The sequence below is a fragment of the Pseudochaenichthys georgianus genome, chromosome 17 (assembly GCF_902827115.2).
Source record: "Pseudochaenichthys georgianus chromosome 17, fPseGeo1.2, whole genome shotgun sequence".
In the NCBI taxonomy this organism is placed as follows: Eukaryota; Metazoa; Chordata; class Actinopteri; order Perciformes; family Channichthyidae; genus Pseudochaenichthys; species Pseudochaenichthys georgianus.
Genome location: NC_047519.1, coordinates 1411096 through 1555274, shown reverse-complemented (window position 1 = coordinate 1555274; position 144179 = coordinate 1411096). Strand labels below are relative to the sequence as shown.

General features: G+C 41.3%; 1 protein-coding gene and 1 long non-coding RNA gene across 2 annotated transcripts; one reads left to right on the top strand and one right to left on the bottom strand.

The window, feature by feature from the left end:
- Positions 1-37248: 37248 nt before the first annotated feature.
- On the bottom strand, positions 37249-139204 carry tox (thymocyte selection-associated high mobility group box). Its single transcript, XM_034103607.1, has 10 exons — positions 138663-139204; positions 99823-99888; positions 94247-94357; positions 65256-65540; positions 55567-55812; positions 50567-50803; positions 49707-49787; positions 48965-49546; positions 37822-37982; positions 37249-37368 (listed from the first exon to the last, which is right to left on the bottom strand). Exons 1-10 carry the CDS (start codon positions 138765-138767, stop codon positions 37332-37334), a joined length of 1911 nt encoding a protein of 636 aa, XP_033959498.1. The 5' UTR covers positions 138768-139204; the 3' UTR covers positions 37249-37331.
- LOC139435614 (uncharacterized) lies at positions 81631-82496 on the top strand. The gene is made up of 3 exons (XR_011644841.1): positions 81631-81662; positions 82228-82288; positions 82371-82496. It is a non-coding gene; the product is annotated as an uncharacterized lncRNA (long non-coding RNA).
- Positions 139205-144179: the final 4975 nt, after the last annotated feature.

Genomic DNA, 144179 nt, shown 5'->3' with positions numbered 1-144179 from the left:
GATTACTTACACCAAAAAGTAATGCGTTACTGTGAAAAGTAACGTTTTAGTTACTTTAAAAAAAGGCTCCCATTATATTAATGCCCTTATAGCCTTAATTTCAGTAATGTTATTGCATTGGAGAATAATACAATCTATTGATCAACTTGACATGCATTATATGCAATCTGGATAGCATCGATATTAGCTGGTTTTACATTTTTGTATATTCTTTCTTCAGGTAGTTGGAAAAAGTTTTCCGTCCCATATGCTGTGTGCCGCCCATGCTATCATGCTAACTAGCTCCCTGAAAGCGGGTGACTCCACTGTAGCAATAGCCTGCATGTGTTCTACAACATACCGTGCAATGGCTTTATCGACTTTTCCCTGGCTAGCAGTCCCTTGGTTAAAATCCAGCCGCTGTTGCTTCGGTGCAGGTGGAGGTGGAGTGGCGTCGGCTGAGTCTCTGTGGTCTGAGCTACTAGCTTCGTCCCAGCATGTTGTTTTTGCAGATGTTTTAAGAGATTTGAATCACTGGTTTGGGCAGTAGATAGGCTCTTTGACCCGCCAGGACACAACTTACATTTAACTAAAACGTTCTTTTCTTTGTGCTCGACAAAAGTGAAATAGTGAGAATATCTCCAGGTGGAGAAACTAGACTTGAGCTCCGCCGCCGCCATGACAGTCTTGTTAGTAAACAACACAAACACGCCTACAGCCCGTCTCCGCATGTGACACAGGAAGTATCTAAGTACATTTACTCAAGTACTGTACTTAAGTACAGTTCTCATCTCTGTTCACCTGGCTGTTGACTATATAAAAAAACTAACGCAGTAACGGAGTAACGCACCATGTAGTAACGGTAACTGAGTTACTGAATTTAAAAAGTAATGCGTTAGAGTACTAGTTACTGCCAAAAATAACGGCGTTACAGTAACGCGTTACTTGTAACGCGTTAGTCCCAACACTGCTTTTGATGTATTGAATAAGATAGTCTCTTTGACCCCTGCCCCTCAGAGCCCTTTGTTGTCTAATCTAATTAGCCTTTGATGCCTGCCCTTTGATGTGATGTGTAATTTCACACTGATGAAAGCATCTGTATAAATGACTAGGCTACGACCGTATAGAGATATGCTCAAAACTAAATTAAAAAAAGACAGACAATTCAGCTTACCAAGTCAACCGTCTGAAGCGCCAGTCAAGAAACGAATGCAGCATCGGGGGATGGGTTCAGAGTACAGCCTCCTTCTGGTCATGTGTGTTGGAGGAGGGGCTCTGTAAGGAAGTCTGAAGGAAGGGGGATATATTCCCCCCCCCCCCCCCGTTTGTGTACTTTCAAATTATAGCTCACTCGAGATGGTTTCTCCAAAATGACAGGTTTTGCATACATAAAAAGTGTATCTTACAGTTCCTTTAGTTGTAGGATTGTGAACTAATGTATAATTACTTTTATTAACTATAGGTTTGCATCCATTAAAGTGTATCTTACAGTTCCTTTGTGAGTGAATTACACACAAATCTGCAGAGTGTCACTAATATATATATATATATTCTTTATTTAACCAGGTAAAAAAACTCATTGAGATTAAAATCTCTTTTCCAAGAGTGACTTGGCCAAGAAGGGCAGCATGTACAAAGTTACAACATATAAAGCACAGACATGAAAGGCAGACAAATACGGCTGTAAAACACAAATAAAATGGCACATTAGCCAGTCAATATGCGAAGTAAAACAAACTATTAAAATCATTCAAAAACTGGCAACATTTAAAACGATTTCAGGATATACGAGCACTCACATCGACCAAAACTAAAAAAGTGTTACGCAGTGACTGACATTCTGTACGGGAGTTCACACCCGAGCTGCTGTAGGAAGTTGAGTATGTTATGGCTCTCGGGGGATGGTGGGTTAAGAGACAGATTCTTAGTTTTTGGACTGCCTCAGGGGGTTAACGAAATCTACTAAAACAAAGTACTTCATGTAGGGAGTTGAGTATGTTATGGCTCTCGGGGGATGGTGGGTTAAGAGACAGATTCTTAGTTGTTGGACTGTCTCAGGGAGTTAACGAAATCTACTAAAACAAAGTACTTCATTATCTACTTTTTTCAGCTTTTATACACAAAAGTGCAGGGAAGGTAGGCAGATTTAGAACACTGGGATAATACCCATAAAGAATGTGTGTGTCTGCTCCATTTCACTCCATGAAGCCTCCAGCTTGTACAAGGGCTCCGCCTCCACTCAACATAACATGTTCCGCCCTCCTCACCAGATCATTTAAAAGTAAGGGGATGGAAATAAACGAAAATAAATACGCTCAAACTAAATAACAGGCCAGTCATTTCCAATCACCAAGGCACTTTTCAAAAAAGAAAAATGGCAAAGAGAAGCATAGATATGGGTTTAATCAGCGAGACGCCTGTGACAACGTACAGCCATCAGTCCGGAGCGCCAATCAAGAAATGAATGCAATATCTGTGCCGGGTTCAGACGCCTCCAGCCGAAGAACTTCATGAAGAATGGACTCTGAAAAATGGCGATGTTTGGGGTTATATATTCAACTATATGGCGAATGAACTGCATTTCTACAATCTGAAGAATGGAGAAACGTACGGACCCCGCAGTGTTAAAGCGACACTGACCTCAACAGATTGGGCTGTGTTAACTCTGGTGTCTTCCAGAGATCTCCACGCAACCACGGTACCGTAAGAAGTAGTGCATCAAGAAACCATAGTGGAACCAGCGGTGTACAAGATATTTGCAAAGAAAAGCAAAGAAACACAGACAGCATGCGAGATCAAAGAAGAGATTTCACCGCCGCCCCTCAATGTGGAGGAAGAAAGAGTTATTTCCCCGCTGCCAGAAGTGAGAAGAGTCCTGACAAGCACCGTCTGGGAAACTAAAAGCGGACCATGGGGGCGATGGTATTACCGTGCAAGCCATTTGGAAAGGCTGGGGAAGGACCCCTCTGATGATTTTGTTTTGGAGATTTTTAATTCTACATGTGGAGTATTTCAGACAGCAGTGCGGGTGCCATTGACTGCTTGGCTGAAAATGATTGATGGAAAAGCTACAAAGCTTAAAGAACTTTTTAAACAGAGTCAGACAACGATGGACATTATACTGGTGAAAAAATAATCTCACCTTTACAGAGGACTCTGTCTCCCACTCAACATAACAAGTCACACCCTCCTCACCAGATCATTTTAAACTAAGGACCCCTCAAAGAAAAACATTGTGTATTCTACCTATGTAAAAAGAATGTCGGGGTTGTCTCTGTATCAAGAAGATGTGTTTAAAAATGAATTTTGTGAAAAATACCAACTGTGTGAGAGACGTCATAAAGACACTCATTTTAACCACAGTGTTTGTTCTCTTTAGAACAAAACTTTAGAACAGGGTAAAATATTCATTAAATTGTATTGAATTGAGTTTTCTTTTTTGATTTTCAACATACTATTTGTACACAATGACTTTTCCATAGTTCTGACATTCTATACTTTTCTGACTTTTTTCTGTAGAATCTTGACAAAACTATTACTTGTTCTTAAATGATGACCTATTGCTGGAGATGAGATGAAAAAGCTACAACGCTTAAAGAACTTTTTTCTAAAAACTCTCAATTCTATAATTGACTACCCCCATTCAACGCAATAAGCCCTACCCTCCACTCAGCAAATCATCTAAAACGAAGGACCTCGCTAAGACGACCGTTGTAAACTAGCCATGGAGCAGAGAAAAGCCAAGACTCCCCCCGCGAGTTGCAGCCAGGAACAGACTACTGGACTACCATCATCACCACCAAGGGGGAAACCCGAATCTTGCAATACTACTGCTGCTGATTTTGCTCCTTGGGCCAAAACGTCTCTGTTTATGGACACAGTGAAAGCGGTGTTGGTTGATATTGTGGAGAGGGTGATACATCGGTACAGAGAAGAAATATGCAACGGGTGCCGAGTCAGTCACCCCGGCCAGAGGCAACACGATTTTCTGAATGACATGTCCGATTTTTACTTCAGAAACAATTACAACGCGTTAATGAAAAGACTCTGGCTCACCGACTTTTTTTTTTTTTTGTAAAGCACTTTGAATTGCCTTGCGTTGAAAAGTGCTCTATAAATAAACTTGCCTTGCCTTGCCTTGCCTTATCATGGTCCTCTTTTGTCCTAAAGACCTTACATGGATATGATATAGAGGAGAGCTCTTCTTCGGGAACATCCTCTCCCCTACTTTGTAACATCCAGTCATTAAGCCCATATCCGTTATCCTGGTGATAATAAGGGCAGGCTACATCAGACTTGGTTTTTCTCAGATCCATGGCTAGTTTTTAACGGTCGTCCTTACTTTTATATGATTTGCTGAGTGGGTGGGACATATTGCGTTGAGTGGGAGGCTTCATCTGTAGAAAGTACTCTGTTTGAGGAGATTTCGTTAGGATTCTGACTCTTAATGGAAGTTTGTCATTTTGAGGGTATTTCAGTGAAACAAGGCTGTTTTGAACATTTGACAGATTTATGCTTAAATTCTCTGGTAAAGTTACTGAAAGATACACTTTGTGTATAAAAGCTGAAAAATAGATAATGAAGTACTTTGTGTCAGTAGATTTCGTTAAGAATCTTTGACAGATTTATGCTTAATTCTCTCAAGAAGGTTACCGAAAGATACACTTTTGTATTAAAAGCTGAAAAGTAGATAATGAAGTACTTTGTGTCAGTAGATTTGGTTAAGAATCTGACTCTTAATGGCAGTTTGTCATTTTGAGGGTATTTCAGTGAAACAAGGCTGTTTTGAACATTTGACAGATTTATGCTTGAATTCTTTGAGAAAGTTACCGAAAGATACACTTTTCTTTTTAAAAAGCTGAAAAGTAGATAATGAAGTGTGCTTTGTGTGTACAGACACACAGAAAACACTGAAAAACACAACAAGAAGGACTGTAATACACATGTACCAGACACGCTCCCCTTGCTATAATGATGACAACAGTTTTTAGATGTAAAAAAACCCTTTTTTAATTTTTTTCACACACAAAATCAATAGTTATACTGATTGTAGCATCCCCAGGACAGTCTCCAGCTTAGAATTCCCCATATTACTGGAGATATCGTGATGGAGTTTTTCCACTTCAGTCAAAATATTCACGTGTATGCTGTTTTCAACACACAGATGCATTACATCTACAAACAGAGCATATAATGAGAGCACATGATACACTTTTGATGTTTGTTTCATTTCTGAGATAATGTTACAGAATGTTTCGGAAAATGAAGATTCCAGGACCACTTTAAATGTTTCGTTTACAATCGTTTCCCAATGACCCGGAATAGTACTGCCAGAACGAACGATATGCAAAATGTCTTCCAGTTTACAAACTTTGGCCATTCTTTTTACACAGGGGTCACTACTCGTTCTGTTTTCAATCGTCCCCATCACCACACTTATTAAACGGGCAATGACTACATTATGATCAATATATACAGAGCGTTTTGCATAGTAGTTTCCCATTTTTATTTTACTTAAAGAAAAAAGTCAATGTATCGAACAAGTCCCTGGCTTCTCCATCCAACTGCTGGTTGTTAGTCTTCTTCTTCTCCATCCAACTCGGCATGGATCTTTTCAAGTCTCTCCTTGAGGCGTCTGCAATTTTTGAGATTGTGAAGAAAAGCCTCCGAAGCGCCTTGGATCCTCCAATCATCCGTGAAAATGTCTTTATCATTAAGAGTCTGGTCGATCTCAGTAATGAAGTCAGTGAGCCAGAGTCTTTTCATTAACGCGTTGTAATTGTTTCTGAAGTAAAAATCGGACATGTCATTCAGAAAATCGTGTTGTCTCTGGCCGGGGTGACTGACTCGGCACCCGTTGCATATTTCTTCTCTGTACCGATGTATCACCCTCTCCACAATATCAACCAACACCGCTTTCACTGTGTCCATAAACAGAGACGTTTTGGCCCAAGGAGCAAAATCAGCAGCAGTAGTATTGCAAGATTCGGGTTTCCCCCTTGGTGGTGATGATGGTAGTCCAGTAGTCTGTTCCTGGCTGCAACTCGCGGGGGGAGTCTTGGCTTTTCTCTGCTCCATGGCTAGTTTACAATGGTCGTCTTAGCGAGGTCCTTCGTTTTAGATGATTTGCTGAGTGGAGGGTAGGGCTTATTGCGTTGAATGGGGGTAGTCAATTATAGAATTGAGAGTTTTTAGAAAAAAGTTCTTTAAGCGTTGTAGCTTTTTCATCTCATCTCCAGCAATAGGTCATCATTTATGAACAAGTAATAGTTTTGTCAAGATTCTACAGAAAAAAGTCAGAAAAGTATAGAATGTCAGAACTATGGAAAAGTCATTGTGTACAAATAGTATGTTGAATCAAAAAAGAAAACTCAATTCAATACAATTTAATGAATATTTGACCCTGTTCTAAAGTTTTGCACCCCTTAAAGAAAAACCCCTTCCTTACCAAGTACTTCATATTATACCCTTTGTTAAGTGTTGCGTACATCAAGGTGTATCTTAAAGTATCTTGGTAGCAGAAAATAACTAAAATATGTAAGTTTATCAGAAAAAGAAAAAACCTTGTTTATCTGAACAAGTGTTGCATACACCAAAGTGTGTCTAAAAGTATCATAGTAACACAAGAAAAAAAGAAGAAAGCGTTGATGTTAACAAAAACTGGATTGTTCCACTGAAATAATAAATAAATAATTTCAAAAAGTGCTCTTAAAAAGAACAAATGTATTCAGATAAAAGTATTTTGTTAGACTATTAAGTCCACGATGGTTACATTTAACCCCTAACCCATTTGTATTATATGTTTGTTTTCCTAATAAAGCCAGAGTCACCTGAATTAATTTTGTCTCCATACCTTTTATTTTTATTTTTTACATTTTGTAACAATCTTAAAACATTTGTAGAGAACAAACACTGTAGTTAAAATGAGTGTCTTTATGACGTCTCTCACACAGTTGCTATTTTTCACAAAATTCATTTTTAAACAAATCTTCTTGATACAGAGACAACCCCGACATTCTTTTTACATAGGTAGAATACACAATGTTTTTCTTTGAGGGGTCCTTAGTTTAAAATGATCTGGTGAGGAGGGTGTGACTTGTTATGTTGAGTGGGAGGCAGAGTCCTCTGTAAAGGTGAGATTTTTTTTCACCAGTATAATGTCCATCGATGTCTGACTCTGTTTAAAAAGTTCTTTAAGCTTTGTAGCTTTTCCATCAATCATTTTCAGCCAAGCAGTCAATGGCACCCGCACTGCTGTCTGAAATACTCCACATGTAGAATTAAAAATCTCCAAAACAAAATCATCAGAGGGGTCCTTCCCCAGCGTTTCCAAATGGCTTGCACGGTAATACCATTGCCCCGATGGTCCGCTTTTAGTTTCCCAGACGGTGCTTGTCAGGACTCTTCTCACTTCTGGCAGCGGGGAAATAACTCTTTCTTCCTCCACATTGAGGGGCGGCGGTGAAATCTCTTCTTTGATCTCGCATGCTGTCCGTGTTTCTTTGCTTTTCTTTGCAAATATCTTGTACACCGCTGGTTCCACTATGGTTTCTTGATGCACTACTTCTTCCGGTACCGTGGTTGCGTGGAGATCTCTGGAAGACACCAGAGTTAACACAGCCCAATCTGTTGAGGTCAGTGTCGCTTTAACACTGCGGGGTCCGTACGTTTCTCCATTCTTCAGATTGTAGAAATGCAGTTCATTCGCCATATAGTTGAATACATAACCCCAAACATCGCCATTTTTCAGAGTCCATTCTTCATGAAGTTCTTCGGCTGGAGGCGTCTGAACCCGGCACAGATATTGCATTCGTTTCTTGATTGGCGCTCTGGACTGATGGCTGTACGTTGTCACAGGCGTCTCGCTGATTAAACCCATATCTATGCTTCTCTTTGCCATTTTTCTTTTTTGAAAAGTGCCTTGGTGATTGGAAATGACTGGCCTGTTATTTAGTTTGAGCGTATTTATTTTCGTCTATTTCCATCCCCTTACTTTTAAATGATCTGGTGAGGAGGGCGGGACATGTTATGTTGAGTGGAGGCGGAGCCCTTGTACAAGCTGGAGGCTTCATGGAGTGAAATGGAGCAGAAACACACATTCTTTATGGGTATTATCCCAGTGTTCTAAATCTGCCTACCTTCCCTTCACTTTTGTGTAAGAATCTGTCTCTTAACCCACCATCCCCCGAGAGCCATAACATACTCAACTCCCTACATGAAGTACTTTGTTTTAGTAGATTTCGTTAACCCCCTGAGGCAGTCCAAAAACTAAGAATCTGTCTCTTAACCCACCATCCCCCGAGAGCCATAACATACTCAACTCCCTACAGCAGCTCGGGTGTGAACTCCCGTATAGAATGTCAGTCACTGCGTAACACTTTTTTAGTTTTGGTCGATGTGAGTGCTCGTATATCCTGAAATCGTTTTAAATGTTGCCAGTTTTTGAATGATTTTAATAGTTTGTTTTACTTCACATATTGACTGGCTAATGTGACATTTTATTTGTGTTTTACAGCTGTATTTGTCTGCCTTTCATGTCTGTGTTGTATATGTTGTAACTTTGTACATGCTGCCCTTCTTGGCCAGGTCACTCTTGGAAAAGAGATTTTAATCTCAATGAGTTTTTTTACCTGGTTAAATAAAGAATATATATATATATATTAGTGACACTCTGCAGATTTGTGTGTAATTCACTCACAAAGGAACTGTAAGATACACTTTAATGGATGCAAACCTATAGTTAATAAAAGTAATTATACATTAGTTCACAATCCTACAACTAAAGGAACTGTAAGATACACTTTTTATGTATGCAAAACCTGTCATTTTGGAGAAACTATCTCGAGTGAGCTATAATTTGAAAGTACACAAACGGGGGGGGGGGGGGGGGTAATATATACCCTTTCCTTCAGACTTCCTTACAGAGCCCCTCCTCCAACACACATGACCAGAAGGAGGCTGTACTCTGAACCCACCCCCCGATGCTGCATTCGTTTCTTGACTGGCGCTTCAGACGGTTGACTTGGGAAGCTGAATTGTCTGTCTTTTTTAAATTTAGTTTTGAGCATATATCTATATGGTCGTAGCCTAGTCATTTATACAGATGCTTTCATCAGTGTGAAATTACACATTACATAAAAGGGCAGGCATCAAAGGCTAATTAGATTAGACAACAAAGGGCTCTGAGGGGCAGGGGTCAAAGAGACTATCTTATTCAATACATCAAAAGACCTATACAACAAAGGGACTGCCTGGGGTAATCTAATTGCGGGGCAATTACTCCACTCTCGGGGTCAGGGGTCAAATACCTTATTCAATACAACAAAAGACCTATAGAACAAAGGGGGTGCCTGGGGCTAATCTAATTGCGGGGCAATTACTCCACTCTCGGGGTCAGGGGTCAAATACCTTAACTATCTTAATTGATACAATAAAAGACCTATAAACAAAGGGGGTGCCTGGGGCTAATCTAATTGCGGGGCAATTACTCCACTCTTGGGGTCAGGGGTCAAATACCTTAACTATCTTAATCGATACAACAAAAGAATCACGCCGGGGGGCCTTTCACGCCAATCTGACATCAAAGAATGGGAGGCGGGACATGGGAGGCGGGACTTAGCTCATTGGCCAATGGGAGACGTACTTAGCTTATTTGCATAATTGGGGGCGTGTCCACCTGTCACTTTCTATGCATACTAATTTGACGAAAGGAACATGATTACTACTACTCAGCTCAACCCGTGTTTAATGGCTGAATCGTATAAAAAGCACCTCCTCATTAAACATGGTTTACACCAGATGCAGAGACTATGTTCTTAATGGTATGAACTGCTTCTGGAAACATTTTTTTGGAATTATTTCGTGTAAACTGATGTTTGGTGTAGTTTATTTTTATAATTACATATTTTAACCAACCCGATATTTCATTTCATTTCAAACCTTTATTTATACAGATAAAATCCCATTGAGATCATTGATCTCTTTTTCAAGGGAGACCTGCTCAAGTACTTCCACATGAAACATAAAAACATAAATAGAACAACAAAAGGACATCATACAGCATCATTTACATAACTATCCACATAAACAGGCACCAATAGCTTCCGATTGAGTAGCATCCAACCGAGCTTTAAAAACATTTAGTGGCACCAGATTGTTTAGTTTCCATTTAATTTGCAAACTATTCCAAGACAGAGGAGCTGCGCATCTAATATATATATAGATATCACGGCAAGACGTGAACATGTGACGATTTACCATGCTGGGAGACGTGAAGATGTCACAATTTCGTCCCTTGAAACGTGACAGTTACACGGTATTGTTAAACAACATCTTACATTTCTTTTCACACAATACGTCTCCTTGCAGTATCAACACTAATTCGGCTGACTTTTATATTTGATCCAATTGGTAGATAGGCTGTATTTACACCATAACGGTGCACAGCTGATAGAAAGGGACACCTGATGGTTAAAGCACGTTATTGCATTTTATTATTTTATTATTAGATATGAATAGGATCCCTATAAAGTATATTCATTACTCGTTATTCTCTACTAATAGTTCATTAAAGACTGTATATAATGACTAGTTTGCACATCCCTTTCAAGATTTCAAGATTTTCTAAGCTAAGGTTTATTGACATATATTATACACAACTACGGTGTAGTTATGCAATGAATGAAAAACTTGGGTCACAGACATCTATCAATATGTGTGTATACCTCCACCATTAAACTGTCATTCTGCATATTTCTTATACTATCTACATACATCTTATAAGAGTATAATACATTATGTATAATATCAGTTTAATAATAAACAAATAATAAACAAATAAGTGCTTAAACATAGTTAACATTGAAGGAAAGCAATATTAGACGTTTAGTACTTTGTCAGGCTTAATATTTATCTGTAGATACAAATGTCACTGTGTGTGCTGTGTGCTTTGCATGTGTGACCATTAAACTAATACGTTTGCGCTGTGGACCAACACTATACATTGACGGGGAAGGGGGTAGCAATAAAGATAACACCATTAAACAGTTACACAACATAACAGAAATAATATCGATAGCAGCGTCCCTAGCAACAAGTAGTTAATAATAATAAAAGACATTAAGAAAAAGGCATTTTAAACAATCATTAAAAAGCAACACAATCTACCTGCATTGCATTACTCTAAACGTGTAATAACGTGCTTTAACCAGTAGGTGGTTTGGGTTAAAAAGCTGTCAAGTTTACAGTGTTAACAAAATAAAATATACTGCTGTTTCTGGTTTAGTTTACGACCAAGCGGCAAACTCTGGAGAAGAGCCGGGACGCCAATACGGAAGTGCCACACACTGCAGTTCATATATTGGCCGACAGGCGATGGCTGCAGAAAGGAGCAATTTCCATAGACCCGCATGTTAAAATGTCCAACTTTACAGCAGAAAAAAAACATGTTTCTACCCCTGGCATCATACATTTTTATTATCGATATAGTTAGATTCCACCTTCATGATTATGGATCTGTGAGTGAATTGTTTTCTGACACGACCCTTTTATTTATATTAGGTCTTAACGTTGTTGCATAAATTAGGGCGTGGTCACATTGAGTGACGGCTCTGTCAAGTGACTGCTGTTGCTAGCTTCTTGTCTCTCTGCTAGCTGCTCCGTGAAGCTACAGGGACTCTGCCTGCTCAGCTCATCCAGGGAACACAACTTGAAGCCGGCCGTGGTTGTTTGTTCTACATGCTTATATATCGGACTATTGTGACTCGCTCTGCGGTTAAAACAGACGGTGCATGAATGTGGTTTTTTCGGTAAGTGAAATTCGAGTGCTTTATTTATGTGTTAACGATTTTAATCAGCTAGGTAATTAATGTTAAGCCTTGGGTTAGCGTGTAGCGAGTGGTAGCTACATCGGTGCTAACGATGCTAATCGTAGCCTCCAAGTTAAAATAATAGACTGTATAAAGGTTAAAACGAAATAGACGTTAAGTGGGATAATACTGTTGAACAAACGGCTTCTGTTTGAGGTTGATAAAATAAGGTCATCCTTGTAACGTAGAGAGATATTTTATTAGCCTATGTAGCTAGGAACTGTATGCATCGCTAAGGTTAATTTAAATTGGCTATGCTCAAGTATGTAGACAAGCTAACGTCGAAGTAGTGTATGTGAAATCAACCTCACAATAAGATGTGTATATTACAATTATTAATGTCATATTTCAAGATGATTACTTAGATATTACAATATGGTTGGTTGAGCTGGAGCATTATTGAGCTTACACGTTAACGTCACAGTCATCTGAAGGACGAACCCAAACCTTGCTGTTTTATTAATTGCATTACCAAATGGGTATCAAATAAACAGTAAGCATTGGTAACACAACTTCCAAAGTTACAGTAAAATAAAAAGGACCCTGACTCGGACAATACACAATCCAACATGTTCAACAGAAGAGAATCAGTTATATTGTTTGTACACATGGTACTTTACATATATATATCTGTTTGTTTAAGGTGTCCAGGTGATGCAGACAGGCTGGACCAGAGAGTGAGAGACAGAACTGGACTCCTCACAGCAGTGAACTTCAGCACAGGTACTAAGACTCTTTTTTTCATACTGTACAAAGAATCAAGAAAGATATTGGTTTAAATGAATGAAGTATTGACTTTAATACACTGATATACATTCCAATAAACAATACTAAATACTAGATCACCTACACATCAGTTAAGTTGAGGGTTTTTTCCATGCAAAAAGTTACATTTAGATGTTAACAAGCACTATGATTTTGTCAGCTTTCTAATGTAATGTATTGAAGGTATTTAACACATAGTGAGAACTGCTACTATTTATCTCTCAATATTGTCTGTAAAAAACGTGGTAAAAGTTATTCCTTCAGTGAGACAACAGAGCAAGCTTCTACAGTTGCACTACGTTTTGATAACAGTTAAATATTATTTTGATAATAACATATATTGCAATGTTGATGAACTTCATACTGTTCATTCTCTGATTGTCTTTGTAGCTCATTGTTGAAATAAAAAAAAAACATTACAGCCCCCAAACACACAAACACACTGCTTTCATAAATAACACACTTGTTCTGCAATAATATGTTTTATATTTCCTGTCATTTTTGTTAGGAAAGGACATGCCTGAAAGACACGACATTTTCTCCTTCTCTGAGGGTCAAGAAGAACATCCAAGAGGAACATTAAAAGCTGATGTTATGAGATTTTAAGACCAGTACACTACGAAACTACTTTTATTGTAAAAACAGTCAGCTGATCGAATGCACCTATTTCCACATCTACACTCCATCAGCTGATTATTTCTATTTGCCTCACTTTATGAGCTTCACATCACTTGTGCCTTGTACCGCAGAGTTTGCAACATCACAAATAAATGGGGCCAATCTTCAGTCAGATGTGAATGTGTAATCTAACATTTTCAGTAAGAATAATGGACGAAAGGAGTGCAAATACAAATACAATTTATTGAAATGTGAACCAAAAGTTAATCAAATGTTTTAAATAAAAAGCACATATGGACAGAAGGTGTAAACCTATTAAATCAGGCCTGGTCTTCCTCGCTGAGGAAAGACCCTCAGTCCTCTCCACACCAACAGACAGGACATCCATCACATGGAGGTTTCTCCCTGAAGTCTCTGCAGCTCTCTGGACACCATGATGTCTCAATCCGTCCACACTGAATATGAGAGGGGGAAAATGAAAATAATAAATGCTTTAGACAATAAGAAACATAAAGTTGACTGTTGAGTTGCTCAGTTTTTTTAGATTGTCACTGTATAACTAATATATCAGGTTAAGAGGCACATTCAAATAAAGATTGGTCTTTAAATACATGTTGTCTTTTGAATTGTTTGTCTAAAGTCAAGGATCTAGAACTGGTACTTAGTTTTAATGATACAGTCTGGTTATTATGCTGTTTGGAGGAGGCCTCACAGGTAAGAGCACTAACTAGCTACCGTCATGTAACTTAGCTTGACTTAAATGTATTACACGTGTAGTTAAGTGATATTAAAATACAAATAACTAATGTCATGCAAACATATTAATATTTGCTTGATTCCAGTGTTGAATTTAGCACAATTGCATACAAACATTAAGGGGTTTTAAGATTCTGAAGTAGTATGCTAAAAATTCAATAACTTAGATTATTATTTATAGTTTTGCTGAATAGTTTCATGTCCGCTTACCTTAGAAACGTAAAATGCGACGGCAGTGTGCAGATGGGGAGCATGTTAGCTTAGCTTGGTAGCTTCAGCTAGCTCTGGAACTTCCAGCTCAGTGGCAGCAGGTCCAGCCTCGGCTCCGCCTCTTTGCCCTTATAGAGAGGCGAAGTCACGCCCATCTACTTCCGGCCCATGGGACCCCGGAAGCGAAACATTTACATTGAATTCAATGGAGAGAGAAAACGTATCTTTTGATCCCGTTTGAATTGTGCCACGAACTACACATATGATGTTTGTCAATCTTAAACAATAAGTTCCATGTCAAAAAAGTCACATTTTGTCGTAAAACTGTTGAAATATAAGACTATGAAAAATACGCGACTACAAAGACTACAAATCCCAAATGCCATTCTGGCTCGCGTAAGTGATGTCACAGGCGACAATGCTCCAAGTGGTTGCGACTCGTAATTAAAGCGAAGAAGAAGAAGAAGATCTCATAACTGATTTATTCCCTCCAATAAATAAGAGATTTCTAAAAATAAATTCACTTTTACAAGATGCCTGTGTGCTTTGTACCAGGTTGTAATCACATAAGTGATCATACCACTTTGCTCGTTCTATCGCTTCCCGTCTGATGAAAGGACCAGGAGTCGTTGGATCAGACATATCAGGTAATACACATGTTTTGCATGGAACACAGTCAAGTTAGCTACATAGCTAGTAGCGAGCACGTTAGTTAGCATCACATTACTTAGCCTTGTTATTTGTATTAGCCTTAACATGAAGTAACCCCAAATGTTAAACAGTAAGAGTAGTCATGATGGTAAGTATTTTGTGAAACATTTGAAGAGGAGCCTATCGCCCCCTCCACCAGGTGCTAAGGGGGCGGGAGGTAGGCTAACGGCACATTAGCATCTGCGATCTTTTCTACTTAATGCTATCTGCTCAAATGGTTAACATTGAACATTAAAATATCAGGCAGTTCAGGGAGAGTCGAAGGAAGGAAGGCAGGCAGGCAGCTTTGCATGACATTTATTTATTTATAGAAGGACCTTGCATACAAAAACATTAATCTCAGCAAAGAAAAGAGATGCAATATGCCAGATTATAGCTAATAGCTCATTTCCATCTGTGGTCCATTTTTCTGGACGTGTTTCATTGTGATGATAGTGAGTCAATCTGTTTGTTGGAAAGACAGTAGTTGAGTGATTACTGATAGAACATTATTAAAAGAGATAATTATTCAAAGTGTTGTTACTTTAAAGTGTTGTTACTGACCTTTTTCTCTTTTATTTTCTTTACCTCACCTGTAGCTGCTGAGACCCTGAGTATCACTTAGTTTACTGAACCGTGATGAATGAAAGAAATGAGTGAGGTTAGGTTTACTGAAGTTACAAAGACATTAATATATGAGTGACAGGTCAGTGTAAACACAAGCTTCTGTCAATTATGGATCACTCAAACTATTTATATAAAAATATGTAATAAAGTTCTAAAACAAGTATTCGGTATATTCCTTGATAGCTTTTGGAGAAGGTTGTTTTTAAGTTTACTAAAATCTATCGTTTCAACTGTTTCACTTTATAAAAAGGAACAGGTGAGTAGAGCATCATTGAGTTTCTTATTCTGTCAGTAAATTATCCAAATGAAATGTTTATCATTATTTTATTCAACCCTAAACAAATTGATTGTACCTTTTTAATAATGACCTTACATGGTCGGCAAAGTTAAATTAACTTCAGAAAATCAAATCTAGAGATTTAAAGGCGTAGTTGTAGTTCAGTCCAACGTTTCATTTGGATTCATTTCTCCAACAGTCAACTATTTTCATAAAGAATATATTTATTTTTCAAAGTCAACTTTATTGTCAATCTTACTCAGTTTGTGTTTATAGACAGAGAGATCAAAAAGACTTTTAAATCAAATAAAATTATACAATTTACAGATATGTATACAAATATATATATATATATATATATCCTATATAATGATGGTGGACACTTCACCTCCAGCAGGGCAGATGGCTGCACAAGTCCATCGGGGGATGCTCCCAAAACACCGACTCACTCACAAAGAGACCAGACTCGAACACTGTCTCCTGATAGGCCTGCACAAAAGCCTTCACCCCTTCGGCCTCGTTTACAACCCCCCAGTTGACAGCCATGACTCCGTCCAAGTTGTACCCCCCGAGCACCCTCTTCATGAGGGACGCGCATGGAGTGGATGAAAGTCCCGACCGCAGCACAGCACCAAACTTGCTGGCTGTCAACCTGCCCCGCCTGTGTAACTGCCACTGAGGATTTGTCCGCTGTCCTCCGGTGGCTGTCTGGATGGCAGCTTGCTGGTCTCTGCTCAGTCGCATTGAGGCAAGAATTGCCTCAAACCCCCGACCCCCATGCCCCTTCACCAGCTCCGGCACGGTGACAATGGCCTGATGTTGAGGCCGCGGCTCTGGCTCAGGTGACAAAAGCCATGCCATGCCACACTGTGCAGACCTGAACCAGTCTACATCCTGAGTGGCGATGTCTCTGGCCAGTGGGTTGTATGTCTCCACTCACTGTTGGTAACGTTGAGACACCGGCTGGACTACTTTGGAAGTGCCAGGCTTCCTCCACTGGCACTCAACATCTGTGGAGCTGATCTGCCACATGGCACATATTGCCAATGCTGCAGCGTGGCTGCATTTGTACATCCCCCGTGCACAATCACAGACAGCGCTCTGCATCGCGCCATCGTCTCCCATGCAGATCTGTACAAATAAAGTAAGTACCATTTGTTAGCATGCTATAATAGATTGAATGAGCAATAATACAAGGATGGTCCGGATCTGGGGGTGGGAGGGGTTATTTTTCCATAGTTTTGTCTGATTGTTGTTATTGTTTGTTTTTTCTGTATTTTTTGTAATGTGTGTTGTACTGGTTGTGATTGTACATTGTATTTTTCTAAATGTGTATGAATACATTTTTGAAAAACATTTGATCAACAATAAAAAAGGATTTGGTCAGGATCTAGACTCAGTGTGTAATTTATTAATGAATCAATGCTCTCTACATTAGGAAAACACATACCAGTGTACCCGAGGGAGTCACACACAGCTGTGCCTAGATAACCAAACAAATTGACAAGATAACCAAAACCCTTGAATCTACACACAGCAAATAAACTCAAATGACACAACGAGATGTAAAAGGAGATCACACATACAGTATAGTCGATATAAAACTGGCCGCTTCAATCTGAAGAGCAACTAAAACAAAACACGGGAGTTTACCTTGTTCTTGTGAACACTAATGTTATCCACAGCATACACAGAGACCACGAAGTTCTTAAGGAGAAAACTAGTTACTGAAACAAAACACGTTAGTGTACCTTGTTAGCTAATGTTAGCTAACAAACATCACCAACATCTTGTAAAGCCGGTCCCGCTGCTCTTACAGAACCGACTAACTCCCCTTTCGTGTATGTACAGCTCTCAACGTGTCCAGACTTGTAGTGATGTTCACCTCGTTTTATACTTTTATTCTCATTCTGAAAGAAACAGGTGAAATTTGCTAATGTGACGGCCGTCTTTGTGATGGTGACGCGTATTGTGCGAGACTAGAGACCTGTAGTTCACTGAGCGGTTTCACACAAAAAAATGTGTAACTTCACAGTTTTACGACACATTTTAATTTGTTTGACTTGCAAAATATTCTTTTAAATTGACAAACATCATATGTGTCATTCGTGGCACAATTCAAACGGGATCAAAAGATAACCTTTCTCTCTCCATTGACTTCAATGTATAATTTTACGCTTCCGGGGTCCCATGGAGGCTCCCGGAAAGGGAGGGACTTCGCCTCTCTATTTGGAGCAGGCTGGAACAGGCGGGAGTTGAACTCTGACGTCACTGTCGAGCCGTTTGTGGCCGACTCCGCCTACTAAGGGCTTCACGGCACCTCTGCAGAATCCTATGGGTGACGTCACGGACCCTACGTCCATATACAGTCTATGTTTACGACGGATATATTTAGTTATTGTTTTGATATTTGTAACACAAAAGCGATGGAAAAAACCCACAGCAACACAGAAAAGATGGTCTTAACATGACCCAGCGGTCTAGTAGTTAATAAAAAACAATAATATCAAAACAAAATATTACTACTAACTTTATTGTGAAATTCAAACTGAATGGTAAAAGAATAGTTTCTGGTCTATTTTTAGCCCGATCTCTGTAGATAAATAAAAATAAAGAACTACGACAGATGTTTAATATATTTAATGCAGCCGAACCATTTATTACAATGCATTCATGTGATGACTTTCAAAGAGTAAAGCAAGCACTGCTGAATAAAGTATGATTTTATCTTTTACGAAACGTTTTTTTTTTCATATGGAATGCAGTTGGAGGTCAACCAATCACAGAGCTTGAGAACTAATCACGGGGTTTGTCAAACAGAGCACATGGCAGTGATGTGCGGTGAGGTTCTTGGCTGGTGAGGCACTTACTCTTTCAGAGTCAGATGTACAAATATCATATTTTGACCATAATCGAAATATTCGGTTATTTTCAAAAGCTTTTTTAGTCTGATGCTTCGATTCATTTTAAACAGACCTTTCAACAAAAGGATACCCAAAATCTAAATATTGGATTGTTCTGTCTTCCCATTTTCATTACAATTGGGGTCTTACCTTGACTTGAAGATGAAGTCCATGCTATCCTTCTGGACAACAATCTCTATTACTTTTTTGTAAAAGTCCTCCTTATCTTCCTCTAGTTTCAAAAGTCTAGTTTGTTGTTTGAGTCTATACCTTCTCTGCGTAGAATAACAGTAGCAACAAGAACCTGTGGGCTCACTTGCGCCCCCTTCAGTGCGGCAGAGGTTATGGCTGCCTCCCCTGGTGCTTTTTTCATTGCCGTTGTATGATGAGACCAGCGAGCCTAAATATCATATCAGGGTTGCCAAGTTTGGGTACCTGGCTGGAGTGAGATTTTGATATCATGGGTTTAATTACACATATGCGCACAAAATGACTGCTATCGTGTCAGCAGCGGGACCGTGGATATATTCTTTCACACACACATACGGGTATTGGGCCGAGGGCGACACCGTACTTCCGGTATCCGCCGTTTTACGCGAGGTGCAAGCAGGCCAAGGGTTTAGCCGTACACCGTCTAGGTGTTGCTAAGCTTCCTGTACTGAATATCATAGTATATTGCCTTAATCAATATCTAGTCAACTCTAAAATACCACATATATGCAATGGCATGATAATACTATTGTGACAAGTGGGGTATTCACCTGGTGTTTCCAGAAATTAGACGTAGATGCAGCCAAAATCGACGCAGTCTGTAAAGGCAATCCGACAACCCACACAGCTCTAGTTTACGCTGGTAACGACCTAGAGCACACCCCTCAAGTCCAGAGAGACATGCAGCGATTTCTTCGGTCGTTAATTCAGAAAACAAACCTAGTGCGCTCTGCCTTGCTACGTTAGCTAGCTGTTTATATGCACTTCCAGGATATTTGCACCTCCATGAAAATGGCGTATTTATATATATGGCTCTTGTTGCATTGTGGGTAGCTCGTGACGTCACTGTGTGTGAAAGAATACAGGATATATATACAATATATACAAATACACAATATTGGACACAGACTATAAAGGGCACACAGTTTTATTCACTAATGAAAGTCAAACACATGTTTGTTTCCACTGTTTTATTGTGTGCCTGTCGCGATAAGCAATTAATTGACTTATCGTACGATAAATAAAAATGAACTCGATAAATTGCCATTTACATGAGGATGTGACTAGCAGTTTGAAAGGATGTACTTGAATTATTATTATATATTATCATTATGTCAGTGGTATAAATGGTCATACAACGGTGCCGACAATAATTTCCGGGAAAATGTATCCAACAAAATGAATTATCGTGAGAGGCCTATACATGAAACACACACACACACACACACACACACACACACACACACACACACACACACACACACACACACACACACACACACACACACACACACACACACACACACACACACACACACACACACACACACACACACACACACACACACACACACACACACACACACACACACACACACACACACACACACACACACACACACACACACACACACACACACACACACACACACACACACACACACACACAAACAAATCTACAGACTTACTCCAAACTGCCAAATATATTAATTAACACACTCTCACTCTCATATACTCTTTGACTCTATTTTGGCCTAGAACAATAAGCAGTAGACTTTTACTTTTTTATTATTTCTACTGGATCTTAGATCTGCGCATGCGCAATACGGGTCGGCAGTGGAGGCTCCAGAGTATTTTTGTTGGCTAATCTATGGTAGGGCTAACCCATACAGTAGTGGGGCTCAAGTCAGTATTTGCAATGTAATTACATACACGCTATATCGCCCCCCTTGACAGTGAAACGCCACGCGTGAGGTTTAGATTATTTCCCTGTCTCAATCCAAATTGAACTGTATGAAATAAAAAGGCACATTTGTCTTGTAGTAAATAAAAGGGGCGACCTGGAGCCAATCCTGCAATTTCCCCACAGCTGAAAGAGTTGACATGCTGAAAACCCAACCCCTGCAGGGGGGTCTGAGGTGATTCTCTCTTGAGAAGAAAAATAAATACATCTATTACTCCACGACATATTTTAGTTTTGTGTTACTTTGTTCTGAAAGCTGAACCTGCTGCTCCTCACAGAGAGAAGAGGGAATAGGCTGCAAGGTGAACCTCGAAAAGTCCTCTAGAAAAGAAATCCCGCTCCACAGAAGTGTAACTACACAATCTTTAGTTCATAAAAAAGAACGAGTCATGCTTATCCACCAAAAAAAAGTTCGTCGCTAAAATTCCTGCCAATTCTTCTAGGCACGTAATTATTGGCTGAACTAGTCCCTTCAAAGCGTAATAATATCTTGGTCCAAAGTAGTGCCACGGTTCGTCACGTGATCGTGCTACACCAATTGGGTAGCTGCATATTGTCAACAGAAGTGAAAGATGGCCGCCTACATGGTTGCGCGAAACCAGACCAAATGGATTCTAAACAGTGCTGTATGCTTGTTTTATGTCATGTTTTGTCATATGTCTTAATACATCACTAAGTCCGAGGTATTTGCGTTATATACGCGGTATTTGTGAGAGGTTTTACTATCTGGGAACAGAGTTGACCATCGAATCAACATTGAGGACTTTTTGTCTGTCTGTTGTTACCCTGTACACGTTAAATGCACTCTTAAAATGACTTGATTTCATACATAGCTGCGTCCAAGAAGAAGGTTAACTTGTTACGTTAAGTAATTTAGATCAATAAAATGCAGTACTTCCAGGCTGAAGACTTTTCTTTTTGTCGCTGCTTTTAATTGAACTATTCATATCTTAGACTGCACTGTAACTTTTATCCATGTATTTTTTCTTTTAATGTTTATTTTATTAGCTTTTCTTTTTAATGACTGATTTTAAATGTCATTTTCTTAATGTCTTTCATTTTTTGTAAAGCACTTTGAATTGCCTTGTGTTGAAAAGTGCTATATAAATAAACTTGCCTTGCCTTACTTATACCAATGTCCATTGATTCATTTATTTACTCATTCATCCCTCCACAAATGAAAACAACACTGATGAACCATAAAAACGAGATTTATTACAAATATAAAAAGGTATGACGTAGAAAACAGTACAAAACAGAATAAGGACATGTAATGGAGTATAATTGATTGGTGTCAGGTGATCGTGATCCGCAGCCACGGCTGGGCGGAGCGGCTGATTGGTGCTTCCCACGTGCTCCACTGAGATCCAGCATCTAGTTTCAGGGGGCCTGTGGAACTGCCAGTCAGCTGTTCCTAAGGCTGACTTCATCTCTGGCTACGCCTCCCTGCAGTCTCTGGATTTCCTTGCTCTCACTGAGACGTGGATTACTCCATCCAACACATCCACCCCAGCAGCTCTCTCCACAGCATATTCCTTCTCCCATACACCCAGACCCACTGGTAGAGGAGGTGGCACTGGTCTCCTGCTCTCTCCCAAATGGAGCTGTTCCCTCTTCAAGCTACCTAACTTCACTCCTTCCACCTTTGAATTCCATGCCGTCACAGTGACCCATCCTATACAACTGACCATTGTTGTTCTCTACCGTCCACCAGGAGCCTTGGGGGACTTCTTGGATGAATTAGATCATCTCCTCTCACACATCCCTGAAACTGGCCCTCCCGCTGTACTTCTCGGAGACTTCAACCTCCAGACGGGGAAGATAGACGAACTAACATCTCTGTTAACCGCCTTTGCTTTCTCACTGTCTCCGTTCCCACCAACTCATAAAGCTGGCAGTGTCCTTGATCTCATATTCTCAAGGAACTGCACTACTTCTAACCTCTCTGTAAACCCGCTCCACACCTCCGATCACTTCTTCATTTCATTCTCTTTATCCCTTTCCATACATAACAAACTAATCTCTTCGCATCCTGCACTTGTCCGCCGTAACCTCCGTTCCCTCTCCCCCTCTACCTTTGCCTCCTCGGTGCTCTCAGCCCTCCCTTCCTCTGACTCGTTCCAACTCCTGCCTCCAAACTCTGCTGCAGAAACTCTCCTCTCTACTCTCTCATCCTCTCTGGACTCTCTCTGTCCTCTCACATCTCGGCAGGCTCGTCAGTCCCCTCCTGCTCCCTGGCTAAATGACGCACTGCGTGCTAATAGAACCGTCCTTAGGGCAGCAGAGCGGAAATGGTGGAAATCCAAACACCGCGATGACCTCCTAACCTATCAGGCTCTCCTCTCCTCTTTCTCTGCTTCAATCTCTCAGGCAAAAAGCACTTTCTTTCAAGATAAGATCCAATCTTCCTATTCCAATCCTAAAAAACTATTTTCCATATTCTCCACCCTCTTGGACCCTCCCAAAGCCCCTTCCCCCTCCTCCCTTCTGTCAAGCGACTTTGTTAACCACTTTGAAAAAAAGGTTTACGACATTCGCTCTTCTTTTTCTGACCCACCTTTACTCACCGCTGGATCACCTGACCGACCGTCAACCGGCACACTAACCTCCTTCTCCCCTCTCTCTCCAAGTGAGGTTCTTACCCTCATTACCTCTACCCGCCCCACCACCTGTCCTCTGGACCCTATCCCTTCAAACCTCCTTCAGACTATCGCTCCTGATATTCTACCGTTTCTCACCCATTTCATCAACACTTCTCTAACTTCTGGTCACTTTCCAAACAGTCTCAAGGAGGCGAGAGTAAACCCTCTCCTAAAGAAACCCACTCTCAACCCGTCTGACGTTATAAACTACAGGCCTGTCTCTCTCCTCCCGTTCCTGTCTAAAACACTTGAACGCGCTGTCTTTAAACAACTCTCCCGTTCTCTCCATCAGAACCACCTTCTGGATCCGCACCAGTCTGGTTTCAAGGCAGGTCACTCCACAGAAACTGCTCTCATTGCTGTCACTGAGGAACTGCACACTGCTAAAGCAGCCTCCCTCTCCTCTGTCCTCATCCTGTTGGACCTGTCTGCTGCATTCGACACGGTGAACCATCAGATCCTCCTTCGCACTCTCCAAGAACTTGGAGTTTCAGGCTCTGCACTTTCCCTCCTCACCTCATTCCTCAAAGACCGCACCTACAGGGTTACTTGGAGAGGGTCTGAGTCCGACCCTTGTCAATTAACTACAGGGGTCCCTCAGGGCTCTGTTCTTGGTCCCCTCCTCTTCTCCCTGTACACAAACTCGCTCGGATCTGTCATTAGCCCGCATGGTTTTTCATACCACTGCTACGCTGACGACACCCAATTAATTCTGTCCTTTCCCCGCTCAGAGACCCAGGTCGTCGCATGCATCTCTGCTTGTTTAGCTGACATCTCTCAGTGGATGTCCGCTCATCATCTCAAGCTCAACCTTGACAAAACTGAAGTGCTTTTCCTTCCGGGAAAAGATTGTCCCTCTCTTGACCTAACTATCAACATCGGCCCCTCTGTTGTTTCCCCGACTCAGACTGCAAGGAATCTGGCTGTTATCCTAGATAACAACCTGTCGTTTACTGCAAACATCGCTGCTACAACCCGCTGCTGCAGATACACGCTTTTCAACATCAGGAGGATGCGTCCCCAGCTGACCCAGAGAGCCACGCAGGTTCTGGTCCAGGCTCTCGTCACCTCACGCCTAGACTACTGCAACTCCCTCCTGGCTGGTCTACCTGCATGTGCCATCCGACCTCTGCAGCTCATCCAGAATGCAGCGGCTCGTCTGGTCTTCAACCTTCCAACATTTTCCCACACCACGCCGCTCCTCCACTCCCTCCACTGGCTTCCGGTAACTGCTAGAATCCACTTCAAGACACTGGTACTTGCGTACCATGCTGCGAATGGATCTGGCCCTTCCTACATCCAGGACATGGTTAAACCGTACACCCCAGCACGTGCTCTACGCTCTGCATCAGCCAAACGGCTCGCTGCACCCTCGCTGCGAGGGGGACCCAAGTTCCCATCAGCAAAAACACGTGGGTTTGCTATCCTGGCTCCAAAATGGTGGAATGAGCTCCCCATTGAAATCAGGACCGCAGAAAGCTTACACACCTTCCGGCGCAGACTGAAAACTCATCTCTTTCGACTCCACTTCGAGCGATAGAATGACTAACAAAGAACTGCTAACAGAGCACTTATATACTAATAAAGAACTGGCTTATCTAAAGCCAGTTGAGTATTTTTTTTGATTTGATTTTGATATACTTTATAACCCCCGTGGGGAAATTTTTTCTCTGCATTTGACCCATCTTAGTGTTAGGAGCAGTGTGCTGCCATTTTGAATGGCGCCCGGGGAGCAGTGTAGGGAACGGTGCCTTGCTCAGGGACACCTCGGTAGCACTTGGTCTTGCCGGGACTTGAACTGGTGACCTTCCAGTTGCCAAGCCATGTCCCTATGGACTTCGCCACCACCGCCCACAAAGAGTAGCACTTGAAACGATTGGCTCTTTGAAACCTGATGTTCTTATATGATTCTGTTTTCTTCAAGGTTGTGTCTTCCTGGTCGAATGTACTTATTGTAAGTCGCTTTGGATAAAAGCGTCAGCTAAATGCAATGTAATGTAATGCTGTGATTGCCTCAGCTGGTTAAAAGAGTCCTGCTGATTATACTCTGTGTTCTAGTTTGGTTGTGAAGCTACACGGTTTTTTGACCGCTGCATTGCACTGCAGAGAAGAGACTATTTGTTTATTTAAAGGACGAACACTGTTTCAACCTCGTCTGGTAAGATACGATAACTTGGAAATAAATGTACCAAAAACAAACGTATCTCTGAGTGATGTGTGAGCGCATCGGCCAGGTGCTAAAACCAAAATAACAGAAAAGAGCTTAAGAAAGGTGGAAAGAAGGCTCCAGACGCACCAGAAAGTCTCAAAAAGTCAAAATTATCAACACACAAACATTGTTACATGCATATGACGTCTGTGAAGCACAAAAAGGTTGATTATTTTGCCAATACAAGATGGAATACGTACAGGACAAGCTTACAACGGTGGCTCGGCTTGAAGGGAGACTCTCGGAACGTGGTGGCTGAAAACCACAAGTTTAACAACCACTGTTGATGTTGTTGAAGACCTGCAGTGTGATCATGAGGAATGTGACACACGGGTGTTTTTACATGCCCAACATGCAGCACAGCCTTGATTGGAATTCACACGTTCTCTGGGTGTGACTCCACAAGCGCTTTCTATGGCAAAGGTAAAAGAAAGTCATTTGCTGTTGCATGTGAGAAAGATGACTACCTTAAGGCTTTTAGAAGTTTAGGTACTAACTTTGACTTGGAGCAATCAACATTTGCACTTCTTTGCCGGTATGTATGTCACCTATATGATCAGCCAGCAGCAGAAGATGTAAATTATGCTAGGTACAAGGCTTTCTGTATGGCATCATCGGCCTTGCCAGAATTAAGCATTCCCCCTACTCCTGATGCCCTCCATCAGCACTGCAAAAGGGCAAATGACCAGGCAGCAATAATGAGGTCCTGTCTCAAAAGAGAAATTAATGCTCCATCACCTGCTGGATATGGTTGGGAAATAGAGGATGGGAACTTACACGTCACCTGGATGACAATAAATCCTGCCCCTGACAGTGTGTTGCATGTGATACACTGCAGCTGCAAAGAGTCTGCCTGTGAGAAAGGCAGATGTTCATGCTTCTCTGCAGGACTCTGTTGCACAGACTTATGTCATTGCTCAAATTGTGCAAATAAAAAAGAAACAGAGGAAGAGAACGATGACTGCCCTGACACTGACAGTGAGGAATAGGAATAAAAGAGCCTTCTTTCCACCTTTCTTAAGCTCTTTTCTGTTCTTTTGGTTTTAGCGCCTGGCCGACGCGCTCACACATCACTCAGAGATACGTTTGTTTTTGGTACATTTATTTCCAAGTTATCGTATCTTACCAGACGAGTTTGAAACAGTGTTCGTCCTTTGAATAAACAAATAGTCTCTTCTCTGCAGTGCAATGCAGCGGTCAAAACACCGTGTGGCTTCACAACCAAACTAGAACACAGAGTATAATCAGCAGTACTCTTTTAACCAGCTGAGGCAATCACAGGACCAATCAGCCGCTCCGCCCAGCCGTGGCTGATCACGATCACCTGACACCAATCAATTATACTCCATTACATGTCCTTATTCTGTTTTGTACTGTTTTCTACGTCATACCTTTTTATATTTGTAATAAATCTCGTTTTTATGGTTCATCAGTGTTGTTTTCATTTGTGGAGGGATGAATGAGTAAATAAATGAATCAATGGACATTGGTATAAGTAAGGCAAGGCAAGTTTATTTATATAGCACTTTTCAACACATGGCAATTCAAAGTGCTTTACAAAAAATGAAAGACATTAAGAAAATGGCATTTAAAATCAGTCATTAAAAAGAAAAGCTAATAAAATAAACATTAAAAGAAAAAATACATGGATAAAAGTTACAGTGCAGTCTAAGATATGAATAGTTCAATTAAAAGCAGCGACAAAAAGAAAAGTCTTCAGCCTGGAAGTACTGCATTTTATTGATCTAAATTACTTAACGTAACAAGTTAACCTTCTTCTTGGACGCAGCTATGTATGAAATCAAGTAATTTTAAGAGTGCATTTAACGTGTACAGGGTAACAACAGACAGACAAAAAGTCCTCAATGTTGATTCGATGGTCAACTCTGTTCCCAGATAGTAAAACCTCTCACAAATACCGCGTATATAACGCAAATACCTCGGACTTAGTGATGTATTAAGACATATGACAAAACATGACATAAAACAAGCATACAGCACTGTTTAGAATCCATTTGGTCTGGTTTAGCGCAACCATGTAGGCGGCCATCTTTCACTTCTGTTGACAATATGCAGCTACCCAATTGGTGTAGCACGATCACGTGACGAACCGTGGCACTACTTTGGACCAAGATATTATTACGCTTTGAAGGGACTAGTTCAGCCAATAATTACGTGCCTAGAAGAATTGGCAGGAATTTTAGTGACGAACTTTTTTTTGGTGGATAAGCATGACTCGTTCTTTTTTATGAACTAAAGATTGTGTAGTTACACTTCTGTGGAGCGGGATTTCTTTTCTAGAGGACTTTTCGAGGTTCACCTTGCGGCTGAGTTATCGTGATTCTGATTGGCCAGAAGACATTATCAAAGATGTTCTATTGAGAAGACGATCACTACGTGACAAAAGTTTTCAAAACCGTTTCTAGTCTTCGGTATTCTTGTTTTTGGCGTGAGAATAGTTTGGGCAGCGTGAGAGCGTGAGATTGAGAGTGAAAGCGTGTGTCACACGCCAGATGCGTGAGAGTTGGCAACCCTGATCATATACGTGAAATAAGTTATTTAGAGACTATGGATGGCGAGGATAAATGTAATAAAGGGATCTGCAAACATTACATTGGTGACATACAGTGAGATGGTGCAGGCATGCGCTTAGGCCCGCTTTCCAGACAATTTCTGTGGGGTGATGCATTCTGAGGTGAGGCAGAGCTCATCTGTGCCTCACCTCACCCCACAGTAACGGCCCCTACACACGGCGGCGTGCGTTGCCGCGTCAACGCTTCTGCCCATTCACTTTGAATGGGGTGACGTCACGATTCACCGAACTGCATTGTGGGAGCAAAGCGTAGCTTCTCTTGCGGTGCTCGCTGCAAAAGTAGAGCAATGTTCTACTTTTGCCGCCTCGACGGAGGCGTCAGCCAATCAAATCCCTCGTATGTAAATCTGACAGTACAAGCAGTAGCCAATCAAACCGGGTGTATGTTGGGAGAGCCAGACCGCAGTTATTACCCATATGTCAACAAATGGAGGAGAAAATGATCGTGGCGGTAGGGAATCACCCGGTACTCTATGACCAGTCGCTCTTTACATACAAACCGGAGGAGCCAGGCATGGGGGGAGGTGGCAGAGACAGTGGGGGAAACTGGTAGGTTTCCCCCCACGGAAGCGAAGATTTCCAGGATTTCCAGGATTCAAAAGTTGAGCAATGTTCAACTTTTGAAGCTGAGCTGGAAGCGCCAGCCAATCAAACACGTTTATGCAAATCTGACAGTAGAAGCGCTAGCCAATCAAACCGCGTGTAAGCAGGGAGAACCAGACCGCAGTTCATTTCCTCATATTCCAAACGAGAAATTACGGTAGCAAATCACCCAGTTCTTTACGACCAGAACTATTAACGGGATACAAACCGGAGGAACCAGACATGGAGGGAGGTGGCAGAGACAGTGGGTGAAACTGGTAGGTTTTCGCCTGTTTGGGAAGTTTATATATATATATCAGGGTTTCCGCTAGGATTTTTTCTCGCCGGTCAAATGTCCGGGCAGAATTTATTTTACCGGACAAATGTGAAACTTACCGGTCATATTTCAATAATAATAATAAGAGTTGTGTAGCAGAATTTCCGTTAGCAGGTAATTACCGGACTATGAGCAGATATGCTTCAGTTTAAAACTCAGTTCACGGGCTCGTTTTTATATCGCTTCAGTTTATAATCGTAACAGATCAAAAAATTCAGATTCATTTTTCAATAAATTATTCCACAAACAACAAACAACATAATTATTACATTCAAACAAACTACTTGTAGTAGATAACGTACATTATTCAAAAGTTTACATTACATTTGAATAATAACACGGGAGAAACGGATCCTCTCTCTCTCCCTCTCCCTCCCTCTCTCTCCTGATAGCCCGTCAGTTTCTCATGCAGCTCCTGCAGCTCGCTAAACAGAGGGCGGGGCTTCAGGTGCTCATGCAGAGCTGCGTGTCTCGGTCAGACTCAGCAGCTGATCTCGCGTCCGGTTACACTTCACTCGCGTTTATGTCCATATCGATCAGATCCAACTCTCCTGATCGGCCTTTATAGAGAGCACCGATCAAACTATTAAGAGTGAATATCGGCCGATAATGACCGGCGGCCGATCGATCGGAGCCTCCCTAATTATTACCAGACATTTTGACCGGCAGGTTTTGAATTTACCGGTTTTTAATAAATGTTACCAGCTAAAAACCGGTAATTACCGGCTAACGGAAACCCTGATATATATATATTGCTCGCATAAAATCCCCGGGGTTTTTTGCTTTGTATGTCGGGGGCGGGAGATTCATGTGATTGGTTGTTGGTCGCATTGCTCGCGAAAAATCCCCAAGCTGTCAGACATGCCCAGCTCCAAGATTTTCAAGATTTTTGAAAAGCTGCTGTGTGGACGTACCGTAACTGGCTTGAGCGCGCTCACAAAATAAGTGCCCGCGTTAAATTAGTGCCCGCGCTCCAGCCAGTTACGGCCCCTACACACGGCGGTGTGCGTTGCTTGAGCTTGGGGAGTCAACGCAAGCAACGCGACCAACAACCAATCATATGAATGTCCCGCCCCGGATATACAAAGCAAAAAAGCCCGGTTCTTCTATCCACTCTAGCCAAAATGGATGCCGGTTTGGTAGCAAGGGTGGCATTGGTATATGCATTGTATCTCGGGAGGCGACGTTGTGTGCATCGCTGTTGGGTACATCCGATACTCCGAAAACGGCTGCAACGGGGAGAATATCACGTTCTGGTCCAAGAGCTCCGTCTGGATGACGAACTGTTTCACCAGTACTTCAGAATGAGCAAAGGCCATTTCGACGAGTTGCTCGGCAAAGTGGGTCCACTGATAACAAAGGCGGACACCAACATGCGTTTGTCAATCGGACCCGCCGAGCGACTCGCCATCTGCCTACGGTATGTTTAGTGTATTTCTACTTCTTTAATCTGACTCTGTATAGAAAGAAAGAGTGCATGCCATTGACGAATGAAGTCTGTGATTTATTTCAGATGAATAACATTAATTAAGATAGCTAGTGTGTGGTCTGTGTGTGGGGGGGGTCTGTGTGTGTGTTTGTGGGGTCTGTGTGCATGTGTGGTGTGTGTGTGGGGTCTGTGTGTGTGTGGGGTCTGTGTGTGGGGCGTGTGTGTGTGTGGTCTGCGTGTGTGTGGTCTGTGTTTGTGGGGTCTGTGTGCGTGTGTGGGGAGTGTGTGGTCTGTGTGTGTGTGCGCGTGGGGCGTGTGTGTGTGCGCGTGGGGCGTGTGTGGGGTCTGTGTGTATGTTTGTGGGGTCTGTGTGTGTGGTCTGTGTGTGTGTTTGTGGGGTCTGTGTGCGGGGTGTGTGTTTGTGGGGTCTGTGTGTGCATGTTTGTGGGGTGTGTGTGGGGTCTGAAATTGTTTTATTTTTTAAATCATGTATATTACTTTTTTCTCAGGTACCTGGCAACCGGTGACTCGTACAGGACCATAGCATTCAGCTATCGGGTCGGGCATACAACAGTGGCTGTCATCGTGAAGGAGGTTGCGGGTGCCATCTGGACCGCGCTGGTCGAGGAAACCATGCCGGTACCACAGACGGAGGACTGGAGAGCCATCGCTGCTGGGTTCCAGGAGCGCTGGAACTTTCCGAATTGCGTTGGTGCCATTGATGGGAAGCACGTGGTGATCCAGGTTCTGGCAAATTCTGGGTCCCTGTACTTCAACTATAAGTCCACCCACTCCTTGGTACTGCTTGCTGTCGTGGATGCCCAGTACCTCTTCAGGGTAGTGGATGTCGGAGGCTTTGGAAGGCGCAGCGACGGTGGGAGCCTGCGTAATTCCGCTTTTGGAGAGAGCCTCCGAGATGGCAGTCTGCAGCTACCACCTGACACCGTCATCCCAGGAGCAGAGCGGCTCGGCCTTCTTCCATGTGTTTGTTGGAGATGAGGCTTTTCCGCTGCTGGACAACCTGCTGCGTCCATTCCCTGGACATCACCTCACACGCTAAAAGAGGATGTTCAACTAACGCCTCAGCCGGGCCAGGTTGGTGGTTGAATGTGCGTTTGGCATCCTCTCATCTCAGTGGAGAATGTTCCGGCGTGTCATCACCACCAGCCCGGAGGTAGCAGAGTTGTGTGTGAAGGCCACCTGTGTGTTGCACAACTTCCTCCGCAGGAAGACGATAGGAAGGACATCACGCACACCTGTCGCAGAGTCCACGGATGAAGCTCCAGATACTCCAACCCTGCGTGATGCAGTGTTGTAGTCAAGTTACCAATTCACGAGTCCAAGTCACCCTCGAGTCACCACTCTTCGAGTCCGAGTCCAAGTCCGAGTCACCAAGGGAGAGTCGTAGTCGAGTCCGAGTCCAAGTCAGAGTCACCAAAGGAGTGTCCAAGTCGAGTCCGAGTCATCATTACCTGTGTTCGAGTCCGAGTCCAATTCCGAGTCACTTAAGAAGAGTCCAAGTCAAGTCCGAGTCACAAGTCTTCATGTATTAATCTTCGTGGATATAATGTTTTGAAATGTAGCTGCTCCTCTACATTGCTGTTATCCTGTCTATTGAACTGCTGTGAAGCGAGTTTGGCTACAATTCTTGTAATAGGTGCTATACAAATATAAAGCTTATTTCTAATATTAATATTATTATTATATATAAATAAACTATATTTAAAATGAGTTACCTTTTAGAGAAGTGATTATATTTGTATGCCAATATTTTTTTCTATGGTAAAGTTTTCGTTTTGCACTTTTATTTTGATATTAATAAGATCGGGACTCTTATTTTGAAGGAACTTTTACGGGTTAAATCAGTTTACTGATAAAGATTTAGCCCCAGAAAGCACATGGCTACTTAGCATGCAAAATGATGTCACTATGCATGTTAAGTAGCCATGTGCTTTCGTGTTATGGCTGAATCTTTATTTATTGATTAGATCACATTACTCTGAGGATACTGTTCAAGACAGCCTGTATGTCTGAACTCGATCCTTAGAGTAATGTGTTACGGAGCCTTCTCTTCAATATTGTTTCCACATAACGAGCATTTTGCTCTTTTCCAATGTGGAAGCAGAATGTGTGAAAGCATACAGCATGATGCGGGTGTGTCTGTAGACATCTCTAGACTGGAATAGCGGGGCCCAGTACGTGAACTCGCCATACAGGATAGAGGACATCAGACTCCAGAGAAAATGTGCTCGAGTCCGAGTCCAAGTCGGAGGTCAATGTACGAGTCGAGTCCGAGTCATCGTGGGGGGGTCATCGTGCCTCCCCTGCCTCCCCTGACTGCACGTCGCTGGCACATGGTGTAGTCCTATATGATAGCTGGGGATTCTGGGTAGTGTAGTATCTTCTGCCATCCTTTACTCCGAAAAAATATTTGTTTCTCCGAATCGAAGGGGAAAAATACAAAAGCATTGCACACAATTTAAACCAATCAATGTTGTGTAATTAACAAGGATAATCTGGTGTTTTTTAGTCGATGAGTAGTGCAGATATCACTGTGAAATCAATCGACAGTAAGAGGAATACTTACTTCCGGGTGTACAATTCTCCGTTATCCAATGGGAATGGATGCTCACATTGCCTTTAAGGGCAGCCGACATAAACGAATGCCGTGCTTCCATGAGCGTCAAATCCCGCCGCAGATGGGAATACATTGCAATCAGTTGAAAGCTATTTGCGTCCCTTTATGACGCTGAAGGAGCCTAGGAGCGTCACAATTGGACGCCACGGACACTGACCAAACGTCGCTATTGGACGCTTATGGAGTGAGAGTGTGTTGCCCTTTCATGTGAACGCGCACCTAACTAGATAGGACACGGCTGGCTTGAGCGAACGAGTTGATAGCCAGCGTCTTAGGACAGTTTAGCGAGAGCGGCTTTGTTTTGGATTAAGTCAACCGGATAACTCAAAAATATATCCAGGATATGTTGAACTAGATTCGTAGTATAGGCCCCAGGCTAGCTGTTCAGCATAAGTTACCGTGAAGATCTAGCCCGCTAAGAAGTGAACCAGCGTCGTAGGACTGGAAACCCAGAGCTTTCCCTGAAGTTACCTCGCTTAGCGAAAATCCGGCTTTGTAGGAATACTCTGTTACAGTAAAAGTTCTGCAATTAAAATGTTACTCAAGTAAAAGTACAAAAGTATAAGCTTCAAAATGTACTTAAAGTAGCGACAGTAAAAGTAGTCGTTGTGCAGATTGGTCCATCTCAGAATAATATATATGATACGTTTTATAATGATTGATCATGAAAGTGTTCTCAAAGCTGGTGAAGGTGCAGCTAGTCTGAAGTACTTTGTAGACTGCAGGTAGCTGGTGGATTTACTCCAGGTGGAACTACAGTCTGATTCAACACTTGATTAGATTTCACATCATTCATCCTTATTTTTATAAATGTCCCAAATTGTATTCTTTTAAAGTCGCAATACTTCAATCAGCCAGCTATGTAACTTAGTTTACTGAAATTACTGCTACTCATTTTTAGCCATGGTTGTGTACATATTCCTCTTTATTTGTATTGTATTACTAATGTGTGCTTTACTTTTTGATTATGTAATGTCTTCATGTTTTACCTGCTATTACAGTTTTGCTGTAACACTGTAAATGGGGCTGATAAAGGACTTCTGATCCTGATTTCATGTGTTTCAATGATCTACAGTGAGATTGATGCGGTGTTCCAGTGCAGCTGCAGCTCCCTCCGGAGGCCGCTAGGGGGCAGTGTGTTCTCACTGATGAACCAGAGCTTTGTTCAGAAGGAAAGGGCTCTTTCTGGACACAAGATGCAAATATAGCAGAACCTAATCTGCAGGAACATGCTATTTTACAGAAAGACTTACTTTGCTCAAGACACAGAACATAATTTAGACATTTGGTATGATCCTAAGTATATGAAAGTGTTGAATGCATAATGCATTTAGTCAAACTTTAGGTTTTTTAGGAACGCTTTGGGATTAAAGTTAAATTAACAGTAGTGATAATCAGCACATGGCTGCGTTGTTGGATCCCGATGTACTTAAAGTATGGAACTCTTTTTTGACAGAGAGTTAAACCTACATGCATGAAAGAGGAGATATGACTGACACCCTGACACCTGTGTGTTGTGATGCTCCCCAGGCCTGTGTGTGAAATGCAAATGTTGAATGCAAAAGAAGAAATGCCTGCTGGGCTCTGACCCCACCCCCCTCTCTCTCTCACACACACACACACCCACGCACACACACACACACGCACACGCACGCACACACCAGGAATGTAAGGTACAACTCTGATCGCCAGCAGCTGAACACCATCCCCATGTTAGACACATCACCACCGAGTGATTCTTTACAGGGAGCCTGTTAGCGACACTTTATTCTGTCATTTCCACACTCAAAGCTCCGTCTGCTAGCAGCTAGCAGCTAGCAGTGAACCATTTTCAATTGCACAAAAAGCTGGTGGTTTTTGACTTTTTGAGAAAAGTTGATGATAAATGCATCATGGGAATATTTCTGCAGAATGTTGGGTAGTTCACATTTAACCCACATGTTCTTGCTCTTGGATGTATTGGTCTTCAGACGGCATGGAACATGGCCGATACCAGCCGACATGAAAGGACAATTAAAAGTAATAAAGCTCTCTCCATTTTGATGTTTCCAACATCTACTTGTTTTATTGCTTTGATGCCAGATCGCAGCAGCGTGTTAGGAAACGTTGCAAAGCCTTTATTCACCAAACCTACCGATGTACTCATGACCAACTCACATCCTGTTGCTTAGCTGCAAACATCAGAGGTTTCAGGCGTTTGGTCGCACACCAAAGGAAGAGATGATAATACAGATTGACCTGATGAAGTCACTCGATGAAGTCAGGTGACCTCCACACTTCATATTTGCTGCCACTCGGCGAGTGAATGGGACTCTTTCCCATGAGTATCAAATTCATTTTTAAAGACCCAATAAGAGTTCAGAGAAGGTTAAAAATACATATTTACTGGGACTTCAAAGACGTTTATTTAGCAATTACAGCTCAGCTACTTCTCCATGAATGAAAGGCCAGGAGCAGCAGCTCCCTGAGCCGCAGCTCCAGCTGTACGTGACCACGTGCAGGTCATTGGAGCAGCTGTCACAAAGTGTCCAGGACGAACAAAGGAGAAGGAAGCGGCTTTGGAGCAAAGACTGCACATCAATGCAGCCCGACTTTATTCAAACACATTATTAGAATCTAAAAATAAGAACATCTTCATGGTTGTTGTTGCCCAGAGTCCTTTCATCTGCCAACAAACACATGAATACAAAGAGATACAGAGCATCATCATTAACACTAAAACAAAACTTGATTTGATTAAAAAAACAACATTAAAACGGCCCGCCCGGCAACACGGATACTTTCTTAAATAGCCTCTGTGGAGGAGAAGTAGAGAGGACAGAGAGACCATGCAAGCCATCACACACCCTCTCATTAACACTTCACACACACAGTTTGGATCCAAATCAATATCATCAACAGACATATGCCAGGAGGAGGAGCTGTCATCGTACAAAGGAGTATTTTTCTTTTTTTTAAACAAAGAATTGTTTGACATTTCATTATTTTAAGGACTAAAATACATAGAGTTTCTACCCTGCAGATCTGAGCCTCACTGCGAGACAACAAGGACATTTCTTTAATCATACACAGTTATTATTATTATTATTCACAGCCAGCCTCCACTGCCGTTCTACCTCTGTATTCCTCAGTCAGTATCACTCCGTGCAGCACGACAAATCCAATGCTTATATTTAACAATGAAAGAACCAGCGGGGAAACACAGCGTGTGTGTTATTTGGTTATCCAACTATTGTTGGTGCCACTGTGAGGTCAGAGAGGACAAGCGTCTTGGCTTTAAACGGACAGATCAAACTATTATGTTACAGTCATGTACAGCCGCTCTCAGGAGCCTTTGGATACAAAATGTGAAGGGGGGGGGGGGTATATACACCTGTTATCATGTTGCACGGCACAGGGCCTGCACCCCTCTCCTAAACATCATTTAGATTCAGAGCATAGCATGTAGAAAAGACCCAGCCTACAACAGAGCAGCCGTGGGACATGACACTTCTTAGCACTGGCCTGTTGTAGCCACACACACACACACACACACACACACACACACACACACACACACACACACACACACACACACACACACACACACACACACACACACACACACACACGCGCACACACACACACAAACACACACACACACACACACACACGCTCACGACACACACCACACTCGCGCACACACACTCTCAACACACTCTCAACACACACTCTCACACACTCACTCACACATACTCAACTCACTCACGTCACACACACACACACCACACACACGCACATACACACACACACACTCATCCACACACACACACACACCACACACACACACACTCTCATTCACACACACTCTCAACACACACACACACTCGCACTCACACACACACGCACACACACACAACCCCCACTCACTCACTCTCACACTCTCTCAACTCACACAACACACACTCTCACTCACATACACACACACCACGCATTCACACCACACACACACACATACAACACACTCACAACACACCCCCCCAACACACACACAACACACACGCTCACACGCACTCACTCACACACACACACACACACACACACACACACACACACACCACACACACACACACACACACACACACACACACACACACACACACACACACACTTCCTTTACTCATTTTTCCAGGTGGAGGTGCTCTGTGCTTCAGGAGGTCGGTGGCGTGGCAGTGGAAGGGTCTTGCTGAGGTTTGGTGTCATGGTGTCCCTGAGATTAGCTCAGATAGAGAGGCTTGTCTCTCTGGAGGCTGCTGAGGAGGAGGAGAGGGAAACACATACATATCAAACAGGAAAACCAGGCGGCCGTAAGGAACCATGCAGCTGTGTCTTCATTTACAAACATAATACACAGCTCACTTTGATTTAGATTGCATTTTTCAATCCACTTTAAAATGTAAAAATATGAAACATTAAAAGCTGCAGTCCTTTAAAGAGTACATTAACTCCGGGCTGAAATGTATTTATTTGTATCAGAGTTGCCCTGTTCCCCCCAGCAGAGGTTGGATAAATACTCAGATCTTGTACTTGAGTCAAAGTAGAAGTACCAGAGTAGAAATACTCTGTTACAAGTAAAAGTCCTTCATTCCTGCACCTGTAGCCTCACCCAGTGATGTCACGGCGTCCTGCAGTACACTGTGACATCACTGCAGCATGGTGAGGAGATTTAACTCTTTATATATCCAAAAGTGAACTCTAGCACTTACCCGTTGCCATGGTAATCAGTACTCCAGTCCAGAGAGGGGTGTTGGTTCTGCGTGTGTCGACCCAGCTGATGGTAGTCCACCGATGATGACATCACTGCTCCACCATTCAGCATGGCTCCTCCCAACTGCTGGTAGTCAGGATGCAGGGAGGGGTGGTAGCCCTGCAACACAACACACCGTTTAATAAAAGCTCTCTCATTTATTCACATCATAACTGATCCTGTCTGTGTAAACAGCTGATCGCTGAGGGAAGGACGAGGGAGCAGAAAGAGGCTCTCTTCAGGGACGTTTGGTTACATCTCTGTTCGCTTGTATCTTGTCTTAGTTTCTTAGTTTCAGACTCAATCTATGGTATGGTATTGTATAAAGGTGATACTGGAACATTTTTGGTCAATGGTTGATTTTCTTTTTACGTTTTCTGGAATATTTTGGAGCAAATGATGACGGCACAGCCACCTAAGAGTGGTGACAGTCCAGCTGTCTGTTTAGAGGGGATCACAGTTCTCTGACTGTCCACGTGCTGGGAGGAAGGGACAGCTGCTGGAACTCAGCCATCGTTTGGCCTTCTGATTGGGCCTGTCTCTCAGTAGGGTGAGCAGGTGGAGCTTAAAAGAACACTTCATCCCATAATCAACAGCACTTTCACTCTAATAGCTGGAGTTCTTTCTAGATGTTCTGCAGTGACTTGTTGTGTTGGACATCTGCCTTCTCTCTAATATGATGGAACTAGATGGCAATATAGAATACATGTGTAAACCACAACAGCAGTGCCCGCTCCTCCTTCAGTGATACATTTAGCAGGGTTAAGTAGAAAACAAATAATAATAAATAATACAACTGCTAACATCAAGGATTACATCACCACTAAATCATCAGTGGTGTTAGAAGTACTCAGATACTTAACTAAAGTACAAGTAGAACTACTACAGTGTCAAAATGCTCTTTTACAAGTAAAAGTCCTTCATTTCAAATCGGCAAATCTTACTTAAAGTGGACTTATCATGCTATATTTGAAATATATATTGTAGGGCCATACCTACAGTGGGGCAAACAAGTATTTAGTCAGCCACCAATTGTGCAAGTTCTCCCACTTAAAAAGATGAGAGAGGCCTGTAATGTTCATCCTAGGAACACTTCAACTATGAGAGGCAGAATGAGGGGAAAGAATCCAGGAAATCACTTTGTAGGATTTTTAATGAATTAATTGGTAAATTCCTCGGTAACATAAGTATTTGGTCACCAACAAACAAACACGATGTCTGGCTCTCACAGACCTGTAACTTCTTCTTTAAGAGCCTCCTCTGTCCTCCACTCGTTAACTGTATTAATGGCACCTGTTTGAACTCGTTATCAGTATAAAAGACACCTGTCCACAACCTCAAACAGTCACACTCCAAAGTCCACTATGGCCAAGACCAAAGAGCTGTCAAAGGACACCAGAAACTAAATAGTAGACCTGCACCAGGCTGGGAAGACTGAATCTGCAATAGGTAAGCAGCTTGGTGTGAAGAAATCAACTGTGGGAGCAATTATTAGAAAATGGAAGACATACAAGACCACTGATAATCTCCCTCGATCTGGGGCTCCACGCAAGATCTCACCCCGTGGGGTCAAAATGATCACAAGAACGGTGAGCAAAGATCCCAGAACCACACGGGGGGACCGAGTCCATGACCTGCAGAGAGCTGGGACCAAAGTAACAAAGGCTACCATCAGTAACACACTACGCCGCCAGGGACTCAAATCCTGCAGTGCCAGACGTGTCCCCCTGCTTAAGCCAGTACATGTCCAGGCCCGTCTGAAGTCTGCTAGAGAGCATTTAGATGATCCAGAAGAGGATTGGGAGAATGTCATATGGTCAGATGCAACCAAAATAGAACTTTTTGGTAAAAACTCAACTAGACGTGTTTGGAGGAGAAAGAATGCTGAGTTGCATCCAAAGAACACCATACCTACTATGAAACATGGGGGTGGGACCATCATGCTTTGGGGCTGTTTTTCTGCAAAGGGACCAGGACGACTGATCCGTGTAAAGGAAAGAATGAATGGGGCCATGTATCGTGAGATTTTGAGTGACAACCTCCTTCCATCAGCAAGAGCATTGAAGATGAAACGTGGCTGGGTCTTTCAGCATGACAATGATCCCAAACACACCGCCCGGGCAACGAAGGATTGGCTTCGTAAGAAGCATTTCAAGGTCCTGGAGTGGCCTAGCCAGTCTTCAGATCTCAACCCCATAGAAAATCTTTGGAGGGAGTTGAAAGTCTGTGTTGCCCAGCGACAGCCCCAAAACATCACTGCTCTAGAGGAGATCTGCATGGAGGAATGGGCCAAAATACCAGCAACAGTGTGAGAAAACCTTGTGAAAACTTACAGAAAACGTTTGACCTCTGTCATTGCCAACAAAGGGTATATAACAAAGTATTGAGATTAACTTTTGTTATTGACCAAATACTTATTTTCCACCATAATTTGCAAATAAATTCTTTAAAAATCAGACAATGTAATTTTCTGGATTTTCTTATTTTGTCTCTCATAGTTGAGATATACCTAGGATGAAAATTACAGGCCTTTTTAAGTGGGAGAACTTGCACAATTGGTGGCTGACTAAATACTTTTTTGCCCCACTGTATATAAATATATATATTTTTTCAAAATACCAAACAGATCCTGCATTTTAGCCATGCCTCATTTTGCTCTATTTGCTCTTTCCAGCCCTGTTTTTGCAGGGGCTGATTCTGTGAGCTGCAGCTGACCACGCCCCCCTGCAGGAGAGGGGAGTTGGCAGTTTCTTTGGCATTAGGGCAGGGATATCTCGATACTTTCCAAGGTTTGACATAATGAATTGTGCTACTTTTAAAGCAAGCAACGATGTTTTCAAATCTGTAATCAAAAAGCTCCTCAAACACGCTATTGAAGCAGTTCCTGCCGTTGCTACGTTAGTTCAAACGGTAACAACGGACAATTTTTCTTAGCGGATGCATGTCAATTTAAATCAATACAACTATTTTTTAAATCAATAAAATCATTTTCTAAATCCATAAAAGCATTTCAATTAATATTGGGAGTCATGTCGTTACTTTGTTGAGAATGTGGCCATGTAATAAGCGGGATAATGTGCACATTGCATAATGTGCCTTCATGCCGATCTAGATCCCTCCGCTTCACGTCGGGCTCCTGATCAGCCTGTCGGTGTTCTTTTCCCCATAATGACCGCGTCGCTGCACATTATCTCGTACATATGATTATATAGTCATTATTCATTTGTTTTAAAGCAGGAGGTGCAAACGCTTGCCTCGGGGAGGGAGAAAAAGAGCCACAGCGGAGAATAAACAGAAGGGCAACCATGGCAACCATGCAAGGGAAGTCTTCTTCGCTGCTTTTGTGGCAGACTACAGCGCCACTTACAGGCCTGGCATATGTACTACAGCATCTCCAACGCTTTCGAGCAGCAATGGCCAGCCGTGGCCCAAACTCTCATTCCCCTGATAGGTGGAGAATTGACCAATAGCCGTAGCGCCACTTTACTGACGTCAGTAAAGTGTTCAAATCTGGATCAGTCTGTATCAGATCCGTTGCAGCCCCGTTTTTAGAGATTTGGGTATGGAGGAAAATAGAGAGGGTTGTGTTTTCTGACACTTGGTGAGTTCCCTGGAACACCAGGGACACATATTCATGTATAAAAGACGTACAAAAGTGCATTTTGCATGATAGGTCCCCTTTAAGTACAAAACAAAGTATTGGCATTCAAATATACTTAAAGTACTTAATAGTCTTATTGTGCGTAATGTTCCATTTTAGAATCATATATATTAAATTACTGGATTGATTACTTTATATACTGCTGCTGGATATCTTAACCTATAATTATATTTTTTTTCCCCTCCCAAACCCCATCCCCTCAGGAAGCCTTTGCCTCCTGTCAGGTCATCATTGTAAATAAGAATTTGTTCTTAATTGATTTTCCTGGATAAATAAAGGTTCTACTACTACTACTACTACTACTACATCATAGTGTATTTATTAGTTTATTTATATTCTGTTTTAGCTAATAATCTGAATCTGTAGAGTGACTAGTACTTACTTTTGTCAAATAAATGTAGTGGAGTAAAAATAAACATTGGCTTCCAAATTGTAGTGGAGTAGAAGTATAGTAGCAGAAAATAAATAATCAAGTGAAGTACAAGTATCCTTACTTAAAGTGGACCTATCATGCTATATTTGAAACATATATTGTAGGGCCATACCTATACAAAACATGTCTGTGAAGTATTTTTTTCAAAATACCAAACAGATCACCCATTACAGCCATGCCTCATACTGCTCAAACCCCTCTTTTGCAGCCCTGTTAGAGAAACGCGGATCTTGGGTCCTTAGCTTGAAAAAAAAAAAGAGGAGGTGGAGCTAATGCCTGATCAGAATTCTACCGGAGATAAAGTTAAATTCTGCTGTGATAAAACGCCATCCTGTTCTAAACCACATCAAGGATTATTTCTGAAACAGTATGGAGCTCAAATGCTTTTTCTCTTGCAGGTTTATCACAAGGTGAGTTCTTTTTTATTTCCTGCTTTTTAAACACAAGTGCTCTCCAGTACAGGTTAGCTCTGAGAGTTAGCGAGGCTTGCTAATGTAGACAAAGACGAGATTACGTCCAAAACACGTCAGGCATTGTTTCTGATAGCAACTCTCTGTGGGTCCGCTGACGATTTGACGTCAGTTCGGAAGGAATCTGTATCTGCTCGTTGTACCCCCGTTTTTAAAAGATTTGGGTACGGAGGAAAAGAGAGAGGGTTTTATTTTCTGACGCTGCGTGAGTTCCCTGACGCACCGGGGACACATGTTTATGTATAAAAGTCATCACAAAGTGCATTTTGCATGATAGGTCCCCTTTAAGTAGTAAATGAACTTCACCACTGCGAATCATAAAGAGAGATCCTGATGACTAGAAGTTTCAGTAGTCCAGTTAGGGTTGACTAAAGACTGGGTACACTGCAGCAGCTGAACCCTAATCAGAATGCCACCAGTCCTAGTTATTCAAATCAAATCAAGTTTTATTTATATAGCACATTTATAAACGATTCTTGGTCGAGCCAAAGTGCTGTACATATAATAAAAATAGCCTACAGTAGAGCCTCTTTACAGCAAATACAACAGCACAGATTGTTCAGAATATCAGTATGAGAAAAACGACACCCTCTGTCCTTAGATAGTTATTGACTTCCTTTCTAAGGAACTGTCAACTCTCTGCTGGATGCAGATTCTATGGCAGTAATGGTGGCCTGTGCTATTGACGCTCTCCTTCAAACAGCTGATGGTTTATCAAAAAGGGGGGGGGGGGGGGACAGCAGGTGGAGTGAGGAGGAGACTTCATCAGCACTAACAACAAAGTTTGGAGAGTCCTGCTGATGTTATCATCTGCCCAGAAAGATGAAAGGTAAGAGGGGAGGAGGAGAGCATGCTCCAACCATAAGATACGTGAGGGGGGAGAGAGAGGTGGAAAGGGAGAGAAATGAGGGAGTGCTGTAACAAAGTGTAGGAGTGTGTGTGTGTGTGTGTGTGTGAGAGAGGCTGAAAGGGAAGTTAATCTGAGTGTTGTGAGTGAAAGAGGAGAAAGAGGAGGACAGCAGGTGGTTGGGTTCTCCCCCCTCTGCTCCTCTACCTCACCTATTCATCCATTGTTGAGCAAATTCTTCTCCTTCACTCCTTCACAAAGACCCCATCTGCCTCCTTTGTGTCTCTCCCCCCCTCTCTCCCCCTCCCTCCCTCCCTCCCACCTCACTCTTCAGTCAGAGGAGAAAAGTTTGGAGCTGTGTCCTCTCCTTCCTTCACTCTTTCCTTTCTATTTTTAATGCTCAACATATGCAGAATGAAGGAGATTACGGGAGAGTGGGATTTGAAAGTGCTCTATGAAAACAGTTTTTACCCAGCATGCTGTGTAGAGGAGAATGTGTTACACTGTCTCTCCTCAGACTAAACACTGATCCACTTCACCCTCTGGTTTTGATGGAGCGACTCACCAGTCACTCATCAGTCCTCTAGACCAGTGTTTCTCAAACTTTTTCATACCAATAAAAAAACACTCGCGGACCACCTAACTCCACAAATATCCAAAAACACATCGTTTTTTACAAATCGCCTGAAAATTGTACAAACAAGTGGCAACATGTGTGATGAAGGTGCTTATCTGGGCTATATCATGCAATCGAAAGTGAAACTTAAGCTCGTTCCATTGCGAGATATTCCCGCGAGAGTGCGAAAAACATAAATACATTTATTTATTTCAAATGTGAAATTTTACCAATATACTCACGGACCACTAGGGGGCGCTCACGGATCACCAGTGGTCCGCGGACCACACTTTGAGAAGCACTGCTCTAGACTGAGTGTGTGTTTCATCCGTTTCTGCTGAGGTCATTATCCAGCACGCATGCTGGATAAGAAATGTGATTAATGGAGGATTGATTTCTGTTTTCTATTCAATAGCTAGTCAGTGCTGCTAAAGGAGAAGCTGATGCATTCTCTCACACTCTGGCACCCATTTCCTCTCCACTGTTTGTTTGTGTGTGTGTGTGTGTGTGTGTGTGTGTGTGTGTGTGTGTGTGTGTGTGTGTGTGTGTGTGTGTGTGTGTGTGTGTGTGTGTGTGTGTGTGTGTGTGTGTGTGTGTGTGTGTGTGTGTGTGTGTGTGTGTGTGTGTGTGTGTGTGTGTGTGTGTGTGAGAGAGAGAGGAATACGTTGATGAGCCATAGAGGACAGGGCAAGCTGAAGACCCTCGAGGAGACATGAGCTGAGTCTAAATCCAAAGGAAATGGCTCTACTAATAATAGTCTGTATACGTGCAAAAAGACAATGTAGAAATATAATAGTGAAATTGATGATGGGTGGTGAGAGGGATGGAAATTGTAAAAAGTCTGAAATCTCTAATGATCTAATAATTGTAAGAAGAGTATACAGAGGCTTGTAAAACAATGTAAGGTCCAGTATGTATACTTTAGTGAATGGATTTGGACACAGCAGATAAACATGTAATTATACGTTTTTTCACATTTAAGCAGCAGTCAAATAGTCTATTTTGCTTCTTAACTGAGTGAAAGATGATCAAAAGGAAAGGTGATTCAATGCTTCCTGTCTCCTCTCCTTTAGCCAATGATACACTGGACCTTCCTTTACCAAAGGAAAGGAGATATTGCATTCCCAAAATTCCTTGTCATGTTACATTGGGGCGATTAGCAAAAACCAACAACCAACAACATCGTCAAGGTATGCAGATCGTTATGTACAATAACGCTAACTGTGATTTATGTGGATGAGCAACCTCTTTCCGTATGATTGCCTGCTTTCACTTTTGGGACTGGTAGCCTATGTTTCTTTTTTTATTTCAATCCCAGACTTAGTTACAAAGTCAAATTGTTCACTGGGTTGTTAACATTTATATTATTATATATTATTATTATATATATATCTCTACTTCAAAGACACTCAGTGTTTTAAAATCACGTGGCGCAGTGTAAGGGGAGGTTGGATCGTCTTAGCATCGCTGTTCATTATTTCTTTATAAAATCTCCTTCACATCTTAGTGGTTAGGAAATGAATAAGGATGTTTCTTTCGGACTATTTTACTCCAGAAAGTTCACCTTCTTGATCTGCCTGAAAATCATTTTTTGCTGTATTTTTCATCTAAAGATATGATTAATTTGTGTCACTGCCTCTGACGGCCCGTCCCCACGGCAGCGTGCGTTGAAGCTTCAACGCTTCTTCCCATTCACTTTGAATGGGGTGACGTCACGCTTTGCCGAACTGCATTGTGGTTCCGTCGCTTCGCGTTGCTCGCTTCGCGTTGCTCGCTTCGCGTTGCTCGCTTCAAAAGTTGAGCAAAGTTCAACTTGTGAAGCTTTGACGGAAGCGCCAGCCAATCAAATCATATGCCAGTACAAGCTCTAGCCCAGGGGTGCCCAACCTTTTTTGAACCGAGAGCTACTTCTAAAGTTGCCAGTCTGCCGAGATCTACCAGTCCAAATAGAGAGGCGTAGCCATTACTGACAGCCTACTGCCAGGTAAATACACACTTCTACTTGTATACAACTGGCCTTTGTACGATGAATACTTCATACAATACTGCAGATCCTTTATCTTACCTCTTTCTAATCTACACACATACAAGTATTTAACTGAAGTTACACAACAGTGTTGTTGATACAGAGTTGGAGTTTATTCACACGTCACAGTGGGTAATGTTTTCAAGAAACACTGAACAGTGCTGCCACATGTGACACAGGGAAAAAGAAAAGACTCTGAGCTCTTTCTTTGACATTATATAAAAATAGTGTTGCTACAAAAGTATAAATTAGGCTTACTAATAAGACAACTGAGATCTGAAGATACTCAGGAATCTGCTGCCAAAGTGCAATAAAAGAGACAAAATTAATAGAATCAAACCCTTTTTTTGTTGCATTTTAGTAGAGTATAAAAAGAAATGCCTTTAAAATAGGATGCGAGCAACACTAGCTTCTTAACCTGAATTGATAATAGACTATAATCAATTTAAGTTTCCATTCTTATACCCTTTTGTACAATAATTATAATTAGGGATGCACGATATTGGTTTTTTGAAACCGATACCGATACTGATAATTTCCTGCTTCTCAAGACCGATACCGATAACCGATAATAATATAATATATATATATATTAAATGTACCTGTAGTTTTTGCACACCCGGTGGTAAAACAAAGACTAGTAGTGAGCAAATGACATGACCATTACTACTATGAACAAAACAAAGCCAAGAACAGTTTTGACTCTTCAAAGTGACCATATTTATTTTCCCAAACAAATCTGGCAAACTTCTTGCCTTTTTCAAAAGCCTCGTCGATCGTTAAAAGCCCCGGTGCCTTTGCAGCTGGCTTTGGATTCGCCGCAAGTTTAGCAGCGCAGGCGTCTTCTTACGCTTTGAACACACCATCGTAGCGATGGCGATGTTTCAGGCGACTAATCAGGTTGGAAGTATTATAGCTCGTTGCCTTTTTCCCTCCTCGTGGAACTTCTGCATTGCATTTGTTAATACAAATAGCAAGCAAACTATCTAACTCTGAAACTTTGAAATAGTCCCATACTACCGACGACATGTTTGTTTACTGTCCTGGCTTCACGGCCGCACACCATTTACGTCACAGCCAGGCATGAGAAGGGAGCGCTGGATTTGTGAAGAACTCCCCTCTTCCTAAACCACTAATACCACAGTACTGGCAAAACGGGAGGAGCCGAGTGAAAAACAAGCGCCCCTCATCCCAATCCACCCACCTTTTTTTTTACCCAAAAAATATATCGGGGCTATTAATACTGTTGTCGGGTTTATCGGGATGACGTCATAATTCCTAATATTGGACCGATAATTATAGGGCCGATAATTATCGTGCACCACTAATTATAATGAATACGTTCAAACAAACTAAAACTTACAGCAGATTAATAACGGTATCTAACTTGAGTTTTTATTATATCAAAAACCTGTTGAAATGCTTCTGTTATTTTTACTATCCCCCAAAAGCGCGTCGCAGCCTCCAGGAAAGCTTCTTTCACAACTTCGCCGTCTTTGAAAGACTTCATGTGTTTCGCAAGAACGTGACACGATAAGATGCTCTGGAGCAGCCTTGCTCTTGTTGTTGGGCCTGGTGAAAATGGACTGCTGTGCATTTAGCTGTCCTCTCAGGCCCCTCCCCTTTTGGAGCGTAGGGCAGAATTAGGAGGGAATTCCGTCTCGTAGCGTTTGTGCACTGTTTTGAAATGCCGCTCCTAAATTACCCTTCTTCGATAAAGCCACGCTCGCATTGCAGATGAGACAGATGGACTTTGAATTGGAATAGATACAAAAATAATCATCCTCCCACTCGGAGTGAAAATTATATGTTTTGGGCTCTTTTGCTTCTGCCATTGCGGTCTTGTGTGTGTGCTGACTGTCACTCCTGTTGCCACGGACAACGTCAGCGAAATAGTGCCCACTGCCCACCAGCCAAGCCCCGACACATGGGGTCACGCCGGCCAATCACAAAGCTTTGATGCGTTCACGTGCATTATTCTGGCACGGGAAGATTATGTTATAGGACATTAACGATAAAACAGAATATTGTTGTTCTATTTTTAGACACATCTCACGATCGACTGGGAATCTCCCCGCAATCGACTGGTTGGGCACCCCTGCTCTAGCCTATCAAACCGTGTGCTTGTGTGTTCGGGGCGGGAGATTCAAGTGATTGGTTGTTGGTCGAGTTTCAGACATGCCCACCGGCAAGCTTCAACTCACGCTGCCGTGTGGACGCTGCGTGAGGCCATCGCCCACTGGTTGAGAGTAGCTGCGTCCATCATCCACAGATAGAAAGTGTTCCCAAAGATTCACTTCCTCTTCCTGTTATGGAGTGTCACCGGAACTCACGGAAGTTTGACCCCAGTATCACTTTAGTTTTCTCGCATCATTCAAACTATATGCACTGGTGAGGAGGCGGGGCTTAAGTCCATGTAGAGACCAACAAGAAAAATAAACATATTTGAATGTGATTTATTGTAATACACGTATCAAAATGATGCTGAAATATCAAAATACTGATAGCGATTAGTAAAAACCATGAATTAATGCTTTGACAAGTGAGCATAGAAGATGGCAGTAGGAGATAAGACAGACCAGGCTGAGCTCCCGTTGGAGCTGCTCCGTCCACACTCACGACAACAACAACAACAACAACAACAACAACAACAACAACAACAACAACAACAACCTGTAGACAGATATAAAGCAGCGACTGTATTCGCCATACACAGCCTGTGGTTTGCACATTTACAAACACAGACTTTCTCCAGTTTCTGACCAGATCCGATGAACTGTGAGCTCTGTGAGCAACAGCTGCTGTTTAGTTTCTGATTCTACATTGTCAGTGAGGACACTTTGAGATTCTTACCACTGATTGGCTTTTGCACGACAGCTTGGCCGTGTCATTAGCTTAATGTACACCGCCCAGGACGAATGCGTGTCTATCCGCGTCTTTGCATTGACTATACATGTAATTCGTTATAATAAGGACGTTGCTTCCGTTGGGAACTTCCCTTCAGAGTGTGCGGTTGTTAAACTAGATGTGTGTTGGAGAGGGGACTGACCTGTGAGATGCCCGGGGAGTGTGTCATTCCCAGAGAGTGTCCACTGAGCTGCTGGTGCTGCTGGTGCTGCTGCTGCTGGTGCTGCTGCTGCTGGTGCTGGTGGTGCTGGTGATGCTGCTGGTGGGGACTGTGCAGCCCCCCCAGGTGGGCCTGGCTGTGGAGGGGGGGGCTGACCTGGAGCGGAGGGCTGGACGCCGCCATGCTGCCCAGGGACAGAGCTCCCTGGTGGGGGGGAACGCTGGGCCGTGGCACCGTCCCTCTGGAGGACAGGGCCTGGAGCTGGGGGTGCATCTGGGTGTGAGGGGGGGGCAGGTGTGGGCTAAGGCCGGGGCTTGAGGCGTGGGAAGGGTGCGACTGGTGAGGGTACGGCATGTACATGCTGGGGTGCTGGTGGGAAGGGAGGGAATGGGGGTGAGAGTGAGAGTGGGGGTGGGGATGAGAGTGGGGGTGGGCCATTGGGCTGGAGGAGTGGTGCTGGCCCGGATGACCGGGGTACACTGAAGGCTTAGGGCTATACATTGAGGTAGAGGAAGGTATGGAGGAAGAGTGGGGGGGCTTCATTTCAGACGGATCGTTGTAACTCTGGAGAACAAAAAACACAACTGAAAATCAGATTCACATTCACACCTTTAAAATATATGTGTGTGTGTGTGTGTGTGTGTGTGTGTGTGTGTGTGTGTGTGTGTGTGCTTGTGTGTGTCTGTGTGCTTGTGTGTGTGTGTGTGTTTGTGTGTGTGTGTACCTGTGAGACCAGGCTGGCTCTGTATGCAGCCAGTTGTTTCAGATACTCCTTCTTAGCCGTCTCCGTCCTCTTCTTGTACTCCTGAAACACACACAGAGGATTATCCACCTCTATTCCAGTTCACAACATGTCAATGAATGATCAGTTCATCATCTGTAAAGCAGTTTATATTCCTGTAAACTGATGTGTGAGTGAACACCAGCTGTGAGAATGGATACTGCGTTTAATCATCACAACAGCTATCAGGGGGCTCATAGTGTTTCCCTCAGCTGACAGTTATCTGCATGTAACACTCGGCTACAGTAATGGATTCTCACGCACCTGCCACAACTTATTTTTTACATTTGTACTGAGGCTGATGGCATTAGAATCGTTTCAGTAATTTGGTCATAAAGAACCTTTATGACCTTAATATTTGACATGTTGACACTGTGGTACGTGAATATACGAACCACATTTCATTGCAATTTAAAGTGTAGATATTTCAGTAAATCATCTATAGATCTGTGCTGCTGGCATGGCCAAATCATTTTCCTAACAAACTTTCATTATTGTGTTTTTGTATTTATTTCATGACCAAAAACTAGACAATCATTGAAAAAAAACTGAAATGTTGACTTTAATTAAATGTATTATATCAAACAAATGTAATTATAACTGAAAGCAATAATATTAAGTTGAACCTATTTACATATGTAATCTTTATATTATTGCTCTTAGCTAACCTAATACAGTTATGTGAAATCTGTTGACATAATACATTTAATTAAAGTCAGATTTGGTTTTTTTCAGTGTAGCTACCATGTACATATTGTCGTCATGTCACTGATGTCATGCTGATTGACAGCTGGAGGAGCTACCTGTTTCTCTTCCTCCCCCAGGCCGTCCCACATGGAGGCCACGATCTTGGACACCTCCCCGAAGGTAGCGTTGGGGTTCTGGGCCTTGATGTTGGCTTGGGTGTCCCTGAAGAACAGGGCGTAGGCGGAAACTGGCTTCACCGGCTCGTTGGGGTCCTTGCGCTTCTTCTTCTTTGGTGTTTTTGGTTTCTTGGAGATGTCCACTGTCGCTGGCCTCTTCTCTGCTACACTGACCAGCTAAAAGGAGGAGGAGGAGGTTCATTTGACACAGCAAGGTATGGCGAGGATGAATATATGGATGTACACAGAGGTGGGTGGAGGTTAGATCTGTATTAAATATGTGTAAAAACAGTCAAATGGTGGTACAAGAAAACAACATGCTTAGAGCGGTGCAGTGATGATGTGTTTTTCTAGGCCGACCCTGAAGTCAGCATGGCAAGGCCACCCTCAGTAAAAAGCAATGGGATTTTTACCTTGGATTTCAAAATGTTGCAGAAAATATGATCTGTAGAGAATACAATTTGTATGCTACATACACATATTTTTCCACAGGATAAGCCCCTCATATCACCACCACTTTTATAATTGTCTATACAGGAAGTGTTAATTGCCAGAATTTAAAAGCTGACGTTGAAGAAGCTTCAGAAATTCACCAGTGGGGTATTTACTGACATATTTTACATCGTAGAACAACACATGAACATCTCTTCAGCTTGTGTTAACCAAAGGTCTTATTTTGGGCATTAACCACAAACAGGCTGAAATGGGAAATGTTTATATAAAGGCAAAAAGATACACCTTATCATAAAGAGTGAATCATCCATTTTGGAAATCAATTGTTAATTCATTCATTCTAAAAGAATTACCAAAATAGAGTTTTTACCAGGATCCTTGAACATGTGTTTGTTTTGATTGAAATAGAATAAGTGAGCGGCCTTGACAGCTAACAGCAGATATCCCTGCTCTGCCCGTGCCTCCTGATTTAGTCACAGGGTACTGAGTGCTGTAGACTGTTCATGCATCACTTCAGCTAGCCACTGCAGCTTAGTTTCCCTCAGCCACTTTAGCTCAAATTGATAATGTACTCAAAAAGCTTGTAGTTCACTGCTGACGGAACCAGCTCGGCGTCTTTCCTTCCCAGGCGATTGCTTTCATTTATTTTCCCCGGTAATGATGTGGTTTCTTTGGAGAATTTTTCCTTGTGTGCTTCAAGGGATTAACGGACAGGATTTAATTGATCAAACTAAAATAAGTACATTTGACTAGTGTCTTTCGATGGAATCATATTGTGAAACAATCAGTGGCGAACCGTGTGTGTCTACAGAAGGTCCAGTTGTGATAGACACGGTTGACGGTTCGCCACTGGAAACAATCATGTATCCAGATATGATTCACTATTATTTGGACTCTTAATTGAAAATAACAAGCACATACTGACATTTGCAGATTTGTTTTTCCATCACACTTCACCAAGGCTCAATTCAGAGGGAGTCCGAAGCGGACTCCAGCTGGTACAACCTTTATAGCTCCATTTCCTTTAGAAAATATTAAACTATGCTTTACAAATATATATATTTTTTATAACTCAAGTCATTCATACAGGAATATAAAAAATAGGCTATACCACATAGTTAGTTTGTTATGAAGATTTAAAAATGACAGATATTAAGTTATTAACATTTTGACTATATCTCCAAGTCTAACAGTGATGGTCTTAAGGCCCCTGAAAAGTACTTTCAAATCGTGCAATTTCTCTCTTTAATTCACATTCAAAACTTCACCTAAATAACACCCAGCTGATCTGCTCAATCAGGACTGTTGGACGTGGAGGGATTTGACGGACAGGAGCCTGTCATCAGATTGGATTTATGTTTCTAAACCTGAGCCACTCATACTTCACACCAAAGAGAAGACAGAAATGTCCACTACTGCATGACTGTTGTTTTTATTCCCTTTCAGTTCATTTCTTATATAGCTGTATATGAGTAACAGCTGACTATGAGGGGCCGTACAGGCCGTAATTCATACTGGTCCTCTCACACACATACATTCTCCTTTTACATACATGCATTTTCACTCTCACAGACATTCTTCTTTTACATACATCAGGGTTTCCCACACATAGACTATACTTGGGCGGGCCGCCCAGATATATTAACGGCCGCCCAAGTATATTTTGCGACCTATTTAGATTTTTTTTTTTTTCGTGACCACGACGCCATCTGTGATCGATTTACTTGTGGACAATGATCCCTTGCTCTACACCTCCTGTACCCAGTCCCGGACTGGCCATCGGGAGGACCGGGGGGTTTCCCGATGGCCTAAAGTGGCCTGCCTCACACAGGGTGACTGGCTGTCTACATGATGTGGCCTCCCGACATGGCCACTGTCATACAGATCATAAATCAAAGCCCTTGATTGGTCTCTGTGTGTTATTCAAGCTCGGGATAACCTCAGCTCAGGTGAGGTAAAGGACTCTCTGAGTGTTTAGATAGTTAACTTAGTCTAAGTTCTCAGTGGGTCTCAAACGGGTTGGTCACCATTTATGTAAACACATATTTCCATTTGAGGGGGGAGTGATTAGTAAAATATGCATGAATAAATAAATAAAAAGTTAACTAGGTGAAAAAAGGTAAGATACACTTTTAAAACTTGTTGAGAGCTAAAACTAGTCGTTGCTGCTGCCTCAAAGAGAAGCAGGGGGAGACAGGAGAGGCTGGTTCAGGAGCACAGACACACTCACAACTATAAATGAACCAAAAATAAATAAATAAACAAGTTTCAGTGTTTTTTCATATTGGAAATGGGATGTTATTGGTTATGGCCATGATTTTATGATTATTGAAATGTATACAGTTCTGTTTCATATAGGTGTTCCCATAGATATTGTCTCTTTATTGTCCCCTCAAAATGCACCAGATTGATGCATTTAACTCCAACATTTAAAAAAATATATATCTTACCGGGGGAGCATGCCCCCGGACCCCCCTAGAGGATTTGAGGTCCACCCCCACTTAAAATCACATGGATAGGTTCCTAAATACATTTACCATTTTTTTTAAATAGTAACCCATGTCCATATGTTTATTTGTGGGCAGTAGATTTAAACTATAGGGCTATCACTATGGGCCCTGCCTGTTCGCTCTGCCATCCCGTGAAGGGTCTGCTAACAAGCGACCAACAGAAAGGTTAATGTTAATGTTGCACGTCACCTCAATGCGTGAAAGAAAGTATAGTTGAAACGGAAGGCAGATCATTATCGCGCTGTGATTGGCTCAGAAGGTCGAGCGGGGCGGGCTCATGTTCAGAACTTTGGATTCAAATCAACATGATGGAGGGAGATTCATCCGTGTATCTACGGACCATTTGTTTTTCTTAATTAAAAAAATAAACGGAAGAGCGTCTGAGAGGCGCTTTTGCTTTTTGTTTTTTACCTCTCTGTGTGAGACGACAAGTATGAATTACGGCCTGTACGGCCCCTCATAGCTGACACTACAGGTTGTGTAACTTCACATGAGCAGCCAGTGTTTAGATGTGTAGGAGCAGGGCCGGACTGGGTCAATAAGTCAGACCGGGAATTATACATCCAGCCAGGCCACTACCAGTTTTTTGTGCCATTTTGCTGGATTTATTTGTCAATATTTACAGCGTTGCTGCCCATAGTGATAGCCCTCTAGTTTAAATACACTACCCAAAATAAACATATGGACATGGGTTACTATTTAAAAAACTGTGCAAATCTATTTAGGAACCTATTCATGTGAACATATTTTAAGTGGGGGTGGACCTCAAATCCTCTAGGGGGGTCAGGGGGCATGCTCCCCCGGTAAGATTTTATTTTTCATTTTGGACTTAAATGCATCAATCTGGTGCTCTTTGAGGGGGAAATAAAGAGACTACACCCATATGAAACAGAACTGTATACATTTAAATAATCGTAAAATCATAAGAACATGGCCATAACCAATAACATACCATATCCAATATGAAAAAACATTGAAACTTGTTTTTTTATTTATTTGTTTTTGGTTCATTTATAGTTGTGAGTGTGTCTGTGCTCCTGAACCAGCCTCTCCCTCCTCTCCTCTCTTCTCCCTGCTCCTCTTTGAGGCAGCAGCAAAGACTAGTTTTAGCTCTCAACAAGTTGTAAAAGTTCCGTTAGCGCAGCTAGCTAGCACCAGATGCTAAGAACAACAATACACGTAACCGGTGCGCACGCTTTCTCTCTCGCGCTTGCTCGCGCCACACATACACACACCCTCCCGAGCTTGAATGGCACACAGAGGCCAATCGAGGGCTTTAGTGTATGATCTGTATGAAAGTGGCCATGTCGGCAGGCCACATCATATAGACAGCCAGTCACCCTCTGTGAGGCAGCGTCAGACCCACATTTGCGCAGCGTTGCATTCACAATACATACATAAAAAATTTAGCAGGCCACTTAACAGGCCTGGCCATCGGGAAACCTCCCGGTCCTCCCGATGGCCAGTCCGGGCCTGTGTAGGAGTATATTGTTAACATATATTGTCTATTTAGTTTTCTATTCCCTGCTCTTCCAGAGGCAAGCACTGCCTTTATACTTGCTTGTCGGACATATCCAATTCATTCTCACCCAATGAGAATGGAAAAAAGGAGATGAATATTATTCAGCAGTACAGTAATGGTTTTATTTCCCCAGAATATGAACAGTCAGTTTGGTGGAGTGTGTGTTTCAGTGTGAGGGCGCAGATTTCCATCTACTTGATATGCAGGGAGAATGGGTCTATTATGACACATAACATTACCATAACAACTACCCCCACACACACACACACACACACACACACACACACACACACACACACACACACACACACACACACACACACACACACACACACACACACACACACACACACACACACACACACACACACACACACACACACACACACACACACACACACACACACACACACACACACACACACACAATACAGTGTCTTTGTGTGTTTCTTTACCCTGAGTCCGTCATCATTGTCGTCCTCATGTGCTGAACTGGACGGGGACGGGGTGGCTGATTTACTTCCAGGGGGGGAAGGAGAATTATGGGTAGCAGAGTTCCCACTCAGCCCCAGCTGGGATTGGTTGATGGTGGACAGCTGACCTTGCTGGCTCATGCCCGATTGGCTCCTGGGTCCGAGCGCAGCTTCGATTGGCTGTTGGCTGCTGGTGAACCGTGAGTCAGAGTTCACCATCTGCTGCATCTGTACAAAGACATCATGAGGATGACAGTTAGTGGGTGAAGGCAAAAAGAGAGGTGCAGGAATGAGTCGTAGTGCCCAGAAATGAGTTAGCATTTCACCACTTAAGGTTCCCTGCATTTGAAATCAAGGTTTTTCCTAAATGTTGGGACAGGTTTTAATTCCAGATTGATGACATGATTGTTGTTGTTTTTATGAAACCTCTAAAAATTGTTTTAATGATAGTGACTTAAAAATATCGGCGGAGAGATGCAGTAACAGCTGTGTTAGAAATATTAAACATTTCTGCAGTTAAATAAATTTTCCTGAGATCATGGTGATGTTGTACTGCACATGATACACCTATGATTTAATGTAATAAATATAGCATTACTTATTTACTAATGTTTCAATTTGAATTCTTAAAGCAGCAAATAATCCTATTTAAAACATGAATTAAAAAAAAAATTGATTAAGGCAATAATATCAATTAGGCAGAATCTCTTGTCCCAAACAACCATTATTTCTAATAGCCAGCAGGTGTTTCTCAGGTTGCACAAATAATTAAGAATGTGTACAAGTCTATGAGAAAATGATGCAACCTCTGATTTATTGTATTACCCCAGTAAACAACTTCCTGACGGGTTTAAGGTTGAGTTGACAGCTCGTGAGGAAAACACAGGCTGATATCAGGCTGCCATCTAAGATCATGTTGGACTGAAGAGCTTCTGAGCTACATAACATGTTCATGTAACACACCCAGCTGGGCTCTCAAACACTCTGCCTTTGCCTGACAGGTTTTGCACAGTCAGTGTGTAGCAGTCCAGGATTCACTCATAATGAAATCTGATAGTAACCGTGGCAACAGGGAATACAGGTCAGAGAGGAGATGGGATCAGAAGTCTTTTAACATCAATCCCCGCTCCTGTATAAATACATCAATACAGTCTAAACTCCATTTGCTGCACTCTACAGAAGTTGCTGTATATGTTTACCTGGAGGAGACATCATGGTGTCCACAGATGCACACTGACACACATACTCATTCATTCTGCACACTGAACAAAGTGAAACGCTGACTTGAATTAAATGTATTATGTACACATATTTCACATAACTGTATTAGGCTAGTTGAAAGCAATAATATTACGTTTAAATAACAAATATTAGGTTCAACTTGATATTATTGCTCTCAACTAACCTAATGCAGTTATGTGAAATCTGTTGACATAATACATTTAATTCAAGTCAACGTTTCAGTTGTTTCAGTGCACTAATGTCTAATCATTTAGCAGAAAGCTATATACTGTATACAGTGACCAGACTGTTGTTTAATTGTTACGATCAAATAAAGTGACGCACACAAAATATGAATGAATGTTTGTTTGCTCTAAAGCCTTTTATTAATAATGAATCGATAAACATTTTCTCCTCTGCATTTTGCAGCTCCCGTGTCTTTCCCTATGCAGTATCCCACAACCTCACATGGAATGTCAACAAGGACACTTCTAGAGTAACTAGTTACTCTTCACATAAAAATAAATGTCACGCCTATTTCATACAACGCATAACTATAATACTAATCAACTTGTAGTGTTCAAAGTATCCAAAATTGGCAACACTTAGCATTATTATACTCATATGTGGATTTATTGGTAATAAAAAACAGAATTCCCACATCTTTAACAAATGACTCAAATGAACAAAATATTATTTCATGTATATATTCAGAATAGCTAAGTATTTCAGAAATAGCTTATAAAACGCAAGTATAAACAACATGAATACAAAATATTCTATTCTATAAATTGTTTTACTTTTCCGTTTATTTTAGTAACATTTCTTTTTTTTTTATGTTTTAAGGTAAAACAATTGAGATAATATGAAGCAGCTTCTCTGCGAAGAAGGAAAAAGCAATTATTTCTGATCAAATAGTTTTAATGGCATTTAATGGCATTATTTAGCGATCCAGCATTTGCATGGGCCCCCTCTGTCACCCCCTCTGTCATTCAGTCTTTACTGGTATTGCCCAGTTGTTATAAAGAAATATACTGCTATTAAGCACCATGTTATACTTGATCTGCACTATACTTCTGCTGTTGATGTAAATGTCCCTGTTGCGGGACAAATAAAGGAATTCTGATTCTGAGCAGTCTCGTTGTGAGTCACTCGTCTTTTTTTGTCCATTTCTCATGAAAACAAAACCAAAGTGATTTCTAACACCCTCAGCATGGGAACTTTGACACCCATCATCACACATATGAAGATGGGACATGGTTAGTGATGAGTTTCCTCTTAGTAAGCATCGAATAATAGCGGATGTGGTCTGGTGCTCTTGGGAACGCGTCGCTTGAACTCGGAACACGGCTGTGGTATTTAGATGGAACACAGAGTGATGTTCTCTAACATGGAAAGAGCTTTCAGACGGACGCATGTGCTGGTAGAAAAGCACACAATGAATAGCTGCGGTTCAGCGTCGGGACTTCAATAAATGTCACGTTGGTTAACAGTCAAAATATCCGTTGTCATAATTCTCCAGAGAGCTTTTACTCCGTCACGTTTATGTGACAGCTCGCATCACGAACATAACACGGCTGGATTTGGAATAGTTTGAAGATCTGAGGAACAGGCTGCACTGATGTAATGAGTGTTATCTGATTTCATTATGTGGCTTATTATCAGGACTTTTTGTCAATATATAATAAAACTGCCTGGCTGACAGAGGTTGAAGAAGTACTCTAAGTATTAACTTAAAAGCAGTAATATTACAGTGTAAAAATACTCTGGTACAAGTAAAAGCATTCAGAATAGTACTTAAGTAAAAGTAAAAATGTATTGGTATACTTCCACAAATAATTCCAAAAAGTACTTGTCATGCAAAATAGCCATACCGCATATTTAAAATGATTGTATGTAAAATATTGTTGCGTTTATGTATACATCACTTTAATTATGCAATTGTTAAAGATGGAGTTTATTTGAATTACTTATAATATAATGTGTGTTGAATTTTGTATTAATAATGTAATGACCTGAAATCTGCAAAGTAACTAGTAACTAAATATGTTAAATACACATATTATAAAGTACAACATCTGCCTACAAAATGTAGTGGCGTTAAAGTATAAAGCAGCATAAAGTGAAAATACTCAAGTCCAAGTATCTCCATGAGCAATGGAAGACTTTGGAGGGATTGAGAAATCATTTGGAAGGAGAATTACAGAGGGGGGCCCCCTGCTGAGGGCGGGACAGCAATGACTGGCTCTGAGTGGCTCATCTTCACAAAGTTGTGGTCCATGACAGGATATCAAAATGTTCACATACATTTGTTTCTTGATTTGAGTCTAGAAACTCAGCATTTCTATTGTAGTTCATGACTGAGGTCTGAAGAAACAAGAACATGTATATCTGTTGCTAGCCAGTGTTGCAAGAAGTACTCAGATCCATTACTTAAGGAAAAGTACAATTACTATTGTCTCTAAATACTCCACTAAAGCTCCTGAATTCAAAATTCTACTAAAATATACAAAGGTATCAGCAATCAAAATGTATTTAAAGTACAAAAAGTACTCATCCTGCACAATGACCATGTTCAGAATAATATAAATTAAGTAAGTATTATCAGATAAATGTACTTCAAATATCAAAAGTACAAGTACTCATTATGCAGAATTGATCTTTCCACAGTATTTTATTTTTATGATTATATTATTATCCTGTTTTTAGACATGTAAATAACAGCATTTTACTGTTGTAATTTTCAACATGTGGACCAAATGTAGATACTTAAAATACCCTTTAGATTAGTAAGTACAGCACTTCTTTATACTACATCAGCATGTGTTTTGATCATTGTGAGTGTTAAAAGAAATGTAGTGGAGAAGAAAGTATGTTATTTGCCTCTTAAATGTCGCGGAGTAGAAGTATAAAGTAGAATTTAATGGAAATATATTAATATTTCAAAGTAAGTACAGTACTTGAGTAAATGTACTTAGTTACTTCGCACCAGTGTTTCTAGCTAATTAATTTCATCAAATGTCTGTAAAAGTAAATGTTTCAATACTTGCATAAAGCTGACTGGCAATGCTACCAACGACCCTAGAGAGGGGGTCCACACTCACCATGGCGGGCTCCCGCTGATGATGTGTACTGGAGACAGGTGCTGGGGGATCAGCGCACCAGTAACAGCAAATGTTTACTCACAACAAACATTCCATAGGAAAGGCTGAGGGCATGAATATATAGGAAACCTGTTCATTGAACTTTGTTTATTGGAAATGAATGGGTTTGGATCATTCCTGCGTAAGATACGCTCGCTGGGGCCTCAGCGACACTTTGATTTTCAGTTGGATTTCTTTAGGTTGTCGCCGCTAGACTTGGTATAAAAGATATGTCAACATCTCAATAAAGGTTATATTGCCTAACCATGCTGTAATGTATGTACAGAACCTCTGCATTTTCTATCCAGACATTTTGCATTTCCGTAGTGTTCACTATTTGTCTGTGTTCATCCGTACCACTGCTCATGCACACGTCTCTCTGCAAAAAGGTTTATGTCACAAAACGGCAGGTTAAATGACTTTACATCAGTACATGACAGATAAATAAGAACTGTCACTTGCAATGTTTAAATATAAACATAACGTTTATAACTTTGAACCAAGTGGGAACAAATGCAACTCAGTAGTCCTGCCTCTTCCTGGAATCTCACACGCACGCACGCACGCACGCACGCACGCACGCACGCACGCACGCACACACACACACACACACACACACACACACACACACACACACACACACACACACACACACACACACACACACACAGACACACAGACACACACACACACACACACACACACACACACACACACACACACACACACACACACACACACACACACACACACACACACACACACACACACACACACATACACACACACACATACACACGTCGACCCCCACCCACCCCGATTAGGCTGAGCCAGGCACCGTTGCTAGGCGACCATCATTCATGGACCGGCAGTAAATGAATGTTAATATGAGAATATAAAGGCGAGGTGCAGAGAAAAGGTAGGCCGGAGACAAACTGATGGAAAATAAGAGCTTCCCTTCAGGGTACTTTAATAATCTCCCCGGTCACACAGTTAACACAGGTCAGTCACTATCGAACAGAGGTGTCTGTGTTGGGCTGGTTTAGACTCTTATAATGTAACTGCGCAGTGAGCTTCATCATGAGGCTTCAAACTGACACTTTAAATTAAAGTAGGGAGCTTTAATATTGAGATGGAGACACTTGAAAATGTAAAAACTAAAATGTCATGCTCTTTTTTTATTATCATTACAAATATGGGGCTAAAGCACTGAGCGTGCTTTCTCCAGTGCATTCTGATTGTTTGTAGCTTTGCTAAGCAGCGAAATATAAGGCTGCACATGTATATTTATAAATATATATATGTTAAATAGGTGTGTATGTATGCATATGAACAGGGGTATGTAAGTGTGTATAAATGTATATTTGTGAAATCCTCAGCTTTAATTTAACTGTCAATATATTACGGCTTTGGAGATGGAGACAAAGACCAAGAGTGGGAGGTGACAAGTTTCATTCTGAATAAAATAGCATATATGAATCAGCACCCCTGACACATATATGGCTCTGTCCCCCCTCTGATCAGAAGTTTCTGTCCGAGGTGAAGCTTTCATTTCCTTACTGTATGACACAGGCAGTGACATTTTCATTTTACTGGGAAATGAAGACTTAAAATACGAGGTAAATGTCACATCCACTAGCTACCACGATTCAAATAACAGCGCCTCAGGCAAAAGCCCGTTTCACACGTTTAAAGTAAATCAAATATTAGACAAGTTAAAAAATACATCAGTGGGCTGTCACTTCAAATCTTAACACTGATATGCTCACACTTCTTACAATAAGTAAAGTCAGAGGACCCCTGAGCAGGATAGAGTCCACATGCCCCTAGTGTGAAGCATCATCAATCATCTTACAGTGATCCAATAACCACATCCTCACAGAGGTCTTTTCAAAAATCACTCTGTTAACATGTTCTGTTGTCAATCAGCATGCTAGTATCAGTCAAGTCAAGTATTTGACAATATATATGACATATTTATACTTTACTTGAGTATTTAAATTAATGCTGTCAAAATTATCGCGTTAACGGCGGTAATTCATTTTTTGAATTAATTGCGTTAAATATTTAACGCATGTGCAGAATGGCCCGCCCCAGAGCCATTTAATAGAAGAGTTACGACATCTCCGTTCACTCCAATGGACCACTTTTTTACAGCAATGGCGGATCGTGGAGCCTCTCAATCGTTCCCCGGAAGTTAGCGCCAAGGCTGGCAGAGCTGTGGAGTTGCTGCATAATAGACCGTTCGTGACGGACTTTTAAAGGTAAGAAGAAGTTTAAAGATGTATATTGCGGATATTATCAGTACATCTGATTCAAATGAACATGTGTATTAAAGGATGTCAGTGGATTATCCCTAAATTAGTAGATTTAGGGAACGTTTACAGATAACAGATTAAGCTAGCATACCGAAGCAAGTTAGCAACACACGTTGAACAGCCTTTTAATTGTACATTCCGTTCTCTTAATGTCATTTCGTCCAACGTTGTTGAATTAGAGAAGAGGGGCTTCTAAACGGGATTGTAGATGTAGGGTGGAGGGAGTTAAATATTAGATAAATATAACTTTGGTGCGTGTAAGAGTGAGTGTTTTTAGCAGAGCCATATTGTGTCCTTGTGATTCTGTTGATTATTACCTGTCTGTATAATGTTGCAGCTCAGCTGATTCTGGATTGATGGCAAAGGGAGAGGGACTTCAGTGAGAGTGAAAACACAAGGTACGTTTAATACTACTGTTTTATATAAGTAAACACCTTATCTCCCCAAGGCATTTCCCATCCAATAGGTGTGCTGTGTGTATAACCCTTTCTCCTGTCTGCTACTCCCTCTTTCAGCACAAGAACCAGAGGGGGATTCAATGGAGCCTGAATACCTGCACTGAGACCCTCACCCTGCACCCTGAGTCTCAACTCTCAGTGTTTTTCAAGCCTTTCCCTGTTTTTTTGTATTAAACAAAACATTAAGCTTTCCCAATGGTGTGGTTTTCGTTTTGTGAAAAAGTGCAAATGCAGTGTTTGTATAAATCACATATTTTGTTGCTGTTGGTCGTGAAATTGCTCCTGCTGACTTGAGCCAGCCATTTTTTCCTCCGCTCTGTGTCAGTGGGGAAGCCGTACATTCGTACTCCTTTCTCTGAGCGATTTGAGCATCCCCAGGCAGCACAGCAAACCATGGTGGCGACTAGGAGGCAGCACAGCAAACCATGGTGGCGACTAGGAGGCAGCACAGCAAACCATGGTGGCGACTAGGAGGCAGCACAGCAAACCAGGACAACACGGAGGAAAAGGCACCGACAAACTGCATGATATGCTCTTCTATGTTTATTGAATTCCATGTATTTGCAATGGATGTTCCTAAAGCAACACATTTAACATCATCATCATATCCTGTCGGTCTCCTGTCCTTTCTGAAAGCCATAAAGACGACATTAGTCATTTAGATAACTTGTGTCCTCAATTACCATGGGATTACTGAAACTACCATGAATTTAAGAAAATGGTAGAAATGAATTCAATCTGAATTTTAAAGCATTACTTTAGATCCCCTCCCTCTAAATGTATCAATAAACATTAGAAAGTGATGCTCCTGACTACCATACAAGTTTAAGAAGATAATATTGGTTTGAAAGAATTCAAAGCTATAAATAAACAGCAACAGGCTCTTTAACCAAGGCACTGTTAGTAACATGTAAACTAGTTGTTCACACTAATCCTAATATTATCACTTAATATTAGCAAATTCGATTTTACTTTTTAAAACATATTGATGTAAATACATACACATATCGATTTGTTGTATAAATATTGCAAATCAAAACCTTTATTCACTAATAATTACCAAAAATCGTAGTTCTATCTCCTGTTTTCAATGCATTCACATTGCCCGCCATGAACTTCCGGGGAACGATCCCTCGTCTACATGAACCACGTGACGATAACCGTTTTTGGACTTCCGGTGTCGTAACTCTTCTATTAAATAGCTCTGGCCCGCCCCATACATCCCACCAGTGGCAGCGCCAGGGTATGGCTGGGGTAGGCTACACCCATACCAAGAAATGGCTTAGCCCCACCTTGAAAAATGATGTTAAAGTAAGCAAAATAAAGTCTGCCAACTCGCGCGGAGTAAATTGCACAGACAGCAGTTAGTAAGATTGATTTCAGCAGCCACTTGTCTGGAAATACCAAAGACCAGAAACGGTTTTGAAAACCATTGTCACGTAGTGATCGTCTTCTCAATAGAACATCTTTGATAATGTCTTCTGGCCAATCAGAATCAAGATAACAGCGTGGTGTTGTTGCAGGAAGTCCCGACGGAGAATACTTTTGCTGTAGTACAGGGCAGACAGAGCCATATAATAGTAATAATATGGCTCTGGTACAGGGGTGCACATAACTGGTACGCAGGTTATGTGCGTAATCTGAAATGCGTACCGTCACTTGTGTCACAAAGCGCATTTGCGTACCGACGTACTTGTGAAGCTTTTCCAGAAGGCGGTTAGATCCCCGGACGACAGAGTCGGTCTCCGTGTGCACAGACAGGCTGCTGTTAACGTCGGTCTGTACAACGGAACTGAGCCAAAACTACGCCAACCGGCTGCGGAGGGAGACTCCCCCCCCTTCACTGGAGAACTGCGCTAAAACAGCTGATCACAACGTTCACACTCTGTGGTCACGAAGTACTCCACTAGCCCCCCCCGTCGACTTTCCTGAAGTACTCCCCCGTTGATAGAAATCAACACGTAATGAATTAAGACCCCACGGTTTGATGATTGATAGGTGTGTGGGCTGTCGTTCATTTTGACACGCATGTTATAATAAACATACATACTGTATGTTAAATGGATATATCCGCCTTCTTTCATTTATCTTTCCATTCCCACAACAATATACATAAAGAAATGGCATATTTTGGACATAGTTCAAATGGTGATTAATCATGATTAATACATTTAAGCTGTGATTAATCTGATTAAAAATGTTAATCGTTTGACAGCCCTAATTTAAATGTAATGCAACTTTATACTTATACTCCGCTATATTTAAGAAGCGCATATTGTACTTTTTTACTGCACTTCATTTATTTTAACATTCACAGTTACTTTGTACACATGAAAACACATGATGTTCATGGGCGTAATTTCCACTGTCCCCCCCACTTTTCAAAATCCCATTTGTGTCCCCCCCACTTTTTAAATGTGTTTATTATTTATTTTTTACGCAAGCGGTCATCGTCACGGAGGAGCGCAATAAAAAGTAATGTATGTACATTTGACTATTTCCCTGTGGTTCATTGTGTTGTGAGGACTCACCACAGACAGGGTGCTGGTCATGGGGCCCCCGTCCGGACTGAAGGTGCCCCCATCCTGGTTCAGCAGGGCGTTTCCATCCTGGCCACTGGACATGCCGGGCAGGTCCATGCCCTGCAGCTGGTAGGGGTGGTGCGGCGCTGACCTGGAAGGGGGGTCCATTTGGTGGTATGGTCCAGAGCGGGAATCGTGTGGGAGTTGGGGGTGCAGCATGTGCTCTGGCAGGGTGGGGGGAGTGATGGGGGGAATGTTGTAGTCATCATCACCCAAACCACCCACTGAGTAAGACTGAGGGGAGACAGAGAGGAGGTCTGATTAAAGACACACAACACTTTTATTCCATAGATGTTAGGACTGCAAGATTTGGAAACATTTACTAATTTCAATTATTTTAAAGGGGCTCTATTTTGCTCTTTTTCAGGTTCATATCAGTATGTAGTGTCTCTACTGTGACGTGTCTCCATGCTTTAATGTTCAAAAAGCTCTTTATTGTTCTCATACTGCCTGTGCTGCAGCACTTCTTTTCACCCTCTGTCTGAAACCAGAGCCCAGTCGACTCTGATTGGTTAGCTATTGGGATTGGTCAGACGCTTAGAGATGTCCCGCCCCTGTCACGTACAATGTGTTGTGCGAGAGAAACTCCCTCAGGAGGGAACACAGGGATTTTAGCCTTTGCAGACCATTTACATGCACACAAACCTATAGAACAGTGGTTCTCAACTGGTCAGGCCTCGGGACCCACTTTTTTCCTTCGTCAAAAAATCGCGACCCACAATTTTGAACCGCTCAAATCTATTCAACAAAAAATCAGCATACAATTGTAATTAAAGTGAAGTACAGTGCATATATCCTTATATCCCTTCACGGAACTAAGTATGCTTTTAAAGAAAGTTTAATCTGATAATGGTCATTAAGTTTCTAGAATCAAAGTTGAACTGTATAACAAAAAAAGGCACACTTGACTTGTATTCAATAAAAAGGCAGGGTAACACTTTATATTAAGGTACACAAATTAACCATCAACTAGTTGTTAATTAACATGCATATTAGCAGTATATTGGCTCTCTATTAGTCATTATAAAACACTTATTAATGCCTTATTCTACATGACCATATTCTACAAGTAATAAGCCATTAATTGAGAGTTTTTCCTCAATAACCCTCTAATTAGTGCTTATTTATTGCAAGTAAGGAAGTTGTTGTACATGAGTTTTGGTCTTAATATGCTCTGCTCAATATGGGTCTAATAAGGCAGTAGTACCACAAGAATAGTAATTCTCCCATAATAAACAAATATGATCTATTCCTATGTAACAAGACATGAAACTATAAGAGTTACTTGTGTCTAAATAACCAACCCAGTCTCACAGCATTTCGTGTTATAGTCACAAAATGAATTTAATTTATTGATTCGTGTTCACCAACACGATTTCCCCCTTTTTTGTTTTCGTGTCACACAGAACGATTTTAAAAGCAATGTATTTCTATTGGTAGTGTGTTTCGTGCCTGCAACACGTCTTTTTTTTTCCGGTCAGGTCTTGGAAGACCGGAAGCTGTGTGGTTCATAAAAACATGTTCTTACTCAATATCAAGCCACGATTATTGATTTTAATTTTAAATCTTATAATGTCGGACTTTCTTTTGCCGTCAATGAGATAAATAAATGGGGCTCAGAGCCTCAGAATATTGAAATCTTTATTTTTTCAATCTTTTTTTCCTTCTAATTTGTTATTCTTTTCTAATTAACACACTGTTATTTACTCAACGATAACACACAATTATCCTTGTTTTTATTTATTTGTATAATTATTTTCCAGAAACCGGGTACAGGAAGTAGGAGAAAGTGAACTGAATAGCATGGCAGTAGACTGCTACTAATTTTCCCTATGCAACCTGAAGAGTAAAAGGGTCAAGTCCGTCAGAAAGCAATGACTGTACCCCTACACACGGCCGCGTGCGTTGACTCTTCAACGCTTCTGTCCATTCACTTTGAATGAGGTGACGTCACGCTTCGCCGAACTGCATTGTGGGAGCAAAGCTTAGCTTTTCTCGCGGTGCTCGCTGCAAAAGTAGAGCAATGTTCTACTTTTGAAGCTTCGACGGAGGCGTCAACCAATCAAATCCCGCTTATGCAAATCTGCCAGTACAAGCGCTAGCCAATCAAGCCGCGTGTATGCTGGGAGAGCCAGACCGCAGTTCATTTCCTCACATGCCAAAAAATGTAGGAGAAAATAATCGTAGCGGTAGGGAATCACCCGGTGCTTTATGATCAGTCCCTGTTCACCTACCGGGATACAAACCGGAAGAGCCAGGCACGGAGGGAGGTGGAAGAGACAGTGGGTGAAACTGGTAGGTTTTCGCCTGTTTGGAGAGTTTATATCCAGTGTACTTCGTTTGAATGGACAGCTAGCAGGCATAGACAGTATTTAGTCAGCATGGAATGTTGCGTACAATAGCACCATAGACATTAATGTCATAAATGTTCATCATATAAAGTGTGACATGTAAAACCTTTTATGCAATTGACAGGAGAGATTCATGTGATTGGTTGTTGGTCGCGTCGCTCGCGTAAACTTCCCAAGCTCAAGACACACCCACTGCCAAGCGTCAACGCACACTGAAATTATTCGGTACGGGCCCTTCAGTTCGGTACACGTGTGTAATTTGCTCACATTGGGTTCAACGCGTCATACAGATGTAGCACCTCATTTCAGACTCCAGCTTACAGCTTCCTGCCTACGACCTGCCTAAGACCAGTATCGAGGAATGTTAAGCCCTCCCTCTATTTTCCCAGAGGGCGTTGCCAGATTTTAAATTTCAGGTTTTAACCAGGAGATGGCGCTTCACTCACAAATACAGAAAGACAAGTTTCATGGACTTTCCGTTGTGTTTTGAAGAGCATTTGAACACATCAATATTTTAGATCAACTAAAGTATATCTAATCTTGTAATTCAATAATATATAGGCTTTATATATTAAATAATCATAATAATAATTTATTAAATTACTATGAATATTGTCATTGTTGAAGGCTTTTAGAGAAGGGTGAATTATAAGCCTGAATTATATAAAAAAAATGTAATACCTCGTTACTTTGTTGAGAATGTGGCCATGTAATAAGCGGGATAATTTGCAGCGACTTGTTCCTTATGGGGAAAATAACACCCTTCATGCTGATCAAGACCCCTCCGCTAAAATATAAATATTTTTAGTGAATTACTGAGTTTAGGCACGTTAATAACGTTTTAATGAAGTTGAATACAGTATATTCATATTTGTCAGTGATTTCATGTCAATTGTGTGTGTGTGTGTGTGTGTGTGTGTGTGTGTGTGTGTGTGTGTGTGTGTGTGTGTGTGTGTGTGTGTGTGTGTGTGTGTGTGTGTGGAGGTGTGTGTGGTTAAAACACTTTCATGAAGTGAAGGAGGTTTTCCTTCTATAAAACAGCTGTGGGCAGCAGTGAGTGTCACGGGCATGAATTCATAGATCAAGGCAGACTGGTGCACACACTCTCCTGTCCTACCAACACTGGCAGGACAGTAGGCGACACGCCCGTTCTAAGCCGTGTGCCTCACTCCTCACATCCCAAGCTGCATCCTCAAAAAGTGTATTATGTTGTTACATCGTTTCAGATGTCATGTTTCAGTTGTGCTCTCTCTATGTTAAAAAGCCTCAGTCACCTTAATTCATGTAATAAAAACATCTCAGGTCAGTAACACTCAAAGCTAAATGTGCAATACCATGTTCAGCTATGTTACTATTTATAATGTTATTGTTGTTGCATCAGAAGATGTACATATTGCAATGATTTCTTAACTTACAGTAGGCTATTTTTTACAATGTGTGTTGGAAGGATTTATTAAATTACTATGAATATTTTCATTGTTGAAGGCTTTTAGAGAAGGGTGAATTATAAGCCTGAATTATATAACATTTTATACCTCAAAACATAAAAGCCACAATAAATAAATCACAATTATTCTAGTTCTTTTTACCTCCCGTATTGCTTTCAACCCACAAGCTTTTATGGTGTTGTTACGTCACTAACTGCAAGCTTGTCACTCAGTAACCTAAAGTAAATTTAGCTGCTGGAGAAGAACTATCAGGGGGGAGGGGGGGAGAGAGCCGTGGTTGATGGGCCATTAGTTGTGTAAATACCAACCCAGTCTCATAAAAAAACGTGTAATAACTACGTTGGTCCACAACGTAGGACGTAGTATTTCTACAAAAACGCCTCTGAAATTGTAAGATCCCTACGTTTTTTTTCACCATTCATTCCAATGGCTGGCGTCTATGTCACGTGATCTTCACATTTCTCCCTGCAGAAAAAAAAAACATGGCCGAACTTCGTTTTATTCTCGGTGTAAAATGCCTATTTCAAAGTTAGTTTGGCCATTAAAATGCGTTTTGATGTAATTTGATGCGATAAATATGAGTTATTATTTCAGATTATGTGTGCAGTTGATGCCATGTGCATCCATCAAATCCAGTTTTGGACAGTCTGCCGTGGTTCCATCCCATTTCAAGTGCTGTTCGACGCTCGGCACACTCTCCAATCACAGAGCTTGAGGACTATCACGGGGTTTGTCAAGCGAAGCGGAGAGAATACTTACTTCCGGGTGTAATATTCTGTAAAGCAAATGAGCTGCTCCGACCCTCGGTCCTGACAGACTCCAACTTGTGTTTATTAATCAAACAAATAAATAAACACAAGGATAATTAATTTATGTGTTATTGTTGAGTAAATGGAGAATTGCACAGGAGAAAATAACGTATCTATGCCACAATTTTAGATGCAGATTTTGTTAAACTAATACGTTTGCGCTGTGGACCAACACTATACATTGACGGGGAAGGGGGTAGCAATAAAGATAACACCATTAAACAGTTACACAACTTAACATAAATAATATCGATAGCAGCATACCAAGCAACCACCTTGGTGACAATGAAAACGTTGTATAGACACAATTTCCTGAAGTAATCTTCGTAATAACTAGCAAACTAAAGATCATGTGCATCCACTGCACACAATCTGAAATAACAACTCATATTTCTCGCATCAAATGACATCAAAATGCATTTTAATGGCCAAACTAACTTTAAAATAGGCATTTTACACCGAGAATAAAACGAAGTTCGGCCATGTTTTTTTTTTCTGCAGGGAGAAATTTGAAGATCACGTGACATAGACGCCAGCCATTAGAAATGAATGGTGAAAAAAAACGTAGGGATCTTACAATTTCAGAGGCGTTTTTGTAGAAATACTACGTCCTACATTGTTATTACACGTTTTTTCTGTGAGACTGGGTTGTAAATACACAGCTGAGAGCTGCCGTTTCATTCAGACTGTTTAAAAAACGGTAACAACGGACTAATTTTCTTAGCGGATGCATGTCAATTTAAATCAATACATACAACTATTTTTGAAGTCAATAAAAACATTTTCTAAATCAAGATCCTGATCTGCCGACGAGGCTCCATTAAAATATAAATATTTGTAGTGAATTACTGAGTTTAGGCACGTTAATAACGTTTTAATGAAGTTGAATACACAGGGTTCCCACGCTTGCCTTGAAAAATGTTTCCATGCTACCTCCTGATTTTCCAGGTACCATATTAAGTGATGATCTATAGGCCCCTGAAGCTTGTGAAGTGTGACCTGACCATCTTCATGACCCAGCGAATCTCTGCTTCAAATACAGCTTGGCTCCAGAGCCTTTTTCCGTAGGCTGTTCACTGCTGGTACTGGGCACCTGACTGTCACTTTCGATATCCTGGCTTGTTGGGCCGCTTCTTCCCTCTCCTGTTTTTGTAGTCAAGAAATCTGTCATTCTTCTTTCATTATTTAGCTGTCCAGCTAACTTGGTGTGGGTTTGTCCATTTGAATGGGTCTTGAGGGAAGCGACCCCCATATTGCTGATGTCAAATTACTTGCGGCAAACTTGCAATAAGTCTTGTGGACATCTCCTCCTGGTACCTCTCCAATCCAGTCCTTGTATTGAGAGTCATCTTTCCAATGTGACTTGAATCTGCCGCGTGTCATTGTCACTCACTCCCGTAATGCATCACACATTTGAGATTATGAGTCTTACTAATGAACCTAAAAGGGAAAACATAAGGCTGGTTCCCCTGTGGTTCCTCAGTACAGCAACCCCACTAGTAAGCTTAGCTTAACAGTATAGATGTATAGAATCAGTCTAGGCATGATAAATGATTTTTCAAAAATGTCTCACCCCAAATGTTCCTATTTACTAGTATAATTCTTTTTAAGAAAAAACGAAAAATCACAAAAAAGCTAAAAGTAGATAAGAATGAATGTTACAAAATGTATCAAGACTAGACTATTCATGTCAACTAGTATAGAAGTAATGTCACGGCCTAATGTGAAAATGTATTGGTAGTTAGCTAGCAATGCAAGCTAGCCAACACTAGCTAGTTAGTTAGCAAACTGAATGTTGGCTAGCAAGATTGCACTCCATGTGCTTGCTAACCATCATTAACAAATCCAAATTCAAAACAAACTCAAACTCAAGTTGCTAGCTAGTTAGCAAGATTGTACTGCTTACTAACTAACGTTGATAAACCCAAGTTTACCACAGTTAAAAACAGCTACTTACATTTGAGGAAAAACTTGCATAAGAAGTTTCACTGTAGATGTCAAGGCTAAACTTGCGGATAAACTTGCATAAGAAGTTTCACTGTAGATGTCAAGGCACCCGTGTTGGCTGGGAAATGCATGTATTTGACCCTTCTATTGAGATCGCGAGTAACGTTATTATTAGTGAAGTCCACCAATCCGAAACTATACTTTTAAAGTCCATATCACCAAGTTGCCTGCATCAAATTTCAACATCCAATATACCATATAGGATGCCAAGAGCATGCTCTACAACATGGGATCATCCATTTCTATCTACAGTAAAAGCTGTTCACATGTAAAGTGTTCTCTCATCTTAATTCTGTGCTCAATAGTTTCATTTTATTACTATTTTACACCTCATCCAATAACAATTTCCAGGACAACCGTTTCTATTTCCATGTAAGTGTTCACTTTTGCTCAGTTTCCATGACTTCTCCATACCTGGAAAATGAAAAAATTAATTCCATGTTTTCCAGGTACCGTGGGAACCCTGATACAGTATATTCATATGTGTCAGTGATTTCATGTCAATTCGGCGAACATAAACATAAATGATCGTGGTGAAGATGATGATTACATTAGGATTAAAATCGAGAGCCGGGCGGCATTTCCTCCCGTTCGTTTTTTTCGACTAAACAACATTATTTTGTTAAATAACAACATGGTGATGTTTTGTGAATGATTACATGTCTCTTATTTAGCACAGAGTATGATATCCGTGACATATGGATCTAAACAAAGTTCCGCTGTACATCCCGCTGTATGTACTGTATCTGACTTTATTTCACATGAGTTCCAGTGTGGAACCCCACTGCACCCCCTGGTGGATCAATGATCCATTGCAGCTGGCTTCATTATAATTACATTTATTTATCACGGGGGAGGTCTCAAGTCAAGCTGGAGGTTTTCCCTTGAGCGAGGGCAGATCACGTACCAATCACGGCCCTCGCATTTCAAACTGTCTGAAATGAAGCGCTACATCTGTAGAGCGAGCAAGTCATTTCATTGGCATACTATGAGAGCTGGTCAGAGGAATGCAGTGTTTTAGTCAAGTCACCAATTCATGAGTCCAAGTCACTCTCGAGTCACCACTCTTCGAGGCCGAGTCCAAGTCCGAGTCACCAAGGGAGAGTCGTAGTCGAGTCCGAGTCCAAGTCCGAGTCACCCAAGGAGTGTCCGAGTCATCATTACCTGTGTTCGAGTCCGAGTCCAAGTCATCATTACCTGTGTTCGAGTCCGAGTCCAAGTCTGAGTCACCTAAGAAGAGTCCAAGTCAAGTCCGAGTCACAAGTCTTCATGTATTAATCTTCGTGGATAAATGTGTTGAAATGTAGCTGCTCCTCTACATTGCTTTTATCCTGTCATGTTATACTAATCTGTCTATTGAACTGCTGTGAAGCCAGTGTGGCTACAATTCTTGTAATAGGTGCTATACAAATATAAAGCTTATTACAAATATTATTATTATTATTATTATTATCAGATATAAATAAACTATATTTAAAATGAGTTACCTTTTAGAGAAGTGATTATATTTGTATGCCAATATTTTCCTATGGTAAAGTTTTCGTTTTGCACTTTTATTTTGATAGTAATAAGATCGGGACTCTTATTTTGAAGGAACTTTTACCGGTTAAATTGGTTTACTGATAAAGATTTAGCCCCACATGGCACATGGTAGCACAGTGGCTACTTAGCATGCAAAATGACATCATTCTGCATGTTAAGTAGCCATGTGATTTCGTGTTATCGGCTGAATCTTTATTTATTGATTAGATCGCGTTACTCTGATGATAGTGTTCAGACAGCCTATATGTCTGAACTCGATCCTTAGAGTAATGTGTTACGGAGCCTTCTCTTCAATATTGTTTCCACATAACGAGCATTTTGTGCTGCTCTTTTCCAATGTGGAAGCAGAATGTGTGAAAGCATACAGCACGATGCGGGGTGTGTCTCTAGACATCTCTAGACTGGAATAGTGGGGCCCAGTACGTGAACTCGCCTCACAGGTGCACACGCCACGATAGAGGACATCAGACTCCAGAGAAAATTAGTTTGAGTCCGAGTCCGAGTCCAAGTCGGAGCGTCAATGTACAAGTCGAGTCCGAGTCATCGTGGGGGGAAAAATTCACGAGTCCGAGTCCAAGTCATCGTACGCGATAACTCACGAGTCCGAGTCCAAGTCATCGTGCACGAGAATTCACGAGTCCAAGTCCGAGTCGCGTCAATCAGTGCGCGAGTCCCGAAAATCGAGTCCAGGACTCCATCTCTGGAGGGATGCGTTCAAATGTAGTCAGTAATTTGAGGAACTGGCGAAATGGCGAGAGCAGATAAAGTTGAGCTCGACAAGACAAGACGGACAAAGACAGGTGGACCGAACCAAAGCTGTTTGTCGGCATTGTTCAACTAAAATTGGTTACGCGGCGGCTGGCAATACAACAAACGTGCACACTCATTTGAAAAGGCATCACCCGAACGTGAATATCACCGGTACCGAAAGAAAAAAGACTGAAGTGCAAACCCAACTCCCGCTAGCATTTAAGCCTCCACCACTCTCAAAAAGTTCAGACCGAGCCAAAACTATTACAAACGCCAAATATCCTTATGTTGCCATGTTAGCAAAGCGCTACCTGGCTGTATCTGCTACCTCTGTCCCTAGCGAGAGGGTGTTCTCCACAGCAGGAGACATTGCTAGTGCCAGCAGATCTGCCCTTTCGCCAAGCAATGTGGACAAGTTCATCTTTCTTTAAAAAAACATGAAAATACAATGACAAGCAAGTCCTAATGTCAAACTGGCTGCTTAGGTACTAGTACAGTACAGTTCAAATACAGATTATTTCAGTTAATCGAAATGCTGCACCTTAATGTTTATTTTATTATATTTTGTATTTATTTGAGTGAATATTCACAGTTTAATAATAATTAAAAACCCCAAACTCACGACTCGAGTCAGACTCGAGTCGCATATTTTTTTACTTGAGACTTGCTTGACTAACATTGATAAAAGACTTGACTTGACTTTGACTTGGTATTCATGACTTGAGACTTGACTTAAGCTTGAGATAGATGACTTGAAAGGACTTGACTGTTTAAAATTAGATATTGGCGTTTGTTTTTGTAGTGAGATATTACGTTTAGTTCTTTTGAAAAACGTGATTATAGCGCCGTGCGCGCAAACCTGGCAACCCACTAGAAGGCAGGAGTCTCAGTTAACATGGCAGTGGCTAGCTTTACTCCAAAAATAGTGAAGTTTGGATTCAAGGATTATGTTGTCGATGACGGTAATAAGAAGAGAACAGCGGTATGCAGGGTCTGCAGCATAAAGATCAGTGACACGACCACCACAACATCCAACTTCATTCGTCACTACAAAAAACCCCACAGAGAAAGGTGCGTGCATGTGTTGTGTTAGCTAGAAAGCTAACACTAAGTTTAAGCTACGTTAGACTTGGTTTCAAATCGATTAAGCATTGCAAAGAGAAGACAATGGTAAATGAACACTAGAACCTCCAATGGATTCATTTGTACTAACCCTGATAGTGACGGGCTGTCAGGAGGGGGAGAGAGAGGAAAAGAGATGCCTCGTTTATTTCCCCTGTGTTATTATCAGAAGTTACTGTAAACTTTTGAATAATGTAGTTCATCTACTTTTAGTAGTTTGTTTAAATGTTTTAATTATGTTGTTTTTGTTTGTAGAAGTGCATCATTCCTTGATTTATTGTAAAATGAATCTGAACTTTTTGATCTGTTATGATCATCCACACTCTGCAGCTTTGGGGACAGAGCCTTCTCAGTGGCAGCTCCTAGGCTCTGGAATTCCTTCCCCCAAGATCTCTGTGACTCTGAGTCCCTCACAGTCTTTCAGTCCCGCCTCAAAACACATCTTTTCAACTCTGTCTACCCATAAGCCCCCCCCCCCCCCTCTCAATCAACTTCCTCTTGACTGCCTTTTTATTTATTTTACTATACTTACTTGTTTGCCTGTCCTTGTTTGTCTACCCTCCCTCATACTGTAAAGCGTCTTTGAGTTGTGAAAAGCGCTATATAAATAAAATACATTATTATTATTATTATGATAAACTGAAGCAATTTCTAAATTAACCCAATTAAGTGAGTTTTAAATATCGTCCTACTTAGTTTATAGTTTATGAAGAGGAACAAATTAAATGATTTGAAAATGATATCTATGTAGGTGCTGACGCTGTTGGCGGTTCTAGTGTTAACAGAAATTTAAATTAAATATGTGTAATGGCAAATGCCATATATGATTTTCTTACCTGGAATTCTGCCTTTTTGAACAGACTTTTTGAGTCCTAGCTATATTGTCTGCAGTTCTAGGGTTAATATGAATCTAATATGATTGTCATCGGTCTAAATTAGATTTCAAATGATTAACTGTGTATGTAATGAAGATCATAGTGTGGGTTAAATCCATTTTCATAACCACTGTCTTTTAACTGATTTAAATGCGGAAACTGGGCTTGTTCATCAGCATTTCGTATGACTTGACTTGACTTGCTTGACCTGAGCAATGACTTGACTTGACTTGCTTGACTCTCATCACAGTGACTTGGGACTTGCTTGATACTTGTAGGTCAAGACTTGAGACTTGCTCATGACTTGCACATGTAGGACTTACTCCCACCTCTGGTGAGTACTAGTACAGTAAAGTTCAAATACAGATTATTTCAGTTCATCGAAATGCTGCACCTTAATGTTTATTTTATTATATTTTGTATTTATTTGAGTGAATACATTATTCAAAGTTTAATACAAATTAAAAAAAAAATTATGTTTTGTGATAATTTTTTCTGCTGTACCGAAAACGTACCGAACCGAACCGTGACCTAAAAACCGAGGTACGTACCGAACCGAAATGTTTGTGAACCGTTACACCCCTAACAGCTAGCATTAGCTATATTGACCTTGTTTACACTTAGCGGTCCCATGTGTTAATCTGTGTATGTTACACTTGCATGAATGAGATCATTAAGTGCCTTGTAACTTCTTTTTTTACAGTTTCACTCCATTTAAATGTCAGTGGACTGCAAATAAGTAAATAAAGGAGCATGGCTGCTCATTCCCTGGCTCTTAAAATAGTTTGGCTGGCTGTTTAATCTCTGTTCACACTGAGACAGTACACATAGAGAAAACAGTACAACTAGCGTGTTTGTACATACAAGCAGGTCACACAGTATGATCACCAATACATAAAATCGGTTAAAAATCTCTTTTTATTAAAAAGTAAATGCCTTGATGGTCTCAGCCTTGGTGAAACTTGACATGTTTTGGTATGTGTCTGAACCTCTCTTTAGTGGTTCATTAATACAACAGATATTTCAACGTGTGCCTACTTTGTTAATTGACTGTTGAGGTTAATTTCAGTAGTTGTGTGCTATAATGTATATCAGGGGTGGCCAACCCGCGGCTCTCGAGCCGCATGCGGCTCTTTGCCTAGTTTCATGCGGCTCTTCAGTTCATATAGAATTTTATATGTGTGAGTTTGGGGGAGAGACACTGACTCCTGACTAGTGTTGCACGGTGTACCGATACTTGAAAGGTATACCGCGATACCCTGCCGTTAAAAACGTTACGATTCCTCCGTTTCATTAGTATCGGTACTTTAAGAATGACGGGGGAAAGTACTCCGGTGAGAAAGCGCCGTTTTAATAAGAGCCGTGTGTGTTCAGCGCTCTGCTTCCACTCCCTGCACTGCAGCCGTGCCTGCAGTCCCTCCCTCTCAAGCACGCACTAAGTCCCTCCCCTCTCTCGTGCACGTGCTAGCTGCCAGAGCATGTGAGAAAACGAGAAGCATGGCTGCAAGTGGGAGTACAACTGCCGCTGCGCCTCGGCTTGTTGATAAAAAAGACGCCAGAAGCGATTTTTATGTATTTTAGCTATATCTCTGACAGTGAGGGCAAGCCTACGGACACCACGAGGCCTGTCTGTAAGAAATGTATTAATTGTATTTAATACGAATTCTTGTCATTTATTTCATTTATTGTTCTCATTGTTTAAAAGTGTGTGTTATGGTTCTGGTTCTGGTGTGAAATAAAGCACAATAATTACATTTAAGACTGTTTCCATTTTTTTAAGAAAAATAATCGGAATCGCAATTCTTGACTTGGTATCGAAAACAAAATGTTGGTATCGTGACAACACTACTCCTGACAGTTAAACCTGATATTTAGTAAGTCTGTTAAGTATTGAATGCTGATCATTCTGACGTAATTTGACCGGTCAAAGTTGTTTGGGCTCGGATAAAATCGCTCCGTTACTTTCGTCCCGTGTTACTTTCGTCCCGTGTTACTTTCGTCCCGTGTTACTTTCGTCCCGGCTCTCCCTACGTGTGTATGTGTGGTGTCAGGTCTCATATGTTGTATGAGAGGATGACAGCGCATCTAATTTTGATGTGGCCCAAGAGCCAATCACAATAATACCTGCAATGTAACGGAGCCCCGCGCCCCCCCCTGAAATTCAAGGTGTTATATATAAAAATTTTTTTTAAATATATATAGCACCAAATTGCAAATAATCTATAACTGCTGTCACTTTTCACATTGAACCTGTGCTCTTTTATTAAATAAACTAAATGCTTTCATCTTAAGTTGTGGGTTTAGTGTTTTTAACCCTAAGAAACACTGATGCATTAATCAATAACAATAATCCACAGCTCCTCTCTCTGCTCCAGAGGATTTAAAGAATATATATCCCAATGCCACAAAAATGCATCAGTGACGTGGTTGAAATCTTGTCTCCAGAAAACAAAAAACTGAAACAAGCGGTATCAGTGACTGTGTGTTTGATGTGGCTCTTTGCAGTAACATAGAACAAATGTGGCTCTTAGTCTTAACCTCTGACTGGTTGGCCACCCCTGATGTATATACAAAGTGTGGCAACTTTTTCAGCAGGCAACTTTAGAATAGGGAACCTGTTCAGGTCAATTAGAGTCAAACTACTAAATATTTGTTATGAACAAGACTTCACTTTAAAATAGGGAACATATTCTTAGATATAAATACCTAATTAGAGTCAAACTACTAAATATTTGTTATGAACAAGACTTCACTTTAAAATAGGGAACATGTTCTTAGATATAAATACCTACTTTTGAGTTATTTAGACTTAATTAATAGTTTCATGTCTTGTTACATAGGAATAGATCATTTTTGTTAAGTGTTATTATGGGAGAATTAATTTTCTTGTGGTACTACTGCCTTATTAGGCCCATATTGAGCAGAGCATATTAAGACCAAAACTCATGTACAACAACTTCCTTACTTGCAATAAGTAAGCACCAATTAGAGGGTTATTATGGAAAAACTCTCAACTAATGGCTTATTACTTGTAGAATATGGTCATGTAGAATAAAGCATTAATAAGTGTTTTATAATGAATAATAAAGAGCCAATATACTGCTAATATGCATGTTAACTAATTAACTAAATTAACTAACTAGTTGATGGTTCATTTGTGTACCTTAATATAAAGTGTTACCAAAGGCAGACTTGGAGCCAATCCTGCAAATTCACCACACGTGAAAAACATGAAATGCTGAAAACCCAACCCCAGAAGGGGGGTCTGGGGGGCTTCTCCCCCAGGAGATTTTTATAAATACTAACATATAAATACTAACCAGTGCATACTGTGGGCCATCTAAGCTAATTAACAGATGGCCCTGAGCCCAATAGAGATTGCCCTGAAAAATGCGCCCGGACGAAATGACGCACAAAGGGTTTGGGGGGCCTCCCCCTAGAACATTTAGATGTTTGCAGGTCTTAGGTCTGGTGCATTCTCTAGACCAGTGTTTCTCAAACTTTTTCATACCAAGGACCACTTAACCAATAAAAAAACACTCGCGGACCACCTAACTCCACAAATATAAAAAAACACATCGTTTTTCTAGAAGAGATAACAAATCGCCTGAAAATGGTACAAACAAGTGGCAACATGTGTGATGAAGGTGTTGCGCTGGGCTATATCATGCAATCGAAAGTTAAACTTAACCTCGCTCCATTGTGGAGATATTCCCGTGAGAGTGCGGAAAACTGAAATTATTTATTTCAAATGTGACATTTTACCAATATACTCACGGACCACCAGTGGTCCGCGGACCACACTTTGAGAAGCACTGCTCTAGACTGAATTATAAGATGAACCACCACAATATGGTATTGTACAATTTCAATTGTATTCTTCATTTCACTTGTTTGTTTGTTCTTCTTTGTGTTTGCTCGCTTGCATGCCCTGCATAGCTTTAAGAAATAGTTAAGTTGTTGGTCAAAACACTTTCCATCTGATGAAGGCAAATGCCTTCCCAGATGTAAACAAGTAGAAAACATTACATTCAGTTATAACTGCCAAAACAAACATTATTTACACTATTATGGCCCCTGTTAAAAATGTTTGTAATGTTATCTACTGTAAGTTGGTCGAACGAATGCCTCCTCATCCGGAAGCTGACCGAGCAGACCCGAGCAGCAGTCGAGAGGAGCCGAGCGCATCCGCGAAACACAAAATGGTGACGTCAGAGTTCCCGTTAGCCGGCAAATCTAAATATCTTCGGTCAAAATAATTTCCCTTTAGAGCAATACCGCTTCAGTTGCGCCACTTATGTGACAGACAAGAAGAGTATGTGACAGACAAGAATAGTCAACTCTAATGTCTAACACTTAATGTGGAGAAAGAGATGTCCTGTATGGGTTGATTGTGCGTTGATCTGTTGGTAATGCCTCGGGGTTCCGGTGGGCATGTAAACAAATGCATAATGCTGCGCTATACTTTGTGGCCTCACCCGGTTGCATAGTGACACTTATTGTTTAGGTGTCTTTTAATAAGCAGCTAATCATATCATTAGCTAGAACTAGCTGGATCTGATCGATATGGACATAAACGCAAGTGAAGTCTAATCTGACAGGAGAGAGAGATCAGCTGCTGCTGACGAGTCGACACGCAGCTCTGCATGATCACATGCAGCGGTGAGCGGAACAAAACACACACTTCAGGTTAGAATATCACACGTAGCTATTTTAATTACCTCTCAAACTACCTAAACTAGTTATAGATATGTTTAGTTTTACTGTCGGGTCACTCATTACTGGTCCGCGAGCTGCATGATACTGGCATAATAGATTGCCCGACCGGGCAACCAGCAGGTGAGGCATCATTGCCCGAGCTAAATACTAGATGGCCCCGGGCCATCGGGCAGTCCTTAATGTCGAGCCCTGCTAACATATAAATACGCATTCTGGTACACTCTGAGAAGAAAGTAAATACATCTATTAGTACCCGACATATTTAATAATAGTTTATGCCATTTTTTTATTTTCACTTTGTTCTGACAGCTGAACTTGCTGCTCCTCACAGAGAGAAGAGCAAAGAGGAGATAGCCTGTGTGAATTATTTTAAATTGTGGATAAGGGTAGATAGCTCCCATTGTTCTTTGACCTGTCAATCATCAAACCGGGGGTCATATTTCATTACGTCTTCATTTTTATCTGAATATGTACCGATGGATGTATAAAGAGTAGTTCTACCGCAAAGTTATTCGAGAAGGTCCTCACTGCGGAACGAGGAATGGGGCGGGGTCGGATAAAAGGCGGGGTTGGATGTTCGACCCCGCCCAGAGAAGAGTTACGACATCTCCGTTCACTCCAATGGACCAGTTTTTTACAGCAATGGCAGATCGTGGAGCCTCTCAATAGTTTCCCGGAAGTTAGCAGCAGTAGAGTTGTACCATAATAGACCGTTCGTGATGGACTTTTAAAGGTAAGAAGACGTTTAAAGATTTATATTGCGGATATTATCAGAACATCTGAATCAAATTAACTACACATGTGTATTAAAGGATGTTAGTGGATTATCCCTTCAATCAGTATATTTAACGTTTACAGATAACAGATTAGGCTAGAATGCCGGATAAAGTTAGCAACACACGTTAACCACGAACAGCCTATTAATCTGTTCTCCTCATGTTATTTCCTCCAACGTTGTGGAATTAGAGAAAAGGGGCTTCTTAACGTGCTTTTATCCGGGGTGGAGGGAGTTACATATTAGTTAAATATAACATTGGGGCGTGTGATTGTAGTGGGTGGAGGTGGTGAAATGAGGATATCCATTTTGGAGTTCAAGCTAGTATAATATAGTTAACGTTACACAATAATAAGGAAGAGAGCTATTTTTGTGATAGATCGCTATCGATATGGATTTAGAGTGGATATTTGAGACTTCTAAACAGTAAACAAAAACGTAATTTATGGGTGAGTGTTTTTAGCAGAGCCATATTATGTCTTTGTGATTCTGTTGATTATTACCTGTCTGTATTAAGTTGCAGCTCAGCTGATGTTGGATTGATGGCAAAGGGAGAGGGACTTAAGTGAGAGTGAAAACACAAGGTAAGTTTAAAATAGGTCAGCAATGTCCCATCCTCTAGGTTGCTAGATGTATCTAACCCTTTCTCCTGTCTCCCTCTCTCAGCACAAGAACCCCAGGGGGATTCAATGGAGCCTGAAGACCTGCAATGAGACCCTCACCCTGCACCTGAGTCTCAACTCCCAGAGTTTTGCAAGCCTCTCCCTGTTCCTTATTTTTATTAAACAGACGTTAAGCTTCCCAATGGTGTGGTCTTCGTTTTGTGAAAAATATGATTACCTCACATATGTTGTTGCTGTTGTTGTCTTTTGTGATAGTTAAATTGCTCCTGCCAGCCATTCTTTCCTCCTCTCTGTGTCAGTGGGGAAACCTTACATTCATACTCCTTTCTCTGAGCGCTTGGAGCATCCCCAGGCAGCACAGCATTTATGTTCAGGTTCAAATTTGAGTCGGACTATTTAATGTTGTTTGAGCAGTGCATTGATAAAGAAAACCTTAAGGTTCATGCCTGTTTTGAAGAGCGCGGTTGAATGTTTGCATCAGCAAAACCTTTCACTGTTGTATAGATTTTTTTTTTATATACTTGTTTTTTTTTTTATATTTACTGTATTTGCTTTTTCGGTTCTGTTATCTTAATGATTGTTCTGTTATATGATAAATGTTGTAAATAATAAATGCTTTTTCTATCATTCTATGAAATGCAGTGCAATGTATCATTTGAAATATATGGACTAGATATGAGTATGCACAGAACTGACTAAATGAATAATCAATTAAAACAAATATTAAATAATGAACTTAAATACACTAATATAGAAAATATGACTTTTTATACCACATTGCACATGTGGTATAAAAAGGTATATTTAAATACATTCATGCATTTAATTAGTATGAAGTTTTTATATTTAGTTTTTAAATTATATTTAGTCGAGTGCAGATTTGTATTTGTACTTCTTGTAGTTGTCCAGCAGATGATGCTGTTTGTCTCATTAGGATATCCATACACCCCGCCCATCGGACGTCCAGCCCCGCCCACATCTGACCACGCCCCATTCCGCGTGCTGCAGTCAGGGCCTATAGAGTTATTCTGCCGTTATCTTGATTCTGATTGGCCAGAAGACTCGAAAAAACATCAGCAAAGATGTTTTATTGAGAAGATGATCACTACGTTTTCAAAACCGTTTATGTTCTCCGGCATTTCGAGTCCAACGCCTACTGCATGCGCAGCATTAGACAATCAGGCTTTCAAAATAAATGTTTGACTTTTTTTCACATTTATTTTTTTCACTCGTATATCTGCAACCCACTCGAAATGGGTCCCACCAGTTGAGAACCACTGCTATAGAACACACTACAGGAGACAGCACACCCAGAAAAGCAGAATAGGGCTTCTAACTGATATTGGAATTGCGATATGATTCCCAATATAAGGAATGACCATTTATTAAAACATTCACCTTATCAAAATATATGAAATAGCTGTAAAGTGATATTTTTGCAAGGAAACTTGATTTACAAACTTTTTATAAAGTCTGTAAATCACCGTTAGTAGGCCTTCTCTGAAGCACCACAATTCAGAATGATGGTTTCACAAATGTAGCCTTAAATGACATTTGGATATTTCACTAGTCCATATTGTGATCTCGATAAAATTAATTATTATTATTATTAATTGAGCAGCCCTCATAGATCTGTGTTTCTCTGTTTCTGTACGGACTCTTCACTGATGAAGATGAAGTGTGTTGACATGATGGGATGGAGTCGGCTGGATGGGCAATGTGGCCCTCAGCAGAGTGACAGCTAGGAGGAAATCAATAAGAAGGGGGGACTATAAGAGAGCCGAGTGTCATAGAACGTTACTGTCAGAGATAAAAGATGGAGGGATGGAAACATTGCACACCACCATTACCCACAATGCACAACAGTCTGAACACTAATTATCACTAATGAGAATAAAAAACGCCTCGTGAGCAAATACTCACTCAATGTCGTGACACCTATATTTTCTGTCAAAGTGTATTGTCTTTAGTCAAAAGTCATTTTAAAATGATTTTAACAATATCATTTAACTTTTCAAAACCATTGAATATATTTGAATATTCATAATTGTTCTGTTATTCAAAGTATCATGTGGTGAGACTGACCAGTCTTGACTGCTGTTTGGAAAAGTAATATAAAAACACCTTCTAATACCTCTAATACTTATTTGGCATAATGTTTCAAATGTTATTGTAGTCCTTTAGAACATTACAAAGCGTTGATTTAATATGTAAATCATACAGAGACATTATTGAACAAAAGTAAAAGTTGACTTTTAACAAACTCTCCTAATAAATGAAAGTACTTTGTTTCTAAACACTCAAGATGACTTTCAGCTTGTACATTTCTTTTACGGAAATGATCTATTTTTACGATAAATCATGGTCGCAAAACATACAAAGCATATTTGATTAATTTAGATAAAAAAACACTTAAATCTCCTAAATTAACATTTGACATCATTTGTTGTGTACGCAACAATTTTAATGTTGGAAACATTTTAATAGATGTTTTGTATTTTAAAATGAGCCTGTTGAAAATACGTCATTGACCCTTTTGCCTGAAAGAACACACCAGGCTGATCTGTGAGTAAAATATATCAAGGCTAATCTGACATGGAAGAAGGAAACCAGTAGCCTATATGATGATTATTCTGGGAGCAGAGACGAATGATAAGGATAGGGAAATGGAGTGAGAGGAGTGAGAGGCAGAGAAGCCTCTCATACTAATCTGACAGAGGAGATCTTTTATACACACTGACAGCCTCTTCTGCTTGGCTGGCTACACCAGTCTCTCCCTCTCTCCCTCTCCTCCTCTTCAACTCTCCCTCTCTCGCCCTACTCTCATCCTCAATTACTCTTTCATCTCTCTCACTCCTTTATTCCCTCTCACTCTTTTTCGAATCCATCTCAGGCCCATACACACTGTACAGTTATGAGTGGCGTGACTTGTGAGCAGAGTGATGAGTTAGTATGAAGTTGTGATTGATATGCTCAATTTGTAATTTACAGCCACTGTGCCACCATTTCACTTCAGTTTCTCCTCTTTCAACAAATCCTTTGAAATGGAATTTGAGATGCGCATAATGGGAAATGAGCCCCCCTTGCACTCAAACAACAACAAAAATGTGCTTTACCCTGTTTTGCCCAAATACTTTATTGAGTATGATAAGGACAAATAAAACAATATATATCTTTATAGAATTTGTTACAGACATATGTTGTTGTTACAGTTCAGCATTTTTTTTTCAAATAGTCAATATCCAGATTGTGCATGAACAAATAAGCGTGCAATGAGTTTATGAAATGTCTTTCAGGCAGGGGGGGGTTAATGCCTCTGGAGGGAACACAGCTATGTTAGCCTCTGCAGACCATTTACATGCACTAAAACCTATAGAACACACTACAGGAGAGGCGAGGGTTAACCCAAAAAGCAGAATGGGGCCCCATCAAGTCCTATTCTGAAATCAAGTATGTAGAAAGGAGCCATCAGCTCAGGTAGCACTCATGTGTTTCAGCAGCTCTACTATGATGTGTTTTGAGCAGCGTTTCTCAGACAGCGTCCTGTTGCAGCTCAGCGCTCTGCATACATTACTCTCTCTCTCCCTCCCTCCCTCCCTCCCTCCCTCGTCTGCTCTCTCCATCATTTCTTCAAGTTGTGAATAAATTACTCCTCTCCGTCTCTCTGTCTGCACTTCCATTCATGTGGGTACAATAGGCTGTTCCCTGTACACTGGGAGCTTCTGGAGGGACTAATGTACTCAGGATTAAGTCCTTTCACACACGTTGTGTTCACATTACACACTCCTCACAACTCCATGTTCAGGACTGTTTCATACAACATGAAAAAGCACATATGTCTGATGGACATAAATAATGTCTGACCGTCAACATCGGTTTCTATAGGAGACTGGTGATTAAATCGGGGGATATCACTGACAATATTGGATCAGGGTCATTTAATTGAGGTATATTAAAATGTATTTCGGAGGTTATTTGATTATCTAGTGCAGGGGTTTTCAAAGTTTTACACACCGTCTTATTTGACTTTCTCAGGACTTAAACCTGTTTTTTGGGGGCAGACCCCAACAAAGAAAAAAATATATTTAAACATGTAAGCAGGGCCGGCCCTTGGCATAGGCAGTATAGGTGAATGCTAAGGGTGCATCAATCAATGGGGGGGGCGCCGGGGAAAAAAAGAAAAAGAAAAAAAAAGTTAGAAAAAAAAAAATGGTTTTAATTATTTCATAACAACACAAGTACATCTTGTTATCTTATACTAACAGAACTACGCCTATATTGCGTACAGCGTCCATAAACTATGGCGCACCCCCCCCAAATCAAGTTGAACTGCCCCAGCCCTAGTAAAAACCAGAGGTTTATGTGAAATAGTTTTTTTGAAATAATGGTTTTAGTGTGCAATTATAGGTTTTAATTTTGTATTTGTGTTCATTGAAAATAAATCAAACTCGTAACGTAAGGTCATCATCTTAACTTATTAAGATCTACAGCTTTAGTGCGTTTTGATTCAATGATGAGTACAGCCAAACTTGACAGTCTCTTCTCTGTCATAGTAGACCGCAAATACCTCATTCCTTCCGTCTACAGATGTAGCACTCCAGATCGGACTCACATGAGTGTGTCCCAGTCAAAAGCCCAGCGGATCCCAGTGGCTGGGGGTGTTGCCAAATTGCTAGAGGGCGTTGCCCAATTTCCCCATTTGTTCAATTACAGGATTTAACCATGAGATGGCGCTTCATTCATAAAATACACAAAGACAACTGGGTGTTGTAGAACTTAGTCTGTTTGCAATGTTTGCAGCTCTGCAGTTGTGTTTGCTGAATACTGTAGCATTTAATCACTTATTTGTTACTGTATGGTTTTCACAAGCTACTTTAATGAAAAAACATCAATATTTTAGATCAAATAAAGTATATAGTTTGCTTTATGCAGTATATTTCTTGTAATATTGTTGGGGTGTTTTTTACACAGTACAGTAGATTGAAGTAAATCAACTTATACATTATACATTATTGTTTAAACGATGATTCTGGAATACTGAAAAGATTAAAGTTGAATATCCTTGTTTGGTAAACAAGACATCTGATTATTAGGTCACACATAATAATCTTGACATATAAACTAACTATGAGTAAAAAGATGAATGGATTTCATATCCTAGAGAGGGTTAGTTATGTTGCGAATATTTCACAAGGTATTTGCAAATGTATTTTGAAGAACAAATAACAAGGACACAAGTCCAATTTTGTTTTGTTTTTAGATTAAATTGTCCATTACCAAAACTGTTCACCTTATGTCTAGATTTGGACTTTGATGGTAAGGGAGTATTTAGGCTTATTTTTATACATCTGACATTTTAAAATATGTTGGCTATTCACTAGATAGACATTGGTTAAGAACTTTTCTGAAGATTGAATATTTGTTCCATTTCTAAATATTCCTATTTAAAAAGTAATTTTAGAGTAAAGAAGGCTGATGCTGAAATTGGAAATAATGTGGGGCCTTCAATCACCCATTGTAATGGTGCATATTATTGACGACCAATACGATAAAATAGGTTTTTAAAATCTTACTTGCAGCTTCACAGGAAGCGCACGGCACCAGATTATGAGTTTAGATGACTAGCGTCACCACCTCCTAATGGACATTCATTTAGTTAGTAATTAACTGACATTTAGAGATGTTAAAAAGTAAAAACATACCTACCATAAGTGATAATTCCTAAATTCAGCTACAAACCATTGATGAAATGAATTCTGTTTTTAAATCCTTGAAAAAGTAGGGAGTAATTGTCGCATGTTCGGACACCCAGGGTTCCACACACTGCTTAACATTGTTTTTTAGGTATACCAGAATTGAAGATACATGAGTATAATGGCCGATGAAAAGCTATACAGGTCCTAGTACTGGTTTGACTCAAGATAATAATTAGTTGCACAAGTTTCTGAATTAGATCTATTAGACGTGTTAATATAGATTAGGTGTTAATGAACTGCAGTAGTAGTACAATAAGGAAGTGCAATTTTTTGGCTAAACACTTTTCAGGGAATGTGGGAAAACAGCTGTCCCAATGAAAAGTTAGAGATATCTTGAACATTATAGTTGTAATTGTGAATTAATAAATGATGGCGCTCCATATATACATATTTTTGTAGACAAAGGATACTGGCCTATGCTGAAACATCAAAGTCTCTGCAGAGCACAACACATGGCCAAAAAGACTGAGACCAACTGACCTTTGACCCTGACCAACAGTGTAACTTGAGAAGGCACTGTCAATGACTGACTCTGGGGTGAACCTGACCAAACTTGACTTTACAACCTGACAGTGTGAGTGTGAATGTGAGTGTATGTCTGCATGTGATCAGTGCAACTGCATGATTTAAAACAATGACTAATCAAGCATGCTTTTGGACTAACACATTATTCTAGTGCTCTGTGGGCAACGAGATGTTCTGAAAGGAACCTGCTGCCCTAACTAAATTGTTCAATCTGACCATTGATTGACAGTTTTAGAATTGACCTGCTCCATATCTGGGGATAAGATACTGTTTGATGAATGTTGACATGTCTGTAATATTGATTGAGTTATAGCAGGTAACACAGATAAAGAATCAGTGGCCAAGGGGCTACCAGAGAGATGTAAGTCCAGAATGGAATACTGAAGAAGTTGACCTGTGAGTAATGTTTCAACAGGTATAAAAGTAACTGAGGTTTGAAATGTAGAAAGAACAAATTACAGTTAAAGCTAAAACATAGTAATGTAATGAGACAGAATTTAATTTAGACAACATCATGTAACTAGCCTGGTAAAGAAGTAAAAGCCATAGACTTTATTGTTTAGGTCATTATGGGGATATACATTTCATCTACATTTATAATAGAAAGACATTTGGTGACAGTTTATTGGAATTCTGTATTAATTTTTTCAGCGGGATAATATCTAAGCACTGACGGATAGAATCAGTATCACCAGGAAGCCATTCACTTTGTTAGTATTGTGATTTTGGTTGTTTTTGAATCCATAACATTAGTGTGTTTCTTTACCAGAAACATTAGCAGTTCATATTATATTTAGATTTTTAATGGGATCTCAAGGATTTCATTTAAAAATAAACACAGATGCTTGTCAGAAATTCAGAGCTATTGAAATATGTTATTTAGTTTACCTAAAGATGTTGGGGTTCTTATTTAGTTGGCACAATCCAAGTATTAAGATTCTGAAGCTGTACAATTAATTTAGAAAACCTGTTCACAGACGTCTGTTGTTTTAAGACACCCCACCAACAGGCTCCAAGCGGCCTACGCAGTGGTGGGTCAAACAGCCGAGGGCCCCGGAGCCCTGAGCGTAGGCTTGAGGGATTTGTATCAGACTTCTCCACACAGTTTGGTAATGCAAAAAGGGGGACCCGAGACGCAGGAGGCTGACACAGCAGAGTTCGTCTGGCTGAAGGTCATCAGGACAAAGTGGCTCAACCCCAGGCTCTCCGGCCCCGACCGAGTGACCCAGCGGATCTCTCATGCCGTCCGCATAGGAGGAAAGGGGAACAGCTCGTACCACGGGAGCCAGTGTGCGGCGGGGAAACCACCTGCTAGGGCCAGGGGACGACATCAGGACGGATCTGGCTCTCGTCAAGGAGGTCGACTCGGATGCTGTCATCAGCGGACTGGAGGAGAAGGACCTCGAGGACATCCATGCAGCAGACGACTTGGAAGTGGCTGTCAGCGGGCTGGGGGACGCATCTCCCCCTCCCTATCAGCTGTCGTTGTGGGCTATTCCTCCGAGGGGGGGGGCGGCCGGGCGGGCTGATGATTCACCACCTGCTTCTTAGCACTCAGCTGCCCCCTCATGGTTCCTTCACTGCCATGGAAAGAGGTGTTCTGTTCCCAAAGATTTCAAGTACTTTGGGTCTCAGCTTCGGATGGATTTATACAATGTTTGGGGGACGGACACAGTGGAGAAGAATGACAGTGGTGTGTTTCGGGTGCCTTGTGTAGGTTGGTCTCTTTTGAAGGAGACCAAAAGGGGGAATTGTGGAAATTGATGTAAAGTATTATGGCAAAAAGTTGAATACAGCGTAATTCTGGTATATTCATTTTTATGTCACCTGATATATGGGATGTTAAGTGTTAGTTAATGAGAGAAATGTATGTGCGTTAATTTCAAGGCTCCTAAAGAGCAGGAGACGATTGGGTCACACACCTTCTGATTCTGGGTGAGCTGACTTCGGGTGGATGGAAGTTCAGAGAGGGCCTGGGGGTATGAGGGCAGTTAAGCTCTGTTGGTTAGCTGGTCCTGAGGAGGTCATGAGATGATGACTGGTAAATTCCCAACAAGTATGGCTTTCATAAAGAAAAACATATGACTATTGTGTGATAAGCTACATGATAAGATGTGTTTTGCTTCAAACTGAAACTGTTTGGTTCTCTGCTGGCACGCGCTGATTCACTGTGATACAGCATCTTTTGTATCTCCCAATGAGATGACCTGAAAAGATGACCAGCTGACCCAACCCCTCCTGTTTGTTTTGGTATGAAAGCCTGTTCGGCCTTGGGTTCGCTCTCTCTTCTCGGGCTGCCAAGACCGAAGGGTCTAAGCCGCACGTGAACCAGGGCAGGAGTACTCCTTACATTACATTATATTATATAATATGGTATTGTAATGTATTATATTGTATTGCATTATTACCTTGTATAATTAAAACAGATTATTGTTTAACCCTCGTCCTGGTTGTTTTGAGTGTTCCTTCTTTTAAAGCAAACTCATCTATCTACTCCAACAGCTCTGAAACTACGGGAAGGCCGAGGAAAAAAAATACACATGCGTTAATCGCGTTAAAATAATTAGTTATTAACGCATTAACTTGACAGCCCTAGTTAATACAGATATATTTCAGAAGTATGAATAATGGAAGCACATATTTTAATATCTTCGCCGTATTTGATCATTTTACGAAACGGAAAATACTGGAAACTGTAGATTCTGCTCAACAGGATGTATTTACCAGGGAGGGGGTGAGGTAATCCGGTAAACGGAGTGATATGAAACGAGATGAAAAGAGACGAAGAGGGACGGCGGGAACCGAAGAGAGACGGCGGGAAATGGAGAGAGACGAAGATATACGAAGACAGGCGGCGGGAGACGAAGAGAGACGAAGAGAGACGGCCGGAGACTGCGATTGAAGTAAAGTGACAGACAAACATTGAGAATTTAGATATAGTTAGATAGATTTAGAGTTTTGAAGATTCAACTATGATGAAGAGAACTCTGAACGTGAGTCAAGCTTTAAGCTTGTTTTTTGACATGGAGGAGGAGGAACCTGTGATGTTGCCCTCTGTGTCGTAGTCAGAAACCGCTTTGAAGCGTGGCACAGATAAAGACAGAAAAAACTGATAAGGAATAAGGAACTCTGACATTTTGAATAATTAACTGTATTAACCAGTTAAAAACAAACCACAAACAGCACCACACACTCAGATGGTCATATTATCTATAATGGCTGATGTCAAACAAAAAGGTTTCATCAAGCTGTAAAACTAAAAAGAATGTCTTGAAAATATTACATCATAAATAATAAGAAAGTGTTTCAAGAGTGCAAAGTCCTTGAAAAACATATGCCAAAAGCTTCCGTTATTTATTTTGGTCTCTCGGCTCTCATGTCTATTGGCTTCTTAAAAACAGCGGGGATCAGCTGTTGAACTGCTGTTGTCTTTTGCCGGGCTCCAGTGATTGGCAAATCTGGGTGATGCCTTCTGATATGATTTAGCATGTTTGGCGTGTGTTGCCGTGTTGCCATTAGCATACTGCACTGCTATCGAACAACGCCGACACACCGTCCTCGTCCAATCCACCACTCGTCCGCTCCACCACTCGCACTCCATCGTTATTTAGTCCACAGGGAACCCGAAATGTTCCCACACAGCTGATTTAAAAGAAGCAGGTGGGTTCTAGCTCCTGTGTGTTATCTGAAATCGCCATACTAACTTTTCTTCTTCTTGTATTTTGTTCGTTTTGTTGTTGTGTTTCTTCTTGTTCTTCATTTGTTGTTTAAGGGCGGCTGGCAAACAGCTTTTAGGCGCAATACCGCCCCCTGGATTATATATAATGTACTGGATACTGCCCTGAAGGACAGACTTTTTTCCCACTCGTAAAAAAAAGGTGTATTCGTCGTGTGACTGCGCGTGCTGAACCGTGACGGTACGGGACGAATACGGATACCGTTACACCCCTAATAACACTGGTAAAATGAGTTACTGTTGCTGTGGAAACTTTTGCCAACCTGCAGGTAGAACAGAGTCAATATGAGGTTCAGTAAAATCATATCTGAGCAGAAGTGGAAGAACTCAGATCTTGGTAAAAGTAAAAGTACCAGAGTAACATTTTGGATTTGTAATTTATGTAAAACTAAGTGAGGTAAATAGCATATTAAAGAAATACTTAAAATATGCTATTTATGTATAAAGAACAGTGATCTACTTATTTATGAGCGACTAAAAGGCCTTAGGCCTATTACAGCCGTATCCTATTGATTGATTGATTGATTGATTGATTGATTGATTGATTGATGTCACAATTGATGCATCACATTTTTTTTTTGGCATGGTTGTGTACTTATCGGTCTTTATTCCTGATTCTATTACTAATGTCTGTTTTTCTTTTTTATTATTGCTGGTAAAGGTGCAGCTAGTTTGACTGAATTTACTCCAGGTGGAACTAAAGTCTGATTTAACACTTGATTATATTTCACATCATTCATCCAGATCTGTAAAATAACTAAAGGTAAATACATGTAGGGGAGTAAAAGTGGACCATTTACCTCTGAACTGGAGTTGAGTAGAAGTACAAGTAGCAAAACATTGAAAAGTGTTCAGATGTAACTTAATGTCACAATAGAGTGGTGCAGTGACGAGTCCTAAAACCAGGAAGTGAGTTAGCATTTTACTACCGGTTCCCTGGTCTCAGAGCCAATGGGATTTCTCCATAGGATTTTGGAAAATAGCTGTAAATAAGGTCTGTGGTTGACACAAATTTAAGAGACGGGTCACGTTTTGTTATACACATTAAATACATCAGCAGTGACCCCACTGGTGATTTATGAAGAGTTTACGTGTCTGAAAATCGATGGTTGTTAACAAGTGGCTGAATAGGACTACAGAAGTTGTCCAGGACGTTGTACGTCATTACACCGAACACGTAAACACTCCTCTAAGTTAGTTTGCCCTGTTCTGCTTGAAAGCAAGTCCCTTCCTCCTGCAAACTGTTCAAACAAACACTTCAACTCGTTCCATTTTGAATCTGTATGTTTGAATATGGATCTTAAGTTGGCGTGAGGTTGAAGCAGCGACCCTGCTGTAGTTCCATTATAGCATAACGTTAGCATTTTGCTTCTGGCGACTAGATTTATGATTATAAAATTATAAAAGTAGGGTAGATATGTGTATATTATGAACAAAACGTGCATTTATCTAACAGGTTCGTTTTCCACAGACCTTATTTCGAGCTATTTTCCAAAATCCTATGGAGAAATCCCATTGCTTTTTTGTCGAGGGAACCCGAGCGCAGCTTACTTCCAGGTAAATACGTCATCCCTGCACCACTCTATAACCAATTGGATACCGAGCTCTAAAAACGTGACGATAATGTTTTATTCAAAGTAGCACAGGTAGCAGGGATCAGGTTAAGTGCTTATGTAAGCTATAGAGAAGGTGGAGCAGCTGATTAATATAGAGGTGGTGTCACCAGGATACAGCCAACGTGATCACTGTGTGTGAGTTAACTGTTATACAGTCATCTGTGTTGCCCTGACATTGCTGTGTGTGTGTGTGTGTGTGTGTGTGTGTGTGTGTGTGTGTGTGTGTGTGTGTGTGTGTGTGTGTGTGTGTGTGTGTGTGTGTGTGTGTGTGTGTGTGTGTGTTTACCCAGGGCAGACGGTGTGTGTCGGGCATGTGTGTGTCCCTCCTCCAGTGCTGGGAGGGCTGGTTGGATTGCGTCACCTTGCTGAGAGGGTGGGGGGGCTGAGGCACACGAAACTGTGGGAAAAATCACAAAGACAGACAAAGGTTGATATGGACGCAGAGGCCAGGGAGGGGTCAGAGGTCACAGGAAGAGGTCATGGTGAGGAGCAAGGACAAAGAGAGAGGGGGAGACACACACACACACACTTTATAAATTGAGCTTTTGACACACAATACTAGGGAATCAAAATATGATTATTTGGTATAGATTAAACAATCCAACATTATATTTAGGTAAATAAAACAATGAGTGGGTTAACAGATTATTAATTTGTAGCAATTTAGCCATAACGTTTTTGGTTAAATAATATTTCAGTTCCAGCTTCTTAAATGTGAAGATTTGCTGCTTTTGCTTTAAAATATTTAATATATTTTTAGTTTTTTCAAAAATGAGTAACTTAGGTACCATTCTCAATGCAGTTCTATTACTTGAAATTGAGTATTTTAACAGTGTGGTATTAGTACTTTTACTCAGGCAAAGAATCAGGATACTTTTTCCAGCAATGCTTTAAATGTTACACCAACTAACTGCTACAACTAAACTGAGTTGAAATAAAAAGAGATTTAGAGAGTCGTTCAGAGGAGGAGAGAGATAAGAGACAGAGGCTGTAAATAAATTGCTGGTTCATTCCCTCCACAGCTAATCCCTGATAACAGCAGGTTACAACCAGTGCAGTGAGGAAAGACAAACCCATCAAATATCATCAGCACCACACAACACCACACAAACAGGCGGGTTAGTTTGAGGAGTTCATGTTTTATAGAAGTGTGTTCTCTATAGGAAACAACAAAATACATGTTTCCTATGGGTGGTGATCAGAAGTTTCAGTTTGAACACCAGGATCCTACTAATGTGTTAATATGTATACAGTCACACCTGGAAGCCTCTCTCTACAACCATACACTGAGGAGCTGGCAGGCACCATATTGATTCAAGGAAATTGTCAATATTAGGGAAAAATGCTTATTAGCACTTGTCAAGAATTGAATGACAATATCAATACTACTCTCACATCTGTTCATTAGATATGAATCAGTAGCTGGTTAGCTTAGCTTAGCATACAGCCTGGAAAAAGGGCTATTTCCAGTCACTTCCTGCCAAAATTACAGCCCCGCCCTCTTTTCAGTGAAAACAAAGCATCAGCAAGAAGTGGAAAGATATAGTTTCATTATGTCTAAAAGCTGCTGTGCAGTGTATTGCACATTTAACAAAATAAATGAATGTGTTCTTTACTTTCACTTAGAAAAAAGGACTGACAGTTTAAGTGTTAGCCTGCCACTCTGCGGACATCCATCCTCTACTGATTTAAATTAAACCATAAATCGACGCCGATCATTTAACTCCAATAACATTGTTTCATTGTTTGCCTGTCAGATTTGGACTCCTTGTAGATACAAAATAGGCCCGGTATTATACCTTTTTCGATGTATTAGGGGAAAACTTCAGAATCTGTATTTACCGCCGTTCAATTGACAGTGAGTGTTTCACCCCAAAAAGGGGTGTGGCCTTTCCATAGTGGGAAAGTACCCGGATGTGTTGCTCTCATCTATCCAGCGTTGGAGGCGGGGTCTTGTTCATTCCTATGAGAGTTGCTCAGTGGCGCATGAAGACAAAAGGCCACAAAAGTACCCGTATCTGTCAAAATTACTCGTCATACTTGCTTCTCGAGAGCAAAAGTACCGGTATATGAGCTCATAGAGCATGCACACATCAGGTATCCCTTAAGCCCCTCCTCCTGTCTCTCCTCCTTTAGTGCATTTTACTACTTTTAGACACTAATGCATTAAATAAAGGAAACAAAAGTGTTCCTGCTGGGTATTTAGCTAAGATTTGCAGATGTTTTTATTTTTTGTAATGGTCCTTTAATCTTTATTATTTTTATAATGTTTTATGTATTCCTTTATCTAATGGGTTTTTATTTACATTATTTATTTTTGCAGTGTTATTAGCAACATCTTCTTTTAAATTGGCCTTGAATCTTAATTGTTCTAACTTTTTTGTATTTGTATTATTATTATTGTTGTTAAGAAGAGAGACATCATGTTGCTGCAGAGAGGGTATGAAATTGGTGACATTCATCACAACAACCCCTGACTTTATGAAATAAATGGTACTTCAATAATAAAGCCATAAATTCTTATTCCACACACCACTCCCCATCTTCTTATGGTACCATGAATAAAACATCAAATCATAGACTCCTATACAATATGTCCTAGATGGTAACCTATGAATAATGTATCTCTGATGGTGTTTCTTATTAATATGGGCCATGCTGGCTGGTGAGGTAACTGTGCACTAACAAACACACACGTTCCTCTCCAGAGGCTTCACTAGCATTTAAAAGCAGTGACGCCAACAGCCATATAAAACAGTGTTTGCTGCATAGTGCTGTTCCAGGACTGTTGCTTAGTGATCTAAAAACAGCTGATCTGTAATACGTTGGTCATGGCACAGAGGTGACATAACACGACAGCTGTACATACACCATCAACTACCCTTAAAGCTCAATCTCACTTTGTGCACTGGACTCAGGGTTCTCCGGTGGACATGTCTCCATGTATCCATCCTCTTCACTTCTTATCCTGTTACTGTGTCAGGGGTTGAATCAGCACTATTTTAGGACATTCTGGACAGTTATAAATTCATTAACCTAATACAAATATACCAAGACACTGACCAAAACTCACCTTTTCAGGTTGGCTTTCAATGTGTGCTAAATGTTGTTTTATAAACTCAAGTTTAATTATTTATTAATCATGGTTTCTTTTTTTATCTCTGTTAAGTGTCTTTGAGCACCTGATAAAGCGCTTGATAAATAAAATGTATTATTATTACACAATCTTTACTCATAATAAAAGTTACGTTGAAAATAATGATACTTTGATCATAGATTAATATTCAATCATACAGTTAACATTTGAATTTGAAGATAATTGAAACACAAACCAATATATGCCAATTCATATGCCGTGCTCAGCAAAAGTCAACCCAATGTTTTAAGTTTGAAGAATATTGTGTTAAGCTTGGCCCCTTCTGTACTCTACTGTATATGTTTAAAAATAAAGGCAAATACGGTCTATTTAGTTAAGTTTTTAAAATCCCAATTTACGGTTTGGCTTATACAGATTTAGGACCTAAACATTGATGGAATAGTGAATGTATTTATTTTAACTAAGTTGCAGTTTACATTAAGTCAGAATGAAAGCTGCAGAGGCTCTGGGTCATTGTTGATGTGACCAGGAATCAGATGATATGTATGTCTCCTTTCTGAATCATCTGTGAGGACAGCGGAGACAGCCCCTGGATGTCTTCAGATATTCAGTCTGCTAACAGACTCTCTGTGAGCGCAGTGAAGGCAACATCTTGGTGGGATAGATGCAGTAACACTTGTTCAACATCTGGCCGCAGTGCGTCCTGGGTTTTAATCCTTCTTGAACGCTTCTTGGATGCATTTCCACTGAGCTGTGTGTAAATGAGGTCAGAGAGTCATTACAGTGAGGAAGAGTTATCGCCATGTTCTCTGACTCATCGCTGCTCAGTGTGCAGTCCAGGATTAGTGTTCAGAGAAAGGATAAATATTACTAAGAAAAAAACACCTAATATTTATGAATGATAAAGTTCCTCATCAAATAGACCACCATTGATTAAACTATACTGCTATACTGTAATTATTAGTTTTTTCAGGGTTTTTATTTTTAATAACGTTTGCCTACTTTTTTATAGAATATGCAATACTCTTTTTATTTAATCTGCACTCTTGCTATTGCAAGCTATTCTTAAATTGCCCAGTTGAGGGACACTTGAGGGAATTCTGATTCTGATAATAGCATCTTACCTTGCATTATTCAAAGGAAACAGTATTCCTGCTAACATGTCCAACATCAACACAGATTATAATGATATCCTTCAACACTTGATTATATTAAATAATAGTCAATCTTTTCTTTTTATATTATCAGTTAAATAAGCCAACTAAATCTATCGCAAAGCCCAAACAAAGAAACTACAATTGAATATATAACTACAACTAATAACTACAGTATTTCTCTTTGTGTAAGAAAAGAAAAAGCTTAGAGAGATAGAATCATGGTAATGCTTTCTGTGCCTCGGGCTCAGTTCAGTCAGTGATATTGCTCCGTGGAACATGGTGGGAGAAAACATATGGTTTAAATCATCTGTACATAACTGTAAAGACTGAGATAGCTAAAGGTGAGTTCAAAGACACAGTTGGGCATGACCCAATGATCATAAAGAAAACATCAACAACAATATTCTGTGAAAATAACAGTGGTGCAGAAATGAGTCCTTAAAGGTCACCTATCATGCTATCTTTAGGCAATAGCATAGGTCTCAGATATATACAAATATGTCTATGAAGTGTTTTGCTCAAAATACAGGAGATGCTACCGGCAGATACTGCCGTGATGAAACGCCATATCGTGGATTATCAAGGATCCTCTCTGAAACAGTCTGGAGCTCAAAGGCTTTCTCTCTTGCCGGTTATACCACAAGGTGAGTTCCTTTTTATTTCCTGCTTCTTCACACACATGCTCTCCAGTACAGGTTAGCTCTGAGTGTTAGCGATGATAATGTAAACACCGACCATATTACGTCCAAAACAGTCGGGCATTGTTTCTGATAGCAACGTTTCTGATATGACGTCATATCGGACGCAAATCTGGATCAGCTCCGTTGTAGCCCCGTTTTTAGAGATGTGGGTACGGAGGAAAAGAGAGAGGGTTTTATTTTCTGACGCTGCGTGAGTTCCCCGACGCACCGGGGACACGTATTTATGTATAAAAGACATCAAAAAGTGCATTTTGCATGATAGGTCCCCTTTAATGCCAGAAATTACTCAGCATTTTGTCACATGCACTGTTTTTTGTTAAAGCTTGAAGAACTGTGGTTAACGACATAAAATATGTCAGTAAATACCCAACTGGTGAATGTCCACAGCTTCTTTGTATCAACAAATGAGACTACTAAGCGTCATCATGCCCAACATTAGCCTTTAGCTTAGCGATGGTGATCGGGATCTAGTTTGTTTATAGAATTAGCTTGGGGACCATATAAAAGAGTTCACTGCAAAAATCATGTGAGTGTAAAAAATAATATTAATAATAATACATGGGATTTTTATAGCGCTTTTCCTAATGCTCAAAGACGTTTAATTTGACATGCTTGCACAATTGTTATCATTGCACATTAAAAAAGTATGTATTTATTTGCAGAAGTGCAATGTATTTGTTTGCAGCAAATTGGTTCACATTTACACCGTAGTGATTCCACTTGTGTGGAGTGTTTTGACAACATACAGAACAACCAATTGTGTTGAGGAATGTTACAACACTTTCACAAGTAATTAGTTCCCTCAATGAAATTAGAACCTGGGAAATGTCAGAGGGAACTAAGGCTTCCGAGGGCCCTCAGTCAGGCTCTGTCTCACACACGCAGACACACACACATAAACACTAACCTGATTGGTTGAGGCAAAGTCATGGCCGGCTTCTGGCATACCCAGGAACATGGTGTCCCCATCCAGCTGAGGAGAACAAAAAGACAGGGCAACAATGTCAACAAACTAAAAACAAACATAGCAAAGTCAGAGAGTCAGTGGCCCTTTCTCATTTCTCGAACTCCCCTCCTCGACTCCTATCCTCGATACTTAGTCCCGCCCACAGGAGATGCGAGCGGAGGAGCCGAGGAGGGGAACCGAGGAGAGAGGAGGGGAAGCAGCAGGCGGTTAGAGAAATGAGAACTCCTCTCCTCTGAGCGGTCATTTTAAAGAGACGTCCATTAATGATGACAGGAGGCAGCAGCCCTCTGTCTGATGGACAGATGTGTTCATGATGACTTATATATTTACTTTGATTCATTCACAGTGCGGTATAATGAGACAATAACAGGCTACAGATGCGGACACGCACACACACATATATATGTGTATATATTTATATAAATAAATACAATTTCAGAATCAAACAGAGCACTCTCATAACTCGTAACACTATCAGAGACTGGATATATCCCCCCCCCCCTCTCCCCTTTGGTCGCTACAATGAGGAAAATAAATTACGGGCCAAAAGTTGTATTTACAAGTATTAAAAGTAAGCAGAGGACACCAAACCAACAGACCTGTCTGTCCGCTGCATCTACGCACACACTGTACCACACACACCTACACACTGTACCACACACACCTACACACTGTACCACACGCACACACACGCACGCACATACAGCTCCTAAATCAGGCTACAGCCGTTGTGTATTTTATTGTGAAGCACTGAATGGTTTTAGAAAAATATCGACTCTTTGTTTGTAGATATCTACTAAACTAAAGCAAATAAAGAGAGTAGGCCTGTTATACTGAGCGATATATATTATACACACTGCTCTGCTTTCTGCAAGGACCTCACAGCTGTTCTCACTGTAAACATCGCGTCGCGATGAAAGCAGTTTCTAAAATAATATCCAGGGGATGCATGCAGAGCTGTCATTGGCTGAAATAAGTCCGGCCGTGCCTCACGACTCTTTGAAACATCTCTGTTCCCGGAAATGCATCCGCGAAGGAGCCGTGGAGGACCGTGGAGGACCGTGGAGGACCCATCAGTGTATCCTCGGTTATAGCTCCTCCAGAGAGGCTCCTCGATGCTCGATGCTCGGTCCTCGACGTGCATTTAAAGAAATGGGATGTCCTTCAACATGGCGCGCTAAAATTCATTTCCGGGTCACTACCGGAGGACAGAGGAGTCGAGGAGGGGGATTTGATGAAATGAGAAAGGGCCAGAGAGACAAGAAGTGCATGGAGGTGGAGGGAACAGATCGGAGCACGCCTCCGTGTCTCCTTCACACATGGACATCCTGCTCGAGGCTGAGGGAGGAAAAGGTCCGGGCTCTGTTTACCACCAACTGAGGTTTGGGTAGAATTGTCCAAAAAGGGGCTTTTTGAACGTGGACAACAGGGAAACTATTTTCTATTACCAAGGTTACAATTGAAATAAAAAAGTAAAGTGGAACTTATGGTTGCTTCCACACACCCTTCTGTCCGCATGTATTTATTCCCATGAATCCAAATATGTATGGTATAAACATATTTGAAAATAAAATAAAATGGTGCAACATCTGCATAACTTGTTAGGCCTAGACATCTATCACTGTGTTTATCACCATTCATCCATGTCTTAAAACGTTTAAGAAACTCCAGACAACTCAGATACACTGTGAAGTGTGGACTTTATTTGATCGTTAACAGTAATAAAGTAACGTTCATATGTCGCCTTCTGATTATTATAGTGTTGTACGTTCAGAACAAAGTACTTTTACTTTTAAAGTACTTGATACTTTAATATGGTACGACAGAGGATCTAGTTTTATTCCTCATATGCAGCAAATCATAAATTAACAAAAAAGTGCTCCACATATTTGGTTCTCTCTGCTCGCACTGCGCATCCCATCATGCTGTTTCTTTTTTACCTTGAATAAAAAACACCTTTCACAAGCTGGCCTTTTCACAAGGGTAGTGTCCTCTGTCTCCAGAGGACAGTCCAGTGTTATAACACCTCTCAGTGAAACTATGTAAGGACGCATTGCCTGATTAACAATGTGCTGATAACAGCCACCATCGTGCCATGCCCATACAGCTGCTGCCTGATGTGCTCAACACTCATCCAGAGGCTGACTCACCAGTGAGCAGGAAGCACTGGTTTATATGGGAACAATAAAGAACACAGATAACCTTTCACAAACAGGTATTTCATAACTGCTCACAGTGAGGAAGGCATGTAAGCTGCTATTGGCCGTCACAGGCTGCTGTAAACTAAACACCTCTCTCTGACAGAACACCTCTTTTCAGACGCAGACCCCACCCCACGTCATGGTCATACTAGCCTAATTTTTCAAGTTGTCTGTCTTTCTTGAAAAATCCGGCCTCCGTAGTGGCGAAGCAAAGATCAACAGGATGAGAGGATATTATATGAATGAATCGTTTTTGCAAAGACGCTACAATCGATGCATCGCAAGTTCAACCCAAACTGTAGCCGATGTGCACTCTTTCAACCGGTGCACTCGCATCTTGAACGTTTATGCAGGTGCACCGATGTGAGTCGGTGAATCTTAACATCCCTAGTTGAAACGCATCGTATCGCCCCGAATCACATAATGTTGAATCAAATCGTATGGAACTGTATCGCAACAGGGGTGAATCGTATCGCCTCGCCTGGTGCTTCAAATGTATCGTTAATGTATCGTATCGTTGGCAACGTATCGAGATGCGCATCACATCGGCCTCAGTGTTGGAGATGCACATAACTAATATATACTAAAAGGTGAACATTTGTGCCGAAAATGTCATTTCTAGAAAGCAGGTTTTGAGTTTGTTCACGGAGTGAAAAGTGCCACAATCAAAAACACAAACATATTTCATAATGTAATGAATGTTAGATCATAGTGAAAAATGTCCATTCTCGTTTCTCTAAGTCTGTAAATTGTTTTTTTTGGTCTGATAATCAAGTTAATACAAGTTAAACCACATTGCATATTACTTACTCGCACCAATATTATTTTGGCAGAAATCTCTAAAGCGTTGCCATTTATTTTGGCAGTGTTCTCTTTCAAATAATTTTGCGATGGTAAAACATGTAAGTTGTAGTCCAGCTGTGTTTTAGATGAAGGCGAATTCATCACAAGAACACAGCTATTCTCCTCCTTTCCCGGTGTAACATGAAGATTGAACCATTGTCAGCTGCCCTTCTGATAATGCAGCCCACAGCACAGTGCTGCAACACCCAGATGCAGATACATGATGTGTTTAGGGCCGCAACTCATCATTATTCAATTTATTTTCTAATTATTCTCTCAATGTATCTATATCTATCGTAATTGCCTGCGTGGCGTGCTACAAACTGCCTCTCTAAGGATGGTAAGGTATGCTTAACTTTGATAACTGAATGGTTATTTAAATGTAAGGTTTGTAACACCGGCACTGCTATTAGTAGTTTCAGTCTGAAAACTGTAGTATCTTATAAAGTTACCATTACTGGTGACAACTACTTCGTACACCTGGACAACCAAACAACAAACATATTCAAACATTTCCTCATTACAGGTTCATTGTCCTGGTAGGCAAACACACACAGAACAATGTTTGAACAGGTGGGTTGAAGTAAAGCACACACACACACACACACACACACACACACACACACACACACACACACACACACACACACACACACACACACACACACACACACACACACACACACACACACACACACACACACATATATACAAATACAGGTGAACAGACAGGTGTAACTGCCCTTTCCGTTGGCCAGCTGTTGGCTTTAATGCAAATGAGGTGTCGGTTTACAGAGTCAACAGAAAACTAAAACACACAGCTGTGGAGTACTGAAGCAGCAGCTATTTGTAATGCTTCACGTGGAACCACCACAGAAATATGAAGAATAACATTGGTGAATGGTGAGAAAGATGATATATGTCTAAACACCTGATCTTCAATCTTCTTTCTTGGAACAATCAAAGTTTCTCTGACTTCACTGTCAATCAGCTTTTTCCATTTAACTCTGATGAGACATGAGATACTTCATGGACAGAGGTGGGAAGTTACTAAGTACATTTACTCAAGTATTGTACTTAAAGGGGACCTATCATGCAAAATGCACTTTTGTACGTCTTTTATACATGAATATGTGTCCCCTGTGTGTCAGGGAACTCACCAAGTGTCAGAAAACACAACTCTCTCTCTTTTCCTCCATGCAACGGATCTGATACAGACTGATACAGATTTGAAATATCTCTGACGTTAGAAACGAGGAGCTCCGCCTATATGGGCAACTCTCCACCTATCAGGAGGAGACAGCCACGGCCATTGCCGTTCGAAAGCGCTGGAGACGCTGTAGTACATATGCCAGGCCTGTAGGTGGCGCTGTAGTCTGCCACAAAAGCCGCGAAGAAGACTTCTCACAGATTCAGCCCTTGCAAAAACAGGGCTAAAATAGAGCAAATAGAGCGAAATGAGGCAAGGCTAAAATGCATGATCTGTTTGGTATTTTGAAAAAATATACACTGAACAAAAATATAAACGCAACACTTTTGTTTTTGCTCCCATTTTTCATGAGATGAACTCAAAGATCTAAAACATTTTCTATATACACAAAATGGCCTCTCGTCCAATGAAATGACTTGGTCGCTCTATGACGGGTTGAAATTGCACTGAACGCTGCGTTCCTGCAGCCCCGCAGCATGGGTTTTTTACGTTTAACGTTATATTCGCTCGGTACACTTCGGTACACACGTGTACCGAACCGAAGGGCCTGTACCGAATAATTTCGGTACGGGTACGTATACCGTTACACCCCTATTTAAAAGCTTTAGTTACTTTTAACAAAATATATTTTTGTTTAAAAAAATGTAATTAGTGGACTTTAAGTCACAAAAGAGTCAAATCATTTAAAAACTTTAATACAAGTCAATCAGAACTTTGTCAGTAAAATGCTACTTGATGCAACTATATTATCTAGAAATGTCACATGTATAAATATAATTATATACACACATAAAGTCTATTGTTCTGCACAATGAGTACTCTTACTTTTTATACTTTAATTACATTTTGCTGATAATACTTTTGTACTTTTACTTAAGTTAGATTTTTAATGCAGGACTTTTACTTGTAGTATTTTGACAATAATGTAATGGTACTTTTACTCAAGTAAAGCATCTGAATTAGGGATGCACGATAATTATCGGCCCGATAATTATCGGTCCGATATTAGGAATTATGACGTCATCCCGATAAACCTGATACCAGTATTAATAGCCCCGATATTATACAATATATTTTTTGGGTAAAAAAAAAGAAAAAAATACTGCGGTGTGGGTGGATTGGGATGAGGGGCGCTTGTCTTTCACTCGGCTCCTCCCATTTTGCCAGTACTGTGGTATTAGTGGTTTAGGAAGAGGGGAGTTCTTCACAAATCCAGCGCTCCCTAATACTTCGAACCTGATCAGTCACCTGAAACATCGCCATCGCTACGATGGTGTGTGAAAAGCGTACGAAGACAATAATACAATACAAAGTGTGTGTGTGTGTGTGTGTGTGTGTGTGTGTGTGTGTGTGTGTGTGTGTGTGTGTGTGTGTGTGTGTGTGTGTGTGTGTGTGTGTGTGTGTGGCCATATCCTGGTCCCCCAAACACTCGAAGCAAAGATGGTGGGGATCGGCACCCGCTATTTCAGCTAGGGCACGAAGGACAGGCCCGGGTCTCTAGCAGTGGCGACTCCCTGGAGGTTAGGGTTGCCAGAAACTGACCATGATCAAAATCGATTATTCGGCAGCCCTGGCGAATAATAATCGATTATTCGACCGACCCATTTTGCATTTAACTTCCTTTGGACTTGTAAGTTCGAAGTAGTTCCACGAGGAACTCTTTTTACCTGCCGGCTGCCGCTTTGTTCATCTTTAGTCGCACGTGTGAGGGAGAGAGGGGGGATGGGGGCGGTGTGTAGCGTGCTGCAGCAGCAGGCTTCCTCCAAGTTTACAGTAAAACAAACTGGTGGTGTGACCAATGACCATTTACAATTATTAATACTATTACTAATATTAGCAAATATATATTTATATATATTTTGGTTGAAACTAAGCCAGAAAAAAAAAATACATACAAAAAAAATATATATATATAAATAAAATCGATTTTTAAAAATAATATTCGATTATGGAGACTGTAGCGAATATTCGAATAATCGAATAATCGCTGGCATCCCTACTGGAGGTATGATAACTCTTTCTTCTTCTTTCAAACATCTCAGTCTCTCGTGGAATCACTTCCGCTGCTGAAGAGAAAAGGATGATGGGCAGGAGGCGAGGCCTCCTTATATACGGTGTGATGCGCGCACATTCAGGTAGGCCCGCCCTAGGCCGGCTACGTCTATAGAAGTCTCAGTGGGGGATTGCACGCAGGATAAGGTAGTACCTAGGGATGTCCCGATCACCTTTTTTTGCTCCTGATCCGATTCCGATCATTTCATTTTGACAACCGATTTTTCCCGATCCGATCTTTATGCAATGCATTAAGAGAAAAAAAAGGAAAAAAGCATTCAAGTTGTCCCTTAAGGTTATTTTTTTATTTAAATGACAGTACCCAACTACCCATTCTATCCAATATGGATATAGCTTCTTTTTTTCACAGCAGCATTGGATCAGTTCAGTTGTGCAGCATTGGATCAAAACAAAATAAAGCTTATCAGTGGTCCACCACAAAATAACCATGTAAACAAATTGAGTGCAGATAGTGCAGTAACAAAACAAAAATAACTCTACTGGAAAGAGGTAGCTTTGTGTTTGTTACTTTCGTTGCTGTTGTATATGTCTTAAGTGTAATTTGGCTTGACTTCCTATTTAGGGACATGCTTTTATTTTGAAGGAGAGGTAGCGCTGTTGACAGGAAGTTGTTGTTGCTTTGAAAACAACGTAACGGAGATTAACGGAGAAAAGTCATATCTACATATAAAGACGGAGAAAGTAAACGATAACGTGTATGGTTAAGTGTTAGCACCCCCCGAAGAGGCACAAGCTCTTACGTTGATATTGGAGATTTCAATAAATTAAATTTGGAAAAAAAACGGGGGGGGAAATGAAAAAACAAACAAAACGAATTTCCGAATAACGAAATTGAAACCAGAATAGTACTCCAACAAACGAATATTCGGATATTCGGGTACAGCCCTAGTGTACTCGCCGTGTTGTTGTTGGTGTTTGTTTCTCAGGTGGCGTATTAGATTGGTCGTGTTGAACGTAGCTCTGTTCTTTCCACCACGCGGAACCTCCTTCTTGCAAACATTGCATCTGGCTGTTACACTGCCTTCGCTTTCAATTTTATAATACTTCCAAACTGCTGACATTTTCTCTGTCCCGACTCCCGAGTCACCAGCTGAACGTAGCCTCTCGTTAGCTTACTGCTACTATTAGACACTGCGCCCACTCTGTTGCCAGATTTGAGGGAAATAAGCAACCAGGTCTATGAAAACAAGCCCAAAAAGAAGCAATACATGATGTTGTGTAATTTTAAACCAAAACGAAGGCCTCAGGATGACTTTAAGACGTGAACATGGTCATTTTTGTTTTGTAACATTAAATAAAAAAATTTAAAAAAAAATTATAAAAAAAAAAAAAAAAGATTCCCGATCCCCGATCTTTTTCTCCCGATTCCGATCTTTTAAAAATCACGTGATCGGCTCCGATCCCCGATCACGTGATCGGATCGGGACATCTCTAGTAGTACCCATAGAGTCCAGCAGAGGGCAGAGCCTGTGAGTGATATAACCACTTTGCATTCTATAATCACTATACTGCTGCTTCACATTACATAATTCAACCCTCCAGCTGTTCAAGTCCTCGGAGAGATGACCAAAAACTAATTACATTAATTCAAGTTCTGAGCTTAAGTACAATTTGAAAGTATTTGTACTTTACTCGAGTATTTTAATGTAATGCTACTTTATACTACTCCACTACATCTCATAACTAAATAGTGTACTTTTAATCATACATTAAAGTACATTTTGCTTATAATACTTCTCTACTTTTACTCAAGTCAGATTTTGAATGCAGGACTTGTTATGGAGTATTTTATTATTTCATTACTTATTACTTATTTCACCACTGCTCATGGCAGGATGGAGAAATACCATTACTGCCTGACCTCTTCATTAAAACAATGTGAATTATGGTACCTGTAGTACTACACCAGGGTTTCCATAGACTATACTTGGGCGGGCCGCCCAGGTATATTAACGGCCGCCCAAGTATATTTCGCGACCCATTTAGTTTTAGTTTTTTTTCGCGATCACGACGCCATCTGCGATTGATTTACTTGTGGACAATGATCCCTCGCGCTCTTGCTCTGATCTCGCCTCCTTCTGGCCTGTTAAGTGGCCTGCCTCACACAGGGTGACTGGCTGTCCACATGATGTGGCCTGCCGACATGGCCACTGTCATACAGATCATAAATCAAAGCCCTTGATTGGTCTCTGTGTGTCATTCAAGCTCGGGATAACCTCAGCTCAGGTGAGGTAAAGGACTCTCTGAGTGTTTAGATAGTTAACTTAGTCTAAGTTCTCAGTGGGTCTCAAACGGGTTGGTCACCATTTATGTAAACACATATTTCCATTTGAGGGGGGAGTGATTAGTAAAATATGCATGAATAAAAAATTAAAAAGTTAACTAGGTGAAAAAAGGTAAGATAAACTTTTACAACTTGTTGAGAGCTAAAACTAGTCTTTGCTGCTGCCTCAAAGAGGAGCAGGGGGGAGACAGGAGAGGCTGGTTCAGGAGCACAGACACACTCACAACTATAAATGAACCAAAAATAAATAAATAAACAAGTTTCAGTGTTTTTTCATATTGGAAATGGGATGTTATTGGTTATGGCCATGATTTTATGATTATTGAAATGTATACAGTTCTGTTTCATATAGGTGTTCCCATAGATCTAGTCTCTTTATTGTCCCCTCAAAATGCACCAGATTGATGCATTTAACTCCAACATTTAAAAAAAAATATATCTTACCGGGGGAGCATGCCCCCGGACCCTCCTAGAGGATTTGAGGTCCACCCCCACTTAAAATCACATGGATAGGTTCCTAAATACATTTACCATTTTTTTTTAAATAGTAACCCATGTCCATATGTTTATTTGTGGGCAGTAGATTTAAACTATAGGGCTATCACTATGGGCCCTGCCTGTTCGCTCTGCCATCCCGTGAAGGGTCTGCTAACAAGCGACCAACAGAAAGGTTCATGTTAATGTTGTTGCACGTCACAAAGGCACGTCTCCTCAACCCTCCACCCCCCCCCCCTGTTACCACCGCCCCCCCAAGTATATTTCAGATATGTGGGAAACACTGTACACTATGATGGCTGTTACTGCGGTAACCATGTCTGTGATGCACCAAGACTGTAATCTTTAGTGTTACACCTTTGAATACTACATATAGGTTACATACATATGTCTTACAAGACAGCAGTTTAACATGTTTTAAAGTTACACGCTTGTAATGTGCTTGTTTACCTTACACCTAATGCACCAAATCATAACTGATCCTCAACTCAAAGTGTCACCACCTCTTCACGCTACCTGTCGCACTAATGCAACACCTCTCAGTCAGTGTGCAGAAAGATAGATCATCAAGCTCTCCATGTTTTTATGCAACTAAATATTCTGGTGCAATCCATTCATTTGGCATTTTGCAGTCAGATATAATGTACACCTGTTTCTAGGGGTAACGGTTCACAGAAGTCACGGTTCGGTTCGTACCTCGGTTTGGGGGTCACTGTTCGGTACGGATTCGGTACAACAAGGAAAAGCAAAAAAAAGTCCCAAATGCATAATTTTCTTTTGCTGTTATTTATTTGTAACAGTAGTGCAAGTTTTGTTATGAAAATAAGGAACTCTAACATTTGGAATCATTAACTGTATTACACAGTTAAAAACAAACCACAAACAGTACCACTCAGATGGCCATATTATTTATAATGGCTGATGTCAAACAAAAAGGTTAAATAAGCTGAACAACTAAAAAGAATGTCTTGAAAATATTAAAATAAATAATAAGAAAGTGTTTCAATCACAATCAATAAAAGGCAATACAGAACTGTATAACATCTTCTGATGTCAAAAATATCAAATAAATACAATGATAAATATAAAACAAAATGTGTACCTTTAGGAGCAATGTCTAACATGTGTAATTAACTTGTGAGTGTGTGAGGCCATTATGCCTAAATAAAGGTACTCAAGCTTTACTCTATTTTCAAGTTGTTCTTCAGAAAGATGAGTTTGTCCACGTTGTCAGCAGTGAGGGCAGATCTGTTGGCGGTAACTATGTCACCTGCCGTCGAGGAAACCCTCTCGCTGGGGACTGAGACTGACTCGGATGTGACTGAGCATGTTAGACGTGTTACCACTAGCATACCGCACCGCTGTCGAACAACGCCGACACACCGTCCTCGTCCGATCCACAACTCGCACCCCATCATTGTTGTGAACCCGAAATGTTCCCACACAGCTGATTTAAAAGAAGCAGGTGGGTCTTCTAGCTCCTGTGTGTTGTGTGAACTCGCCGTAGCTACTAACTTTTCTTCTTCATGTATTGTGTTTGTTTTGTTGTGTTTTGTTTTGTTCTTGTTCTACATTTGTTATTTACGGGCGGCTGGCTTTTAGGCGCAATACCGCCCCCTGGATTATATATAGTGTAATACTGCCCTGAGTGACAGACTTTTTTCCCACTCATAAAAAAAGGCGTATTCGCCGTGTGACTGCATGTGCCGAACCGTGACGTCCGAACCGTGACGTCCGAACCGTGACGGTACAGGACAAATACGGATACCGTTACACCCCTACCTGTTTCTGATTAAACAAAAACATGTTTTTCTTCTTATCATAATATCTTCTGAAAACAAATGCCCACACATACACACACACACACAAACATACACACACACGCCCTGGCGACCGGACATCTTCTTCATAAAACTAATAATATGGCGTAATAATCGGGCAGTTCGATGTGTCTAACCATAAGAAAGTATCTCGTGTGCACGAGAAAGTATATCGTGCGCACAAATTAATCAAATGTGGCCTCGTTTTATTTATTTTTCTCTCTATGAACCCTCCAGGGCTCCCTACTAATCCATTAGTTGATTGACAATTATAATCAGATCATTGGTCATTTATCAAGCAAGATATTCTGTGGTGCCCGCTTCCTAATGTGAAGATCTGCCGATTTTAGTTGTCATAAATGATAGCAAATGGAATGTTTTTATTTGTTTCTAAACATTTCATAGACTAAATGATGAATCTGTTTATAAAGAAGGTAATTAGCAGAATAATTAAGGATGAAAATACTCCGGAGAAAGAGTATCTAGAGTGCTACCGCCTCTGTACTTACAGTATACGAGTCGAGTGTGTGTATGTGAGTGTTTGTGTGAGTGTACTGTACAGTGAGCGAAATACAGAGGATAGCCTCTCACTCATCTCTGGTGCTGTGTGTGTGTGTGTGTGTGTGTGTGTGTGTGTGTGTGTGTGTGTGTGTGTGTGTGTGTGTGTGTGTGTGTGTGTGTGTGTGTGTGTGTGTGTGTGTGTGTGTGTGTGTGTGTGTGTGTGTGTGTGTGTGTGTGTGTGTGTGTGTGTGTGTGTGTGTGTGTGTGTGTGTGTGTGTGTGTGTGTGTGTGTGTGTGTGTGTGTGTAAAGCAATGGTTTGAATAACAAGCAGCCAGCTAAGTGGGTCAGGGTCGGAGGAAGGGGGGGGAAAGGGGGAGAGAGACTATTAGGATGACAGACAAGGACAAAGGAAAAGAGAGGAATACAGTGTATCAAGGAAAAAAGGGAGCAGCAAGAGGAAGAGGAAGAGAAGTTCTGAGAAATTAAATGTAATTAAGATAAGATTAGGAGGAAGAGGTAGAGAGAGAATATTATGGGGGGGGGTACATTGGATGAGTGAGATTTCACACCCTTTCCTTCAGACCTTAAATTCAGCTAATAATATCCTCTTCAACTAAATTGGAAATATTCATTCCTGCTTTAAAAGTGATGATACGGAAAGCAAATCATTGTTCAATAAGAACAGCTTTGAAGTGAAAGCATTGAGAAAAGAGATGAAACTGTCCTGGAAAAAAAAATGTAAACCATAATATGGTGAATCTGATTGAATTGAACAGAACGCAGCATTGCTACAGATGTGTTTTGGATCATTTCGATAAGGGGTTTGGGATGTTATCTTTGTTCAAATGTGTAAAAATCACAGTTCTATCAGCGGTGGGTTTGGGAGGCGTGTGAAACTATGTGGCTGGACGGCACTGAGTGGATTTCAGTTGACTCTAAACTGCAGCGAGGGACATAAATCAAGTGTGTACAGTGAGAGATAGATGGAGAAAGAGAGGGGGAGAGTAATGGGTGACTCGTGTGTGTTTGTGTGAGAGAGAGAGGGAGATTCACACAGCTGTGGTAGTTTAGCTCAGCTATTGTTTATCTGTCTTATCTCTGTCACCATGACAGCAAAATAAACCAAGTTGTATTGGCTAAACTGTGTTCACTCCAACTGTACGTCTAGATTTAGTGTTACTTTAGTGTGTATCTCTGAGTGTGTTAGAATGATTTCAGTAAAGACAGAGAGGGTTTTATTCATTCTTTTGGTGAATTATACCTGACTAAATGATACAGTCCAGTGTTTCCCCTAGGATGGAGTCATAGCAGCGATGCTAAGGCACGCGGGCCTAGCATAATGTGAGCGCGGAGCGCGTGGATTTTTTAGTGTGTGCGCGTGCGAAGTGCGGCCCGCCAATTTGTTTCTATGTGTCTGCCAGCACAAGAAAGGCTCTTGAGGCCTAGTGCCAGGACCGGTTCTAGCCAATTTGCTGCCCTAGGCGATATTTTATATATAAAGAATAAATGAAAAATCTCTACAAAAGACAAATATACTACAAAAACAGAAACTTATTGACATAGGTAATAGACGTCAAAATGGCTTCAAATGTATTTAGTGTTGCATGAACATGTTTTAATTGGGGGGTGGACGTCACATCCTCTAGGGAGGTCCGGGGGTATGCCCCCCCACCCGGGAAGATTTTTTTGAACATTTTAAAGTAAAATGCTTCAATCTGGTGCACTTTGAGCTAGGGCTGTGCGATTATGGCCAAAATCATAATCACGATTATTTGGGTCAATAATTGATATCACGATTATTTTGACGATTATTCATTGACCATTTATTGAACTTTAAAACAAATAATATTTTACCAATAAACAAGATCAACAAATATATTGGAGCGCACTTCCAAAACCATACTAAACATATATTATTAATATGATAAATAAAAATAAATTAGACCAAAATTAATTAAATCAAATATGATGCAGTGCACTGTCACAACCTTCTGAAAACTCCTTAACATATAGCCAACATGTTGGTAAAACATATTCAACATATTCCACTCGGTTAAACGTTGAAGGCTGGCCAACCCTCATGGTCCAGAAGAAACAGGAAATAAATGTTGAACGACAATTTAAGACCAAATAAAAATGTTTAGGCCACCATGGCAAATGCTGGTAGGGCTGCTCATGTCATCTCTTAAAGATTGTTTGCAAGAAACCTGTTGACATGGTCTGGTTTCAGAGATGAGCGCAGGCAGGTGACAAGCCACCTGTACTGAAGACTAGGGATCGACCGATATGGCTTTTTCAAGGCCGATACCAATACCGATTATTAGTAATCAAGGAGACCGATAACCGATATTTGGAACCGATATACATTTGCAGTAAAATCAGAAGATCTTGGTGTCAAAATGTAGAATAACACAAACTCCAACACAACTTCTTTGAAATGCATTTAAGCATAGCCTATATTATGTTTAATTAACTTTTAAACATCTTACAACTGGTTTCCTCTCTGTGCCCTTTTCTTTAGTGCAGCCATCTGCAATGAGTTAGAGAGACAAGAAGTGGGGCAGCAGGCTGACATGCTTAACTAACAATAATGCTTAATTTATTATATCAAACCAATGCCTGTCTGTCTAGCATAAAATCCCAATAAACTGCTAGCAACTGCAAAACACTATGCTAGCTAATGTTTTGCAAACTATTAAAAGTGAGGCTATTGCAGTAGACCTAACGTTAGACTAGTAGCCTCACTTCTAATATTTTGCTAAACATTTGCTAAATACATGTTGGCTAGCTAATGAGCTTCACATATCAACCTGAAAAACTGCGAGGCTTCACTCGCAGCCCCCCCTCCGCACCACAGTTCCGCTGCAAGACGCTGCACGCTGACTGACTTCCCCCGTCCCTGTGTAACTGGGAAGCTGATAGAATTAGATCAATAGATCGTGCTGTTTTTGCAACTTCAGCATATGGGATCGGGATGTTTATTGAACTTCGGCTTTCAACTGATTTACCTTCGAAACACATGTATGGCTCTGCCGCTCAGCGCTGCTGCTTGCCTCTGTCTGTGTCTGCGTTCTTCGCACCTGCCTGTAATCTGAGAAGGTCCCGCCTCTATGGCTGGCTCCCGCCCGGAAAATCTTCAGTGTTGATTGACACTTCAGTAATAGCCTATCAGATAGCGCTGTGGGCGGGACATTGCTCGTGTACAGAGAGTGGTGACTGCAGACAGAGAAACGGCCGCATCAGAGCCAAAGTGTTATCGGCAATTTTATAAAAAAAAGGCTGATACCGATAATCGGTCAAATGAGGAATATCGGCCCCGATAATCGGCCTGGCCGATAATCGGTCGACCCCTACTGAAGACCCTCAGCCACGCCCCGACACATGGGGTAACGCCGGCCAATCACAAAGCTTTGATGCGTTCAAGTGCATTATTCTGGCACAGGAAGATTATGTTACAGGACATTAACGATAAAACAGAATATTGTTGTTCTATTTTTAGACACATCTCGCGATCGACTGGTTGGGCACCCCTGGGCTAGACCATAGGTCTGTTGTGGTAGCAAAGTAGTCAGCTGAAGCCACATCTCTCTCAACTTCCCCACGGCATGTGTCATATAGTGCAGGCAGCGCAGACCTGCTGAAATAATACCGAGACGGCATCGCGTAACGCTTGTCCAACGTGTTGACAAGTTGCTTGAAGCCCTGGTTGCTAACAGTGCTAACTGGGCACATATCTTTAGCGATGTGAAATGTAATGGCAAAGTACTTGCAAATAGTGGAAATAGTTTTACCCTTCTTTTTAACGAGTTGCTGCTCTTGTTCTGACATCTTCGCTCGCGCTGAACACTCACAACACATGTCACTCCCAAGTGGCCGAGTGGACTTTTAGGGAGGGGCGAAAGCGCACCCAGCAAAATAATCGTATTTTGTCAATTATGCTGTTTTCATAATCGTCGCAAGCCATAATCGTAATCGCGATTAAAATACGATTAATTGCACAGCCCTACTTTGAGCACACGATTACTAGAGACCTGATCTAGATCTAAAACACCCATATGAAAAAGATCGGTTTACATTTTAATAATCAATAAATATGTGAACATAACCAATAACATACCATAGCCAATAACAAATAAATGTAACTTATTTTATTTTTGTTGTTCATTCATATCTTATTTGACCTAGTTAACATTTATTTATTCATGCATATTTTTGTATCTCTCCAACTTTAAACTATATTTTTGGTTTATTGTCCTATAGTATACATTGGAATGATTTCAAACCTGTTTTTATTTATCCTAATAATTATAAAGGAGTGCCTTAGAAATATGTGTTTACATAATTTGTAAACACATATTTGTTTGAGATAACTTAGACTAAAATTAACTATCTAAACACTGAGTCCTTTACCTCACTGAGCCTCTCAGTCTGACAGGAGAGCTCTCCTCCACCCTGGTTGTAGAAACATCTACTTCTTATATCCGTTAGCGCAGCTAGCACCATATTCTAATAACAACAGCGCCGATACCGGTGCGCCCTCTCTCTCTCTCCCTCGCTCGCTCTCTCGCTCCCATGCTCACACTTTTCGAATATTCGGTGTGGAGAGAATTATTTATTTATTTAATAAAAAAACAAATTTTCAAATTGTTTTCATAATACGCTCCGAGACACCTGACAACACGCTGTTAAGCAGAAGCGCAGAAAGAGCATACTATTATGATTTATATTTATTTATTGTCTCAGTACTCGCATACATTAAAACTAAATATGTCCTCTGCATTTAACCCAGCGCCCGGGGACCAAATCTGGTTCCAAATTCCGTCTATAACATTTTACAACCTGAAGATACAAAACACATATTTCTGTTATAACAACAATACTTTTAATAACATAGCCGTAACAGTAGGCCTAACAGTGTAATACTTGTTACCGATACAGTAAACAAAATTTAAATAAATGAAGAACGAAAAATAAATGAACGAACTGTATGCCAATAATTGCCTTAGCCCCAGATGTTCCCACATTGCTCCTATTAATTTCACTATTCGGATAAAATTGAAAAACTAATATAAAAAAATAATTCGGTTGCTTGCTTGCAACTATTTTCCAAGCAAAGTAAGTGCACGATTTTATCATGTGTAACGTTACTGTTTAAACGGCGGATAAAGCAGCTTCATCATGGCAACTTGACAACAGCTAAGCTAAGCTAGGCTAGTACTTACAGCATCCGGTGACTTTTCAGAGTTGTTGTGCCACCGTGGTAGGCCAGTTTCTTGTTGCATATTTGGCAAATGGTCCCACACAGCTGAAGTCTTCCGCATTTTGTGTTCAGGTGTGTGAAACGAGGTGAAGCGAGGTGAAGCGTGCCGTTTGCATTCGTGACTGTGAGTGAACGCGATGTCAGGAGCACAGGCTGAGATTGTATATATTTCCGCATTTTAACAGTGCAATTCAAAAGTATAAATATAGTATAAAAATATGGCAATTCACCTTTATTGATAGCATACATTTAGGGGGGGAAAACAATTTGTTTTTGAAAAAAAAAAAACGAATAATGAAATTGAAACCCGAATAGTTAGCCAACGAACGAATATTCGAATAGTCGAATATTCGGGTACAGCCCTAGTACATACAGTGGCAATGTCGCAAGATTTAGCAAAAATACACCTTTGTTGAACATACAGTAACACAAATACTACAAATCCACATAACAAACAATCAAAAATGAAAAAGGGTATATAGGAGAAACACTGCAGTCTGAATCTGTAAAAATCTGTCTTTGGAGCTTCTGAAATTCCTTCGTAATTAAGTGATTCTCTGCAGGATCTGCTTTCTTTTCTTGTGTGTTAAAAAAGCCTTACACTCAGATCGGTTTACTCTTTGTTTTCTTTGCTACTGATCAAATGTTTAAATATTTCTGAAGAATGCATTCGGCCCTCAGAGGGGGGGGTGATGTGATCAAGGTTAATATGGAGAAAACAGTTCGGGCAGTCCCTGCTGAAAGACCTTCAAAGTGACTGACAGTTGAGTTGCACTTAGTTGTGGAATTACAATTAAACAGATCACTTAAACCCCGCTTCACCTCCACACAGCTGGCCACTCAGTGCGTGAAGTGGTTTTGAATGTTGGATTGTTCGCTCCGGACAGTTACAGTATTGTTAGAAAGCCTCCCCCGAATTCTTACGTGTGAAAGGTTGGGGGGGGGGTTCCGAAGCACCTCTGATCGTGCTTATAACTTCCTGAAAAGTCTTTTCCTCTTGTCACAGAATGCTCTACCCTTATGATACATCATAAAGTGGCTGATCAGGAAGTTAGCATATCAAGAGCTCCCTCAACTAAAGCAATGACATGTTCCATTGAATTCAGGAATATTACAGAAGGTCTCTGGCAAACACACATTTATGACCTGTTGTTTAAGAGGATAATGTCCACATATTACCATTTTATAATAGTTGAAGCGTAAATGCAATAGCCAGAACTAAATAGTTAGTAATGCTCTAAACTAACAACATAACGGTCTCATGACTCCACGTCACCACTGCTGAGCTAAAGGCGGCTAATGTTCGGTTAACGTTTAGTAGTCTTATTTAGTCACTTGTTAGCAACTGCTGTTTTTATGAAACAAAACATTTTCAGAGGTTCATCACTGGGGTATTTACTGACATATGTTATGTTGATGGGCAAAATGTAAAAATCTCATAAACATGTATTAACCACAGACCTTATTTTGGGAGCCTAACCAAAAAAATATTTTGAAAAACAGACTTTGTGACGAGGGAGATCAAATCTTAGGGGATAAAATCTTAATTTTCGAGTTTAGGACTCCAACACCAGGCTTTATTCATTTTTTTAAATACTACTGCTGACACTCCTAAGTTAATGTTTGCCCTGCAGTGCCAAGCTCTTCTTTTTGCTTTGGGGTAACACTTTCTGTTACTGAAACTTGACCTGAAACATTGTAAATGTAGATTACAAAAATCTGGAGCTGTAACTTAAGCTAATGATCATATGTGGCATATATCCACTGCATCTATTCCACTGAACTGAACTGTAGAACTGAACTGTAGAACTGAACTGTAGATTAGCAGTATGATTTCTTAGACAAGTATGATTTCTTCGACAAGTTTTTGATACTACAAAAAAACCAGGGTCAAAACAGTTATGGCATCAAACATTTAACATTTGATGTATCGATACTAATTATCACTACATATGATAATTCCTCAGGAACTGATCCAATCTTTGCCACCAAGTGAATTGATCCAAGTTATTGTCACTAATACAGTGCACTACAGACAGAACAATGCAGCAGTGATTGCAATATGTGATTTGATTGCAATATGTTTGTTTTGGAAACGAAATCCTGATAATTAGTCTCTTCTGGCAGCGTTCTATCTCCGCCCATCTGTTCCATTTGGCATCCCTCCACCAACCAGGAGTCCCTCATCGCTGTTTCCCCACCATCCGACCAACTGAGATGTGTTCAGAGCCGCCGAAACAAAAGCAACGATGCTATAAGTCACCCAATCATCAGCAAGCTTAAGAGGAGGGGGAGGGAGAGGTGGGCTGGCAAAGTGTTCAGTGGAAGGAGTGACAGCCAACACAGACAGACGGACGGACAGATTGGCTGCTTGTGTTCTGATAGATAATTAGATGAGATGCCGACACTGTAAAACTCTAGGAAGAGACAATGGGAGTGTGAAACTGAAAAAAAAAATACTGGGAACAGGCCATAAGATAAGAGACCAAATACATCCTAACATGGTTGCAAAGAGTCTGAAAAATTACGGGAACGTTTCCAAAGCAAGTTAAGCTCAAGTATATGCAGATTATTGAACAATTTTCAAGATCTGCAGTCAGTTTGGGGCAGGAGTCAGGCTGTTCCTCAATCATTCTTTAATAGTTCTTAAGACATTAGCGCCAAGACAAGTGAAAAGTCCCAGGTTAGTAAATAACATGTATAGCTGGAATGCAGTATGTATGCAATAAGCACAGATACTAGGGGTGTAACGGTATACGTGCCCATACCGAAATTATTTAAAAAACGCAAAAAATATGTTATGTTTTGTGATAATTTTTTCTGCTGTACCGAAAAGGTACCGAAACGAACCGGGACCTAAAAACCGAGGTACGTACCGAACCTAAAGGTTTGTGAACCATTACACCCCTAACAGATACGTTTTGAAAAAGCACGGCAGCCACCCGTTGAGTGTGCGTTCCCATCACATGCTAAACCGGAAGTCAATTTTGGTAAATGTAAATAAAATATAAAATTCAATATTTTAATCGGGAATTGTATTCTGGGTGAAATAAAAACATGAAAAAGCTAAACTATGTCTAATGGAATATTTGTGTGAAATGTGACCATGCACTGAATTATGAGCGCTCACTAATGTCAATGTTGTAATGTTGATTTGATTACTGGAGTGAATATATTTCATATTGTGTAACTGATGTTCCAGTTAACCAGGCAGAGTAGTAAGCACACAGACTATAACCAGTAACACCTTCTGATTGCTTATTTTGCTAGCTAACCTTGTAGCATGTAGCTTAATTACGATAATTGAAGAAGCTATTATATATTTCATTTAATACATTTCATTCTGTTTTGTAAATATTTTTTTTATGAAATTGGTTGTTAACTTTAATGCCGAGCACCAGTGTTTCCGCCAGACCAGGGCTGAGAGGGCGTCCACCCCGAGAGCAGGGGGGGTCACGTCGTGTCACGTGACTTGAATTTTGAATTGAGCCGTCCCTTATAGATACTATCTCTTTACGCATGCACACACACAATTTTGAATTCTCTTAACGTCTCCCTGCCGACAGGGACACCCCTCCTGGCATGGTCCTTGGAAGATGCGGCGGTGTTTTGTTTTTTTCCGTCACAGGAACGCGCTTTGCTGACGGCGAAAATAATCCCACCAGACTCCTTTGCCCCTCCAACAGAGGGATGTCCTTTTTCCTTTTCGTTAGAGATGTCCCGATCCGATCACGTGATCGGGGATCGGGGATCGATCACGTGATTTTCAAAAGATCGGAATCGGGAGAAAAAAATCGGGGATCGGGAATTTTAATTTTTTATAAAATATATTTATTATTTTATTTAATGTTACAAAACAAAAATGACCATGCTCAGATCTTAAAGTCATCCTGAGGACTTAGTTTTGGTTTCAAATTACACAACATCATGTATGTGTTGCTTCTTTTGGGCTTGTTTTCAGACCTGGTTGCTTATTTCTCTCAAATCTGGCAACAGAGTGGGCGCAGTGTCTAATAGTAGCAGTAAGCTAACGAGAGGCTACGTTCAGCTGGTGACTCGGGAGTCGGGACAAAGAAAATGTCAGGAGTTTGGAAGTATTATAAAATTGAAAGCGATGGCAGTGTAACAGCCAGGGCTCGAGCTTAAGGACGTCCCGTTGTCCCGGGGCCGGAGAAAATAGTGTCGGTGTTATGTGTTTGTGCCCTGATCAGGCGCTCCTAGTGTGATGTGTCATGTCTAGCTGTAGTTTCCTGTTATGGTTTTGTAGTCCTTATCGTTTCTCCTCCAGGTGTACCCATTTGTAATTAACCCAGGTGTGTCTTGTCTCGTCATTACCTCATGTATAAGGATTCTGCTTTCCCCTTTGTCTGTGGCTGATCCTGTCTGTGCAGTACGTGTTCTTGTCTGTCATTACTTTATATTTCCTTTGTCCAACCATGGTGGTAATTATTAATTAAATTCTTCTTTTGACTACTTCGGCTACCGTCTCCTTTATTATGTTGCCTTGACTCGACATTGAGCCTGCTAACAGTCAATGGTTACGTAATATGGGGGCTCGTGCCAAACTGATTTGAGCAGGAATTTGGTGGTGGCCGCTGAGCTTAGTCCACACTTTGAATTATGGTTGACAGTGTCGTGTGTGTGGCCCATGTTTTATACCCTCTTGGTAAATAATTCTCCAATAAGGAGCGTTTTCATCCAGCTAGGGCAGCTGGACCATTTTCTATGGTTCCTTCCTTCGCCTGGAAGACATACCGTCTATGCTGGTCGGGGTAGTAGGAAGACCCTGTCAGGCTCCTCCTAGGCCGGCGTATGTCAGCTAGTTAGTTATATAGGGGGTCTGATAGTGAGGGATGGAAACGTTTAAGGGATGGGCCTTAGTTTTTTTTTTCCTGTTTTGAACACACGACAGTTGTTAATCTCTTGCGAATAATTTTGAGTGTGGATGCTTCAGAAGGTCATACCGGTGCTCTTCTCTATTTAGTGGATAGCGGTAGGGGAGCGGTGGCCAGAGTTATTAAGAACAGACTGTACAGACGTGTAGGGTGAAGCCGGTTTTGTTTGTTTTTTGTGTATATGTTAATTGGTTGGTCGTATATGCTGGTGGAAGCGGGATTGGTTCTTTAGTTTCTTCCTCCCCCGGTGTGACGGTACTAGGGCAGGTATGCCTGTGAAGGTATGTGATTTTGTGGCTAGGCCAACGGTCAACGTGTTGAGCTTGTGCACTAAGGAGGAATTATCGGGGATAGCAGAGCATTACGGTGTCAGGCTTGCCCCGAGCATGAAAAAGCAGCAGCAGCGGTTAGCGCTGGTGGAGGCTTTGACCGCCATGGAGGTTATGGAGTCTGTGGGCAAACCTGAGGAGCAGGAGGTAGTCACATGTGACCCGGTTTCGGAGAACCAGGTTTTGCTGAGGAAGATGGAACTAGAGTTTAAATTCGAGCAGCTGAGACATGCAGAGCGGTTATGCGCTCGGGAAGCGGAGGAGGCAGAACGTGGGCGTGTGCATGAGCTTGAGCTTGGAAGGCTTGGGGTAGAGGCGCGGGCAGTGCATCATGAAACTGGGTTCGATGCTACTAGGCACCTACGTCTGGTCCCGCAATTTTCCGAGAAGGATGTTGACAAATATTTGTCTATGTTCGAAAATATAGCCACAACTCTGAAATGGCCTAATGACCAGTGGACAGTACTTCTCCAGAGCGCACTCACCGGGAAAGCACAACACGTTTACGCGTCACTTTGCCCAAACACCCAGGATTACGCCGTGGTGAAGGCTGCTATCCTTAGGGCTTACGAGCTTGTGCCGGAGGCGTATAGGCAGAGGTTTCGCGCTCTTAGAAAGAACAATGTGCAAACCTACGTGGAGTTTGCTTACGAGAAGGGGCTGTTGTTTGATCGTTGGTGCGCGTCGGAGAAGGTGGACACTTTGGTTAAGATGCGGGAACTCGTGCTTCTTGAGGAGTTTAAGTCCTATTGTTTGCCCGATAATGTGGCGATGTACATTAATGAACATAAGGTGACTGAGTGCTCGGTGGCTGCGAGCCTGGCGGATGAGTTCGTGTTGACGCACAAAGTGCTCTTTGACAGACCTAATTATCCTGTGCGCAGGGTGGAGAGTAGACCGAGGTGGGACTTGGGTGACAGGCCTGTGGCCTCTGGCGGTGGCAGTGTGGGCCAGGTTGCTGAGCGGGGAATGAGGGGAGAAATGCGTGAGTGTTACCACTGTGGTAAAAAAGGCCACATAAAGGAGAACTGTTTTGCCCTTACCCGTCCCAGTAAACAAATATCGTTGATAATGACACCCACACCCACACACACATCTCTGAGTAGGGATGCCCAAAGGGGTGAGGATATGAAAGCGTACTTACCGTTCATCAGTGAGGGGTTTGTATCCTTGTCCGGCGAAGGGGTGAAGGTTCCTGTGACCATATTAAGGGATACGGCTGCGTCCCAGTCATTTATTCGGAGAGATGTGCTGCCTTTTGACAGTGGTTCAGAGGTGGATGCTGGGATGACTGTCAGGTCTTTTGGGATGCATGTCATGGAAGTTCCGCTTCACACTATCCATCTTACATCTGAGTTGGTGTCGGGGCCAGTGGTAATTGGGGTGGAAAATTGTTTTCCTGTCGAGGGCGTATCATTAATTCTCGGGAATGATCTGGCAGGGGGTAGGGTCCTCGTGAAGGCAGATGTGACTTGTGTGCCAGCAGAGTCTGGGGCGGTGGACGTCCTGGCGGATGCGTATCCGAGAGTGTTCTCCTCATGTACAGTCACGCGGGCCATGGGTATTAAGGCTCTGGCCGAGGAAAAGGATGACGTGGACTTGTTTGATACCATCATAGCGACTGTTAACGGGGTGCCTGAGTGTCGTGACCCACTTATGGATAATCCCCAGGGTGCAGTACCACGGGGGCCTGAGGTGGAGGGGGCACTCCCGGGGCAACCCGACTTGTGGTCATCATCTCAGTTTGTTCCTGAAATTGCCCCTCTTGAAGGTGATGCTGTTCTTCCATCTATTCCAGCCGGTCTCAGCCCTTTACTGCCCTCTACTTCCTCGTGTGAGTCTGCCAGTAGCGCGGCTGGGTTTTCTTTTGCTCGTGAGGAGCTTATCGCGGAACAGGGTAGAGATCCAAGCCTGTCAGGCCTTTTTGTGAACACAGCAGGAGTGGGAGAGAGTGAGGTTTCTAAAAGTTGCTATATCCTGAGGGACGGGGTATTGCTGCGTAAATGGTCTCCTAGCCTCGACGCGTCAGCGGAGAATGATTGAAATGTGGTGACGCAGGTTGTGGTTCCGTTTAAATACCGTCACGATATTCTGTGTTTGGCTCACGATCACAGGCTCGCAGGACATCTGGGGGTCAATAAGACGTATGATAGAGTGCTGCGTCAATTTTTTTGGCCAGGGTTGAAACGGGATGTGGTGCAGCACTGCAGGGGGTGTTCAACGTGTCAGGTGGTGGGTAAACCTAATGGGGTCATTCCACCGGCGCCACTCTACCCTATCCCGGCAGTGGGGGAACCTTTTGAGAGGGTTATCATTGATTGTGTAGGTCCACTCCCTAGAACCAAGGCAGGTAATAGCTTTCTTTTGACCATTATGTGTGCCAACACACGGTTTCCGGAAGCAATTCCGCTGAAACGGATAACGGCCAAAACAGTGTCACAGGCCTTGGTGAGGTTTTTCTCCGTTTTTGGTTTGCCTCGCGTGGTACAGTCCGACCAAGGTACGAATTTTTTATCCCGCATCTTCTCGCAGGTTTTAAAGCAGCTGGATATATCGCATAGTTTCTCTAGCCCATATCACCCACAATCCCAGGGGGCTTTGGAAAGGTTCCACTCCACGCTAAAAACAATGCTTCGGGCGTTCTGTCGTGACACGAAGGACGACTGGGATGAAGGGGTTCATTTAATGTTGTTTGCCGCAAGGGAGGTGGTGCAGGAATCTTTGGGATTCAGTCCTGCAGAGCTGGTATTTGCGCATTCGGTTAGGGGACCGCTTAAGCTGCTGAGGGAGAAGTGGTTGGGGGAGAGCGAGCCGAAGAACCTGTTAGACTATGTCTGTGGCTTTAGGGAGAAGCTGAAGAGGGCATGTGAACTAGCGAGGACACATCTGAGTGACACACAGGGGAGGTCCGCCCTGTCCACTCCAAGGTGGAGGCGATACTTGGCTTTCCAGAGCCTGCTACACGTCGGGACCTCCGGTGTTTTCTGGGGATGACGGGGTATTATAGGGGTTTTTGCAGGAACTTCTCAGCGGTAGCTTCTCCCCTCACAGATCTCTTGAGCCCGAAGATCCCATTTCAGTGGACGCCTAGGTGCACTTTTGCGTTTCAGCAATTAAAGTCCATCCTGGTCAGTGCTCCTGTCCTCGCAGCGCCTGTGTTCACAAAGCCTTTCAAGTTGGCTGTGGATGCTAGTGAGCTGGGCGCAGGCGCGGTACTTCTGCAGGACGATGACGGGGGTATAGAACATCCGGTGTCGTATTTTTCTAAAAAGTTTAATATACACCAGCGGCGCTATTCCACAATTGAAAAGGAGGCTTTGGCCTTGATTTTGGCTCTCTCCCATTTCGAGGTGTATGTCGGTTCATCCCAGGTACCGATTAAAATATACACCGACCACAACCCGTTGGTCTTTATAGGCAGGATGCGGAATTCGAACCAGCGGCTAATGCGCTAGAGCCTTTTCCTGCAGGCCTTTGATGTTGACGTGGTTCACGTCAAGGGCAAGGACAATGTGTTGGCTGACGCGCTATCACGGCTGTAGACAGGGTGAGGGGGTGCTATTTATCCTTGAGGTGGTGTGGGGGTTATGGCCGCTGTTTATGTTCATTCCCCCATTTCGCCTTGGGGTTATGGACATAAAGTTGGGTGTGGGGGTGTTATGTGTTTGTGCCCTGATCAGGCGCTCCTAGTGTGATGTGTCATGTCTAGCTGTAGTTTCCTGTTATGGTTTTGTAGTCCTTATCGTTTCTCCTCCAGGTGTACCCATTTGTAATTAACCCAGGTGTGTCTTGTCTCGTCATTACCTCATGTATAAGGATTCTGCTTTCCCCTTTGTCTGTGGCTGATCCTGTCTGTGCAGTACGTGTTCTTGTCTGTCATTACTTTATATTTCCTTTGTCCAACCATGGTGGTAATTATTAATTAAATTCTTCTTTTGACTACTTCGGCTACCGTCTCCTTTATTATGTTGCCTTGACTCGACATTGAGCCTGCTAACAGTCAATGGTTACGTAATAGTCGGGGAGGATAAAAAATAATTTTGGGACGAATTTGGGACGAGAGTTAAAATAAAAATACCCTGCTAACTCTACTACAAACGGCGATGAAAATGAAACCGACTGCACGTTTTGTGTAGCACACAGTTATTAAACCTCCTTGTCAACATAAACACACATGCAAAACATGTAGAAATCCGCAAAATACACACACATGTAGCTACAGCTGTGCCCACGAATTCCTGGCCCGCAAATGTGCGGGTCTAGCTATGTACTGAGTGTGTATTTCGCAGGTTGAGTGATGTACAATGGCATCCCGTGGAGGAATTATGAAATGTTTTACCGTTACATCACAAAAACGCACAGCAGAACCAGACCCTGGAGCGCCGGCCTCTTTATTTACTTACTCCTCTTCATCCCCTATGGGTAATAAGGCTGAGGAGAGAACTCTCCATCGTATTTAGTCCTTAGCAATATGCTGCGCCTCTCCCCATGTAGGGATGGGTACCGAGCCCCGGTATTAAACATACCCCGGGCCGGAATTATTAAAGACAGAATTATTAAAGACAGACGGTACTGGAGACATTTAAAAAATATATGTCATATGTATTATTGCTACATACACATTATATCGCAGTTTTAGTTTCACCAACTCCGTTTCTAATATGCAAGACTACAACATGCGTCTATGATGTATTTTCGAGCTTTCCAATCCAGACGAGATCTCTCTCTCCCGTCTGTGTGCGAGGGGGCGGGGCCGTTTGTAAAGGTCTCCTGACTGTGTTACAGACTGTCATCCTGGTTAGTGGTTACTCTGGGTTCTGTCTTCAGGACAGTGTTGGATTGTTTGTTAATTGGATGGGACTTGATTGGATTCAATATTAGAGTAATTTTCTTGTTTGTGTGTTTGTTTAAATATATTTGGCCTTTGTTTATGTGATTGAATGATTTACTCAAATAAAAAGGTTGATGAATTATCATCTAATGATTTGTATGATGTTTTATTTATGTTAAAGGTCACTTTGAATGATTTTAACTAATGATAATGTAGAAAAACTAACATTTTTAAACTCGGGATGGTCCACATTAATTTCGGGACGGTTCCGGGAGGATGGGGAACAAAGTTAGTCGAGAGCCCTGGTAACAGCCAGATGCAATGTTTGCAAGGCGGAGGTTCCGTGTGGTGGAAAGAACAGAGCTACGTTCAACACGACCAATCTAATACACCACCTGAGAAACAAACACCAACAACAACACGACGAGTACACAGCGGCCACTCAGGTAACGGCACTGAAACAACCGACACTTTCAGAGACTTTTAAAAGGAAAGAGAAACTGCCTCAGAACAGTGAAAAGGCCAAAACAATAACAGCCAAGATAGCTGAATTCATCATGTTGGATGACCAGCCGTTATCTCTTACCTTTTTTTTCTTTTAATGCATTGCATAAAGATCGGATCGGGAAAAATCGGTATCGGCAGATTGTCAAAATCAAATGATCGGAATCGGATCGGGAGCAAAAAAAGGTGATCGGACATCCCTACTTTTCTTCATTTAAAGCGATAAAAACTCTCGATCTTCTCTCAAATTATTTATTTTTTTGGACGCCCTCGGCTCGAGTTTAGGGCGTTCTGAGCTGAATAAGAGCGTCAAATGATGGCAAGACGCCCCCCTGGTGGAAACGCTGCCGAACGGCTCCCCCTCTCTATGACGAACAAAGTAGTTAGTTTGAGAGCTAGCTAACTTGCCACATGGAACATTACAGTGTATGTTATTGACAAATTATTCGATTAATTTGGTACATTTGTGGATTATTACTGTTACAATGTTGGCATTTGGCAATCCTTCTGCTGCTATATCACAACAAGTATTCATGCACACAAGCTGATTATTTAACTGTAGATTATGACAGACCATTTCACATTTACTGACGAATCCATTTTAATGAATTTTTCTAATCCTGACTGACAAGAATTGTTGGTTTGAAATAGAAGCATTGCCTGGAGGGTTTGTTGTGGAGAGGATCATCCTGTTTATGACATGGCGGCCTGCCAGTGATCATCACATACAGTAAGTTCAGTCTGCCTACTGACAGTGTACAGCAGATTTATTATTATGTTATGAGTTTACTCTACAGGTAAACACCAAGTCCCGAGTGTGACGGTAATAAAATGTAGCGCAGGATTCTCAGAGGTTGTTTCTCAATCTCGAGTACGCTTGCTTGGTAGCACATGTCTTCCGAGTGTCTTGCTTCAGAAGCGAGGCAAGAATACTTCCTGGCATTCGGAAAACAAAGAGTGGAACAGGCTAGCAAGTGTGCTTCATATGAGAGGCCTCGCCTTACATTTTCCGAACGAAAATATGAAGAGGAATATCGAACATTTAAAGAGGACTGGGAACTCGAGTTTTTCTTCGTCTCCACCGGTTCGGGAAAATGCATCTGACAACGTCATTTCACAATTTAAAAGGTCCAATTTGCAGCGCCATCACGACACAAAACACCCGAAGTTCAGTACCGACTTTCCGAAAGGTGGAGAGTTGAGGGCGGAAAAGCTGGCGAGACTCAAACAGAACCGAACTGCTCAAATAAACGTATTCCACACTAATACGAGTGAAAGAGCGACAGAGGCATCCTGTGATGATCAGTAAACATGCTGTCTGTTATCTGTTGTTATGGGCAGTCAGCAATGTGTGTTTTGTGGTTGCAGTGAAAATAATAAATCACAGTTATTGCACTGTACATTATGCTTTTCATTCCTTAGTAACATATTACTATTATCCATATTCTCAAATGCATAATGGTTTCAGGGAGGAAAGGAGCGTTTTTGGATTGTGGCTCTTGCAAAAATATTTTTTCGTCAATGTGGCTCCTGATTAGGACAAGGTTGAGTACCACTGCTCTAGGGGGTCCAGGGGCATGCCCCCCGGTAAGATTTTATTTTTTATTTTGGAGTTAAATGCATCAATCTGGTGCATTTTGAGGGGAAAATAAAGAGACTAGATCTATGGAAACACCTATATTAAACAGAACTGTATACATTTCAATAATCATAAAATCATGGCCATAACCAATAACATACCCTTTCCAATATGAAAAAAACACTGAAACTTGTTTATTAATTTATTTTTGGTTCATTTATAGTTGTGAGTGTGTCTGTGCTCCTGAATCAGCCTCTCCTGTCTCCCTCCTCTCCCCCCTGCTCCTCTTTGAGGCAGCAGCAAAGACTAGTTTTCTCTCAACAAGTTTTAAAATTGTATCTTACCATTTTTCACCTAGTTAACTTTTTATTTATTTATTCATATTTTACTAATCACATTACATTTCATTTAGCTGACGCTTTTATCCAAAGCGACTTATAATGACAGGGACATTCTCCCTGGAGTAACTAAGGGCTAAATGCCTTACTCAAGGGCACACTAGTGGTGGTGTTCCTGGCGGGATTTGAACTCACAGCCTTCCGATCTTCAGCCCACCTCACTATCCATTAGACCAGGGGTTCCCAACCTTGTGAAATGAAAATTATACATTTCTTTCTTTTTATGCCTTTAATACTAACTTGAATTTTTATTAAAATTAATTAATCAATTATTTTTTATATTTTATTGTAATGTAGAGACAAGTAGGGATGCACGTCCGATATTAGGAATTATGACGTCATCCCGATAAACCCGATACCAGTATTAATAGCCCCGATGTGTGTGGGTGGATTGGGATGAGGGGCGCTTGTTTTTCACTCGGCTCCTCCCGTTTTGCCAGTACTGTGGTTTAGGAAGAAGGGAGTTATTCACAAATCCAGTGCTCTCTAATACTTCGAACCTGATCAGTCACCTGAAACATCGCCATCGCTACGATGGTGTGTTAAAAGCGTACGAAGACAATAATACAATACAAAGTGTGTGTGTGTGTGTGTGTGTGTGTGTGTGTGTGTGTGTGTGTGTGTGTGTGTGTGTGTGTGTGTGTGTGTGTGTGTGTGTGTGTGTGTGTGTGTGTGTGTGTGTGTGTGTGTGTGTGTGTGTGTGTGTGTGTGTGTGTGTGTGTGTGTGTGTGTGTGTGTGTGTGTGTGTGTGTGTGAGTGTGTGTGTGTGCTAGCGCGTTGGAGCTATGTGCAACTCAAGGCATATGCTCGAACCGGAGCTGCCTGGACGCTGCAATCATGTTGTGCACTATCCGTGCTGAGTGTGCTGACTTTTCGTACAATGTCCCACTGTCTGGCTTCCTGCATAAAGTCAAGTGCTTGGCACAGTTGTGGCGAAATGTCGCTCCTCTGTTTTCATTTAAACAGCTCCTTATATCCGTTAGCGCAGCTAGCTAGCACCAGATGCTAACAACAACAATGCACGTAAGGTCTCTCTCTCGCTCGCTCGGGCCACACATACACGCACCCTCCCGGTCCTCCAGATGGCCAGTCGGTGCCTGCCGGTGAGCGTGGAAGTGTGGTCTGCCACAAGCGGGCGGCAGGAGTGGGGCTGTCAGCATCAGCTTGTAGATGGTACTTTAAACTCGATGCGCTCTGAAACTACGGGGCGGCCAAGGAAAAAAAATACATAATCGTGTTAAAATAATTAGTGGTGTAAATCTTTTTTTATTATCGGTTATCGGTATCGGTCTTGAGAAGCAGGAAGTTATCGGTATCGGTTTCAAAAACCCAATACCGTGCATCCCTAGAGACAAGGCTTTAGTGACAATCATGTATTGCCTTACAGGTTGGGAACCACTGCATTAGACCAATCACTACCCTCTCAAATGGAAATATGTGTTTACATAAATGGTGACCACACCGTTTGAGACCCACTGAGAACTTAGACTAAGTTAACTTTCTAAACACTCAGAGAGTCCTTTACCTCACCTGAGCTGAGGTTATCCCGAGCTTGAATGACACACAGAGACCAATCAAGGGCTTTGATTTATGATCTGTATGACAGTGGCCATGTCGGCAGGCCACATCATGTGGACAGGCAGTCACCCTGTGTGAGGCAGGCCACTTAACAGGCCAGAAGGAGGCGAGATCAGAGCAAGAGAGTGAGGGATCATTGTCCACAAGTTAATCGATCGCAGATGGCGTTGCGGGCACGGACGAATACAAAAATTATTATTAAAAAAAAAAATTATTAAAAAAAGAAAAACCTAAATGGGTCCCGAATTTACGGAGCCCCGAAAGGGACATGGAAAAAAAAAAAAAAGAGAGAGACAAAAAAAAATAAAGTCAGGATAACGGATTCGTTTCTCGTGCGCACGAGAAACGAATCCGTTATCCTGACTTTATTTTTTTGAGAAAGTTACCGATGCACCAAGGAGGAAGTGGAACACGAGACAACCATTTAATTGCAGACTTTTATGTTTACGTGGGGAAATGACTTAATTGTATGGACATTTCGGCCAGGGGTGTAGAGCTATTGGTTGGCACCGGATTGGCAAAAAACAGGAGAGTCTGTAAACCAGTCTGCTTTGATCTATGAATTAATGTCCGTGACTCTCAGAGTACCTGCTGCCCGCAGCTGTCACACACACAGACACACACACACACACACACACACACACACACGCACACACACACACACACAGCCAGTGGCGGACTGGCCATCGGGACGTTCGGGACGAATCCCATTGGGCCGGTACCGAAGTGGGCCGCCCGTTGACAGTTTACGTGGGCTGGGCTGGGTGCGAGTCCCGGGCTGATTTGTAGTCCCAGTCCGCCCATCATGTATAGCTGTTCAATGAAGGTAAACACAGTGTAGGCGGTGCGTAAAAGCTCTTTGAGCGCTGGTGCTGCTCTTCTCTGAGTTACACGTCCCGCTGCCTCCTGGAGTGACCACACACCCCTGGCCGAAATGTCCTTAAAGTGAAGTCTAAGTACGATATATATCTCAAATAATGTATGCACTGTCATTTCCCCACGTAAACATAACAGTCTGCAATTAAATGGTTGTGTCCTGTGCGCTTCACTTCCTCCTTGGCGCACCGGTAACTTTCTCAAAAATAAAAAGTACGAGATACTTTCTGGTGACCATGAGAAACTTTCTCGTGCTCACCCGAAACTTTCTCGTGCGCACGAGTTAGTATCTCGTGCGCACCAGAAAGTATCTCGTGCGCACGAGTTACTATCTTGTGCGCACGAGATACGAACTCGTTATCCTGACTTTTTTTTTCTCCCTCTGTTTTTTTTTTTTTTTTCTTCATGTCCCTTTAGGGGCTCCGTACGAAATATACTTGGGCGGCCGTTAATATACCTGGGCGGCCCGCCCAAGTATAGTCTATGTGTGGGAAACCCTGGAACCGTTACACCCTTAATAAATACTAGGGCTGTCAGTCGATTAAAATATTTAATCGCGATTAATCGCATGATTGTCCATAGTTAATCGCGATTAATCGCAAATTAATCGCACATTTTTTATCTGTTCTAAATGTACCTTAGAGGAATATTTTTCAAGTTTTTAATACTCTTATCAATATATGAGTGGACAAATATGCTTTATGCTGATGTTTATTATCATTTGAACAATGACAAATATTCTCATGAATATTAAACACAACAACCTGGAACCTCTCTCATTCAATACAAATGGTGTGTGTGTGTGTGTGTGTGTGTGTGTGTGTGTGTGCGTGCGTGCGTGCGTGCGTGCGTGTGTGTGTGTGTGTGTGTGTGCGTGTGTGTGTGTGTGTGTGTGTGTGTGTGTGTGGGAGCTATGTGCAACTCAAGGCATATGCTCGAACGGGAGCTGCCTGGATGCTGCAATCATGAGTGTGCTGACTTTTCGTACAATGTCCCACTGTCTGGCTTCCTGCATAAAGTCAAGTGCTCGGTGCAGTTGTGGCGAAATGTCGCTCCTCTGTTTTCATTTAAACAGCTCCTTATATCCGTTAGCGCAGCTAGCTAGCACCAGATGCTAACAACAACAAGCACGTAAGGTCTCTCTCTCGCTCGCTCGGGCCACATTACACACACCCTCCCGGTCCTCCCGATGGCCAGTCGGTGCCTGCCGGTGAGCGTGGAAGTGTGGTCTGCCACAAGCGGGCGGCAGGAGCGGTGCTGTCAGCAGATGGTATTTTAAACTCGATGCGCTCTGAAACTACGGGACGGCCGAGGAAAAAAAATACACATGCGTTAATCGCGTTAAAATAATTAGTGGCGTTAATTTTTTTTTGCGTTAACGCGTTATTAACGCGTTAACTTGACAGCCCTAATAAATACACATCCATGCAATTGGGCTCAACCTTAATTCACTGAAGAGTGTTTAGATATTATTATTTACGTAAATTAAGAAATAATTATAAAGGCTAATGCTAGCAGGTAGGCTATATAGAATAACTTCAGGAAGCCTTATGACAACAGTCTCGCCTCCCTATGATCAGAAATCAGCTATTGCTGATATGTATAATATAATGACATCTATAGTTATGGTTACTGGTGTGGAAATCCCTTTATAGTTCTATCTGCACTTGATGGCTTTTTCTCATCCGTCCACTATTCAATATAACTGTTCCTCTGAGCTTCTCTACATTTCTCAAAATCTCATCATGCTCCCTGACTTTTTGCTGTTCTCCTATATTCTCCTCTTCTTCACTGAAGCCGTCTTTGTTCCTGCCTGTTCTCTCTTCCTCTCTATTTTCTTTAGAAATACCTCACCAAGCTTTCACAATCATCATGTTTACATTAGCCCTCTCTCTCTGCCTCTCTCTCTCACCCTTCCTCTAAAGCTCCTTACACACGAAGTCGATTTTTCGGCGTCGATAGATGTCAGGCCGTCAATGAGCGTCGTGTCGCCCAACTCAGATTGGTGTGTCCGTCGGCTGAAGTCTTTGCGGTGTGTTCCAGTGCGACACATGGCCAAGACGCAGGCGACGTGAGGCGACGCAGGCGACGTGAGGCGACGTGAGGCGACGTGAGGCGACGTGAGGCGACGTGAGGCGACGTGAGGCGACGTGAGGCGACGTTTCGCCGGGACGTGTTCTTTGGTGTCAGTTTGGTTTGAAAGAGGCTTTACACCCATGGTTCATCCCATCTCTCTCTTCTCCTTTTCTAATGTCCTTTCTTTCACAAGGTTTAATTCAATAGTTTCCTTTTCCACCAGATATCTGTGTGATTTTAAACAGATGCTTAAGTTCCCTCATGATATTACAAAGTTTCAATTAATTAATATGTCTGTGTCAAATGAATTGCTCCTCTTCACATCTGCGGTGGCTCATTCTGTCATCCAATCAGAGCTCAGCGTGGTTCACTCATTTTGTTCATCCAACCAGCCTCCAGTCTGACACTATTTTATGATTTTATGATTACATGTATGCTAAAATATCACTGAGTAATTTATCAGGGCAATAGAGAGACATGTATAGAGTAGTAATATATACTTCATATGTTTTCAATAACCAATAGAAGAGTGGTTAAAATGTGAAGATGTACACAGCATGTGTTTGCCTGACATAATTGCCACCATGTTCAACAACATTTTCAGACTATGACTGAACTTTTTTAAACTGACGTTGTCCACAAAGACGTTCCTCTGAGCTTTCACTCAAATCCTGTCAGGATTGTTGCAGATTCCGATAGATTCACTGATATTCTTCATATATTTTGTATTAAATTCCAGTGGAGGGAGAGCTAAATGTAAAAGCAGTGACATTTGGAACAGCTCTATAGTTTACTCACAGTTGAACTTGTTTCCCTTAAACCTGAACACATTCCACATCACCTCACACAGCATCAGAGAGTCCTTTTTGTAATGAGACTAGTGTTGCACGGTGTACCGATACTTGAAAGGTACCGCGATACCCTGCCGTTAAAAACGGTACGATTCCTCCGTTTCATTAGTATCGGTACTTTAAGAATGATGGGGAAAAGTACTCCCGTGAAAAAGCGCCGTTTTAATAAGAGCCGTGTGTGTTCAGCGCTCTGTTTCCACTCCCTGCACTGCAGCTGTGCCTGCAGTCCCGCTCCTCTCAAGCACGCTCTAAGTCCCTCCCCTCTCTCGTGCACGCGGCCACGCGCTAGCTGCCAGAGCATGTGAGAAAACGAGAAGCATGGCTGCAAGTGGGAGTGCAACTGCCGCTGCGCCTCGGCTTGTTGACAAAAAAGACGCCAGAAGTCTGTGAACGGGCCGTTCAGGTGTTCAGAGCAGAGCTCCCTGTCGGAGCAGCAGAGCGTGATGTGCACTGAAAAGTGTTTCTGTCGCAATATTATCGTTGAGCAAACTTAACTAGCAAACTAGCATCACTATCTGCTAACGTTAGCTTTAGCCTTCGTTTTCTATTAGTTGTTTTCATAGGCTATAAACGGAGGTGGTATAAGTATATATCTTGTACTTGAGTAAAAGTAGAAGTACCCAGGTCTTGTACTTGAGTTAAAGTAGAAGTACCAGAATGTAGGAACAATCCTGCAATCAAAATGTTCCCAAATAAAAGTACAAAAGTATTATCATCAAAATATAGTTAAAGTAGCGACAGTAAAAGTAGAAGTACTCAGGTCTTGTACTAGAAGCACCAGAGTGTAGGAATACTCTGTTACAGTAAAAGTACTGAATTCAAAATGTTCCTCAAGTAAAAGTATTAAATTAGCGACAGTAAAAGTAGTCATTGTTTGATTGGTCCATTTCAGAATAATATATATGATATGTTTTATAATGATTGATCATGAAAGTGTTCTCAAAACTGGTGAAGGTGCAGCTAGTCTGAATGCCTTTGTAGACTGCAGGCTAGCTGGTGGATTTACTCCAGGTGGAACTAAAGTCTGATTCAACACTTGGTTATATTTCACATCATTCATCCAGATCTGTGAAGTAACTAAAGGGATTAATACATGTAGTGGAGTAAAAGTACACCATGTACCATGAACTGTAGTGGATTAGAAGTACAAAGTAGCAAAAGAAACATTGAAATACTTAAATAAAGTACAAGTATCTCAAAATTGTACCCAAGTAGTACTTGAGTTTATGGACTTAGTTACTTTACACCAGTGGCTATAAAGATAGAAAGACTAAGCCTTGCACAGAGGCATGAAAATACATTTTCAAAATGCTCAACAGTGCTGCCAAAATGTTAAACTCACTGCTACACAATTAAAATAAATGCTTTTATATATATTTATATTAGATGTGACTCTTTGGCGTTTCTGTTATTATTGACACTGCTGCTTTAGTTGTTCTGGCTGTTAAAATCATCTGTTATTCCTAATTGTAAAGCCGATATTCCGTGGGGTCGGGGGCTCGGATCCTTGTCACCTTTTTCATACCTGATGAGTTTGCATCCCTGATAATATTTAAGACTGTTTCCCTTTTTTTAAGAAAAGTATCGAAAAAGAATCGGAATCGCAATTCTTGACTTGGTATCGGTATCGAAACCAAAATGTTGGTATCGTGACAACACTAAATGAGACAAAGAGCCGATTTGTAACTTCTGTACTATAAAGGAAAAATAGTATTATAGCGAGGCAATGTGATATACAGGATGTCAATTATGATGACTACTGAGGTTTTACCTCATTTCAGATCAAATATTGATTTGTAATAATGACGCACACAATTATTATTTTTGCTCAGCCTCACTCTGCTCTCTTTGTTTTTTCTCTCATTTTGTTTCTATGCTTCCTACTTTCCTCTCCTACTTCCTGTTTCTCTCTCTCTCTCTCTTTAAAAAGCCTGTGTCTCTCTCCATTTCTGTTCCCCCACACAGTAATATGATCTCTTGTATCAGGCAGCCGTGAATCAAACACACAGAGAGAGAAATATAGTAGAAACCTTAGTGGCCCCACCCCCATCTCTCTCTCTCTCTCTCTCTCTCTCTCTCTCTCTCTCTCTCTCTCTCTCTCTCTCTCTCTCTCTCTCTCTCATCTACAACATCCCTACCCCCACCCTCCCCCTTCTCTCTCCCTCTCTACAGTCCCTACCCCCAACCACAGCACACAGCTCTCTCCACATCCCCACTCTGTGTTCCATCTCTCCCTCGTTCTGAAACAAATACACTCTCTGACGAACACAATGCACTGATGTGTGTGTCTGCACAGCATGTTGGACCTGAAAGAGTTGCTGGTGGTACAACATGGTACATACAACATTATTATGATTTAGATCTTACAGATATTGGTGAGATATTCTGTTCATTCCCAATCAGCCCTTATTGAGGTCAGAGGTCACAGTCAGCTACAAAGCTGATGCTGGGCCCTTAACTACACAAGTATTGCTTAAAGTAATGTATACAACACATTATTAGGTCTGCGTCAGGCATCAATTAAATGGTATCGTCAGAATGACACTGGTTCATCTGTAAATCACAATTAAAACAGCTAAATGTGTCTCCAAATATCTATGTTGTGTTTTCAAGATATTTGAAAAAGAAAATCACACAGAAGCACGACTTCAAATCAGAGATGTGCCATAATGAAAACCAACCAACCAATTACTCGACTAAGAAGGGGTCGAGTAAAAGTGTGTGTAACCAGCACATCTGGCTGTTGTTGCTGAGGTAACACACAGTAACAGAAGCCTCAGTGATGCTTTCAGTGTATACTGAAGGCAGAATCACACTGTTAATAATCCACAAGCCACTCACCGCCAGTGACAATGTACTCTGGCAGAGGGAGACGGCAAAAGAGAAGAAAGCGGTCCACAAAGTACTGGAACTTTGAATGGGCCTCAGGTTAGCACTGATTATTAATAACAATTGGCTGAGTGTGGGTCCCACTGTGGGACAGTTATGTTCAATGCAAACGTCAATGTAGAGTTAGCAATGCTTTTTACTTGGACATCACATGATGGGTTTATGATAGCTTTTTGGTTTCTAATATCTTCTTTATTCATGTACTCTGCTCTGATGTGAATTCTGATCAATTCCTCTAGTGTTACTTATGACTGTAGATGTCCACAATTGTACAGGTAAAGAAAGTGGGTTACAAAATACTTTATTTAAAATATAATAAGTGATAAAGTATATTTAAAATGTGTTTGTACTTATCATAGACTTTGATGTATCCATCTATATTAATTACTGAGGGGAAAATGGTTTTAATTGTATTTTCCAACCGGTCGACAACATGAATGCATTTTATAATTCTATGATTGAAGAGTAGTTAATAATGTGTCATTTAGCCTAATAGCTGCACTCATCAGTTGCACCTAGTTAAATAATTAAGCAATTCATCACTGTCAAATGAGTATGGTCCCACTGCTCAAGTGTGTCCAAGGTACCCAGAGACACCTTTGAAAAATCTCTTTTAGATAGATAGATAGATAGATAGATAGATGGATAGATGGATAGATAGATAGATGGATAGATGGATAGATGGATAGATAGATAGATAGATAGATAGATAGATAGATAGATAGATAGATAGATAGATAGATAGATAGATAAATAGATAGATAGATAGATAGATGGATAGATGGATGGATAGATAGATAGATGGATAGATGGATGGATAGATGGATAGATGGATAGATAGATACTCCAATTAACTTAATTAGCACCAATAAGATACAAGAGTCCAGTAAATAAATATATATTCTGATCATACCAAAAGATAACAATGCATGTTCCTCTCATTATTACTTGTTATTCCAACCATGTGCTTGTGCATGTGATTCTGTGCATATTTAATTAACTTTAATTACCAGTGAAGTTTTAATTAAAGGTGTAATTTCATCACTGAGGATTCAAATACAGCCCGTGTATCATCCAGTGAGTGGATGTGATCCAGATAAAAATACTGGTACCTTCAGTACCTTCGTTAATAAGTGGAGCCTAATGAAGCAATGCATTACCACTTAATTGGCATAAGCAGGACAGACGAATACAGAGAGATGAGATAGCTAAGGTAATTAAAATCTTTCAGCTCCAGACAATGGGAAACACAAGTAGCCTGTGCAATTCCTTCATTTTGTGCTTACCTTGTTGGTCCCAAAGGCCGGGTCAGGGTAGGATTGTTGCCCCATCCTGGTGTGGTCTTTCGCTGACAGAGACTGAGGAGGAGGCGGGTAAACTGTTACATCCATGGCTCAAAATACATCCACTTCTCCCGTCTGTGCTCCCTTCGGTTCTCTCTCTTCTTTTATCTATGTGAATGCCTGAACACCTTGACGTTGTTTGATATTTTCTGCGTGTCCCTGAGCGAAAAAAATGAAAAGAAACACGGTTGTTTTTTTAAATAAAAGCAGTTTTCAAGTAGATACGTTAGACTGAACCGAGCATATGGAGTCAGTGGAGTTCCGACAGATGCTCCAGTTGCTGCTGCTGCGATGAGAAAACTTCCCGGTAAAGCCACTTCTTCAATACCTGGCGTTAAAAACAAACTTCGTTGTCGTTTTCCCTTCTTCTATTGTAGCATGTATTGTTTTCGGACAGGGGACGTTGTTGGACCCTGTCTGTCCCGGTTTGGGACTCTCGTTTTCTGATGTTCCTCCGCTGCTGCTGCTGCTGCTGCTGCTACTGCTGCCGCGCGTGTGCTTGGTGCCGAGGTGCCTCGCGGACCAGTCATACAAAGAGCTGCTGCGTCAAGCTAGCAGGAGTAAGCTACAACAAACCCGGAACTACATCTCCTTCAAAAATAAAAGCCCGAGTTTTTAGGCCGGGTAAAGAAACGAGAAATGTGGGCAAAGGATAAAGTGAATGAAACAAAGTTAATGAAACGTTGACGTCTCCTTTCAATAATTCAATGATTTTCAGTCTGGCTTTAGAACACATCATAGCACAGAGACAGCTCTGGTTAAAGTCACAAATGACATTCTAATAGCCTCAGACAAGGGACTTGTCTCTATTCTTGTTTTGCTCGATCTCAGTGCTGCATTTGATACTATCAACCATGATATCCTATTGCAAAGACTAGAGCACTTAGTTGGCATACAGGGAACTGCTTTAGGCTGGTTTAGGTCCTATCTATCTGAACGCTCTCAGTTTGTACGTGTTAACGAATCTTCCACGCAAACCAAAGTTAGCCATGGAGTGCCACAGGGCTCAATGCTCGGACCTATTTTGTTCACATTATATATGCTTCCGTTAGGCAATATTATAAGGAATCATTCTGTAAACTTTCATTGTTATGCGGACGATACTCAACTATATTTATCAATCAAGCCTGATGAAATTAATCATCTAAATAAAATTCAAGACTGCCTTAAGGACTTAAAAACGTGGATGACCTTAAACTTGTTGATGTTAAACACGACCAAAACTGAAGTTATTGTACTTGGCCCGAAGAATCTACGAAACAAATTATCTAAAGACATACTAACTATGGATGGCATTAATTTGGCCTCCAGTGAGACTGTAAGGAATCTTGGTGTTATATTTGATCAGGATTTATCCTTTAACGCCCACATAAAATCAATTTCAAGGACCGCCTACTTCCATCTACGTAACATTGCAAAAATCAGGCATATCTTGCCTCAAAACGATGCAGAGAAACTAGTCCATGCATTTGTTACTTCTAGGCTGGATTATTGTAACTCTTTATTATCAGGGAGTACCAAGAAGTCAATCAAGTCGCTTCAGCTGATTCAAAATGCTGCGGCTCGTGTACTAACCAGAGTTAGGAAAAGCGACCACATTACTCCTGTTCTGGCTGCCTTACACTGGCTCCCTATAGAACACAGGATAGAATTTAAAATTCTTCTTCTCGCCTACAAAGCCCTTAATGGGCAGGCGCCATCTTACCTTAAAGAACTCATTATACCCTACTGTCCTACTAGGGCATTGCGTTCCAAGAATGCAGGGTTGTTGGTTGTTCCTAGAATCTTTAAAAGTACAATGGGAGCCAGAGCCTTTTCTTATCAAGCTCCACATTTGTGGAATCAGCTTCCAGTTTGTGTTCGGGCGGCAGACACCCTATCCGTTTTTAAGAGTGCGCTTAAGACCTTCCTTTTTGATAAAGCTTATAGTTAGGGCTGATTAGATTCAGCCCCTAGTTTTGCTGATATAGGCTTAGTTTGTCGGGGGACATCTTACTTCTTCCTTCTCTCTGTCTATACCCGTGCACACTCATGTTCCGATTAACCCAGCTTCCCCAAATGTCTTTCTTTTTGGTGTCAATATACGCTGGGATCCGGAGTCATGGATGATCCTGCGGTCCTGTGTCCTGGATCGCGAGCGCTGGATCTTGAGTCGTGGCTGTGGTCCTGGATCATAGGTCCTGGATGGATATCCTCGTGGATTCATCTTCCTATTATACACACATGCATTTCCAAACATTTGGACTACCTATGTTGCAAATGTATTATCTTTTCAATTTACACACGGCATCTATTGCACGTCTGTCCGTCCTGGGAGAGGGATCCCTCCTCTGTTGCTCTCCCTGAGGTTTCTCCCATTTTTCCCTTTAAACTGGGTTTTCTTTGGAAGTTTTTCCTTGTACGATGTGAGGGTCTAAGGACAGAGGGTGTCGTATTGTCATACTGATATTCTGTACACACTGTGAAGACCACTGAGACAAATGTAACATTTGTGATATTGGGCTATATAAATAAACATTGATTGAATAACTAAAAGTACACATTCAGCAGTGTTTTGTTTAAATAACACTTTGCAGCATCATCGTTGGCAAGCGATATTATTTTTAGAATAATCGACATATCCGTTTTGCTCATCTAGAGGAGGAGAGAGTGGGTGTTTCTCAATGTTGAGGACGCTTGCTTGGTAGCATATGTATTCCGAGTCACTTGCTTCAGAAGCGATGCAAGAATCCTTCCTAGCCTCGGAAAACAAAGAATTGTGGAAGAGGGTGTTTCTCAATGTCGAGTACACTTGCTTAGTAGCACATGTCTTCCGAGCGTCTTGCTTCAGAAGCGAGGCAAGAATACTTCCTAGCCTCGGAAAACGAAGAATGGAACAGGCTAGCAAGTGTGCAGGTTTGCGTCATATGAGAGGCCCCGCCTTACATTTTCCGCCACAGATTTGGGGAAATTGGTCCGTGCGCAAAGTATTGTGGGGATTTTAAGACCGCAGAGTCTACATGCGCAGCCTCGAAATGTCTCCAAACGAAGTACGACGGGCTCGGCAGAATTCCAAGTATGTTGGACATTGGAACAGTACTTTGGCGGCACTCGATGACGTAGTATGCTTGAAATAGTGGCTCTGGAGCAGCTTTACTCGAGATTGAGAAACACCCACAGGCAGGGGCGGACTGGTCATTGGGAACACCGGGAGTTTTCCCGCAGTTCTAAACTTTGACAAAACGAGTCTTAAACAAGTCCTTATGTGCTTTTCACCAAATGTAATGACATCGATCAACAGGATAATACTTAATAATCAAACCGCTCTTTATTAGCCACATTAATAATTTAATAATACATTTTCTCTCTGCTGGTAAAGTAACGTGTTTTCTTCTATTTTAAGAGGGATCAGTAAGGTAAGGCTACCGTGACGGTTTGATTCAGAAGGAGTTTAATGTATAAGACCCCTGATGTTAAGGTGACCAGAATGTTTATTTCCACTGTGTACAACATGTTATAAGGGACCCAAAATCTATCTTTATGCAAGGGATAATGTGCAGCGAGGCGGTCTCTATGGGGAAAAGAACACCGGAATCTACATCCCTCTGCAGGTGGTACTTTAACTATATGTTGATGATAATACTTTTCTACTTTTACTTGTAACATTTTGAATGCAGGACTTTTTATTGCAACCGAGTATTCCTACACTCTGGTATTTTACTCAAGAACAAGATCTGAACTTCTCCCACCTCTGACAATAAATGCTGAGTGGTTACCAAAAAGAAAACCCTGCTCTGAAGGTTATTTTCATTTTAGAAATCCTGCACTCAGCTTTGCTTTCTCCAATATCATTGAAATGCAGCCAGATGCTTCTTCTTTTTTCGGTTTTCGCAAATTTCTTGACTTTTTCCGACGCTCTTGCATTTAAATCCGGCTCCTCGTCTCCCTGTGCCCCTTTCATACCAACGCGTTTTCAGCTCCGGCTCGGAGCTGGAGCCTGAAAAGTACCGGTTTTTCCTGTTCACACTGCAGAGGCGCCGCCTCTTAGCTCCGGAATCCGGTTCACTTCCAGCTACAAAAAATTGTCGGTCTAGAGGCAAGAGCTTCGGAGCTAAGAGGCGGCGTCGCTTACGTCTCTCTTACGTCGAGGCGGGGGCAGGGGCAGATTCGTCATTGAAGTAGATGCTGAAGACCACAAAGAAGTCTTGCATTTCGCATGTGATGTTTGTAAAGTTCCAAGTAAAGTCGTCCCTTGTAAAGTCGTCCCTTGTAAAGTCGTCCGATGCCTTCCATTTCGTTTCGTAAGAGGATAACCAAAGCGAACATCGCTTCAATACAATCGGCCATTGTTGTTGTTGTCGATGTTGGGATTTCCGCATGGTTTGGATTTTATGAAGCAGGCACGTAAACGGTGACATCATGACAAAAATGGACTTAGCCAATGTTATTCTGCTCCCATGAATGCAGGCATCCAAAATAATTTCCTATTGCTTCCAACCAACAAGTGTAGAGAGTAACGTGAGGTGTGATAAATGTGTTGTTACTGCAGCATCTCCTCTCAAGAAAAGCTCTCAGTTGATTTATTCAACCCGATATCACGGCAAGACGTGAACATGTGACGATTTACCATGCTGGGAGACGTGAAGATGTTACGATTTCGTCCCTTCAAACGTGACAGTTACACGGTATTGTTAACCCATGTTAACCATTGGAGAAATAACCGGAAATGCTACCCCGACGGTCGGTTGTTATTGTCAATATTAATATAATGATTTATTTTTTAATATTCACACTCGATTACGCCAATTTTCTTGTTGCCCCAGCTGGTCGACACCTCTTTTAGCAGAAACAATGGCTAAATTAATGTATTAAATCAATGTTAATCCATGTGTGTGGATGTGGAATTAACGGACGTGACGTTGTGCGATTGAGTTGCCAGGCAACAGCTTCGGTTCATGTTAATTTACAAACTCTTCAACTACAACCGTAGTTATATTTAAAAACATGTTAGAAGGCCTCACGAAATACTTTAATGCAAATTCAAATGTAAATGTGAAGGAATGTGTGAATAACAAAATACATCGGTGATAAATGAAACCGGAAACTGACGTAGGCAAGATCCTCCGCTCGATGATTGGATGGTTTAGCCGCAATGCATGCTGGGATTTGGGGTTTATGTGATGTGAAATCTGAAAATGTTTTTTAAAAACAAAATAAAACTTTATTCCGAGTGTGCTTGCTTTTCTCTTTGAAAGTCATCACATAACAGCATTGTAATACACGGTTCGGCTGCATTAAATATTACATATCTGCCGTAGTTCTCTATTTATAGAGCCCTGCTGAGAAGACTTCTAGACAAACAGGAAGAACTGCCGCCAAAACTGAAAACGTGACGTGGATCATAAATATATCAGCCATTAAACAACATCTTACATTTCTTTTCACACAATACGTCTCCTTGCAGTATCAACACTAATTCGG

Bases quoted from the DNA above. Each gene is read 5' to 3' on its own strand.
- tox (XM_034103607.1), bottom strand. From the start codon at position 138,767: ATGGATGTAACAGTTTACCCGCCTCCTCCTCAGTCTCTGTCAGCGAAA. The intron at 99,889-138,662 runs GTAAGCACAAAA...TGTTCTCCTCAG, and splicing joins CGGCCTTTGGGACCAACAAG to CTGGATGGGGACACCATGTT. The intron at 37,369-37,821 runs GTAAGTGCTAGA...CCTCCTCCTCAG, and splicing joins ACTGATTACCATGGCAACGG to CAGCCTCCAGAGAGACAAGC.